The sequence below is a fragment of the Salvelinus alpinus genome, chromosome 26, assembly GCF_045679555.1.
Source record: "Salvelinus alpinus chromosome 26, SLU_Salpinus.1, whole genome shotgun sequence".
Taxonomy (NCBI): Eukaryota; Metazoa; Chordata; class Actinopteri; order Salmoniformes; family Salmonidae; genus Salvelinus; species Salvelinus alpinus.
The window spans coordinates 8254877-8359853 of record NC_092111.1 but is presented as its reverse complement, the minus strand read 5'-3'; the positions used below and the strand labels follow the sequence as shown (position 1 = coordinate 8359853).

The window sequence follows — 104977 nt, the reverse complement described above, 5'->3', positions numbered from 1 at the left end:
GATTCGGGGAGGGAAACTGGGCCACGTGGGGGGGGGGGGGGTCCAGCTGTAACGATCCAATCCCTCTATCCAAATCATTAATTCGTCTGCCTCAGTTCCACCTCTCCCTCCCCTCTCGTTCTCTTTCCAGCACATATTCAGTCAGTCCCAAAACCAGGGGAGGTTACAGTTTCAATAACCAAAACCCATTATGGAACAATTTGGGACATTCCGCACTCCAGTCAGTTACAGATCGAATGTTAAGTTACAGCCTCTTTTCCCCAGACCGTTTCCCCAATTCACCCCTAATTGAAGTCCGGCCAGCTGAACTGACCGTGGCACCAGTTCACAGGCCGCGATAATATTCATAGCACCGCGTAGATAGAGTTGAATGAAGCAGTGGAAAGACACGGTGGTACTGTACATGTCTGCGTGTGGCGAATCGGAGAGACAGGAAGAACAGGCCTCGAACGACCGGTCACTTCCTGTATGCCATAAAGGCTTTAATTCAGTTGGGGACACCAGCTTCAGCACAACTCCAGAGGGGAAATACAAAACATTTCCTGATATTCTTCTGTCAGTTTCCGCTCGCTGACTCCGTCAGAATATGCACAGTGTGTGTGAGCGTGGTGGTCGGGGACTGTGCAAGTTCAAATCTGTGTGAAGCACGTGTGGGTGTGCGCGAGTGTCGCATTCTGTGAAGTGTGAGAGTCCAAAAGTGTAAATGTACTCTGTGTGTGTGTATGTATATAATAATTTGAGGACTGTGGGGTGAAAAGGCTACAGGGAGGGAGCCCTTACCGTCCATCCCTCACTCCATGTCTGCTTAAAGGGTAACAACAACCAACAGAGCCTAGCTAGTAGTGATGTGGATGGGGTAATATGTTTGGAAAATCAAAATCGCAATATCGAAACGCAATACATACCGTATCGGCACCTAAGTATCGTGATGTCTCTGGTAACTCCCAGGCTACTAGTAGCTGTGGAAACTAAATGTTAAGTCACAGCACCGAGCTGCCATGAGTTGGCAGGCCAGCAGGCCTGGGGGGGGGGGGGGAAACTAGCAGAGTGGTGGAACAAGAGGCCTTAAGTTAGGTCTCGAACTTGTCAACTAAATGGGACTTTTTCCTCTGGTTTCCTTGCAAGCCTTTCTCCCTAGCTTTCCTCTGCTCATTTTCCCTAAACTTTTAAGTGGAAACAAGTTTATAAGACTTTTTCCTGTCTGTTGGTTTTAGCTAGCCCCTGAAACTGGTGTCAGTCTTAGGCTACCTGGTCTCAGTGGTGTATGCTTGTCCAGTGTCCCCTCACGCTTAAGTCACACATATGGGGGTCCATTTAATGATTCACACGTCCCTGTGCTTTTTCCTTGTGCTCAGCCAGCCACTTACTGGATATCCTGTCAATTGTTATTGAGAACCCGTCGACTCCCCGAAGAACACACAGTGAAACACACACTACTGAATGATTTAAAAATGGCACCATAAAGCCTCTTCCGATTACAGTCAAGCGGTGCCGTCAGCACCCGACTGAGTTCACATTTCCCACTCCTTTCTTCATGCAACTGCCACAATTGACATGCAGTTGAAAAGCCCATCACACACGGGTGGGAAAGGGGCCATAGGGTCAAGTTCATTGCATAAACCACTTCTGCAGTCAGACCCCCCCAGTAGGGACAGTAAACACAAAGCTATATGACCTCTATACAGTGCATGTGTTCTATTGTGTACACTACCTTTGGTATAGAAAGTCAAGCATCTAATGGTTCTGGGTAGACTGAGGGCCTTGGTCCCCAAGGAGGATTCTACTACAGGTTACTTCAGGGCCCTTGACCCACACCAATGACTATTTTGAGGGGAAACAGTGTCCTTATTTGTTAGTAATGACTAGGAAGTTTAACTATCAGTGCGACTCAACTATTCCAAGTTTGGTTACAATGTAGGCTAAAACAAGTTCAACATTGTAGCCACAGTTCAGTGCATTGGCTGTGAGGTGTTGACTAGGTGTCCAAAAATATATATATATTGCCGTGTCACTTACATTTATCAACACGAAACAACATGTCCTGTGTGGCATTGGCAACTATTCTGTAATCGCTATCGGCAAATGGAGTTATACTTGTGGGCAATTAATTGCTGCAGTCTTTTAGCTTGCGCACAGAATTGCATCCTCTCTGCATTAACATGTCTGTCTGTCTGTCTGTCTGTCTGTGTTCATGCCGGCGCGGTAATGGTTGTTGCCCAGCCCCACTGATTATAACAATGTTTCCAAATACTCATTTACTGACGCAATGCCAAAACCTAATGGCTGAACGACACTAATATATTACATGTATTCTTGACATAAAACTACTAATTACTTGTGCTCTCCATATCACACACACACACACACACACACACACACACACACACACTACTCTGACCCCAAACAGAGTCGCATTTCATTACAATAATCAATTATTTAAAAAGGACCACCCTTTCATTTGGGCCCAAGCGTCACAGATGTCACCAACGTCAATTGCTATCAACCCCCCCTCCCCCCATCACGGTCAATTTCAGTAGAGGCATTCATTTTTAAAGCGGCCCTGTCATAGGGATTATGAAACAGCAAGTCTCAATGCTGGTGGTAACATGGTGGAGCAGGTCCAAAACTGGGTTAGTTTCAGGCTATGTAGCATTTTAGTTATTAAAACCAAGAACCTTGTTTTAAATGTGTGCAACCAAGGGGGAGAAATTGTGGAACTAACTATGATGCACTATTTTGATGCACTATTTTCGCGTCTTGGGAACAATCTCAATGCACAATAGTGCATGCCATGTGGGTAAATTCCTTGACGTTAGCAGGTTTATGAAGTCCCATGCCAGCTATCTTTGGCGTCTGGATGCCACAATATAACAGCAAGATCAGACTTGAAACGTACGCAGTTGGTGTAACTCAGACACAGAAAGTTGCGCTGCGAGTGTAGCCTATTCATCAAAAATGTAAACAATGAAACAATCCAGATTATGACATAGTCCCGCCGTAGATCAACTCAGGCCAGGGCCCACTCCTTTCTTCTTGTTTCTTACCTTTGTATCTCTCCAGAACATCTTCGTACGCCTGGGCGAATTCCTTTTCCTGAGAATGGTTGGTCGGCAGTAAACCCGGGATGAAGCCGGCCATGGTGCCTCTGTTACCGGTGGCCATCAGCCGAATGGCCCACTACCGCAGTAATCCAACCTTGGTTTTATCCTATATAAAATAAACGTCTGTCTATGTGAACGTTACAGCCTACGGATATTTAATTTATCGACCCATTATTGTCCAATGTGTCCGCCGAACCACAATAGCAGGAGCATCGTTCGCCGTGTTCTCTGAACTCAACCTCTTCAGCTACCTTCCTACCCGGCGAATATTTTTTTATGTGCGTGCGTGAGCGCGCCCCTGAAGCGTGTCTGCGTAATGGCAAGTCGGGGTCCTAGTGGGCTGGCTCCTTCCGAAATCAGAAGAGAGGCTCCACTGAAATAGTATCTGGACGCCGGTTCGTATATCCCCTTTTGTCGATGTCTTTATTCAATGAAACCGCTTTAGCGTCTCGTTTCTTCCCAGCACAATGGCCGCTTCTATAAAGCCAAGGTTTGTGTGCTGCGACTCTCCGCCTGCTTCTCTTCCTCCCTCTCAGGTTTCTATATTCTCCCTGGAGTGGCTGTCATCCATCCCTCTCTACCGGCCATGCCAGAAACCTACACCGGAGGAAATGTTTCGCTGTAGGTCAATAGATGGCTGCGGTGGTAACATGTGCGTAAAGTAGGGTTGGAGCGCCCCTCGGTGGTATCCCGACCGGTGTAACGGCACCTCCTTTTACTCAAAAAAGATGGCGTGTCCAGTAATCAGTTTTGAGGATAGTTGCTTTTGTCTTGGGCTGAACCCGCCATCTAACGGCAATGGAATGGAATGCCATGCCAGTTGAGACCTTTAAAGGACCACTGTTCCAACCACAATCCACACCCATCACAACCGTTTAAAAGAATGTGCTGTATTTCCTCAATCTCTCGCTTCTTGCATGGAGACTAAAATCAAGATCGTAATTTAGGTCACTCCTTTCCAGAAAAATAAGGGCACACAATGAGGGGGCTGGCTGCACAGCCACCACTGCACATTGTGTGTCAGGGTGCAACACCAGGACATACAGGTGGAGGCAATTATTCAATAAATACACAAGAACATCAATAGATATCAATGGGCTGGATCCATTGTCCTCATATAATCTCAGGTGAAAGATCCATAACATCCCATAGACCTAATCCTATAAGTGGCTCATCTATAGCCCAGTATAATCAATGAATGGCATGTTCACAGTAGCCTATACCATCGACAAGAGGTAAGGGGATCTAGACAGGTGAGACGTGTGTTGTGTCCGCCGTCCATAAAATGGGAGGCTGTGTGTAGTATGGGGATCTCAGAAGTCCAGACAAATGCATCAGTAGAGGGATACCTGCCATAGCTTTCTCCAAGCCCAGCCTTACCCTGACCAATACTGTACTGTCATAGTGCTTCCTAGCCTGACCTGACATCAACCGGACATCACCTCTCCGTAGCCAAGAGCTGTCATGCATCATCAGCATTTCCTCAGTACTGTGAATAATGCAGACATGACTAGTAGAAGACCAACTTTATAATCCATCCGCAACGGATTCGTTCAGTCGGAATATTATGGAATACAAGAACATGACTAAATACATAGGGATAAGAAAGACTTATTTTTGAGGGAGTGAGAAATGGAGAGTAATAAAGCGACGCTAACTTCCCGATGAAATTATCCAGAGCAACTCCATGGAGATATTTTCTTTCTCTCAATCTTTTTTCTCAGACATGTCTTGTCAGTTTCTCTCTGTCAACCCCCCCCACCCCCACCTCGTCTCTCTTTCCAAACACACACACACACACACATCCAACGATCCACAGCCATGAAGGCTTTGTATGAATACAAACACACAAACCCACACAGTGTAGACCTTCAGCCGTCAGACCTGGCAAGCACACAGACACCACACACTGAGTTGAGTCGCACTGACTGAGTCTAGAGATTGGCACATGAATGCAAAGCAGGTCAGCCAGATGTTGTTGTTGACCGTCCATTGGCTCCCGCAGCAGTGCACACATACGCGCACACTCACAGACAGTCACACACACACATACTGTAAACCCACACACACACATAGACAGTCATACACACTACTAAACCCCCACACACACACATAGACAGTCACACACACACATACTGTAAACACACAGTCACACACACACATACTGTAAACACACACACACGGATCACCACCAAAACAGACATATGATACAGTAATATAGACGCAAAGAGTAGAGGAAGGGGTAATAGTGATGGGAATGACCTCAAGGAGGGTGACGTGACTCGGATGACATTCAGTTTACGGTACATCGGTAGATCCACTGACTGCTTGACCACTGTTATCATTTTAAGGATGCAGTTGTATAGTGTTTCTTCATCCTGTATGTAGGCTATTCATTAATAGCTCCTGTACTTTGGCATACAGACACCTAGCATAATCCTTCACAGGATATCCTTCCAGATGAACATGGGTTCACCCCAAACGGTTTGACATACATTACTGTCTAATAAGATTCCCTCCGGGAACACAACCATCGTTACCATCATCAGATCATAAGAATAGCTGATATAGTCGAGACATAGGATATCCCACCAATCACATAGTGCCTTCAGAAAGTATTCACACCACCTTGACTTTTTCCACATTTTTGTTGTGTAACCGCATGAATTTAAAATGTTTTAAATTGAGATTTTGTGTCACTGATCTATAGACAATACCCCATAATGTCAAAGTGGAATTATGTTTTTAGAAATGTTTACAAATTATTAAAACATGAAAAGCTGAAATGTCTTGAGTCAATAAGTATTCAACCCTTTTGTTATGGCAAGCCTAAATAAGTCCAGGAGTAAACATGTGCTTAACAAGTCACATAATAAGTTGCATGGACTAGTTAATAAGTTGCAATAATAGTTTTTAACATGATTTTTAAATGACTACCCCATTTCTGTACCCCACACATACAATTATCTGTAAGGTCCCTCAGTCGAGCAGTGAATTTCAAGCACAGATTCAACCATAAAGACCAGGGAGGTTTTAGAAGGGCACCTATTGGTAGATGGGTAAAAAAACAAACAGACATTGAATATCTCCTTGAGCATGGTCCAGTTATTAACTACACTTTGGATGGTGTATCAATACACCCAGTCACTACACAAATACAGGAGCCCCTCCTAACTCCAAGAGAAAGGAAACCGCTCAGGGATTTCACCATGAGGCCAATGGTGACTTTAAAACAGTTACTGAGTTTAATGGCTCAGTTGGTAGAGCATGGCACTTGCAACGCCAGGGTTGTGGGTTTGATTCCCACGGGGGACCAGTACGGAGAAGAAAAAAAAAAGTATGAAATATATGCACAAATACAGTGGGGCAAAAAAGTATTTAGTCAGCCACCAATTGTGCAGGTTCTCCCACTTAAAAAGATGAGAGAGTCCTGTAATTTTCATCATAGGTACACCTCAACTATGACAGACAAAATGAGAAAAAAAATCCAGATAATCACATTGTAGGAGTTTTTATGAATTTATTTGCAAATTATGGTGGAAAATAAGTATTTGGTCACCTACAAACAAGCAAGATTTCTGGCTCTCACAGACCTGTAACTTCTTCTTTAAGAGGCTCCTCTGTCCTCCACTCGTTACCTGTATTAATGGCACCTGTTTGAACTTGTTATCAGTATAAAAGACACCTGTCCACAACCTCAAACAGTCACACTCCAAACTCCACTATGGCCAAGACCAAAGAGCTGTCAAAGGACGCCAGAAACAAAATTGTAGAGGAAAACTTGGTTCAGTCTGCTTTCCAACAGACACTGGGAGACAAATTCACCTTTCAGTGGGGTAATTACCTAAAACACAAGGCCAAATATACACTGGAGTTGCTAACCAAAATGACATTGAAAGTTCCTGAGTGGCCTAGTTATATTTTGGACTTAAATCGACTTGAAAATCTATGGCAAGATTTGGCTGTCTAGCAATGATCAACAACCAACTTGACAGAGCTTGTATCATTTTTAAAGAATAATGGGAAAATATTGTAGAATCCAGGTGTGCAAAGCTCTTAAAAGAGACTTAACCAGAAAAACTCACAGCTGTAATTGCTGCCAAAGGTGATTCTAAACTTTAGTGACTCTTGCTTATCTATTATTAATGATAAAATAAAAAATCTTTGACATGAGTGTTTTGTGTAGATCATTGATTTAAAAAATGACAATTAAAACCATTTTAATCCCACTTTGTAACACAACAAAATGTGGAAAAAGTCAAGGGGTGTGAATACTTTCTGATGGCACTGTACCTCAAGGCAGTTTCTCAAACTCGGTCCTGGGGCCCCCAATGAGTGCACATTTCTTTTTCCCTAGCACTACACAGGTGATTCAAATAACCAACTCATCATCAAGCTTTGGTTATTTGAATCAGCTGTGTAGTGCTAGGGCAAAAATCCAAACGTGCTCCCAGGGGGGCCCCAGGACCGAGTTGGAGAAACCCTGCCTAAAGGCAAGTCTGCCAGGATCTTTAAACAGGGACCAAATCATTACTTTCCCGTTATAACCCCATCTAGTGGTCATCGGTGCCAACTACAACTTTCTATCTGATCCTGCATGATAAAAGAAGCACTGATGAAACATGATGAAATGTGCTAGTCATCTTTGTTTTAGCACGCCGAGTCCAGCTGCAGACAGTGAATGTGGCGTATGAGACATGCACACACAGACAAACACACACTATGAGGCATGTTGCCTCACTACAGAAACCCAGTTTCAACATTTTAGCCTATTGCATTTTTTTACGCACTGATTTAGCCCGCTAAGTGGCTAATTTGTCGCTAATGTTGCAAAGCACCTATTATGGCAGAAGATTGAATCAGATCTATGAATACATATAGCCCCTTGGCTTGGGTTCTCAGAGTGTTCTGAGGTTGTGTGTATAGGGCCTCTGTTGACGTGTGTTTTAACTAGCCGACATAATTGACTAATAGCGAGGCATTCCGGCTCCGTTTTCCCATTCCAAATAGCTCAGATCCACCCTCCCTCTCTTTCTCTATGTTTGCCCTCCACATATACTCTCTCTCCTTTTTACATTTCATCATTGGTCTTCCTCCCATCCTCCCCGTTTGAACCTTGCCCCTTTTCCCTGTCTGCCCTCCTTCCATCTTCCTCTCTGTCCATTCTCTCTTTTTTCTTTTAAATGTGGATTTCAGTTCAGTATATCCCTCACTCTACCTTTTTCTGTGTCCACAAACACTCTTTCTTTTCTCCAACTTCAATTCAAATTCAAATGCTCGCTCTCTCTGTTTCACTATTTGTTTTGGCTGCTTTTTCTCGCTTTTCCAGTGTCTTTCCTGCTCCCTTCATAGCCATGGAAACCGGGAGACCGGGAGAGTGTGCATGCAGGTCGCCATGGCAACAGGGGAATGGGGAGGAGTCAGGCTAGGAGCTGTCCTTTGCGCTGCCTGGTGAAAAATGTTTGAGCAAGAGCTCAGGCAGGCAGTCACCTAGACACGCCTCAGTTCCATGCAGGCACCTTATGTCTGGGGCCTGAGTACATACTGTATGTACATACATTTCCCCCACCGCATTCACTCTGCCTCCATCCGACATTCGCACACACTCATTTCATATGCACGTTTACACATAGGCTATACAAATCAGCAAATATCCAAATCCCTCAAGTCAAGACAGTTACTTGAAAATAATTCGATAAATAATCCACAATAGCAGGACAATTTTGAACTGTTTTGAAAAGAACGTTCCAATTCATGAGACAAATGTAGGTTTTGTTTCATGTAACATGCTTACGCTACTCAGCTGATCCAATTTTCACATGCCAATCTGTCACAAAACTTAATTTGGTCAAATGAATTACATTTAATCCAAATATATTATATTATAAAATGACCAGACGCTATGGATGCTAATATAAACAGTCACACTTGCTTTTATACTAGTTTATGTTGATTCTCACTTCATCCTTCATCCTCAATTGCATCCAAAATGAAAACCAATATGAAATATTGAAAAAAAACGACACCACACAACAACTTTTGTTGCCAATAGCGTCAACACTGTCAACACTGATCCAAAATATCTCTCACATAATCAAATTACAACAGTAAGACAAACACAGCCTTTCCTCTGCCCACTCACACAAACACACACTCGTACGCACGCACTCTCGCACGCAAGCACACACACACACACACACACACACATACACACACACACACACACACACACAGCCAAAACCCTGGAAGGCTGGCACCACAACACATCAGGACAGCTGTGAATTCCAGCTCTTCAAACCAGGAGACGGTCAAATGACCAGTATGGTCAAAACCTCATAAACATGGGTTCAAAAGAGACAAAAGGGTTAAAAAACAAGACACATGTCACAACCGCTTCAAGTAAACAGGCCACCAAAAAAAGACCTGTTTGTAGCTTTAGCATGACAGTTTCGTTTCTCTCACACTCCTTTCTCTTGACCTCTGACCAGGAATTGGTTGAGTGCCTCCTCTCTCCCCCACACTGGTTAGTATATACAGTTGAATTCTGATTCACAGTTCACACAAGTGCAAACTGTGTATTAAACCTGTGTTTAAAATTTAACAGTGTTGAAACACTTTAAAATATTTTGTTTAAGTGGATTGCAGTTCACCAGTCCCAATTTAAATGTATTATTTTCGATGGCTCAGTCCGGATATCTGATTCACAACAGTTATCAGGAGCTTCTGTTACACACCACATCAATCCAACTCTTTGTATGCATCTCTTTTAGCGCACAACAATCCCACCGGGCACACACTGGTTGAATCAACGTTGTTTCCAGGTCATTTCAATGAAATGGCATTGAACCAACGTGGAATAGACGTTGAATTTAAGTCTGTGCCCAGTGGGACGCTGATTGTGTTTGTAAAGAGTAATGAAAGTAACAGAAATAGCAGGCGAAGAGCAGCTTGCATGCCTGAGGAAACAAACGCGGCATACATAACCATTCCCTTTTCACGATATCTTTAGTCGCTCCTTCCGTCACAAACACTTTACTCCCTTATAAAACCCAAGCTGGAACAATGGCAGGTTCACTGATTCATTTTTTTCGTTGAAATCCTCAAGCCATAAACCTGACAGATTATTTTCTCTGATGTATTTGTAGCAGTATCACAACCCTTCAGTAAAAGTACAGTACACTCTGTTTAAAAATATATATGCCTAGTTGCTGCCAATTGGAGTGTTGCTATGATATATGTTTTGTTGCACTCCCAACCCACATCCACATTCATAGAGGGATAGAAGGATGGAGAGATGTAGCCTCATCCTCACCACTCCCTCCCATACAGCACAATCATTACAAAGATAGCTCTTTTTTTCAATTACATTAGACTAAACAATATTCCAATGTGTAATAAAATGCTTGACATTGTAAGGAAAACATTGCCACACATTTGCCTTCTGTCTTCCCCGAATGAAGGAGGACCATTATCAGTTCCCATCTCTGCAGGTATACCCTCTACAGGTGAGAAGTATATACTTCCCAAATGTCTTACCTGCAACACGCACCACCGCCCTCTCGGCCGGGTCCAGCACAGAGTTGTGGGTTTTCCTCTTTCTCCTCTCTCCTCTCTCGTGTCTGGACGGTCGGTTCCAGGGTAGGGTGTCCCCAGAGGGGCCTTGGAGTCCGGACGGGCAGGGGGACAGAGAGCCCCCCGAGCGCTCGCTACGCAAAGACCGCTCGCTCCTCTCGCTAACGTAGGAGCGCTCGCTCAGTGTCTCCTCGTCCGAGGACTCCATCACACCGGAGGGCTGGAAGAAAAAGAGGGAATGGAGTAAAAGAGATGGGGAAGAGTGTGGGGGTGGTAGAAATAAGGGCAGGGTAAAAGGGGGGAAGAAAAAAGGGAGGACAGAGAAGAGAAAGAAAGGAAGTATGAGCGATAGGCAATGCTGTATAATTCATCACCCACAGTGTAATCTGGCATCGCTCACGAATAATGCAAGGCTTCTTGTAATTCGTTTAAGTCACCTTGGTTACAACACGATGTGGTAAACTAATGGTGACGACGATAGGGAGGAGGATGGAGGTTAACAGAACTGCCAGGTCTCAATGACGCTCAATGAGTTTGACGAGTTCAAAGTAATATGACAGCAGAAAACCATTACTCAACTTCAAGATGAAGATGATTGACATAAAGGCAAAGAGGATGGCTAGACATCACAGCGTCACTGGAGCGGTTGTGAAACCACACCACACTTCAATCAATAGTCAATGGAGAAGGACAGGAAAAGGACGAAATCAGGACAATTGAGCATCTTTCAAGCAACCTTGGCGACAATCAAGAGCAGTATGACTTCCATTACTCTACATTCAAAATAGATGATTGACGGGTGCGTCTTGGGGTCATGATGATGACGGTTCAACAGACATCGCTGCTGAGTCCCTGAAGTAATGATGTGGAAAGACCAAGGGACAGGTTGATCGAATACCCTCACTCCAGATTCTATTAATACAGTCTGGGTCCTGGTCGATACTGGATTCTCTACTCGAGTCATGCAGAGAGAGGCGCTGAGGAGCACTGAGTTCTTCTGTGATCAGCTGCATGTGGATGGGACCCACGGGAGCATGGACTAGGGCTCTGTCCATCATATTGGGGATCAATACCACTGACCTCAGCACATTGGTGTCTGGGGACTTTGAATGGGTTTTACTGTCTAAAGGCTGTCTAAAGGCTGACCCAGTCATGCTAAATGACTGACGCGATTTGATTCTGGTTTTATTCAGCTATTTTTCAGACCAGACCTTTGCAGTTTTACGTCTCATGAGGATCCTAGTTAAGCACAAAACCACCACGGTTTTCCATTTTTATCTAAATAAGGAAGAGTATTTAAAAGAAAGAGTTTTGGCCTTCTATCCATAATTTTGGCCTTCTATCCAATTTGCAATTGACTGAAATTATACAAACTCCCTTACTACTATAGCAGTGGTTAGGTAGTGGAAATATTTCATTGATATGTGAGTAGTAAGTCAAACAAGCTAACTACTATTTCCATCTGTGGTAACTGTGGCAAATTTCCTTGTACTAGTCTAGCCCTGGGCAGAATGCCTGCCCAACTTCCTCCAGCATGTCCCTTCCCAGCATCCTCAGCGTGCCGTTGGATCACTCAGTTTCCCTGCTGCTGCCTGACAGAGTGTTGGAGTGAGGCGACCGGAGCCAGTGGTGTATAAATAGAGACAGAATGGGGGATTCAAAGCCACACTGTGTCATTATGCCTTCGTGTGGCATCGCATGAAAGGAAGACAGCTTTTGAAAGAAAAAGCTGAAAAGTCCGAAAAAAATCTGAATTATTCAATAATTACCTTTCCAAAACAGCCCCCTCCCTTCTCTCGCTCACAGTCCTCTTCCCTCTCTATCTTTCAGTCTTCTTCCCTCTTTCTCCTCCCTTTCTGTCTCAGTTCTCTTCCCTCTCCCCCTCTCTCTGTCTCTGTCTCAGTCCTCTTCCCTCTCTCTCCCACTCTCCCCCCGACAACAGCTGTTGGAGTTGCACCATGTAAAGACGCAGAACAGTTGACTGGGTTGATTTATAAGATGTAACGAGGCTTCCGGATTTGCATGGCCATGGATACAGGGTGTTCCCATCCACAGCTGAGACAGAGTGATTCCAAAACAGCATTCCTTCATAGTCTATGGACCGATTTACCGATTAACAGCTGTTGAAGCCTCATTGATAGTTGAACAGATAGTAGGGTTACCTAGGCATAAAGGCAAATAATCCACATGGTTTTGTGTATGTGCATGAATGATCTTGGAGACAGTTGAGCGATCCTCATAGATATAGGCCTCCAGCTATGAGTAACACTGACTAGACTCTCAACCCCGACTCACTGGCGATCCAGACATGCTCCGATACAGAAAACCACTGTCAAAAGTCACTGCCATTGAGGTGCTGCTGGAGTTGACTGTCTGAGGGAATGAACATGAGAGAGAGGGAGAAAGGAGAGAAAGCGTGTGTGTACTCCATATGCAGGTTAGCGTTTTTTTTCTTGTTCTGGAGGCAGCTCTGCAGAGTGGTCACTAGCTAGCACAGCCACAAAAGTCAGAAAATCTGATTTTAAACCTAACCTTAACCCACACTGCTAACCCTAATGTGTAACCCTAACCTTATATTAACACAAAAGAGTTATATATTTTTTTAAATAAATGTTTAGAATACAGCCAATTTTGACTTTGCAGCTGGCCTATCTAAGGGGAAATCGCTCATTTCTGCCTCCAGGACAAGAATCATGACAATAAACGTCAACCTGCACTGCGCATATGTGCGTGTGTGTCAAATCAAATCACATGCGCCGAATACAACAGGTGTAGGTAGACCTTACAGTGAAATGCTTACATACGAGCCCTTAACCAACTATGCAGTTTTAAGAAAAATAAGTGTCAAGAATGTACAGTTGAAGTCAGAAGTTTACATACACTTAGGTTGGAGTCATTAAAACTTGTTTTTCAACCACTCCACAAATGTATCATTAACAAACTACAATTTTGGCAAGTCGGTTAGGACATCTACTTTGTGCATGACACAAGTAATTTTTCCAACAATTGTTTACAGACAGAACAACAGCAAAGGACCTTGTGAAGATGCTGGAGGAAACAGGTACAAAAGTATCTATATCCACAGTAAAACGAGTCCTATATCGACATAACCTGAAAGGCCGCTCAACAAGGAAGAAGCCACTGCTCCAAAACCGCCATAAAAAAGCCAGACTACGGTTTGCAACTGCACATGGGTACAAAGATCGTACTTTTTGGGGAAATGTCCTCTGGTTTGATGAAACAAAAATATAATTATTTGGCCATAGTGACCATCGTTATGTTTGTAGGAAAAAGGGGGAGGCTTGCAAGCCAAAGAACACCATCCGAACACCATCCGAACCGTGAAGCACGGGGGTGGCAGCATCATGTTGAGGGGATGCTTTGCTGCAGGAGGTACTGGTGCACTTCACAAAATAGATGGCATCATAAGGCAGGAAAATTATGTGGATATATTGAAGCAACATCTCAATACATCAGTCAGGAAGTTAAAGCTTGGTCGCAAATGGGTCTTCCAAATGGACAATGACCCTAAGCATACTTCCAAAGTTGTGGCACAATGGCTTAAGGACAACAAAGTCAAGGTATTGGAGTGGCCATCACAAAGCCCTGACCTCAATCCTATAGAACATTTTTGGGCAGAACTGAAAAAGTGTGTCAATGCAAATATTCCGGGTAGCCATTTGATTAGCTGTTTAGGAGTCTTATGAATTGGGGGTAGAAGCTGTTAAGAAACCTTTTGGACTTAGACTTGGCGCTTCGGTACCGCATGCCATGCGGTAGCAGAGAGAACAGTCTATGACTAGGATGGCTGGAATCTTTGGCAATTGTTAGGGCCTTGAGCAGCTGACATACCAAGCGGTGATGTAACCAGTCAGGATGCTCTCGACGGTGCAGCTGTAGAACTTTTTGAGGATCTGAATACCCATGCCAAATCTTTTCAGTCTCCTGAGGGGGAATAGGCATTGTTGTCCCCTCTTCACGACTGTCTTGGTGTGTTTGGACCATGAGAGTTCGTTGGTGATGTGGACACCAAGGAACTTGAAGCTCTCAACCCGCTCCACTACAGCCCCGTCAATAAGAATGGGGGTGTGCTCTGCCCTCCTTTTCCTGTAGTCCACGATCATCTCCTTTGTCTTGATCACGTTGAGGGAGACGTTGTTATGCTGGCACCACACTGCCAGGTCTCTGACCTCCTCCCCATAGGCTGTCTCATCGTTGTCGTTGATCAGGCCTACCACTGTTGTGCCATTGGCAAACTTAAGGATGGTGTTGGAGTCGTCTTGGTGAACTGGGAGTAGAGGAGGGGACTGAGCATGCACCCCTGAGGGGCCCCCGTGTTGAGGATCAGCTTGACAGATGTGTTGTTACCTACCCTTACCACCTGGGGGCAGCCCGTCAGGAAGTCCAGGATCCAGTTGCAGAGGGAGGTGTTTAGTCCCAGGGTCCTTAGCTTAGTGATGAGCTTTGAGGGCACTATGGTGTTGAACGTTGAGCTGTAGTCAATGATTAGCATTCTCACATAGGTGTTCCTTTTGTCCAGGTGGGAAAGGGCAGTGTGGAGCGCAATAGAGATTGCGTCATCTGTGGATCTGTTGGGGCAGTATGCAAATTAGACTGGGTCTAGAATTTCTGAGATAATGGTGTTGATGTGAGCCATGACCAGCCTTTCAAAGCACTTCATGGCTACAGACGTGAGTGCTACGGGTCGGTAGTCATTTAGGCAGGTTACCTTGGTGTTCTTGGGCACAGGGACTATGGTGGTCTGCTTGAAACATGTTGGTATTACAGACTCAGGCGGGGACAGGTTGAAAGTGTCAGTGAAGACACTTGCCAGTTGGTCAGCGCTAGCTCGGAGTACACGTCCTGGTAATCCGTCTGGCCCTGCGGCCTTGTGAATGTTGACCTGTTTAAAGGTCTTACTCACATCGGAGAGCATGATCACACAGTCGTCCAGAACAGCTGATGTTCTCATGCATGCCTCATTGTGTCTTGCCTCGAAGCGCGCATAGAAGTTATTTAGCTCATCTGGTAAGCTCGTGTCACTGGGCAGCTCGCGGCTGTGCTTCCTTTTGTAGTCTGTAATAGTTTGCAAGCCCTGCCACATCCGACGAGCGTCGGAACAGGTGTAGTAGGATTCAATCTTAGTCCTGTATTGACGCTTTGCCTGTTTGATGGTTCGTCGGAGGGCATAGCGGGATTTCTTATAAGCGTCCGAGTTAGAGTCCCGCTCCTTGAAAGCAGCAGCTCTACCCTTTAGCTCAGTGCGGATGTAGCCTGTGATCCATGGCTTCTGGTTGGGGTATGTACGTACGGTCACTGCGGAGACAACGTCATCGATGCACTTATTGATGAAGCCAGTGACTGATGTGGTGTACTAGACACGACCGCCACCCCTTGTCTTATCGGAGGCAGCTGTTCTGTCTTGCAGATGGACGGAAAACCCATCCAACTGTATGTTTTCCATATCGTTGGTCAGCCACGACTCGGTGAAACATAAGATATTACAGTTTTGAATGTCCTGTTGGTAGGATAGGTTTGAAAGGATCTCATCCAGTTTGTAATCCAATGATTGCACGTTGGCTAATAGGATTGATGGTAGACCCACTTGTTGTCGGATCCTTACAAGGCACCCCGACCTACGTCCCCGATATCTCTGTCTCTTCTTCATGCGAATGGCATGGATTTGGGCATTGTCTGAAGTAAATCTTTTGCGTCCGAGTCGTACTGGACGAATAGTTTTTCTTTAACGAGGTGAGTAATCGCTGTTCTGATATCCAGAAGCTCTTTTCGGTCATAAGAGACAGTGGCAGAAACATTATGTACAAAATAAGTTACAAACAACGTGAAAAAACACACACAATAGCACAATTGGTTGGATCCCGTAAAGCAGCAGCCATCTCTTCCCGGCGCCATAGACCATGTGTGTGTGTGTGTGTGTGTGTGTGCATGCGTGTACGAGAGAAAAATCTATGATAATGAGACGATATGTCATCATCTGATCATCTCACCACAAGCAACATTTACAGAAGAGCAAACTACCTTATCACTTTTACCAAGAGGATGCTCTCCTAAAAGAATGCTGGGGTGGGGAATGGAAGCCTGCATTGCTCTCAGGGAAGTACTCAATGTATCCTGAGAAATCTGTTTTATTGGTTGTTCTGAACGAGGCAATTCAGAGGCAAATGGCCAGATTCGATCGAGTAGACACAGACAGACAGACAGACAGACAGCTGACAGGCAGGCAGGAAGACAGCAGGAAGGGCAGGCGGACAGGCAGGCAGATACAGACGGACAGTACTGACATACACTGTCTGACATTACTTCCATTTATTTTACAGCAAAGACAACACAGAACAGTGCCACCTCTGTGACATTTTATTCCATATAGTTTCATGGTGGTAGTTCCCTGATTCTTGAATATTTAATGAAATAAGGGGGCACTGCAGCTGAGAAAAGGACTGAGAGTAGTAGACATAATATTTGGCAACGAGTGTGAAGTGTCTCACGGAATAGGAGAAAAATATGATTCTGGTTTAAAACGGGACATTGATGACTACTTGATTGTTTATTTACTTTGACTAGCGTGGGCTAGACAGACAAACTGACCGTGTTAGCTTATGATTTATGATCAACACAAGGCTGCTCACAAAAGGAAAAGCCATCTGGTGTGTGAATCAACGGGGGACCCATGAATCTTGCTTTCACCCCTAGCACAGATTTTTGCTATTTTCCAGACAGCCTTTGGTGTGAGGAAGGCTGAACATAGACAACTTGTGTAAAAACAGACTATAAATGTATAACATTCCTTGATGCCGCTCTAGAGATGTATTTTGATGAATGCACGGTCCCCATAGTATTATCACCTGTAATTAATGGTCGATCAATGACATTATCGTAATCAGGGACACCTACTTCTATTCAGAAATCTAAGCTATTGTAACATAAATTACAATAGCTTGAATAACCAGCTCTTGCATATGGCTATGGACTTAACGAAATAACAATAGACCATAAGAATGTTATGCTCTGTAGAAGAAGGGGTGATGTCTGTTGTGAGGAAAAGAGAAGCAAGTGCTTTAATATGTAGCGGTAAAGCTATGCATTTGAGCATCGGTCCTATTTGGAATTGTCGTGGGGAACAAAGTCAAGGAGCATACTGGAGCTATTTGTCCACACTGCCTGCAGAACGGGCTAATAACGTTCATCCGTCTGTGACATGGGTGTTTTGTGTCTCTCTCATTCGTAGAATAACATTGTTAGGCTGTTGGACCTAGAAACCCTTCCAACCCCTTTTCATTTCTAATTTTCAAGCACAAAGCACCTAAACCAGTAGCAAGCATGGATAAAAATCGATTTTGATAGGCATATGGGATACCTTATATTTTTATCTTACCAAAAAAATAACAATTCCCTATACATCAGTATGTATATCCTAATAGATTAATTAGACCAATAATTTTATGAATTACATAAAGATCGATTTATTACTATGCAATTAAGAACAGATATTGGACATCAGGCTACGGGAATACTTTTACCACATCGGTAATTAAAATGCAACCATAATACATGTATTGTATCATATGTATTTCACAATCTAAAACGGCTGTCAATATGATTCAGATTACACATGCTGTGTTCCGCGACACCGAAACCTTACCGGAGAATAGCGGTCCCCAAATCCGAATATCCTATTGGATTAGAGACAGGGATGCTGTGGCTAGAGTCTCCCTCCTCACGACAACCTTCTCCTCTTTCGGACGCACGTTTAGATACAGACTGTCTGATCAGGGCTGCGACTCAGCGGTTTGTATCGAACCGGGACAAGGAAGAGATGAATACCACGACCGTGAATCGTTAATGGCTGTCTATTCCCCTCCTTCCTTCTCCCTCCTTTTCTCCCGTTCTTTCCTGTCTCTACAACCCCCCTCGCTTCCTCCCTCACTCTCGCCCGCCAACTTTCGCTCTCCTTTCTCCTGACCTCATATAAATGGGTAGGCAATGTAACGGGTTTAACATTTAACCCATAGATTTTTATTGTCGAGAAAATGGCATTTCAGTGTGTTCCAACGTCATCTGGGGCTCAGCAGCACGATTCGCGCACGGGCAACTGGCACGACGCACGCTATTTTTTGGAATGGGCGTTTACATTTGGAATATTTGTGGATGCATAGCAAACACGAAAGAGCTGTGTTTGGCTACTGCTTTTGCAATAGGTTTTGCATGTGATCATATTAATCCTTAATCCATTGATCTATCATCCCTGTTCTCCTATTTCTCCTGACCCCTCCTCCCCCCATCTCCAATATGTATTTATGTAACTGAGTTTTGTAGGTTAGTTTGTAGTTGCAGGACCTTCCCAGTCCTACAGGAGAGGCCAGTTTGTCCAGCCGGGAGAAAAGCTTGTAAGAATGACCCTCCCTCCATCCGCCGAGCCGTCAGAGAACGCGACGGAATGTTGTCCGACAGTTCAGGATTAACTAGGCTCGCTGCTGATGTTTTAATCAAACAAAGGCTAAATGAAATTCGGTGTGCCTTGCCAAATGAAAAGCAGTGCAATTTTGCAACCTAGACTGGAGACTTGCTTCAGAAGACACCATTACTGTTCTGAATCACGTCAGAGTCTGGGGTTACACTATATCTATACAGTGTGACAAGGTGAAAAGCAACAATATGGGATAGATCTAGGCTAGTCATCACAAGGTTTTAATCAAGTTTTTGGGATAGGGGATTTTGGCCTGTCTGGTTAGCACGGGATTTTATTTTACAAAACTATAGGCCTATTGTGCTACTTTATTGCCTTGCAGTTGACCTGTTTTATTGCCAATTACAGAAATGCGTTATTCCCTTATTTTGATTAACTTAATGTAAAAGGAGACTTTATTATAGGCCTATCAGTAAATTTAAGCAGTCTAATGTTGTTACCTTCTACAGCCCAAAGTTATGCTACCTTCTGAAGCAAGTCTCCAGTCTAGGTTGCAAAATTGCACTGCATTTCATTTGGAAAGGCACACCGAATTTCATTTAGCCTGTTTGATAAAAGGACAAGAGACAATCTTTTGGCGTGTATGAAAAATCCATATTCGAATTGTTTTATTTTACTAGGCAAGTCAGTTATTTTACGAGGGCCAACCCCGCCAAACCATCCCCTAACCCGGACGACGCTGGGCAATTGTGCGCCGCCCTATGCGACTCCCGATCACGTCCGGTTATGATACAGCCCGGGATCGAACCAGGGTCTGTAGTGACACCTCTTGCACTGAGATGCAGTGCCTTAGACCGCTGCGCCTCTCTTCATCTCCCTCCCTCAATCACACACTTCATCAAAACTGTTTGTAGGCTATATTGTGACAGTATTGCCATCTCTAGTATCTGTTATTAATAAAAACAAAATCCTTGTGATTAAGGCCGAGGCCAACATCACTTCATAATACTTATTTTTCCACTGTATATCAGCAAGTAAGAAACCCTTTATTTTTTGTTGCTACTAAACGATGGACTTCTCTGTAACATTTGTCAAGCATTGTAACAGAAGTCTATCTACATGTAATTTGACATGATTAGGTAGATGGTAGGTTTTGTAGTAATTACTTGGCTTTTGGCACCACCTTGTGGTGACATGGATAATCTCATAATCTTATAAACGCAAGTGATACACTTGGTAATTGAATGAGGGTGTCAGAGGGCATCCATTCATATTTAGCTTTCATCAGGAGAAGCTGTCCCTTGGGAGTATTTCTCAACTACTCAATGGACTGTTATTTACCAGAATTAGGTCACAGGGTTTAGAGTTGAGTGCATTTCACATTTCATCTACCCCCTACTTCCCAAGCAAGTCTGGCTTATGGAGAGTTGCTATAACAAGATATTTCTTGAAGTCTCATGTTTATTTTTATCAACAAGATGAATTTTGCTGGTTATCACTGGCCTACCCACAATGCCTCACAATGCCAGTGTAATGTTTTTCAAAATTGTTCCTAATTAATTAAAAATGAAAAGCTGAAATGTCTTGAGTCAATAAGTTTTCAACCCCTTTGTTATGGAAAGCCTAAATAAGTTCAGGAGTAAAAATGTGCTTACCAAGTCACATAAGTTGCATGGACTCACTGTGTGCATTAAGTCTTTAACATGATTTTTAAAAGACTACCCCATCTCTGTACCCACACAATTATCTGTAAGGTCCCTCAGGTAAGCAGTGAATTTCAAACACAGATACAACCACGAAGACCAGGGAGGTTTTCCAAGGCACCTATTGATAGATGGGTAAAAATACAAAAAGCAGACATTGAATATCCCTTTGAGCATATTAATTCCACTTTGGATCAAAACACCCAGTTACTACACAGATACTCAGTTGCCGGAGAGAAGGAAATCCACTCAGGGACTTCACCATGAGGCCAACGGTGACTGTAAAACATGTCTGTGATAGGAGAAAACTGAGGATGGATCAACAACATTGTAGTTACTCCACAATACTAACATAATTGACAGAGGGAAAAGGAAGCATGTAAAGAACTAACATTTTCCAAAACATGTATCCTGTTTGCTACAGGGCACTAAAGGAATACTGCAAAGCAACTCACTATTTGTCCTGAATGCAAAGTCATTTTGGATTTGCCCCAAACATACAACACAAAAGGCCACATCTACATTGGAGTTGCTTACCAAGAAGACAGTGAATGTTCTTGAGTGGCCGAGTTAGTTTTTACTTAAATCTATTGGAACATCTATGGCAAGACCTGAAAATGGTTGTCTAGCAATGATCAACAACCAATTTCACAGATCTTAAAGAATTTTCAAAAGAATGTGTAAATGTTGCACAATCCAGGTGGGGAAAGCTCTTACTTACCCAGAAAGACAGGGCTGTAAAAATGCTTCAACAAAGTAGACTCAGGTGTGTGAATACTTATGTAAATGAGATATCTATTTATTTTTAATACATTTGCAACAATTTTTTTATTCACTTTGTCATTATGGGGTATTGTGTGTAGATGGGTTAGGGGAAAAAATCTATTTAATCAATTTTTCAATTCAGGCTGTAACACAACAAAATGTATAAAAAGTCAAGGGATAGGAATACTTTCTGAAGACACTGTACAGGTATGTGAAGAAAATATTCTCACTACTCTCAGGTCGGCAGTCCTGTAGTACTTCACCTGTAGCCACTTGCGCCCCAAAACAAGTAGGCTAATTTGAAATCATTATGTCAGTCTCAAACTGGGGTTGTAAATAATGAATAAGTTCAAGCTCAACAAAAATATTGTCTGGTATTGTGTAGTTAGTATATTATAAATAATTGAATACAAAAATCGGTAGTATTAACACATTCAAAACCGGGATCATAAATATTTATTTATTTTACCTTTATTTAACTAGGCACGTCAGTTAAGAACACATTTTTATTTTCAATGACGGCCTAGGAACAGTTAACCGCCTTGTTCAGGGGCAGAACGACAGATTTTTACCTTGTCAGCTCGGGGATTTGACCTTGCAACCTTTCGGTTACTCGTCCAACGCTCTAACCACTAAGCTACCTGCACAGACAGTGAGAGATATCCACGTCAGACACTTACTGCACATTCAGAGGAAATATTGAGAGAGGCTGTCAAACTTTTTTGGGGGGACACAAATATAGTGAACATCAAACTGAAACCTGAGTGCACATATTATAAATCACCTTCACATTTCTGTCCCTTTCTTCCAATCATCTCTCCCTACACTGTACCTAAAAAAGGAGAAAGAGAAAGTCAATATACAAGGTTCACGATCAATAATATTTATTTGCGAACTTGTACAGGGGTAGACACGAACAATAAAGTGATATCTGAATGAAAATGATTATACACAAGTTGGGGACACACCTTGTGGTCAACAAGGTCAAATAAGGTCAAGGCCTGTTGTCAGCCTGAGCGCCAGTGTGGTGAGCTGGGGTCTGGTAGGTGCCCTCCTTCACCATCTTGTCCCGCTGCTTACGGATCTCATACAGCCTCTTGTGCTACAGACACAGAAAGAGAGAAAGAGATGCACGGAGAGTGAGAGAGATATCCACACCAGACACTTACTGCACATTCAGGGGAAATATTGAGACAGGCTGTCTAACTTGAGGGGGGGGGGCAAAAGCTCAAAACTTCTTAGGAGATATTCGTTTGTTTTTTCAGCTCATTGCTGATCAAAACCACAATTCTCTTCATTGATCAACTCAATGTATTTTTAACAACAAAAACAGCCAAACAACAAAATAATCTCCTTCAAATCCTTTAATCAACAGCAAAGCGTTCTCCAACTATCCATGAAGTACTTTTTTCTTAAAGTAGAGCTGGACAGGATGGAAAGGGTGTGAACGTTTAAACATTCAAATGTTTAAAGGAAATTGGGATACTTAATAATAAGAAAAATCCCTAACTGAAAAACATTTTATTTTACGTAGATGCCGAAAGTAAACAGCATAGTGGGTCAATAAGAGCGCAACAATAATTCCGCAACAATAAGAGCGTTGAAGCACAAGGCTCAACTTCTCTGCTGTTTTGGTGCCCTGGCTACCACGATGTGAACAGCGTGCAACCCGAACAGCATGCAACCCGTGCAGATACTTTATGTGACTGTGTGAGAAGTGTTGCATCTCGTTTATCTCAATATCCTAGGCTATTCATTGATCATTTGCCCTGCTTTACTGAAGGTGCGAGTCCTGCCTATACTGTGCCCTCCCCTCTCTCTCCGTCCGTCTCTTGCTAGCTCCCAATGAAAGATGCGGCTAATCAGTCTCCTCCAAAAATACTGAATCTTAGGAGTCGATTCCGCTACGAATCTTGACCCTCAGAAATAGGAGTCGACGTGCAAGGGAACAATTATTTGAGTCGACTCTCCACTACTACGCCATCGTCGTTAACAGTTGGAAAATGGCAGAGAAAGGCAAGCGACAGCAGCGAAGTCCTGTGTGGCAATACTTTGAGAAGTTAAATGAGAAGGAAATTCAAACTTTCAAACTTTCACTTTCATTGTGAATTTGCGTGGAATTGTATGAATTTTACATTTAAATGTTAAGAAATTTTTTCCATTCATCACATCCCTAGGATAGACACCCATGTAGGATGACAAGCAGTTATTTTAATCAAAGACATGGACGTCAACTGACAACTCTTCAACAGGTCTTGGTTGATGGAATCACAAGTGTTTACGGGGAAAGGACATGAAACACACACACAATCAATCTTCACAGTTCACACACACACTCTTCAGTACAGATATCCTACACTCACCGTCTTCTCTCTGTGCATGCACTCATAGAAGTCCTCAAACTCTAGCTTGCACTCCTTCTTGGCACGGGTCTGACCAATGCCATCCGCACACTCGATCCACTCCTTCTCAAAGGCGTGGCAGCGCGGCGCACGTTTGTATGGCTGCTCTCCACCCTGGATCAACATCCATTTGTCCATGTTGATGCCCAACTTCCCCTGGAGGTCGATGAACGGCATGATGCTGCAGGATGGGGTGGGAGAGAGAAGAGCAAGGGTGATGCTTAAGGTTTTTGATTAGAAAGGGGCCTTTCTGTGTTTCTGTGGCGTCATGGTTTTGACAATGTATGGCCATAATAACAAGGGATGTAGTCACGAGGAACCAAGCAGAAACAAACTGAATAAAACGGGGAGAGACATACCTGAATTTGTCCAATGAAAACTCTTGTTTTAGTTGCCAAACTGTTTCCATTTGGAGTAAATGGTGTCCTTTGCAAAACATTTTGCAACTGTTTGCTAATGTTAGGGTCTATCGGCTAATCAATACACCCAATGTGTTGGCTGTGAATTAAATCTGACATTTCTCATTGGTATAGAGAGCCCTCTAGCTGTAAATTATTGTTCATAAAACTGGAAGCATCAATATGAATTCAAGAAAAATAGCTAAATGTTCAGTAGAATTAGCTAACTAACGTTACTAGCTCTCGAGAACACTGGGGCCATACCCAGCCATATGCACTAGCATTACAGTACATGAATGGGCAAGCTAGTTAAAGTGGAACTGACAGCGTTTTTACTACTTTGCAGATATGAAATAAACGAATCATAATATCAGTCAAAAATATTCCCAGTTTATACTACAAAACCAACTTTATAAGAAGTTTTAGAAGTAGGTTCTATTGGACTCCACATTCCATGACGTACACTACATGACTAAAAGTATGTGGACACCTGCTCGTCGAACACCTCATTCCAATATCATGTGCATTAATATGGAGTAAATATGCAGTAGGTCCCCCATTTGCTGCTTAAACAGCATCCACTGTTCTGGGAAGGCTTTCCACTAGATGTTGGAACATTGCTGCGGGGACTTGCTTCCATTGAGCAACGACAGCATTAGTGAGGTCGGGCACTGATGTTGGGCGATTAGGCCTGGCTCGCAGTCGGTGTTCCAATTCATCCCAAAGTGTTCGATGGGTTTGAGGTCAGGGCTCTGTGCAGACCAATCAAGTTCTTCCACACCGATCTCGACAAACCATTTCTGTATGGACCTTACTTTGTGCACGGGGGTATTGTCATGCTGAAACAGGAAAGGGCTTTCCTCAAACTGTTGTTACAAAGTTGGAAGCACAGAATTGTCTAGAATGTCATTGTATGCTGTTGCGTTAACATTTTCCTTCACTGGAACTAAGGGACCTAACCCGAACCATGAAAAACAGCCCCAGACCATTATTCCTCCTCCACCAAACTTTACAGTTGGCACTATGCATTGGGGCAGGTAGCGTTCTCCTGGCTTCCTCCAAACCCAGATTCGTCTGTCAGACTGCCAGATGGTGAAGCGTGATTCATCACTCCAAAGAACGCATTTCCGCTGCTCCAGAGTACAATGGCAGCGAGCTTTACACCACTCTTGGCATTGCGCATGGTGATCTTAGACTTGTGTGCAACTGCTCGGCCATGGAAACCCATTTCATGAAGCTCCCGATGAACAGTTATTGTGCTGACGTTGCTTCCAGAGGCAGTTTGGAACTCTTTGGTGAGTGTTGCAACCGAGGACAGACAATTTTTCCGCGCTACGCACTTCAGCACTTGGTTCCTCCTAGACGTTTTCACTTCACAATAATAGCACTTACAGTTTACCAGGGCAGCTCTTGCAAGGCAGAAATGTGACAAACTGACTTGTTGATAAGGTGGCATCCTATGACGGTACCACGTTGAAAATCACTGAGCTCTTCAGTAAGGCCAGTCTACAGCCAATGTTTGTCTATGGAGATTTTATGGCTGTGTGGCTGAAATAGCCAAATCCACTAATTTGAAGGGGTGTCCACATACAGTACTAGAGGTCGACCGATTTGGCCAATTATTGTTGTTGTATTTTTATTTATTTTTTCACCTTTATTTAACTAGGCAAGTCAGTTAAGAACACATTCTTATTTTCAATGACGGCCTAGGAACGGTGAGTTAACTGCCTTGTTCAGGGGCAGAACGACAGATTTTTACCTTGTCAGCTCAGGGATTCAATCTTGCAACCTTACAGTTAACTAGTCCAACGCTCCAACCACCTGCCTCTCATTGCACTCCACGAGGAGCCTGCCTGTTACGCGAATGCAGTAAGAAGCCAAGGTAAATTGCTAGCTAGCATTAAACTTATCTTATAAAAAACAATCAATCAATCATAATCACTAGTTAAACTAGTAATATCATCAACCATGTGTAGTTATCTAGCGTGTCCTGCGTTGCATATAATCGATGCAGTGCGCATTCGCGGAAAAAGGACTGTTGTTGCTCCAACGTGAACCTAACCATAAACATCAATGCCTTTCTTAAAATCAATACACAGAAGTATATATTTTTAAACATGCAAATTTAGCTAAAAGAAATCCAGGTTAGCAGGCAATATTAACCAGGTGAAATTGTGTCACTTCTCTTGCGTTTATTGCACGCAGAGTCAGGGTATATGCAACAGTTTGGGCCGCCTGGCTCATTGCGAACTAATTTGCCAGAATTGTACGTAATTATGACATAACATAGAAGGTTGTACAATGTAACAGCAATATTTAGACTTATGGTTGCCACGTTAGATAAAATACGTAACGGTTCTGTATTTCACTGAAATAATAAACGTTTTGTTTTCGAAATTATAGTTTCCAGATTCGACCATATTAATGACCTAAGGCTTGTATTTCTGTGTGTTATTATGTTATAATTAAGTCTATGATTTGATAGAGCAGTCTGACTGAGCAGGGGTAGGCAGCAGCAGGCTCGTAAGCATTCATTCAAACAGCACTTTCGTGCGTTTTGCCAGCAGCTCTTCACTCAGCTTCAAGCATTGCGCTGTTTATGACTTCAAGCCTATCAACTCCCGAGATTAGGCTGGTGTAACCGATGTGAAATGGCTAGCTAGTTAGCGGGGTGCGCGCTAATAGCGTTTCAAACGTCACTCGCTCTGAGACTTGGAGTAGTTGTTCCCCTTGCTCTGCAAGGGCCACGGCTTTTGTGGAGCGATGGGTAACGCTGCTTCGAGGGTGGCTGTTGTCGATGTGTTCCTCGTTCGAGCCCAGGTAGGAGCGAGGAGAGGGACGGAAGCTATACTGTTACACTGGCAATAGTAAAGTGCCTAGTATTGGCACAAAAGTGTTGGAGAAGAAAGTAAAAGTGCAATATGTGCCATGTAAACAAGCTAACGTTTAAGTTCCTTGCTCAGAACATGAGAACATATGAAAGCTGGTGGTTCCTTTTAACATGAGACTTCAATATTCCAAGGTAAGAGGTTTTAGGTTGTCGTTAATATAGTATTTATAGGACTATTTCTCTCTATACCATATGTATTCCATATACCTTTGACTATTGAAGTCTCATGTTAAAAGGAACCACCAGCTTTCATATGTTCTCATGTTCTGAGCAAGGAACATTAGCTTTTTTACATGGCACATATTGCACTTTTACTTTCTTCTCCAACACTTTGTTTTTGCATTATTTAAACCAATTTGAACATGTTTCATTATTTATTTGAGGCTAAATTGATTTTTATTGATGTATTATATTAAGTTAAAATAAGTGTTCATTCAGTATTGTTGTAATTGTCATTATTACAAATAAACAAATAAAAATCGTCCGATTTAAATCGGTATCTGTCGACCTCTATACAGTACCAGTCAACATTTTGGACACACCTACTCATTCACAAGTGTTAATTTTACTATTTTCTACATTGTAGAATAATAGTGAAGACATCAAAACTATGAAATAACACATATGGAATCATGTAGTAACCAAATATTTTTGATTCTTCAAAGTAGCCACCCTTTGCCTTGATGACAGCTTTGCACACCCGTGGCATTCTCTCAACCAGCTTCACCTGGAATGCTTTTCCAACAGTCTTGAAGGAGTTCCCACATGTGACCGACCATCTCAAAATTGGTCTTATATAGCAAAATTTGAAATTGTGTGTTCTATATTGTAGCTCTGAAGTCTCTACTTTTGTCCAAAATGGTATATCATACACTACAGTTTGTGAACAATGGGAAAGTAATTTTGCTTTGAAAGTTAATAAATTTGTAAACTCACTTTTGCGAAAATGGCCTTTCAATGTTTTGGTACTAAACCCAGCAAAAAAAGAAACGTCCTCTCACTGTCAACTGCATAAATATTTGTATGAATGTACCAAGATTCAACAACTGAGACAAACTGAACAAGTTCCACAGACATGTGACTAACAGAAATGGAACAATGTGTCCCTGAACAAAGGGGTGTGTAAAAATCAAAAGTAACAGTTAGTATCTGGTGTGGCCACCAGCTGCATTAAGTACTGCAATGCATCTCCTCCTCATGGACTGCACCAGATTTGCCAGTTCTTGCTGGGAGATGTTACCCCACTCCTCCAAGCCACCTGCAAGTTACCGAACATTTCTGGGGGGGAATGGCCCTAGCCCTCATCCTCCGATCCAACAGGACCCAGCCGTGCTCAATGGGATTGAGATCCGGGCTTGTCGCTGGCCATGGCAGAACACTGACATTCCTGTCTTGCAGGAAATCAGCTATAATGCTCGTTCTGTGTGTGGTGGCATTGTCATGCTGGAGGGTCATGTCAAGATGAGCCTGCAGGAAGGGTACCACATGAGGGAGGAGGATGTCTTCCCTGTAACGCACAGCATTGAGATTGCCTGCAATGACAACAAGCTCAGTCCGATGATGCTGTGACACACCGCCGCAAACCATGACGGACCCTCCACCTCCAAATCGATCCCGCTCCAGAGTACAGGCCTCGGTGTAACACTCATTCCTTCGACGATAAACACGAATCCGACCATCACCCCTGGTGAGACAAAACCACAACTCGTCAGTGAAGAGCACTTTTTTCCAGTCCTGTCTGGTCAAGCGACGGTGGGTGTGCCCATAGGCGACGTTGTTGCCAGTGATGTCTGGTGAGGACCTGCCTTACAACAGGCCTACAAGCCCTCTGTCCAGCCTCTCTCAGCCTATTGCGGACAGTCTGAGCACTGATGGAGGGATTGTGCGTTCCTGGTGTAACTCGGGCACCTGTGCATGTGTTGTTGCACGTGGTCTGCCACTGCGAGGACAGCTGTCCATCCTGTCTCCCTGTAGTGCTGTCTTAGGCGTCTCACAGTACGGACATTGCAATTTATTGCCCTGGCCACATCTTCAGTCCTCATGCCTCCTTGCATCATGCCTAAGGCAAGTTCAGGGAGATGAGCAGGGACCCTGGGCATCTTTCTTTTGATGTTTTTCAGAGTCAGTAGAAAGGCCTCTTTAGTGTCCTAAGTTTCCACAACTGTGACCTTAATTGCCTACCGTCTGTAAGCTGTTAGTGTCTTAACGACCGTTCCACAGGTGCATGTTCATTAATTGTTTATGGTTCATTGAACAAGCATGGAAAACAGTGTTTAAACCCTTTACAATGAAGATCTGTGAAGTTATTTGGATTTTTACCAATTATCTTTGAAAGACATGGTCCTGAAAAAGGGCTGTTTCTTTTTTTTGCTGAGTTTACTATTGGAGAGCTCTTTGTCTACAACCATTCAGCATCGTTCACACCCTCTTTAGCCCCACCCATCTCTTTAACTTCTTATGGATGCAGGGGCAGTATTGAGTAGCTTGGATGAAAGGTGCACAGAGGTGCCCAGAGTAAACGGCCTGCTCCTCAGTCATAGTTGTTAATATTTGCATAGTATTATTAGTATTGGATAGAAAACACTCTGAAGTTTCTAAAACTGTTTGAATTATGTCTGTGAGTATAACAGAACTCATACGGCAGGCAAAAACCTGAGAAAAAATCCAAACAGGAAGTGGAAATTCTGAGGCTGGTCGAGTTTCAACCAAGATCCCATTGAAATCACAGCAAGATATGAATGAGTATTCACTTCCTACGGCTTCCACTAGATGTCAACAGTCTGTAGAACTTTGTCTGATGACTCTACTGTGAAGGGGGGCCGAATGAGAAGAGAATTAGTCACCACTGCCATGAGGTGACCATGGAACATGAGAGGGAGCTCCGTTCCATCGCTCATCTGAAGTCAAATTAATTCTCCGGTTGGAACGTTATTGAAGATTTATGTTAACAACATTCTAAAGATTGATTCGAGAGCTTCTGGTCAGCGGGGTGGTGGCACTGGGATCCTCATCTCTCCCAAGTGGACATTCTCTCTTTCTCCCCTGACCCATCTGTCTATCACCTCCTTTGAATTCCATGCTGTCACAGTTACCAGCCCTTTCAAGCTTAACATCCTTATCATTTATCGCCCTCCAGGTTCCCTTGGAGAGTTCATCAATGAGCTTGACGCCCTGATAAGTTCCTTTCCTGAGGATGGCTCACCTCTCACAGTTCTGGGTGACTTTAACTTCCCCACGTCTACCTTTGACTCATTCCTCTCTGCCTCCTTCTTTCCACTCCTCTCCTCTTTTGACCTCACCCTCTCACCTTCCCCTCCTACTCACAAGGCAGGCAATACGCTTGACCTCATCTTTACTAGATGCTGTTCTTCCACTAATCTCATTGCAACTCCCCTCCAAGTCTCCGACCACTACCTTGTATCCTTTTCCCTCTCGCTCTCATCCAACACTTCCCACACTGCCCCTACTCGGATGGTATCGCGCCGTCCCAACCTTCGCTCTCTCTCCCCCGCTACGCTCTCCTCTTCCATCCTATCATCTCTTCCCTCTGCTCAAACCTTCTCCAACCTATCTCCTGATTCTGCCTCCTCAACCCTCCTCTCCTCCCTTTCTGCATCCTTTGACTCTCTATGTCCCCTATCCTCCAGGCCGGCTCGGTCCTCCCCTCCTGCTCCGTGGCTCGACGTCTCATTGCGAGCTCACAGAACAGGGCTACGGGCAGCCGAGCGGAAATGGAGGAAAACTCGCCTCCCTGCGGACCTGGCATCCTTTCACTCCCTCCTCTCTACATTCTCCTCTTCTGTCTCTGCTGCTAAAGCCACTTTCTACCACTCTAAATTCCAAGCATCTGCCTCTAACCCTAGGAAGCTCTTTGCCACCTTCTCCTCCCTCCTGAATCCTCCTCCCCCTCCTCCCCCTCTGCGGATGACTTCGTCAACCATTTTGAAAAGAAGGTCGACGACATCCGATCCTCGTTTGCTAAGTCAAACGACACCGCTGGTTCTGCTCACACTGCCCTACCCTGTGCTTTGACCTCTTTCTCCCCTCTCTCTCCAGATGAAATCTCGCGTCTTGTGACGGCCGGCCGCCCAACAACCTGCCCGCTTGACCCTATCCCCTCCTCTCTTCTCCAGACCATTTCCGGAGACCTTCTCCCTTACCTCACCTCGCTCATCAACTCATCCTTGACCGCTGGCTACGTCCCTTCCGTCTTCAAGAGAGCGAGAGTTGCACCCCTTCTGAAAAAACCTACACTCGATCCCTCCGATGTCAACAACTACAGACCAGTATCCCTTCTTTCTTTTCTCTCCAAAACTCTTGAACGTGCCGTCCTTGGCCAGCTCCCCTGCTATCTCTCTCAGAATGACCTTCTTGATCCAAATCAGTCAGGTTTCAAGACTAGTCACTCAACTGAAACTGCTCTTCTCTGTGTCACGGAGGCGCTCCGCACTGCTAAAGCTAACTCTCTCTCCTCTGCTCTCATCCTTCTAGACCTATCGGCTGCCTTTGATACTGTGAACCATCAGATCCTCCTCTCCACCCTCTCCGAGCTGGGCATCTCCGGCGCGGCCCACGCTTGGATTGCGTCCTACCTGACAGGTCGCTCCTACCAGGTGGCGTGGCGAGAATCTGTCTCCGCACCACGTGCTCTCACCACTGGTGTCCCCCAGGGCTCTGTTCTAGGCCCTCTCCTATTCTCGCTATACACCAAGTCACTTGGCTCTGTCATATCCTCACATGGTCTCTCCTGTCATTGCTATGCAGACGACACACAATTAATCTTCTCCTTTCCCCCCTCTGATAACCAGGTGGCGAATCGCATCTCTGCATGTCTGGCAGACATATCAGTGTGGATGACGGATCACCACCTCAAGCTGAACCTCGGCAAGACGGAGCTGCTCTTCCTCCCGGGGAAGGACTGCCCGTTCCATGATCTCGCCATCACGGTTGACAACTCCATTGTGTCCTCCTCCCAGAGTGCTAAGAACCTTGGCGTGATCCTGGACAACACCCTGTCGTTCTCAACCAACATCAAGGCGGTGACCCGTTCCTGTAGGTTCATGCTCTACAACATTCGCAGAGTACGACCCTGCCTCACACAGGAAGCGGCGCAGGTCCTAATCCAGGCACTTGTCATCTCCCGTCTGGATTACTGCAACTCGCTGTTGGCTGGGCTCCCCGCCTGTGCCATTAAACCCCTACAACTCATCCAGAACGCCGCAGCCCGTCTGGTGTTCAACCTTCCCAAGTTCTCTCACGTCACCCCGCTCCTCCGCTCTCTCCACTGGCTTCCAGTTGAAGCTCGCATCCGCTACAAGACCATGGTGCTTGCCTACGGAGCTGTGAGGGGAACGGCACCTCCGTACCTTCAGGCTCTGATCAGGCCCTACACCCAAACAAGGGCACTGCGTTCATCCACCTCTGGCCTGCTCGCCTCCCTACCTCTGAGGAAGTACAGTTCCCGCTCAGCCCAGTCAAAACTGTTCGCTGCTCTGGCACCCCAATGGTGGAACAAACTCCCTCATGACGCCAGGTCAGCGGAGTCAATCACCACCTTCCGGAGACACCTGAAACCCCACCTCTTTAAGGAATACCTAGGATAGGATAAAGTAATCCTTCTAACCCCCCCCCCTTAAAAGAGTTAGATGCACTATTGTAAAGTGGTTGTTCCACTGGATATCATAAGGTGAATGCACCAATTTGTAAGTCGCTCTGGATAAGAGCGTCTGCTAAATGACTTAAATGTAAAATGTAATGATTCAATACATCGTTTGACATGTTTCTACTGACTGTTACGGAACTTTTGGACATTTCGTCAGGTTTTAGTGAACGCGCTTTGTGACTTTGGAATTGTTTACCAAACGCGCTAACCAAAGTAGCTAATTGGACATAAATAACAGACATTATCGAACAAATCAAGCATTTATTGTGGACCTGGGATTCCTGGGAGTGCATTCTGATGAAGATCATCAAAGGTAAGGGAATATTGCATGGTTTGCTTTTTCCGTAAGGTTTTTTTTAAATCTGACACAGCGGTTGCATTAAGGAGAGGTATATCTATAATTCCATGTGTATAACTTGTATTATCATCTACATTTATGATGAGTATTTCTGTTGAAACGATGTGGCTATGCAAAATCACTGGATGTTTTTGGAACTAGTGAATGTAACGCGCCAATATAAACTCAGATTTTTTTATATAAATATGAACTTTATCAAACAAAACATACATGTATTGTGTAACATGAAGTCCTATGAGTGTCATCTGATGAAGATCATCAAAGGTTAGTAATTCATTTTATCTCTATTTGTGCTTTTTGTGACTCCTATCTTTGGCTGGAAAAATGGCTGTGCTTATTGTGGTTTGGTGTGACCTAACAATCGTTTGTGGTGCTTTCGCTGAAAAGCATATTTGAAATCGGACACTTTGGTGGGATTAACAACAAGATTACCTTTAAAATGGTATAACATGCTGACCAGACCGGACACGTCGCGTGCGCGAGCGTCGCAAAAATAAATGTAGAAATCCATGTTATTCAATTATTGCGCGCACCAACGAGCGTCTGCGATGCCAAGGACTAAAAAAGAAGTCGTTACTATTTCTGACGCAGATCGCGCTGAAAGTCATCTCCTCATTGGTATATAGAAGCATGTACCCACGTGCCATCTCCTCATTGGTTATACCCACGTGGGTGATTGAAAGACGTACTTTGTTGCCGGTTGTCGTGGTAATACAATGAAAGTTTAGATGCGATCACCATATAAGTTCAAAGATGAAAAAGCCTGGAAGGAGGAGAGATGACTAGAAACGATTCAGTTGGCCGTTTTATATGTGGATTAATTGTCGGAGTAGAGGTCCTTGTGCATTTCAGGTAAAATAACAACTCAATGTAGGGCACTGCATCGCAGCACTAGCTGTGCCACCAGAGATTCTGGGTTCGGCCCAGGCTCCGTCGCAGCCGGCCGCGACCGGGAGGTCCATGGGGCTACGCACAATTGCCTAGCGTCGTCCGGGTTAGGGAGGGTTTGGCCGGGTTAGGGAGGGTTTGGCCGGTAGGGATATCCTTGTCCCATCGTGCACCAGCGACTCCTGTGGCGGGCCGGGCGCAGTGCGCGCTAACCAAGGTTGCCAGGTGCACTGTGTTTCCTCCGACACATTGGTGTGGATGGCTTCCGGGTTGGATGCACGCTGTGTTATTATGAAGCAGTGCGGCTTGGTTGGGTTGTGTTTCGGAGGACGCATGGCTTTCGACCTTCGTCTCTCCCGAGCCCGTACGGGAGTTGTAGCGATGAGACAAGATAGTAATTACTAACAATTGGATACCACGCGGGTGGGTATAATTTGTGGAACGTTCCAACAGGAATCTGTTCCAAAAACTTCGTAAAGTACAAGGTTGCCAACAAAAAACGCATACAAAGTAGCATGATCACTTCACCTAACTAACTAGCTGCCGAATAGGCATCAACTCACCACGTAGCTTATTCTTAATGTTTGTCCATAGGGTACCAGAGTGAGAACAGACATTTTTTTGGAATAAACGGGGTGAGTGAAAAACTTTATAAAATGGCCCACTCCCTACCCGGTATCTTATTCTGCCACTATACAACTTTGTATGCGTTGTTTGTTTGCAAACTGGTTATTTACAAAGTTTTTGGAACAGATTCCTGTTGGAACGTTCCACAAATTATACCCACCCATACCACGAAATTGGGGAGAAAAAGGGGGTAAAATGTAAAAATAATAATTTTAAAAAATAACTCAATGTTTATATCCCAGGACAAATTAGCTAGCAACAGCAAGCTAGCTAAATAGGACAAATGAATGTTAGCTAGCAAGTGCAAGCTAAATTGCCATACATGTTTAAGTTAGCTAGCTAACTCGCCAAAGCAACGTTGCAATTTGACATTCATACAAGCCCATTATCTAGCTAGCTAGTATTATTAACGTCGTTAATTCCAGCTATGCTAGCTAGCAATATTTAGCAGCCATGCATTTATTTCACTCGACTTTACTGTCTAGCTAATTGTTTAGCTAACGTTAGCTAGCGAATTGTATTGACAAACGAACATACTAACGTAAACGACAGCTAAAGTTAGCTTGCTAACGACAAGACAGGCCGTTCGCGCTGTGTGGTGACTCGCTAAACAATTTCCCCCACATTGTTGTTGCGCAGGCATGTACAATATTATGTTAGGATTGACTTGTCAAACGTTATGTAAATATGGTATACATGTCATTCTTTACCGTGTTTTGGTGAAGTCACTTTAACCTTCTGTGTGGATCCCCTCACTTTATAGTAGAGCGGCCTAAGCCTGAAATCAGATGGTCTTTTGGCAACCTAGCCTATATTTACGACACTACTGTAAAGATCGTAGGGAAATTTCTTAACCCCAGCTGGACTGAACACGTATTTGACTGTAACATTACTATGACCAGTGTTGGGGAAGCTACCAATTACTTCAGACTGGAAGAAGTTAAGCTACACTAAAGTTACCTTTAAGATACTGAAGTTACTTTGAAAAAGTAGTTAACTACATTCAGCCTACGTGATAAATTATATCTAAATCTAAAATGTAATAGACTACAAATTGTAAGAACAGATCACTCTGGAGTCAGATGTATTATAACCTATTAAATGACTAGTTCGACTACAGTACGTGTAGTTCACTACTCCCCAGCACTGACTATAACCAAGTATGTTATGCATAAAGACTTTGATTCATAATTAAAATGTGTGTGTTTCATTCCATTTCCCCAAAAATAACCACAATAAGACAATATTGGTGCAACAGAAAATGTGTTTATTTTCCCAAAATATGTCCACAACGTCTTTAACAGTCCTGTGTGTTCGGCCCCATACAGGGGCTTACAAAACTGTGCCAGGACATACACATTTATATATAATACTTTTATATTACTATTTACAGTATATATTTATAACTATTTTATCCACATCCAGTCATTCAGGGCAGAGCCCCTCCTGTTGTCTGTTTTGCATGTTATTTTGGTATTAATACGTGTCACATATCATTTTTCAAACAATATAAAATCAAAATAAAATCATTGAGTTAATAAAGCCGCATACAAACATGGTCTCTTTTTTGTTTTCTTGAATAAGGCAGCTCCAAAATGCAGGTGTTTCAGCCTAGCTCAGTGCTTTCTGTGGTGGTGGGGCAGCCAGCGGAAAATACGGAGCGTAGGGGTTGGTAATGTTCTCTAGTTGCGCCGTGACTAGCTCAGTGTTCTGTCACTCATGGGGACACTACGTCAATGCAAAATCTACAGGTAGAGCTAAAAAAATTCAAGCCCCTCGGGTGCAGCCATAGAGTTACATTAGAAGTGCCCATCCAAGAAAGCTCAAGGTCATTGGCCACAGATAAAATTAAGTAAAATCTCGTTATATCTACCGTAGCTTTGATTGGACTGATCATGTCAACATCCTACTTTCAAAATCTTAGCTAGCAAGCTAGACAAGCAGTCATCATCATGAATCACATCGACAATCTACTGGCAAATCCTTTTCAATCTTTGTCATATGAAGAGAAATTATAGATAAAACGTATCGGTGCTCATCTGCGATTGGACATAAACATTACACAACAAGTTGGACATCGCAAATTCAACAATGAGTGATTTGGAAGGAAGGCTAACTGCAAGCGTTGCAAAGCAATCACTAGCCTGCTATTCAGTGGAGTGTGTGTGATGTCCATGTCTGGGTTTAAGGGTCTCTTTTCCAAGATTAAAAGGATAAACATTCATGCTGTCAATCCAGCATGACTTCTGCCACGTTCAAAACAACTGGAAACTCGGAACTGGGAAATCTCAGACTTCAGTGAGTTCAAGACAACTGGGAAAAAACAAGCTCCGACTGGAAAAATATGTTTTGAACGGTGGGGCGACGCACAATTGGCATAGCGTCGTCCGGGTTAGGGAGGGTTTGGCCGGTAGGGAGGGTTTGGCCGGTAGGGATATCCTTGTCTCAGTGTCTTGTCCTTGTCTCAGTATGTAAAAAAAATAATTAAAAAAATGTAATAAAATGTATGCACTCTACTGTAAGTCGCTCTGGATAAGAGCGTCTGCTCTTGGCCAGTAGGGATATCCTTGTCTCAGTATGTAAAAATGTAATAAAATGTATGCACTCTACTGTAAGTCGCTCTGGATAAGAGCGTTTGCTAAATGACTAAAAATGTAAAATGTAAAAATGTAAATCCAACTCGGAATTCCAAGTCGTCCAAGTCGAACCCAGGCCTCTTTCTAGAGCTCCGACCGGAAGATCACTGAGGTCATGATTCAACCTTGTTTTTTTTCAGAGTTCCCAGTTGTCTTGAAAGCACCATAAATCCAGAGAATTTGATGAGGAATGCTGCGCCACCTTCCTTGGTCCCTTTCCCCCTCATAACTTAGCCTACTGTTCTGACTTGGTGGTGCACATATAGCCTATAGCCTGTTTTAGATAAATGTAATCATTGAATATTGTAAGAGCTTTCATTGTCTGCTTATATGCCCCCTTTATTTATCCTACAGTTCTGACTTGGTGTACAGGGAGAATACTGTAAGAATGGCCCCTGTTCTGAATTCTGTCACTGTACATTTCAAAAGTGCATAACAAATAGATATATTATATTAGCTCGCTCATCAATGTCTTAATAAAAATTACAGATTGCCTCTTATCTGCTCGTCGTCCACGTATGTCATAGTTTGTACATCTTAATTGTCAGAAGAAACCACATATGTTTAAGCAAGTCAGCCATATCAGCTATGTTTTTTTAAGAGGCTGAATGAACTGTTTCGCTGTCAGACAAGGCCCTGCTGATAGCCAGGTGTAGCGGTGGTAAGGATTCACTCCATGGTGCTGAAAAGAAAGCTATGCTGTTGGGACAGCTTTATATATGTTGGGACAGCTTTATATAGGCCTTAACAGTTTGTGGGCATTGTTTGTCACTGTTATAGTGCTATTAATGTATTGTTTAGTGTTGTGTAGTAGCTTTGCTGGCATGCATCTAAAAAAAATTGGGAAGTTTGCCCCACCAAGATTTACATGCTAAAATCACCACTGTCCACATCTAGGTGTGTTATTAATGGTAAATCCTCCTTTCATATTTAGGAAGTTCTGTTTCAATCTGTGGTACATTCATGTGGTTTCTCATAGGCAGAAATAAGCCAAAACTGAATTACATCAACAGACCATACTAAGCTCTGCCCAATCGTATGATTTGACCCAATAAAGCTTATTTGAAATGAAACGATGTTCCCATACAGAGATTTCTCATGATGTCTATAATAAATGGGGAAATCTTTAAGAACTGAAACTGAAGCACATGGTTTGTAAACAGCAAAAATAAGCTCTAGTAATTATTCTTGAAGAAATTAAAATGAGTCTGCAAAATGTTGTTACACTGTAAAAAGGTTTCTGATAATCAACATTTGGCTATGATTGTACAAGTATGATTTTAAGCAATGGACCAAAACTTGACAATGGATAGCAAAAAATATGAATATTTAAATAAAGTGCACAAGTGCTCATTCATAAATTCACTCGATAGTGGGACCAACAAATACAATCACAAGATGTCCTTCCATTCTACTATAATTGTCTACTGAAAATGTATATTGTGTCTTTGTCTTTATAGTCTTTGTGATTGAGTAGCACACACTTTCAATCTGTCATTCACACACACACACACACACACACACACACACACACACACACACACACACACACACCATTTGAGTGGGTCAGACAGCTAGCATGTCAGAAAGCCAGTGTTCGTCAGTGAGTGCGTCATCACTGTCTAAGGCAGGCAGTCAGTCATTCAAGTGGAACTGTCTGCTGGTTAAGTACTTGTCCATTTTCCGCGGCATCGGATCTCATTAACCCCTAATTTCTTCTTCACTGTGCAGGTGAGATTCAAGTGCAGATCGCATCTAAAAGTCATGTCTCTGTACAAACTACTGTAAACTCCACCAGTGTATTAGGTACGTATTATGCTTGTAGGCCTATACACCCATACAAAACGCAGTTCATGCAGACTCATGGACACAGCAAATAATTCAATTTCAAGATCATTCAAGATCATTCAATTATAAATAGAAAAAAAAAAAGGAAATCAAGCCAATACAGTCCAGTACAAATGCCATACTCACATCCCTAAAAACATCCCCTTTCCATAGTACAAACCCTATTCCCCACAACCCTTCACTCATTGGTGTGCTTGGTGACATTTCACCTTGTTTCCTATTTCTTTGCAGTGTTTCTTGTGGCAAATCTGTATGTCTTGTTAAAAAAATAAAAGTTTGCTTAAGTAGCCAAGGCATTTTTGCACCAAGAAGTAAACAAAAATTGTTGTATTAAATCTCAGAGGTAGAACCCTGCCAATTCTCTGCAAGGAGATCGACATGTTGATAGAAAGACAGACACATGTAGATATGTGTTGTCTGCAGGTCAGATGTTTTGTAAACAAAAAAGCAGCAAAAAAATTACTGAAACGCTCAATCAATCAATGGAGAAAAGCTAAAACAAAAACATTTTGGATTTGTGCAATCTTTGAGAGCTCTCAAAGTCAGTCGGACTCTTAAACATAGAGGATGACGTTATCCGGGGGACAGTGCAGGCTGTCGGAGGTGACAAGGGGTCTGCAGGTGGCCTGGGGTTGAGAGGGCCGGCAGCTTTTGAGATGAGGCGAATCACAGTCGTCTGACGTCAGCTCGGCGATGTCGTCTGATTGGGTATCGGACATCTCCAGGTCGCTGCGGATGCTCTCGGGCTGGGCCAAAGTGACATCACGAAGCCCCTCCCTGAGCGACGCCCCTGGCGACAGGCCTAGTGCTGAGCCAAACAGAGCCCCGCCCCTTCTGGAGCTGCAGTCCTGAGGCTCCTCCCCCCCTGAGCCGGGGCATGCTGCCATAGCAGCAGGGGGCGTGTTTAGGTCTTCCTCACTGGTCAAGCAGAGGTGGCTGGGTTTAGTCTCGATGTCCACCTGGATCTCCAGGTTAGTACAGTCCCTAGGAGAACAAAGGAGAACAAAGACGTTTAGATTCACTAGTCACCATATTATCTGCTGTATCCAGTGTCACCTTGCCTACCATTATAAGTTAACTCAAAGCTGGTTTTAAAACGTCGGTCGGGAACTAAATCAATGGCAGAAATAAATATTTCTGAACCACAAAGTGCTGCCTGCATACCACACAGACTAAAGACAAGTCAGACTCAAGAGAGATTCAAGGAAATTGAGGAGTTGCATCAGAGACAACAACAACGTCAGACCGACAGAAACAGATTGAGACTTGATGGCAAATCAAGGAGGAGGAGCAGATTTTCTCAAGATCGTGTGTGTATGTAAGAGAGAGGGAGATTGTGACACTCACCTGTCAGGTAGTGTGTAGGAGGAGATAATGGAGCCTGCCATGCCCCGGGTGCTGGCACAGTCACTACCCGCTCCCAGACTACCTGTCTCTCTGTGGGCACCGTCCTTCCCCAGCTCCCCTCCCTGGAGCTCCAACCTGGAACAACACAAAACATGATTATTACATGGTTATACCAACAACAGTTATTACAGTGTTCAACATATGTCACATTACATTTACTCAGCAAAAACATTTACAGCAGAGGTTATAAGAGCAGTCCTCATTCAACCAAGATATATAGCTTTCAAAGGGACAACAACAACTGCAGTTATTTTGTCTAAGTCTTACTTGGCCCCTATTTATACCGTCTCCCTGCTTACAATACACATTCCCCGCCATAAGACATACAGAACAGGTTCTCTTCCCTGCTGGGCCCCCTCCATACCTGTTGTATTTGCCAGTCCTGGCTCCAAGGGCGCCCCCGGCCAAAGTGTTAAAGTGGGGGGTGTCCCCCAGGACCCCGGGGGCCACAGAGAGACCATCACTGGGGGAGGTTGTGCTGAGGCCGCTGGCTGCCCCCTCCAGGCTGCTCTCACCCAGGCTGGGGGACTTGAGGGCCCGCCACGCATCGGCCACTGGGGGACAATTATTTGATATTTTTATTTGATGCATGATGAGATATATACAGTTGAAGTCGGAAGTTTACATATACATTATATATATATACATACTGTATATACGTATTTGGCTGTATATACATATACAGCCAAATACATTTTAATTCAGTTTTTCACAATTCCTGACATTTAATCCTAGTAAAAATTCCCTGTCTTAGGATCACCACTTTATTTTAAGAATGTGAAATGTCAGAATAATAGTAGAGAGAATGATTTCTTTCAGCTTTTACATTCCCATTCCCAGTGGGTCAGAAGTTTACATACACTCAATTAGTATTTGGTAGCATTGCCTATAAATTGTTTAACTTGGGTCAAACGTTTCGGGTAGCCTTCCACAAGCTTCCCACAATAAGTTGGGTGAATTTTGGCCCATTCCTCCTGACAGAGCTGGTGTAACTGAGTCAGGTGTGTAGGCCTCCTTGCTCGCACATGCTTTTTCAGTTCTGCCCACAAATGTTCTATGGGATTGAGGTCGGGGCTTTGTGATGGCCACTCCAATACCTTGACTTTGTTGTCCTTAAGCCAAGTATGCTTGGGGTCATTGTCCATTTGGAAGATTCATTTGCGACCAAGCTTTAACTTTCTGACTGATGTATTGAGATGTTGCTTCAATATATCCACATAATTTTCCTTCGTCATGATGCCATCTATTTTGTGAAGTGCACCAGTCCTTCCTGCAGCAAAGCACCCCCACAACATGATGCTGCCACCCCCGTGCTTCACGGTTGGGATGGTGTTCTTCGGGTTGCAAGCCTCCCCGTTTTTCCTCCAAACATAACAATGGTCATTATGGCCAAACAGTTGTATTTTTGTTTCATCAGACCAGAGGACATTTGTCCAAAAAGTACGATCTTTGTCCCCATGTGCAGTTGAAAACCGTAGTCTGACTTTTTTATGGCGGTTTTGGTGCAGTGGCTTCTTCCTTGCTGAGCGGCCTTTCAGGTTATGTCAATATAGGACTCGTTTTACTGTGGATATAGATACTTTTGTACCCGTTTCCTCCAGCATCTTCACAAGGTCCTTTGGTGTTGTTCTGGGATTGATTTGCACTTTTCGCACCAAAGTACGTTCATCTCTAGGAGACAGAACGCGTCTCCTTCCTGAGCGGTATGCCGGCTGTGTGGTCCCATGGTGTTTATACTTGCGTACGATTGTTTGTACAGATGAACGTTGTACTTTCAAGCATTTGGAAATTGCTCCCAAGGATGAACCAGATTTTCTTTCTGAGGTCTTGGCCGATTTCTTTTGATTTCCCCATGATGTCAAGCAAAGAGGAACTGAGTTTGAAAGTAGGCCTTGAAATACATCCACAGGTACACCTCCAATTGACTCAAATGATGTCAATTAGCCTATCAGAAGCCTCTAAAGCCATGACATCATTTTCTGGAATTTTCTAAGCTGTTTAAAGGCACAGTCAAACTTCTGACCCACTGGAATTGTGATACAGTGAATTATAACTTAAATAGTCTGTCTGTAAAACAATTGTTGGAAAAAGTACTTGTGTCATGCACAAAGTAGATGTCCTAACCGACTTGCCAAAACTATAGTTTGTTAACAAGTCATTAAAACGAGTTTTAATGACTCCAACATAAGTGTATGTAAACGTCCGACTTCAACTGCACATGTAGGTAAGAGTTGTTGTTGTATTTTACAGTATTAAGTCTATTAAAGCAAAAATTATAGCTATTGATGTCTTGCTCACCTGTGATTGGACCATCGTCCTCGTCAAAGTCGATCCGCATGCCACGCCCCTTTCCTCGGCTTACGCCACAGCCTCCTCCACGGCACAGAGATATGGGCACAACTCCATAGACATACGCCAACATGATGGGCACACCAATACCCACGCTGACGGCTGCAATCACAGGAGCTGTGATGATTGACAGGGCCACTCCCCCTGTGATGGCCAGGTTCCTCCTGTGGCGATTGGTCTTCATCCCGTCATAATGGGCGTGAATCTATCACCAAAAAAAAGATAGATATTAGTGAAGGTGAGGTGAAGTTATACAGTAAATACACATCCTGAACTTTCACAACAGTCTAACAGTGTAGCCTGGTCCCAGATCTGTGTGTGTGCTGTTTTGCACAATGAGTTGGCAAAACAGCACAAACCGATCTGGGACCAGGCTAGCAAAAAAGGGCTGTTGCAGATAAAATGTCTGTACTGTGATTCAGATACAATTATATTATAAAGCACTTGGGAGAAGTAGGTCATATGTCATGTAAGGGGATTTCTTTCTTTTTTCACAGACTTACAGTGCCTTCGGAAAGTATTCAGACCCCTTGACTTTTTACACATTTTGTTACGTTACAGACTTATTCTAAAATGGATTAAATACAAAAAAATCCTCAGCAATCTACACACAATACCCCATAATGACAAAGCGAAAAGAGGTTTAGACATTTTTGCTAATTTATTAAAAATAAAAAACTGAAATTGCTTATTTACATAAGTATTCAGACCATTTGCTATGAGACTCAAAATTGAGCTCAGATGCATCCTGTTTCCATTGATCATCCTTGAGATGTTTCTACAACTTGGTTAGAGTACACCTGTGGTAAATTCTTTTGATTGGACATGATTTGGAAAGGCATTCACCTGTCTATATAAGGTCCCACAGTTGACAATGCATGTCAGAGCAAAAACCAAGCCACGAGGTCGAAGGAATTGTCCGTGGAGCTCCAAGACAGGATTGTGTCAAGGCACAGATCTGGGGAAGGGTACTAAAAAATGTCTGCAGCACTGAAGTTCCCCAAGAACACAGTGGCCTCCATCACTCTTAAATGGAAGAAGATTGGAACCACCAAGACTCTTCCTAGAGCTGGCCGCCCGGCCAAACTGAGCAATTAGGGGAGAAGGGCCTTGGTCAGGGAGGGGGACCAAGAACCTGATGGTCACTCTGACAGAGCTCCAGAGTTCCTATGTGGAGATGGGAGATCCTTCCAGAAGGACAACCATCTCTGCAGCATTCCACCAATCAGGCCTTTATGATAGAGTGGCCAGACGGAAGCCACTGCTCAGTAAAAGGCACATGACAGCCTGCTTGGAGTTTACCAAAATGCACCTAAAGACTCTCAGAACAAGATTATCTGGCCTGAATGCCAAGTGTCATGTCTGGAGGAAACCTGGCACCATCCCTATGGTGAAGCATGGTGATGGCAGCATCATTCTGTGAGGATGTTTTTTAGCGGCAGGGACTGGGAGACTAGTCAGGATCGAGGGAAAGATGAACGGAGCAAAGTACAGAGAGATCCTTGATGAAAATCTGCTCCAGCACGCTTAGGAACTCAGACTTGGGCGAAGGATCCCTTCCAACAGGACAACGACCCTAAGCACACAGCCAAGACAACACAGGAGTGGCTTCTTGACAAGTCTCTGAATGTCGTTGAGTGGCCCAGCCAGAGCCTGGACTTGAACCCGATCGAACATCTCTAGAGAGATCTGAAAATAGCTGTGCAGCAACACTCCCCATCCAACCTGACAGAGCTTGAGAGGATCTGCAGAGAAGAGTTCGAGAAACTCCTCAAATACAGGTGTGCCAAGCTTGTAGCGTCATACCCAAGAAGACCCGAGGCTGTAATCGCTGCCAAAGGTGTTTCAGCAAAGTACTGAGTAAAGGGTCTGAATATTTATGTAAATGTTATATTTCTGTTTTTTTATTTTATAAATGAGCAAAAATGTCTAAAAACCTGTTTTTGCTTTGTCATTATGGGGTATTGTGTGTAGATTGATGAGGAGAAAAACAATTTAATCAATTTTAAAATAAGGCTGTAACCTAACAAAATGTTGAAAAAGTCATATTAGTACCACCATCTGAGTTACTTTACCTAGGCCTATTACAGCATTACATCTCTGGTTGAGAGTGGATGGTAGGGAGTTGGCTGAGTACAACTGGTAATACTCTGATAGGTATTTCTACAGCTGGTAAGGCTTAGGGGCCTGGAACAATAAAGTGTGTGTTGGAGGGCTATAGTACATCATTCAAATGAGTTTAAATTCAAACTCGCAGTTATATTGTATTTCCACAAGGGTGCGCTAAAGAGATATCCTTCAAATTAGGTAATTCTGCAATTCTATCATGACACAACATTTCTTCACAATTATGTTGTTTCCGAAGAACAGTTGTAGCATCATACTGAAACTAAAAAATAGTTTCCTATGGTTTGAAAGCTCATCTATTTCAGGAATTGTATTTCTCAATTACTGGAATATAAGGAGGAAATGAAAGTACCCCCGTGAAATTAAACATCATATTGACACTAACTACATTTTTAAGAACAGCACTGACACATTTACTTTCTACAATGGATTGCTTTTCTGTTCAACTTCATGAAAAGTAAATACGTTCATTATTTTCCTTTTAATGTATATGCACTCACAATAAGCCACTCTAAATAAGAGAATCTGCTAAATGACTGAGTGTAGTCCTAAATGTGAGTGGGGGGGGGGGTTCAGTAAGGGGTTGCCCACCTTGCGCCCCACATAGACGGGGAGGCCAATGACCATGGCAGGCACAGCGATACCAGCGATGAGGGTGATGCCCACCGGGGCTCCGATCAGTGTGCCCAGCTGCCACAGGATCTTCTTCTTACGAGTCCATGGCTTCTTTCCCCAGAACGTACACCCTGATGGACTGAGGGAAAGAAGAGAGAGAGATAGAGGGTGGGATATGGAGGGAGAGAAAAAGTAAGAAAAAAGAGAAACGATGGAATGGGTAGAAAATACAGAGGGAGCGAGAGAGATTGTGAAAGAGAAAGAAAAAGGAGGAATGAAGAGAAAACATATATAATGAAAGGGGGAGAAATAGGTGAAGAGCAAGAGCAGAGGGGTAGACAGAAGACTGATTAGTTCTGGGCCCAAGTTCAGGAAAGGGAACGGGAAAGGGGGATACCTAGTCAGTTGTACAACTGAATGCCTTCAACTGAAATGTGTCTTCCGCATTTAACCCAACCCCTCTGAATCAGAGAGGTGCGGGGAGCTGCCTTAACATCCACGTCTTCAGCGCCCGGGGAACAGATACACCACAGCAACAGAGGAGTGGAGGTGAGGTAAGGCTGTGTCATTATGAATTCAGAGCCCTCTGCTAAATGTCACACAGCAGTGAGACATGCATCACTGCCTGTTATCCACTGCTACAGGATGCTCATATGATGAAAGGAAAATCTGTGGAAATGTTCATTCATGTTACTGTATGAATATATACTGAACAAAAATATAAACTCAACATGTAAAGTGTTGGTCCCATGTTTCATGAGCTGAAATGTAAAAAAAACGGAATTTTCTCACACGCAAAATAAATGGATTTCTCTCGAATTTTGTCCACAAATTTGTTTACATCCCTGTTAGTGAACATTTCTCCTTTGCCAAGATAGTCCATCCACCTGACAGGTGTGGCATATCAAGAAGCTGATTAAACAGCATGATCATTACACAAGTGTACCTTGTGCTGGGGACAATAAAAGGCCACTCTAAAATGTGCAGTTTTGTCACACAACACAATGCCACAGATTTTGAGGGAGTGTGCAAATGGCATGCTGACTGCAGGAATGTCCACCAGAGCTGTTGACAGAGAACTGTATCTTAATTTCTCTACCATAAGCCACCTCCAACGTAATTTTAGAGAACTTGGCAGTACGTCCAACTGCAGATCACGTGTAACCACGCCAGCCCAGGACCGTCACATCCAGCTTATTCACCTGTGGGATCGTCTGAGACCATCCACCCGAACAGCTAATGAAACTGAGGAGCATTTCTGTCTGTATTAAAGCCCTTTTGTGGGGAAAAACTAACTCTGATTGGCTGGGCCTGGCTCCCCAGTGGGATAATACAGTGGGATAATACACCAAATATCAATTTCAACAATTTTACTGAGTTACAGTTTATATAAGAAAATCAGTCAATTGAAATAAATAAATTAGGCCCTAATCTATGGATTTCACATGACTGGGCAGGGGTACAGTTTATTTATTTAAATTGACTGATTTCCTTATATGAATTGTAACTCAGTAAATTTAGTGTAGCCTTCTTATCAAAACAATAAAATGTTTAATTCAGTTATGTTTGTCAGTATTTAGTTTGATCTTAATTCCATAAAATGTGTAGGTATTTCTTTTTTTAAAGAATTTCGGGAGGAATTTAAAAAAAGCACTAGTCTAGCCCCAGTAACGACAATCATGCTTTAAAATTGGGTGGATGTCATATAGGCCTAAACCTAATGTAGCAGGCGTAAAAGAAAACACCTGAGCGGAGTTCCCACATCCGCTTTTCAACGGAAAAGGAAGCTCAATAGAATTTGCTGTATCCCTAAAAACCGTATGCATCCGGCTGTTGGCAACTCCACCAAGGGAGGGTAGGCCTATACGTATTTTTGGCACATGGAAAGTAGTCTACTACTACGTTACATACTGTGTTGACGTGAACTGCCGTAGTCTTGAGAGTTACCTGAGGTAGTGCAGGTCAGAGATCTCCTTCATGCAGAGCCAGCAGAACTCACAGCCACACACGGCACAGGTCATGTGGTTACAGCTGCCGTCGTTCATCTTGATTATGTAGGCGCCACATCGTGGGCAGGGCTTAATGTCATCAGCTAGAGACGAGAGAGAGTGGGTAGGTTGATTAGAGGGAGGAGGATTCAGGACAATGTTGATCTGAGGTCAGTTTTATGGTTTCCCGTTAGGATTTGGGGAGGGTAAACTGATTCTAGATCTGTGCCTAAAAAGGGACTTCTTCTTTTACCAGAGACAGAGGATAATTGGTTTGGAGACATTGACTGCCAACAGCTAGTATAAGAGACAGGCTGAGACAGATAAGAGGTTGTGGTAAGGGCTAATTTATACAGACTTTTTGTTCTGTCCTTTGGAACCTGAGAAGTCTGAAAATTGCTTTATGAGAAGAGGGCGACTAATACAGAGACATAATAATAACATTATGAAGAGTCATCAAAGTACTTACCAGGCCCGTGCTCCTGCATGTAGCTGGGTGAGTGGTTGCTATGCGTGTGCAGGAAGAATGCCCTTTGCTGGCGGGCCGAGTCACAGGTCTGGTTGGGGTGCCACGCCTGCTTGCAGTGGTAACAAAACTCAGCCAAGCAGCCCTCTCTACGACACACCAGCCTGGGGCAGCTGGCACAGCCCGAAGCGATCACTGCAAACCTGGCAGAGGGAGAAAGAGGGAGATGTTTGATTTTCAGAAAAACCTTTATTGGCACAATTCGGCTAATGCGAAATCAATTGCAAAGTGAAAACTACATCACTGCACTGAAAGAGAGAGAGGGAACACAGCAGCCTTGGAGGAAGTGGGTACACTGTAGCTGGACAAATGGTTACATTTACTGAGCCGTGGAGAGAGAGAGCATGTTAGAACAAAGAGTAAGAGTTAAGGAAAAAGAGAGGAAGGAGAAATAGGCAAAAGGTGATTTCAGGCTGTCTAGAGTAACCTAAATAAAGGGCATGAGAGGAAAACGACCAAGAGCTAAACCTCATAGCATATTATCATAATTGCATCTACACAACCTGATCTCAGAGCATTTCGTATTATTCTGTATGTAAATCCGAGACACTCCATTTAGTATGATATGTTACGGTATGTATTATTTTCTGGATGTCCATCATCCATGTCGTATGATATGTTTACGAATTACAATTCTCATGACATATGTTACGAATTTGCAAATCGTACAAAATATTATGAATTTGCAAAGCGTAGTACATGTTACGAACTTGCTAAACATATGATATGTTAAGAATTCTAGCTAGGTGGCTAACGTTAGCTAGCTGGCTCACATTACCTAGGCTAGGGGTTAAGGTTAGGTTAAAGTTAAGGTTAGGGGAAGGGTTAGCTAACATGCTAAGTAGTTGCAAAGTAGCTAAAAAGTAGTAAGTAGTTGAAAAGTTGCTAATTATCTAAATGCTAAATGTTATGCTAACGTTGTCTGTGATGAGATTCAAACTCACAACCTTTTGGTTACTAGACGTTCGCGTTATACACCCACCCATCCACACCGACCAACTATTCTTTTTAGGGTAGATCGGCTATAATATTACAGATAGATTGTAGCTTCCATCAATGTAATAGTCTGCATCATTTCCAATCCCCCATATATTTTTTTGTAAATATATTTTCCTTTATTATTTTCCCCTAACCCTACCATCCCTCCCCTAATTGGAGTAAACTAATCGACAACAACAGTTAGGCTTCTACTTCCAGCTTATAAATACTATATCAATTGTACGGACACAGTGTATTTTACATTAGTAATCTTGTTGTTTTTAGTCCCACCCTTCAGCTCCACTCAACCCCTCCCATCTATCTCTGAACACCATCTGTCACCATCTGTAATTATACCAAACGTAACATATCATACTAATTTGAGTGTCCCGGATTTACATTTACTATGTTACGTCTAGTCTATGAGACCAGGCTGATCTACATGATACCATACACAAACATCTCAATACCAGTGGAGGCTGCTAAGGGGAGGACGGCTCATAATAATGGCTGGAACAGAACAAATGGAATGGCATCAAACACATGGAAACCATGTCTGATGTATTTGATACCATTCTACTTATACCGCTCCAGCCATTACCACGAGCGCGTCCTCCCCAATTAAGGTGCTACCAACCTCCTGTGCTCAACACAGGAAGTAGGCTGCCACATCACCATGAGAGGGGAGGCAGGGTTCTTATCTTTTCGACGATGTAACACGATCCATAAGTACTGTATGTAAAGATGAAATGGTATTTAATCTAATACAACACTACTAGTGAGTGACAGGGTTCAAAGACAGACAGAGCAAAACTGAATTTAATTAGAAAGTTACTCTCTTTCTCATCAGAAAACAATGCTAAAAATGACATACGACCCGTCACACAACTATTGCTTTGAATGTAGGTACTGGTATTCAAGCTGAGCACTCAATCTTATTGACCTCCGCTCTCCTAAAGGCCTCCAGCATTCCACTACACAGGCAAACCAGATGTCAAATACCGAAAACTGTTGAATCCCTACTCTGTCTCTTTCAAAACCTCAAACTAGAGGAAATGTTCCCAGCACTATGGGTTTTCCCCTTTAACACAGTTTCTAGCAGCCCCTTAAATCCAGTTTGAGCTGCTTCCTTTCCCAATGACTTTGTTTGTTTATTCAAACTGGCAACATGTCTTCAAGCCTAAACTCAATGACTTGTTGCAACAGAGCAGAGACACAAGTTGCCAAGGCAGGCTTTTCCCTGTAGGAACATTCCATGTTAACGCTGCATTTGAGTAGTCGGTTCTGCTGCGGTGGAGCACGATAATGACTGACATCATGGCTTTGACCGGTGGCAATCTGAGGAGTACAACGCTGCACCTTCGGAGAAAATGCCCTCTGACAGCCACATCTAGTGTCTAAGATTTCATTGCTTTAAATGGTGTGAAACTGTTTTGTTTTCAACATTACAAATGTAATATAGATACAAAAGTGAGATAGACAGAACCCTCAGAAACACACATACACTGTCTGTGACTCTGTACACACACACACACTCAGTCCAGTGAGTGTGTAATGATCACTTCAATTATAGAAATTCCAACCTCTCTGTTACTCCTGGTAACACTGGCTACCTCTATGCCACATCACTAGTCACCATAGCAACTGACAGCCTGGGGAGCGACCGGTGGACCTATCGCTGATCTGATTGGTTGTCTCTCACTGTCAATCAGGTAGAGTGAGGTCTGATTGGGGAATGGAAAGGGAACTGACCGATGAGACGAAAGGACAATGAAGCTCAAGAGTTAAAGGAGCCGTTCACAAAAAGAATGGATTGAGTCTGTGTATCTGTGTATCTGTGTGTGTCTTTGTATATGTGTGTATGTGTGTGATCATTCAAGTGAGAAAGAGATAAGGAGTGGTGGTTTTTGTGACTGTGAAAAACAGATTTAAAAAAAAGATTAAAAAAAGGGAAAGACAAAGAAAGAAAGAAAGAAAGAAAGAAAGAGAGAGCAATTGAGACAAATATATGCCAGAGACTCTACTGCCAGAGACAACCCAGGCCAATTTACAATAACCAACGCCACATATTCCTTACATGACAATGTAGTTAGTACCATTATAACATACATGTGTATGGAATCTGCACTCTTCAAGTGGGTGATGATGAGACATATACGCGTGCGTGCACGCGTGCGTGCACGCGTGCACGCGCACACACACACACACACACACACACACACACACACACACACACACACACACACACACACACACACAATGTACTGCTTTGGAAACCTCCACTCTAGGTGGCCCAAACCACACTAGACCTTTCCATGGTAGGACTGTAGGGATTGGAATGATAGTGTATTGAGTCTCTCTGGTTTCTTGAGAATGTAGGTCATCTATAGTCCAGCCCACTGTCTAGGTCCTTCCCCTCTGTCTGACAGGATTCACACTATCAAACAGACATGTTTCCTTTGAATATAACCATCATAGAGAATCTGTGCTTTCCCTCCCACAAAAACAAACACACACACAGAGAGAGAGACATACACACACTTGCGTGTGGCACACATACACAAACACACAAAACATGCTCATACTAGCTCATCAGAAATTTCCCCATATCACATTAAACGATCAGCCTCCGAGCATTGTCATTCCCCTTGTAACCACATAATAGTCGGACATTCTAACCTACTTAGAGAATTCTTTCCTTTCACCCTCATAGTGCCAACTGTCACCAATAAAGCTTGGTATAATACTGTAGGTCATTCCAGTTTACGACAATCAGCCTCGAACTTATGTCATTGACAGAACACAGCTTTGAAAGCATGAATCTGTTAAAAGAAAAAAAGGTTATGGTTATTGTTAATGGTAGGGGTTGGGGTTGGGTAAAGGTAAGGTTTAAGTTCGGGGTTAGGGGTTGAAATCCTATTTGTGGTCAGAGAGAGCTTTAAGGTTCTTCCACCCCTTCCTGCATGGCTAGACAGTCATGACTCTATAGAGCTAGGCTTAAGGTTCAGGTTTACACCCAGGTTCAGATTAAGGTTAAGGCCAGGAAACAATGAGAGTTGATTCTTACCCACAGTCGGGCGCGGGACACCAGCGGCAGTCCGGGTCGGAGGCCAGGCAGCGTCGCAGAAGGAACTCCTCATACTTCTCCAGCAGGGCTGCGTCGCCCAAGATGTCCGCCACCTGATGAGGCGCCAGGCGCTCCGAGCACTCGGGGCAGCTGAGGTGGACGCGGCTCTCGGTGATCTCAATGCGCAGGTACTGGCGCAGGCAGCACAGGCAGGAGCGGTGGCTGCAGCCCAGCAACTCGGGGAGCTGTTCGGGGGGCTGGGGCACCAGGCACAGGGGGCACTCCAGGAAGTCTGCTGGAGGAGAGGCGCTGGAGGTGGTGGAGCTGGAGGACTGGGGGGGACCCAGGGAGGTCCGGCTGGAAGAGAGGGGCTCTGCTGGGGTGGAGGTCTGAGCGGTGGCTGGGCCCTGGGGAACGTCCGTGGCGGTGTTGGTAGGGGCTGGGTCGGGTGTGGGGGTGTGGGTGGAAGAGACTACGGGGGGAACAAGGGGGGCGAGTTGCTGTTGTTGATGCTGTTGGTTGTGGAGCTGGGATAAAGGGGTGGCTGCTCCTGCTTTGGCGCTCCGGGAACCCCGTTTGCTGTGGAAGAGGCTGTGGAAGGAGATGCGTCCTTGGCGTTTTCCCGGTGCCCGGCATTTGGGGTTGGGAATGCCGCTCACCGAGGAGTGGGGGGATTCCGAGTCCTTTTCCGATCCCATTTTCCCAGAAAGTGACACACGGTAGCTCCTTTCCTTTTCCGCTCTTAATATAGTCTGAAATCACCGTGAGGAAGCTTGCCTCATACACACTAACAGAAACACACTCCAATTCACACTCACACACGGGAGTACTTGTCCTCGGGTGAAACCAGAACGGAATGTCACTGATACCCAGTTGGAAACCCTTGTTCTCTTCCTCTTAAACCCACAAATGGAACGATAGGCGAGAAGACGAAAGAGAAAGAGAAACAAATAGCCAAAATTCCCCTTCCCTCCCACTGGCTTTCACACCTCTCACACTCAGTTGCTCCAAATCAAGAATGAGAGAAAAGTCACAGGTGTGCTTTCGTCCAAACCGACATAGGGGTCCAAAATTACAGTAAACTGTTACTGTAAACCACAAAGAGGAGAATGAATACAACAGGAAACGTCACTGTCACTCCTTAGTAAATGGTTCTCAATTCAAACGAGGAGGAAAAAAATATAGAGGAACGTTAGAAAATGTATAGAACAACTTCTTGGGGGTTATTCAAAATGTCTTAAATCCTTCTTGGTGGTTGCTCCGGTCCGATTTTCTTCTGTAGTCTCTCTTTTTCTTCTCCTCTTCTCTTCTGTGTGTGCCTCTCACGCTCTCAATCAACCGTCTGTGAGGAGGAAGAAGAGAACAGGAAGTTAGCAGAGCAGAGAGCACAGGGAGCATGCTCAGTATGACACACCTCTCCCCTCCTTCCTCATTCTCTCTCTCGCTGTTATTACTTCACAATTAACTCTTGGCGCAGATAGTCAGGAAGAATACATTAATTACACTATGCACACACATACACACCTGGCATAATCACTGATAAAGACATGCTCATTGACTCACACTTCCTCATAAGATACAGCCATTTGGAAAGCGAAATACTTTTTTACATTTTTTTACTTACTAATGATGATGACATAATGTGTCTTGAAGAGGAAGCAAACTTATTCATCAGTCCAATTAGCTCCTATATTATTTATCCTCTCATTCCTTCTCTTTATCGCATCTGCTCTTCTCCTTTGTCTCTCTCCGTCAATATGAAACCCTCTCTCTCTCTTTCTCTCTCTCTCTCACACACACACACACACACACACACACACACACACACACACACACACACACACACACACACACACACACACACACACACACACACACACACACACACACACACACACACACACACACACACACACACACACACACACGTAGCAAGCTGCTCTCCACTTCACACTGCGCTTCTACTGCGGTTGCCATGACGATGCGCACTAGGAGCAGAGCAAACAGCGACCCACTCAGTGACTGTGGCACTTATGTATGCACTGACACACACACACAAATAACACACACACACACAAATAACACATGTACTCTTGTCCTTTACTCATATATATATAATGCAGACACGGGTAATTATAGCACTGATTAATGTATGTGTGTATTGATACAGTGTTATAGGTGAGAGCGTGTACGCAGAAAGTAATGTTATGCTAAGATAAGAGGAAAGGGCAAGAGAGAATCAGAGGGAGGGTTATGAGGGTTGATATTCAGAATCTGTGCCACTCTCTTTAAGGTAGCCTATATATACCCACCTTCTAAGCACACACACTGAGTCATAACAGCATCATAACTGTGTCCTGGCCTGTTTTCCTCCTCCTAAAGTAGGCCTGGTCTATGACAGTTCTATGACAGGTCTATGACAGGTCTATGACAAGGCAAATCTGATTATGATTCCAGTAGTAGCCTTTGAGTGCAGGAGGCTGAGAGACAGACACAGACAGAGGGCTGGGCTAACATAGATACTGCATATAGCTAGCCATGATTGATTGAAATACTATTGGGTCAGTGATTGACAGATAGCAGCACCAATCGATAAGAGACTTTGGCTGAAAGAACTGGATGTTGTCTGTTTGCTTGCTCTCTTGCCTTGCGCAACCCTTAATAACAGCCAATAGCCACAGTTAAGATAGGTTGACCCATAGTTTTTGCTCTAGGCTATCACCACAGGTTGTGTTGAAAGAAGAACATTGAACTATATTCATGAAACTGGAGTAGATTTCCACCACGTTACAGACGTACACACACACACACACACACACACACACACACACACACACACACACACACACACACACACACACACACACACACACACACACACACACACACACGCGCGCGGTGAGGTGGAAATAAACATTCTATGTTATCCCAGCAGCAGTACAGTAACCATGGTGCCTCTTCCCTCCCTGATCTGCTTGGCTGGCGGGTGAAGTGAAAGGGCCACTGTTGAATCATGGATAGCTACGGAGTATAAAAATAATGGCAATTTATATACACTATATATACAAAAGGTATGTGGACACCCCTTCAAATTAGTGGATTTGGCTATTTCGGTCACAGTATAAAATCGAGCACACAGCTGTGCAATCTCCATAGACAAACAGTAGAATGGCTTCACTTTAGCTCACCACTTCCTACAAGCTACTGTAGCAACATGCATGTACATAAACAAACACAGATGCACACACATTAGTTATGCACTATGGTACTCTATCATCAGCCTTGACTCACTGTTAGATTACTGTGCACTTGTTTTATACTCAAGAATGAGGAGCAGTCAGAACATGCACAATAATATGGGATATATACACAATTTATTCAAAAGGTATGTGGACACCCCTTCAAATTAGTGGATTTGGCTTTTTCCAGCCACACCCATTGCTGACAGATGTATACATTTGAGCACAGAGCCATGCAATCTCCATAGACAAACATTGGCAGTAGAATGACCTTACTGAAGAGCTCAGTGACATTTAATGTGGTACCGTCATAGGATGCTACCTTTCCAACAAGTCAGTTCGTCAAATTTCTGCTCTGCTAGAACTGCCCCGGTCAACTGTAAGTGCTGTTATTGTGAAATGGAAACGTCAAGGAGCAACAACGGCTCTGCCGCGAAGTGGTAGGCCACACAAGCTCGCAGAACGGGACCGCCGAAGGCTGAAGCATGTAAAAATTGTCTGTCCTCGGTTGCAACACTCACTACCGAGTTCCAAACTGCCTCTGGAAGCAATGTCAGCACAATAACTGTTCATCAGGAGCTTCATGAAATGGGTTTCCATGGCCGAGCACCCTCACACAAGCCTAAGATCACAGTGCACAATGCCGAGCGTCGACTGATGTGGTGTAAAGCCCGTCGCCATTGTACTCTGGAGGAGCGTAAACGCTTTCTTTGGAGTGATGAATCACGCTTTACCATCTGGCAGTCCGAAGTACGAATTTGGGATTGGCTGATGTCAGGAGAACGCTACCTGCCTGAATGCATAGTGCCAACTGTAAAGTTTGGTGGAGGAGGAATAATGGTCTGGGGCTGTTTTTCATGATTCGGGCTAGGCCCCATAGTTCCAGTGAAGGGAAATCTGAACGCTACAGCATACAATGACATTCTAGACGATTCTATGCTTCCAACTTGTGGCAACAGTTTGGGGAAGGCCCTTTCCCGTTTCAGCATTACAATGCCCCCATGCACAAAGTGAGGTCCATACAGAAATGGTTTGTCGAGTTCGGTGTGGAACAACTTGACTGGCCTGCACAGAGCCCTGACCTCAACACCATCAAACACCTTTGGTATGAATTGGAACACCGACTGCGAGCCAGGCATAATCGCCCAACATCAGTGCCTGACCTCACTAATGCTCTTGTGACTGAATGGAAGCAAGTCCCCACAGCAATGTTCCAACATCTAGTGGAAAGCCTTCCCGTAAGAGTGTTATAGCAGCAAAGGGGGGACCAACTCCATATTAATTCCCATGATTTTGGAATGAGATATTCAATGAGCAGGTGTCAACATACTTTTGTCATGTAGTCAGCAGAATTGCTAATAGCCCTCTCATCATACACTCTTAGAAAAAAGGGTTCCAAAAGGGTCTTCGGCTGTCCCAATAGGAGAATCCTTTTCGGTTCCACGTAGAACCCTTTTGGATTCCATGTAGAACCCTCTAGTGACGGTGGAAAAAACAGATAGTTACATATCGGGATATTATTTTTGACGATATATCATACCGTTTTGACAATATCACAAAATGATTTTTGCTCTAGTTTGCTGTACCTGCAACAAAATTCCAATATTTTTCCTTTATAGCTTGTTCTCCATCTTCTTTTTAAATTAGGGAGCCAATTAGCTTTCTGCACATTTATTTCTATGACTCATCAAAACTCGTTTTCTCATGGCTCTCTCCTGGCACTCTCCTGTCTCTCATGGCTCTCTCCTTGCTCTCTCCTGTCTCTCATGGCTCTCTCGTGGCTCTCTCATGGCTCTCTCCTGTCTCTCATGGCTCTCTCCTGGCTCTCATGGCTCTCTCATGGCTCTCTCATGTCTCTCTCCTGTCTCTCATGGCTCTCTCCTGTCTCTCATGGCTCTCTCCTGTCTCTCATGGCTCTCTCCTGTCTCTCATGGCTCTCTCCTGTCTCTCATGGCTCTCTCCTGTCTCTCATGGCTCTCTCCTGTCTCTCGTGGCTCTCTCATGGCTCTCATGGCTCTCTCATGGCTCTCTCCTGTCTCTCGTGGCTCTCTCCTGTCTCTCGTGGCTCTCTCCTGTCTCTCATGGCTCTCTCCTGTCTCTCGTGGCTCTCTCCTGTCTCTCGTGGCTCTCTCATGGCTCTCATGGCTCTCTCATGGCTCTCTCCTGTCCCTCTGCAGGAACATGTTTGGAACAATAAATCACAAAAAAAAAAATCACAATACTGAATCACAATATATATAGAATCGTGAGAATCACAATACATATCAGATCGGCACCTAAGTATTGTGATAACACTGTATCGTGAGGTCCCTGGCAATTCCCAACCCTAGAACCCTCTGTGGAAAGGGTCCTACAAGGGAACCAAAAAAGGTTCTACCTGGAATCAAAAAGGGTTGTTGAAAAGGTTCTCCTATGGGGACAGCTGAAGAACCCTTTTAGGTTCTAGATAGAGCCTTTTTTTTCTCTAACACTGTACCCTCAGGTTGGCACGAGCCCCTACTCTCCAATGATGAAACATAATTGCAATCTGTGTGCTGGGTGTAAGTTTAACGGATGTGAAATGGCTAGCTAGTTAACGGGTACGCGCTAATAGCGTTTCAATCAGTTACGTCACTTGCTCTGAGACTTGAAGTAGGGTTTCCCCTTGCTCTGCAAGGGCCGCGGCCTTTGTGGAGCGATGGGTAACGACGCTTCGTGGGTGTCAGTTGTTGATGTGTGCAGAGGGTCCCTGGTTCGCGCCCGTGTCGGGTCGAGGGGACGGTCTAAAGTTATACTGTTACATTGATGCTGTTGACGGAGATCACTGGTTGCTGCGGAAAAGGAGGAGGTTGAAAAGGGGGTGAGTGTAACGGATGTGAAATGGCTATCTAGTTAGCGGGTACGCGCTAATAGCGTTTCAATCAGTTACGTCACTTGCTCTGAAACCTAGAAGTAGTGTTGCCCCTTGCTCTGCAAGGGCCGCGGCCTTTGTGGAGCGATGGGTAACGATGCTTCGTGGGCGACCGTTGTTGATGTGTGCAGAAGGTCCCTGGTTCGCGAGGGGACGGTCTAAAGTTATACTGTTACATAAGGTTGTGTGTGTGTGTGTGTGTGTGTGTGTGTGTGTGTGTGTGTGTGTGTGTGTGTGTGTGTGTGTGTGTGTGCGTGCGGATGATAGCTTTCTATAGCCCTGCGTGAGTGCCTTTTTATGTCTACATGACTCTGTGAGAGTTGCCATACACCCAAGTGTGTGTGTGTGCGTGCGTTCGTTCGTGTCACTTCAAGCTGAACTTGATGACAAAATAGATTTTCCCTGGAAACTGTGTAAAAGTGTACTACACTGACTGTCAGAAAATAATTCTGTTCATATGTCTCCTATGACATTCCTTTTCAGAGGTAAAGGAAAATGTGTGATTCTGTAAAAGGCTTTCAAGAGAAAAAGCTCTTATGAAAATGCCCTTTTTCCCCTTTGGTAACAAATGTAAATGTTAAAAAGCATAAAGAAATTCCTCTTCTGGTTCAAAAACTCAACCTTCAATATATACTGAACAAAAATATAAACGCAACATGCAACAATTTCAAATATTTTACTGAGTTACAGTTCATATAAGAAAATCAGTCAATTGAAATGAGGTCCTAATCTATGCATTTCACATGACTGGGAATACAGATATGAGTCTGTTGGTCACAGATAACTTTTTTTTTAAGTTGGGGCGTGGATCAGAAAACCAGTCAGTATCTGGTGTGACCACCATTTGCCTCATGCAGCGCGACACATCTGCTTCATATAGAGTTGATCAGGCTGTTGATTGTGGCTTGTGGAACGTTGTCCCACTCCTCTTCAATGCCTGTGCGAAGTTGCTGGATATTGGCGGGAACTAGAACATGCTATCGTACACGTCGATCCAGAGCATCCCACACATGCTCAATGGGTGACATGTCTGGTAAGTATGCAGGCCATGGAAGAACTGGGACATTTTCAGCTTCCAGGAATTGTGTACAGATCCTTGCGACATGGGGCCGTGCATCATCACGCTGAAACATGAGGTGATGGTGACGGATGATTGGCACGACAATGGGACTCCGGATATCATCACGGTATCTCTGTGCATTCACATTGCCATCAATAAAATGCAATTGTGTTCGTTGTCCATAGTTTATCCTGCCCATACCATAACCACACCGCCACCATGGGGCACTCTGTTCACAAAGTTGACATCAGCAAACCGCTCGCCCACATGACGCCATACACGTGGTCTGCGTTTGTGAGGCCGGTTGGACGTATTGCCAAATTCTCTAAAAAGACGGAGGCGGCTTATGGTAGATAAATGAACATTAAATTATCTGGCAACAGCTCTGGTGGACATTCCTGCAGTCAGCATGCCAATTTCCCCCCAGGTGGATGGATTATCCTGGCAAAAGGAGAAATGCTCATTAACAGGGATGTGAAGAAATGTGTCCACAAAATGTGAGCGAAATAAGCTTTTTGTGCATATTTGGAACATTTCTGGGATATTTTATTTCAGCTCATGAAACATGGGACCAACACTTAACATGCTGCGTTTATATTTTTGTTCAGTGTGGGTATTAGAGCTGTACTCAGTTACTGTTCTGTGTAAATGGCATTATATAACTTTCATTACATTAACAAATGTGTCATCTCTGGCATTAAGAAAGTATTCTTGTCAAGTAACAACATATTTGGAAGGGTTTTGATAGTTTAAGCATCTAGTATCCAGAGTTAGACCTTTTCGGATCATTTTAGTGGGATATTAAATGAATGTAGCCCCTACATCACTTGGGAGAGAGGGAGACAGAGAGACAGACAGAGAGACATAAATAGAAAGAGGGATGAGTGTGAGTGAGGAGGCATGGCAGATGGGCATGAACAGGCTGAAGACTCAACGGTCTAGGTTCTGTGATCGGCACACGCTTTTTCCCTCACTTGTCCTCCCACTCGACTGCTGCTCGCTCGCACACACAATCTCTCGCTGTGATGTACAATTACACTAATTACATTTTATTTAGCCTCTAAGCAGCTCTCGTTTCTTGTCTTCTGAATTAAAAACCTCTCAGACATGTGGGATATTGTTATGCTTGCTGCTGCAAGGTGAGTCAACTGTATGCAGAGCCTCTTGACAGAGACATTACTCTTCTTGGACATTAAGTGGGACCAGTTTGTGCTTTCAGTTTGATTGGCCTAGTCTCAGCAATTCTATTTGTGGAAGACACTGAAACTGTACAGTCTAAGTACTGTAGGATCCTCCATCCTTCCCAGGAACCCTATGAACCTACATACTGCATCTACGCACGCACACACAAACTTACTGTAAGTCAATTTGATATAATACCGGTGTGCCACTGAAAGACCCGATAGTTGTTATACAAGCCGCTGAGTCAGAGCTGAATTGCTGCTGTTGCATTGCTGTTTTGGGGTTAAACTGTTTTGGGGTTAGACTGTTTTGGGGTTAGACTGTTTTGGGGTTACACTGTTTTGGGGTTACACTGTTTTGGGGTTACACTGTTTTGGGGTTACACTGTTTTGGGGTTACACTGTTTTGGGGTTACACTGTTTTGGGGTTACACTGTTTTGGGGTTACACTGTTTTGGGGTTACACTGTTTTGGGGTTACACTGTTTTGGGGTTAGACAATAAAAGCATGGGTCTATTTTTGACCAGGGACTTCCAACCAAAGTAAAAGGGAAGACTGGGGATGTCCCTATTATACTGTTGTGCTATATTTCACTTGGGCAACTTTGATTATGCTTTATAAAATAAATATGTTTTGTGTGTGTGTAAATGTCCTATTATTCAGGGATATAGTTGTTATTCAGAGATATGGTTGACACAAACTAACACAAAGGGGGCATAGTAGGCTTCTGATACAGTACTATACTCCAGTAGGCTTCTGATACAGTACTATACTCCAGTAGGCTTCTGATACAGTACTATACTCCAGTAGGCTTCTGATACAGTACTATACTCCAGTAGGTTTCTGATACAGCACTATACTCCAGTAGGTTTCTGATACAGCACTATACTCCAGTAGGTTTCTGATACAGTACTATACTCCAGTAGGTTTCTGATACAGCACTATACTCCAGTAGGTTTCTGATACAGTACTATACTCCAGTAGGCTTCTGATACAGTACTATACTCCAGTAGGCTTCTGATACAGTACTATACTCCAGTAGGTTTCTGATACAGTACTATACTCCAGTAGGTTTCTGATACAGCACTATACTCCAGTAGGTTTCTGATACAGCACTATACTCCAGTAGGTTTCTGATACAGTACTATACTCCAGTAGGTTTCTGATACAGCACTATACTCCAGTAGGTTTCTGATACAGTACTATACTCCAGTAGGCTTCTGATACAGTACTATACTCCAGTAGGTTTCTGATACAGTACTATACTCCAGTAGGCTACTGATACAGTACTATACCCCAGTAGGCTACTGATACAGTACTATACTCCAGTAGGCTTCTGATACAGCACTATACTCCAGTAGGCTTCTGATACAGCACTATACTCCAGTAGGCTTCTGATACAGTACTATACTCCAGTAGGCTACCGATACAGTACTATACTCCAGTAGGCTTCTGATACAGTACTATACTCCAGTAGGCTTCTGATACAGTACTATACTCCAGCAGGCTTCTGATACAGTACTATACTCCAGCAGGCTTCTGATACAGTACTATACCCCAGTAGGCTACTGATACAGTACTATACCCCAGTAGGCTACTGATACAGTACTATACCCCAGTAGGCTACCGATACAGTACTATACTCCAGTAGGTCCTAAGTAATTAAAGCTCACCGTCACACAAACAAGCCGATTCGTGTCACTGTGTGGTTGTTTCCAAAGACTGACAGACAGCGGGGTAGGCAGACGAGCTGGTAAGCTAATTAGCTGCTTTGTAGCGATACTACCTAAACTCTCTGTAAGCCCTGAGCTCTAACTGAGGACTGAGGCCTGTGTCTCTGGGCTGAGTCTCTGGGTAGAGCAGGTGGTCTCTGTGAACTCAGGTTTACTGGTTTAATGGACTAAATTCATTAGAGCAGAAGGGCGCAATAACAGGTTAATAAAGGGCCTCCCGAGTGGCGCAGCGGTCTAAGGCAATGCATCTCAGTGCTAGAGGCGTCACTACAGACCCTGGTTCAATTCCAGGCTGTATCACAACCGGCCGTGAGTGGGAGTCCCATAGGGCGGCGCACAATTGGCGGCCAGCGTCGTCCGGGTTAGGGTTTGGCCGGGGTAGGCCGTCACTGTAAATAATAATTTGTTCTTAACTGACTTGCCTAGTTAAATAAAGGTTCAATAAAAATAAAAACAATAAATAAAAATAACAAAGGTGGTGACAGCAGCATGAGGCAGTGAGATGCCCCTCAGTGTGTTGTTCTTTCTTTCTCTCCTGGCAGAAGTTAATATAGAGGGAGGTAACAGAGTGAACTGCCCATGTGGCTACGACACAGTTACACCTCTCTCTCAACCTCTCGTTCCTCTCTCTCTTCCCCTCTCTGTGACGAGGCCATCGCCGTGTCTCGCTAACATGCTGGGCAGGCCAAGACTCCTGCCGCCTCCAAACACCAGGCCAGTTGAGTCATGTCGTGATGTGATGAGACTATGTGAAAACCGGGTTAAAAAGGAATCATGTCCTTCTGTTCAGCTAAAAGCGCCATTATCTGGTTACCTACTGAATCATAGTGTATTTGGCGGTCATTTGGAGGTCATTCGGAGCCCTCCCACACTATCAGTCTTATAAGGTAATGGAAGATGTGGGAGTTTTAAAAGGAGTTGAGAGCCAGAGACAGTCGTTGGCCATTCAGTGGAAACACCTAGAGAAACCAGACTTTGTGTTTCCTCTGAATTTACCTCAGAACTGAAGCAGGCAGAGAGGAGGAGTGGTCAGCCAGTCTCGCATCCCTTTTCAAACAAAATGAAGCAACAGGAATACCCTGGAAAACCCCCATTACAAGCACTCGAACAAACACGCCACGCACCCACATACTTATACACCCAGTCATCCACACATTGGCACATCGTCAAACCAAAACACACACACGCACGCACACACACACACACTTATGTATTGCATAAGAGATACACACGTATGAATGCCTCTCTGATTCAGTGAGATAAAAGGGAGAGTCAGGCTACGAGGTTCTATAATTAGAGGAGCATTCAGGAGGCAAACTGCTGAGTTGTTGAATGTTTAATGTGAAGCCTGGAGGCATCACAGGGGCAGAGAATAGGCCCAGTTCCCAGCCCCACAACCCCCTGAGCCCCAATCCACCAACACAGACCAGGGCCTACCAACCAACCAGTGGGTATGAAAGACAGGGAGGGGCCGGGTAGTTTGAGGGAGAAAGAGAAGGAGGTGAGACGTGTCAATGAGGACAGTGCATGTGAGTGGAGATAGATACAGTATGTCACATAGGCCTAGTATGGTTGACTGTTAGGCTGACTTCCAGTGGACTGTAACCTGAAGCGGCCTTAACAAACTATGATTACAATAATAGTTCTAGTATGTGGGACCAGAGACTACAAATGAAGTCAGTGTTTCCAATAAATAGAGGTAATATAGTTGTGGGGTAGTGAGTGTTGACTTCCCTATTAGTTGTTGAGGACAGACGGTAACTAGAGCAAGCAGCTGGATACCAGGCTTTCATGGTTGCATGTCGTCACCTCTTTCCTCTCTCTCTCTCTCAATGGAATGATATTAATATCCTGGCCTCAATAATGCTTTCGGGACAAACAGGGGAGCGGTGGGACAAGGAACGAATGAGTGAGAGGGGAGAGGAGGAAATTGAGAATGAGAGGGCATTCAACATGACGGGCATTTTGAGAATGCTCAGAGGTGTTAAACAGTAGCTCACCACTTCCTACAGGGTACTGTAGCAACATGCATGTACATAAACAAACACAGATGCACACACAGTAGTTATGTACTATGGTACTCTATCATCAGCCTTGACTCACTGTTAGATTACTGTGCACTTGTTTTATACTCAAGAATGAGGAGCAGTCAGAACATGCACAATAATATGGGATATATACACAATTTATTCAAAGGTATGTGGACACCCCTTCAAATTAGTGGATTTTGCTTTTTCCAGCCACACCCATTGCTGACAGGTGTATAAATGTGAGCACAGAGCCATGCAATCTCCATAGACAAACATTGGCAGTAGAATGACCTTAATGAAGAGCTCAGTGACTTTCAATGTTGCACCGTCATAGGATGCCACCTTTCCAAAAAGTCAGTTCATCACATTTCTGCCCTGCTTGAGCTGCCCCGGTCAACTGTAAATGCTGTTATTGTGAAGTGGAAACGTCTAGGAGCAACAACGGCTCTGCCGTGAAGTGGTAGGCCACACAAGCTCACAGAACGGGACCGCCGAGGGCTGAAGCGAGTAGCGCATAAAAATTGTCTGTCCTCAGTTGAAACACTCACTACAGAGTTCCAAACTTCCTTCGGAAGCAACATCAGCACAAGAACTGTTCGTCGGGAGCTTCATGAAATGGGTTTCCATGGCCGAACATCAAATCTAATTTTATTTGTCACGTGCCGAATACAACAGGTAAAGTAAAAAAAAATTAAAAGTAACACAATAAAATAACAATAGCGAGGCTATATACAGGGGGTACCGGTACAGAGTCAATGTGCGGGGGTACAGGTTAGTTGAGGTAATTTGTACATGTAGGTATGGGTAAAGTGACTATGCATAGATAATAGACAGCACGTAGGCCAGTGGCACCGCCACGGCCACCCTGATTCAATCGCTGCCCCCCCCCCCCCCCCACTGAGCCCCCTCGCGAGTCACATATGCATAATATGTTTCTATCTGATATTTTACTTTAGGTACTATTCATTTAAATCAATAATGTATATTTTTCAAAATAGTTCATGTGAAATAAAATAACAAATGCATAGCCAGCCAGACGCTTTTGACCGTCCGGAACTGCGTCACACTCCGACCCTTCACCCCTTCCCGGCCTGCTACTGCACAGTGCACTGCCAGATGACAGTCTGCCTCATGGATAGCAGCAGCTGAGCTCAGCCTCGTGTCTCTGGTGGCATAATCGGAAGCTAGGCTTGCTGGCAGATGCCTGCAGAGTTGAGACCACCAGACTACGTGTAAGTAAGTCATACAATACTAGTTATAGTAAAAAAAAATATGCACTCAGTAAACTGTTTGTTTTTGACGGTGTCGAATTACCTAGCTAGCTAGCTAGTATATGTTAGTTAGCTAGCTAGTTAAGTTAGCTAGTTAAATTATTGGGGAGGCTTAGCTAGCTAGTTTATGCCTTAAGGTTACTCTGCAGCATAGAGTGTTAGCTAACTATAGTCAGAGTTATCGTAGCTTTCTAGAACAATTTTCAAACTACTTGATGAACTTAGGACTGCCACAGCATCTAGCTAGCTGACGTTATGGGCTGGTATAGCGTTAGCTTACTAGCTACGATTAGTCTCTGTAGCTATGTCAATTTGCAGACAATGAAGAGAAAGTCCACGAATATCTCTTCTTTCTTTAAAGAAGAAAAGTAGTACAGAGGAGACACAGCCGACAGGGGAGCAGCAGCAGAGGGTTAACGTTAGTGAGGATGCAGTCGAAGATGATGATAACATCATTGAGCAAGCCAATGAACAGGCAGAGGCAGCGAGAGAGCATGGCAGAACATGACAGCGACGAACTGGCACAGGCAGCATCAGTGACAGAGCACAGTGAAGAACACCAGACGGCAGCACGGCACGAAAGTGCGGAACAGGCAGCAACAACAGTCCCAGAGGTCGACAACCAAGCGAGGCAGGACCCAGCTAGAGTTATTCAACCCATTCCTGGAGTTATGACAGTGTGACAGTGCCCCCGATAATGAAATGGATGGCTAGAGAGTAATGTTACCTGGGTCATGACATAATCACATAAAGCCTTCTGATTCATGTTTATTGGTAGTTGAGTTTGAATAGTCTGAATTGTCTGTAGGCCGATATTACAAATTAGCCCAAATACATCTACAGTGTGTCGGCCTCCTTGTAACATTCACCAATGTTTTTGGTGAGATAAAACATCTGTCAGATATTTTACAGTACCCACAACTCAATTTTGGCATGGCTGTTACCCTTGTTGATTCTCTTGTTGACACATTGAACAGTTATAGAGAGGGCTCTCGCTTGAATGAGATTTGGGACAATACTGTGACCTCCAGGCCGTCCAGGGCGTCAGATCACAGGAGTCATTTCGGGCAGGTTCATTCATTCCAATTGTTGATGTGCTTCTATCTGAGATGAAGAGAAGATTTTCTAAAGAAAATGGTGCAAGGGATACAAAGCCTTGAATCCCTGCAGTCCCACATTTTGTGTGAAAAATTAAGTGTTTCCATCTGCCTCACAATACAACTGCAGCACTGAGGATCTAGAATATGAGATCCCTCAGCTTAAGTGAATTCTTGATAGGAAGCAAACAAGTGGCTTGGAAACACCAACCAGTTTAATAGAGCTCACAGTCTTCCTTCAGCCATATAGGGAGGTGTTCCACGAGATGTTTAAACTTTGCAAAATTGCACTTGCATTACCTGTGAGCACTGCAGCATTTGAGCACAGTTTTTCTGTGCTAAAGTTAATCAAGACTGTCTTGAGAAATACAATGAGTGATGAGCGATTGCTCAATTTGGGGGTGTGAAGAGTAGCGTCAAGAAGGGCGAGGGCCATAAATCTTGATTTTGTGGATGTGTTTGCCAAAAGACACAGCAACAGGCGAAAAAAGCTGTATTGAAAAGAATGTAGCCCTTAAAGCAGGGATAAGAATAGGTTGTGAGTAGGCTATAGTAAAATGTACATTGTACATGATAATGCTTTTTTTGTTTTGTTTTTCATTTTTGGACATATACAGTTGAAGTCGGAAGTTTACATACACTTACGTTGGAGTCGTTAAAACTCGTTTTTCAACCACTCCACAAATTTCTTGTTAACAAACTATAGTTTTGGCAAGTCGGTTAGGACATCTACTTTGTGCATGACACAAGTACTTTTTCCAACAATTGTTTACAGACAGATTATTTCACTTAGAATTGACTGTCTCACAATTCCAGTGGGTCAGAAGTTAACATACACTAAGTTGACTGTGCCTTTAAACAGCTTGGAAAATTCCAGAAAATGATGTCATGGCTTTAGAAGCTTCTGATAGGCTAATTGACATCAATTGAGTCAATTGGGAGTGTACCTGTGGATGTATTTCAAGGCCTACCTTCAAACTCAGTGCCTCTTTGCTTGACATCATAGGAAAATCAAAATAAATCAGCCAAGACCTCAGAAAAAAAAATGTAGACCACAAGTCTGGTTCATCCTTGGGAACAATTTCCAAATGCCTGAAGGTACCACGTTCATCTGTACAAACAATTGTAGTACGCAAGTATAAACACCATAGGACCACGCAGCCGTCATACCGCTCAGGAAGGAGACGCGTTCTTTCTCCTAGAGATGAACGTACTTTGGTGCGAAATGTGCAAATCAATCCCAGAACAACAGCAAAAGGACCTTGTGAAGATGCTGGAGGAAACAGGTACAAAAGTATCTATATCCACAGTAAAACAAGTCCTATAATCGACATAACCTGAAAGGCCGCTCAGCAAGGAAGAAGCCACTGCTCCAAAACCGCCATAAAAAAGCCAGACTACGGTTTGCAACTTCACATGGGGACAAAGATCGTACTTTTTGGAGAAATGTCCTCTGGTTTGATGAAACAAAAATAGAACTGTTTGGCCATAATGACCATCATTATGTTTGGAGAAAAAATGCTTGCAAGCTGAAGAACACCATCCGAACCGTGAAGCACAGGGGTGGCAGCATCATGTTGTGGGGGTGCTTTGCTGCAGGAGGGACTGGTGCACTTCACAAAATAGATGGCATAATAATGAAGGAAAATTATGTGGATATATTGAAGCAACATCTCAAGACATCAGGCAGGAAGTTAAAGCTTGGTTGCAAATGGGTCTTCCAAATGGACAATGACCCCAAGCATACTTCCAAAGTTGTGACAACAAAGTCAAGGTATTGGAGTGGCCATCACAAAGCCCTGACCTCAATCCTATAGAAAATATGTGGGCAGAAATAAATCATTCTCTACTATTATTCTGACATTTCACATTCTTAAAATAAAGTGGTGATCCTAACTGACCTAAGACAGGGAATTTTTACTAGGATTAAATGTCAGGAATTGTGAAACACCTTAGCCAAATACATTTAAACTCAGTTTATGTAAACTTCAACTGTATAATATTTTTGTTTACAAAAAGACACAGCAACAGCCGAATAAAGCTGTATTGAAAATAATTGGAGGCCTCTGTGTGATGTTTTTAAACTTGAGTAGGCTTGTTCCCAGTAAATGTTTTGTTCCTTACAATCAATGTACTCCTTCAAATTAAAGCTATATACAGTGGGGCAAAAAAGTATTTAGTCAGCCACCAATTGTGCAAGTTCTCCCACTTAAAAAGATGAGAGAGGCCTGTAATTTTCATCATAGGTACAGACAAAATGAGGGAGAAAAAATCCAGAAAATCACATTGTAGGATTTTTAATGAATTTATTTGCAAATTATGGTGGAAAATAAGTTTTTGGTCAATAACAAAAGTTTCTCTCAACACTTTGTTATATACCCTTTGTTGGCAATGACAGAGGTCAAACGGTTTCTGTAAGTCTTCACAAGGTTTTCACACACTGTTGCTGGTATTTTGGCCCATTCCTCCATGCAGATCTCCTCTAGAGCAGTGATGTTTTGGGGCTGTTGCTGGGCAACACGGACTTTCAACTCCCTCCAAAGATTTTCTATGGGGTTGAGATCTGGAGACTGGCTAGGCCACTCCAGGACCTTGAAATGCTTCTTACGAAGCCACTCCTTCGTTGCCCAGCTGGTGTGTTTGGGATCATTGTCATGCTGAAAGACCCAGCCAAATGCTCTCTAGCAAACTTCAGACGGGCCTGGACATGTACTGGCTTAAGCAGGGGGACACGTCTGGCACTGCAGGATTTGAGTCCCTGGCGGCGTAGTGTGTTACTGATGGTAGGCTTTGTTACTTTGGTCCCAGCTCTCTGCAGGTCATTCACTAGGTCCCCCCGTGTGGTTCTGGGATTTTTGCTCACCGTTCTTGTGATCATTTTGACCCCACAGGGTGAGATCTTGCGTGGAGCCCCAGATCGAGGGAGATTATCAGTGGTCTTGTATGTCTTCCATTTCCTAATAATTGCTCCCACAGTTGATTTCTTCAAACCAAGCTGCTTACCTATTGCAGATTCAGTCTTCCCAGCCTGGTGCAGGTCTACAATTTTGTTTCTGGTGTCCTTTGACAGCTCTTTGGTCTTGGCCATAGTGGAGTTTGGAGTGTGACTGTTTGAGGTTGTGGACAGGTGTCTTTTATACTGATAACAAGTTCAAACAGGTGCCATTAATACAGGTAACGAGTGGAGGACAGAGGAGCCTCTTAAAGAAGAAGTTACAGGTCTGTGAGAGCCAGAAATCTTGCTTGTTTGTAGGTGACCAAATACTTATTTTCCACCATAATTTGCAAATAAATTCATAGAAAATCCTACAATGTGATTTTCTGGATTTTTTTTCTCTCATTTTGTCTGTCATAGTTGAAGTGTACCTATGATGAAAATTACAGGCCTCTCTCATCTTTTTAAGTGGGAGAACTTGCACAATTGGTGGCTGACTAAATACTTTTTTGCCCCACTGTATGTGTATTTTTAAGGAAAGGGACAACTAGCCTATTTGAAGTACAATCAATCGCCTAACACATTAATACAGATAAATAACACATTAAAACAGGATTGTTGCGGAACTCAAAATGTTAACTGTACCGGTATTAGTCTATGCACATCAGATAAATAGTAACATTAACTGTAAAATAAGAAACCAAAGTATATCAGTATGTGATTCCTTAACTCTCATATTGACATAGTTTTCAACTAGCCTATATACTACAACAGCATAACAGAATTCCTGAATTTCAGTTATGGCTTTTGGTTTTGGTGTGCCACCCCAAGATTTTCAGTGGCCCAATCTGGCCACCCCCATGAAAGATTTCTGGTGGCACCACTGCACATAGCAGTAGCAAAAAACAAATGGGGGGGGGTCAATGTAAATAGTCCGGGTGGCCATTTGATTAATTGTTCAGCAGTCTTATGGCTAGAAGCTGTTAAGGAGCCTTTTGGTCCTAGACTTGGCGCTCCGGTACCGCTTTCCGTGCAGAAGCCTAAGATCATCATGTGCAATGCCAAGCATCGGCTGGAGTGGTGTAAAGCCATTGGACATTGGAGCAGTGGAAACGTCGTCTCTGGAGTGATGGTTCACGCTTCACCATCTGGCAATCAGACGGACAAATCTGGTTTTGCCAGTTGCCAGAACACTAGCTCCCCCAATGCGTAGTGCCAACTGTAAAGTTTTGTGGAGGAGGAATAATGGTCTGGGCTGTTTTTCATAGTTCAGGCTAGGCCCCATAGTTCCAGTGAAGGGAAATCTGAACACTACAGCATACAATGACATTCTAGACGATTCTGTGCTTCCAACTTTGTAGCAAAAGTTTGGAGAAGGCCCTTTCCTGTTTCAGCATGACAATGCCCCCATGCACAAAGCGAGGTCCATACAGGAAATGGTTTGTCAAGATCGGTGTGGAAGAACTTGACTGGCCTGCACAGAGCCCGACCTCAACCCCATCGAATACCTTTGGGATGAATTGGAACGCCAACTGCAAGCCCGGCCTAATCGCCAAACATCACTAATGCTCTTGGCTGAATGGAAGCAAGTCCCTGCAGCAATGTTCCAACATCTAGTGGAAGGCCTTCCCAGAAGACTGGAGGCTGTTATAGCAGCAAAGGGGGGGGGGGGACCAGCTCCATATTAATGCCCATGATTTTGGAATGAGATGTTCGACGAGCATGTGTCCACATACATTTGGTCATGTAGTGTACCTTTGGCAGTTCATATACACTGACCAGGTAGCAAACTAACACTTCCGTTAGCGATAGGTTACTGACCTTAATGTAGCCTAGTAGGCAACTGAGCGACATGACATTCCAAACTACAAGACGCATGATGAAATGCGTAAAAATCGAACTCTTGGACATGTTGCCATTTTTGTCAAGGCCCAATACGGCAGACTTTTCTTACCTCGGGGTGGTGAGACCGTTTTCTGGTACCCGTTGTGAGTCTTCTCCCGTGAGTGGCGATGCGCAGTGATCGATTGCTTTGGGCGTGTTGAAATCCTCGTTATGTCTAGGCTATTTCATCTCAGCCTCCAATACGGGACCTGACACCATTCCTAAAATATCAATGGACTATATATATATATATATATATATATATATATATATAGGCGTATAGACTGAATATAAAATACAGCTGGGACCCCGTCCGCTATTTGGAGCGCAACAGAATAATCTTCGCAGTTTGCTTCTTTGCTTTCTGACGGAGGAAAACCCTAGTCTGTGCCTCTACCAACATAGAACACGGAAACCCCACCCGTCCGTAGTGACGTCACCGTTGGAAGCTCAAAATGCACTTACTGGTGGGTCTTGACGAAGGGAAACTGATGTCAATATTTTGTTTGTGGAATGAAATCACCTGGAACTTGAACATTATTTTGTGTAAGAGATCCCAGAAATAAGTCAAATCCTAAAGAGTGCTCACCACAGTCGATGACGAATTCCATCCAACTTTAGATATATATTTTATTTAACTAGTCAAGTCAGTTAAGATCAAATTCCTCTTTTCAATGACAGCCTAGGAACAGTGGGTAAACTGCCTTGTTCAGGGGCCTCGGAGAGTCGATCTTGCAACCTTTCAGTTACAAGTCCTACGCTCTGGCTTTTGGCTACCTGCCGCCCCCGAACAAGGCAGTTGATTGAGTGCTGGCGCAATGTACTTGGATTCATGTCCTCAAAGTACATCGTTCAGTGTCTAATAATTTAGAGAATTTCCTGACCAGGTAACCGGATTACACATTTGACAAGTATGAACATGACCCACTCTACAGGCTAATGCATTATGTTCCATAAAGACATACACCCAATATGCAAAGTAAACCATGACTAAATTCACATTGCGATAATGGCAGTTGAGTGTTACACTAGTAGCAAGTAATATTATAGTAGTAATCAGCACAAAGGGAGGCTACAAAATGATTGTCGAACAGCGGCTTCATTTTATTAGAAGGGTAACATAATCAAAGTCAATTTCAAGATGGCTCCACGTGTTCCTTGTAGAATGCAGTACATTACACTCGCGCATCCTCCAGCAAGATTCCAAAATTAAGTGCTACAGTTCCTCCTCCCCCTCCCTCGTTTCCGTTGCCAGGATTGGACAAGCAGGGATTCAAACAGCTGGGGGGGAAAAAAAGAAAGAGTCTCAGGTGAATTTAAAGACATGCGCACAAACATTTTAACAAAATACTGAGTTTTGGGTCATTCAAAGCTGCATGAGGCAGAACGTATAGCTACAGCCTCAAGTTGCTCCCTTGGACAGCTACAGGTCCTTGTTCAACTTAACAATCCTGTCCATCTATAGTGCAATTAGGCTTCCAACATCCATTTTAAAACTTAGTGCATCAACATTTAACAATCAAAAGCATCAGCCATTAGGCTTCGCATAAATTTAAATTAACGCTGAACTACAATGGTGACAGCAGTAGATTAACAATAATTTTGCAAGTAGAAAACTTGACTACATGAACTAAAGCAGCATGCAATGCAGTGGTGTCATTGTTTTGATACTTTTAACATTATCTAGTCAAGCTAGAAAAATTCAAACCGCAAGCCTACTGGCCAATATAGTGTCACATAATACAACCGCTCTCGTTTTCTGACTACCCTGAGAACATCATGCATTCAGAGGAGAAGTCAGTCTACAGAGAGGGGACAAATCTAGACAGGATAAAGGAAAGGGCAAAGGAGTCAACTGGTAGCCTAGTCATAGTGTGGAATATAAATCACATCAATAGGAACAAAGACAAGTGTTGGTTAACAGGAACTAAATGTACATTGTATGACAGGTACTTTGACTATACTCTAGAAAAGTAGCATGCTTTCACTAACCAAAGCACACAAGGTGTCAAAGTAGAAGAGGCAATAGATTCATAATGAATTCCTGAGTAGACTTCTGACATTGTACGACATTAGCTGTCCCTGTCATCTAGCCCAGGACTCATTACATTCAGATGAAGTGTAATTCATTCTTAATCACATCCCTATTCCCAACTGCTTCCTCAATTTAATCCAAGGACAGGGACCATCACTGAAGCTACATTATATAGACATGTGTATATAGCCACGTTATCGTTAGTAATTGTGTATTTATTCCTTGTGTTATTATTCATCTTTTTTTCCTCTGCATTATTGGGAAGCGCCCGTAAGTAAGCATTTCACTGTTAGTCTACACCTGTTTACAAAGAATGTGACAAAGAAACATGCCTTTGATTACCACTGATATGTATACCTGGCCCAAGGGGAAAATACACTCCATTATAACCAGCTAGTCCAGTCTCTGTAGTTTCCAGGAGAAGTCTATTCAAGTCCCAGTAGTGGAGAGCATTCAAGTACAAGGTAGAGACACCCCACCACAGAATGAAGAAAGTGGAGAGCAGAGAGACGAAGAGGGGCAGGAGAGCGGAGCACAGACTAGTCTCGAGAGAGAAAGATTCAAAAAGGAGAGTTGGAAAGCTAGACGATAGGAGCGTGAAGGAGAGACAGAAAAGGAAGAGGGAGCTTAGACGAAGAGCACCGGGTCTTTACAGGTGGCGGCTGCGGCCGAGGAGAAGGCGGCGAGGATGGAGGCGAAGACGACGTCGGGGGACTGGCCGGCGTCGACTGCCTTGTGCAGGCCGCGGGCACTGTAGTATTTGACCAGGGGCACCGTCTGCCCGTGGTAGGCCTCCAGCCGTGAGCGCAGCGTCGACGCATTGTCGTCGCTGCGGCGCATCAGCGGCTCCCCTGTCACCTGATGGGGACAGAGAGATTAAACCTTTCATGGGTGAAAAGGGCAATTTTGGTTTCTTTCTCTGGTCAGGTCTTTTTCCCCACCCCTTTGAGTTGACAGATCTGAAAGACTTGGATCAATGTAGGAAATATGGTGATGGCGCCCCCTAGATCTCAAGTTGGGCAAATGCATCTGCCATATTAAATTCTCTCCTATACAGTCTTGTCAGAGCTATGATGAACACAGAAGGGCTTGTGAAGGTTTGGAGCTGTGTCAAATTGTTTCCCCAGCCAGTAGCACTGAGCTACATCTCTGGGTACACCACACACACATTACAACCCCTCGTGTGTGTTGAAAGCCATCTGTGCTGAGCATCTGAAATGGTCCCACGTGGCTCAGTTGGTAGAGCATTGCAACGATAGGGTTGTGGGTTCAATTCCCACGTGGGACCAGTACAGAGAAGGGGGGAATAGTATGAGATGTAGGCACTCACTACTGTAAGTCGCTCTGGATAAACTCATCTGCTAAATGAAACAAGAGCTCAGAGCCATTAGCACAGAAGCTCCTAGCCAAGGGGTTTCACAACACTTGTGAAAGACTGTGTGCAAATGAGCCACTGCTTTGTCATATTACAAGCATAGACACTTGTTAAGTGCATGTTTGACCAAACTTGAACACACACACACACTTTTGAAGTGCAAGTTGACCAAGAAACGCATTTGAACACGAGTTAGCAGATTGGGATCTACAATAGAAGTAAGATTTCCAGACTCAGGAAGGGCGACGTCCGTCGACAAAATACTTACGTCGTCCTTCATTGGCTCTTTGGGTGGGTTGAACTCCTCGTGGTAGGAGCGACCACTAGGCTGGTGAATTAGTCTGAGGGGGAGAGGAGAAGGTTAGTCCTCCACCCACACTGCCCGTGGCCCACTTCAAAGGCTTACACTATATCCCACCATGGCCACACAAAGAAGCCCTTTTTGACATGCTGATGTGACCATTTCAATGGACTACAGGTACATCACTTCCGCTCTTTGAAGCAGTGTCTTCAATACAGAGCATTGTTTGTCGTGGATGAGGTGGTATTGCTCTGCAACATTATTTGTCCTACAAGTGGTCGATAATAACTAGCTCAGACCACAGGGCACCGCAGAATATCTGGTCCTACCTGCCACAGATCCTGCGCACCAGTAGGGAGTCGTCGACGGAGAACTCGATCACAGAGTCCAGCTTCTCTGTGCGCTTCGCCAGCAAGTCATCCAGCTATGAGACAGAGGGAGTCATGAAACATGGGAGCAGGGAGGTAACAGGTTCATATGCTCAGTGGTAAATTTGAGGGTAAACGTAGTTCACACCCCCCCGCATTCATTTTGTGTGATGTTTACTACTGCTTATGCTTGACTAACAGAAAGACAAACTTTTGCTCTGGGGGATTGACAGCAAAATGGAGTCAGGCACCAACCAATCCTCACCATCTCTGCTTGTTTCACTGTGCGGGGGAATCCATCCAATAGGAACCCCTTCTTACAGGGAGGCGTGTCCAGGTTCTTTTCTATGAGTTCTACCACCATCTCATCACTGACCTATGAGTCATTTGACAGGAGTAAATTCACAGAGTGATGAGCAGTGAAAATAAATGCATGAGAACACACAATTAGGACAAAGGCCCAAGTAAACCGGTCTCTGATTACCACTAAGTTACAGCACCAGTGACACAAAAGATTAATTCCCATTTCAAAAATGCACGCAGAAACATGTTCAGAACTAACATGAAAACACACTACACATCTTACCAGTTTCCCAGCATCCATGGTCTCCTTGAGCCTCTTGCCGAGCCCAGAGCCAGATGCCACCATGGCCCTCAGCATGTCCCCCGTGGCCAGATGACACACGCAGTACTGCTCTGCCAACCGAGGAGCCTTGGAGGAGAGAGGGAGAGCGTGGGTATTGGCATCAAGCCTCATGTTGTAAGGGCAAAAGGTGTAGCATTTAGGTAGTCACGTCTCGAAATTGCAACTTGACAACTCTGAGGAGAAGAGTATGGCCAAGAATATGCGCATCCCAACCTGGCAAACTACTACAACAGGTTGGACCCCGTCAAAGGATTAAAGTCGTGCTGAATCGTAAAATGGCTGGCTGTTATCCATATTTTTAGCACAGTCGAAGCGCAAAATTCCTTCAGCTACAGAACGTAGCCTCCACACATGACATGAGTCTGAATGTGTGTGGGGAAGGCACAAAGTAAGTGTTGAATAATTAACTTCATAGCACATGCATTACTGTAGTTTCAAGGACACAATCATGTTGCCATTTTGTTTTTACATTTCAGTGGGGATGTTCAAGTTGTGCCACAACAGAAAAAAAGACCAAACCCTCAGGGGACTGACTACATACTTGGGATATTCAAAGCATTTGTCTGAAAGCCCCCTACAGTACTTTTACCAGCCTGTGCAAAAAATAAAAAATAAAAATGTATTCAGTACGTGTGTGTGTGTATTTACAATGCTGTGCAGCTACTATAGCCATGAAAGACATATGGATACAGGACTGCAAGGAAATACAGAAGTCCCCAACTCTGGTCGTGGGAAGCTGCAGGGTGTATCAGCTTTTGTTCCAGATCAGCCTAAACACACCTGACATAACTACCTAACAAAACCCTGCACAAGCGGTTGCTCTCCTGGACCACATACGCCCAGAAATTAAATAAGAACTTCATTGAGCTTATTGACGGGGAAGTCAAGAGGTTACACGTTTTAACTGAACCTGGTTAGATCAAGTGAAAGCAGTTGGCTCTGGCCAGCTGGAGAGTATGATTCGCATACAGTCACCTAATGTGACGTTGAAAGGGCCCTCTTATCTTTAGGACTCGTCACACAAACGATTGGCATGCGACCTCAGAGACGAGTACCACATTGTGATCTTGCAACACCTTGGCACACAGTCAAACTTGCCAGCACCAGATAGTGGGAGCCAAGAGGGAATTAGTTACATTCCACTTGACAGACGCTCATAACTGGTTAGCGAGCTAGATACAACTTTTATGATACTTCCTTATTCGTCTGATCTAGCTACCCAATTCATTACCCGCGACTTAGTCAAGCGAGCAGAGATAGCCATCTATGCAAGCCAATTCAGAATGAACTTCAGGACAGGGTGTATAAAGTTAGTCGGCAGTGTGGGCCAGGAGGTTTCCCATTCCTACACTTCCTTAGCAAGTTAGCATAACTCACTCACCTGTGTTCCTTTCCCAGCACCAGGGGGTCCGAGCAGGATTGCCCGAATTCCCTTTTTTACGTCGGACACAACTTCATTCCGTTGCGTGCTGGGGGCCATGTTCACTTCAGTCGTCCACTTTTCTTATCTGCCAACTCGCCCAAGAAAGGAAGTGTCACCGCCTTCTTCCTGGATGACCCTCTCTTTATCAGAAAATACTTCCATCTCATTGGCCATTAGATGGCTCAGTCAAGCGTCCTACACACTGATTTGCTGAAATAGTACGTTTCTTGATATAACATCCGGGTTTTGCATATGCAATTATGAATCTTCTTTGGTCAGGGACCATCAAAATGAAAATGAACATTGTTATTAGTTACATAATCCTCTATCATTATTATTATTATTATTTGTTAATTGTTATTATAATTATGAATGAATAATTAGTATTATTATTATTATTTCATCTGTCGGGAAGAATTACAAGTACTGCATGATGTGTCCAGAGATGGCAGAAGAGACTCATGGACTGTTCTTAACCACTGCCAAGATGTAGTTGCTTTTTGTGCGATTTTCAGCTGCGATGGTTTAACATAGGTGGGTGCTACATGTTCGGCATTGGAGGACCAGTACCCACGGAGAGGCACTGACCGTCGGAGAAGCAGATGTGGTGCACTGACGAAGCATTCTGGGCCTGTTTGTCAGACTGTCTTTGTTTCAGCGTAGCCTAGTGGTTAGGGCGTTGGACTAGTAACCGAAAGATTGTAAAATCGAATCCCTGACCTGACAAGGTACAAATCTGTCGTTCTGCCTTTGAACAAGGCAGATAACCCACTAGGCTGTCATTGAAAATAAGAATGTGTTCTTAACTGACTTGCCCAGTTAGGTAAAGGTAAAATAAATTCACCCTGGCTGTAAGGTCAAAGCCCCCATCACTCTCTAATCCAAACTGCCTCAACTCCCAGCCTTACATCTGCAGCATAGACATTCAATCTCCATTTAAATTGTTTGTTTGTTTTGCTTTTTATGTGCTTTGATATTATTTTCTGTAATGAAAAGCGGTATACAAGTTAAATAAATTATTATTATTAACATTGTTATTTGTGTCTATATATAGGTGTTTGTTGGAAGCTCACTCTATAATGAAATGAATGAGTAGTCAAATGGTAGGAAACTATTAGCTGTGGAAATGATTCAATCGTGTTCAATGCCCCATCTTGCTACTGCAGTTTTTAAAGTCTAAACGGGATCATTGGGACATCCCAACTCTGATGTCACCCCATTAAAAATTACATTTAAATGGTTATGTTAAGGCTTAAGGAAATGTTATGGTTAAGGTTAGGGTAGGGTAGGGTAGGGTAGGGGTTAAGCTTAGAGTTTAGGGTTTAGGGTATAGGGTAGGGATGTCCCAAGGATCCCTGATAACATGAACACTGTTTATGCACACTACACTGGGAGATCAGTCATTACATTATCAAATTCATATCCAATTAAGACAGGGCTGATTAGATGGTAAAGATGGAATGACGGATTAGATGGAAAGACAGAGTTGTCATAATGTCCACACAGTGTATCTTCATCATGTCATCGATGTACCAGTCCAGGACATTTGACTTGAGGAAATGCCAAACACCAAACTTCAATTCTTATTTTGTCTCTAATGAGCAAGCATTAATGTAGATACTTTTAACGCTGTAATAAATATAAATGTCACATCTGTCTTTGTAGGCAAACCCCTAATTAAAGATTGTTCAAATAATACTTTTCCAACTAACAAGAAAACCAACAGACTTCTAATAAAACCACAGTAGTTATCTAAACTAAGAGCTTTTAGAAGCAAACAAGAGAAACATACTATTAATCAAACTAATAAGATTCCAATGTCTCATGTACAGTGGGGAGAACAAGTATTTGATACACTGCCGATTATGCAGGTTTTCCTACTTACAAAGCATGTAGAGGTTTGTAATTTTTATCATAGGTACACTTCAACTGTGAGAGACGGAATCTAAAACAAAAATCCAGAAAATCACATTGTATGATTTTTAAGTAATTAATTTGCATTTTATTGCATGACATAAGTATTTGATACATCAGAAAAGCAGAACTTAATATTTGGTACAGAAACCTTTGTTTGCAATTACAGAGATCATACGTTTCCTGTAGTTCTTGACCAGGTTTGCACACACTGCAGCAGGGATTTTGGCCCACTCCTCCATACAGAACTTCTCCAGATCCTTCAGGTTTCGGGGCTGTCGCTGGGCAATACGGACTTTCAGCTCCCTCCAAAGATTTTCTATTGGGTTCAGGTCTGGAGACTGGCTAGGCCACTCCAGGACCTTGAGATGCTTCTTACGGAGCCACTACTTAGTTGCCCTGGCTGTGTGTTTTGGGTCGTTGTCATGCTGGAAGACCCAGCCACGACCCATCTTCAATGCTCTTATTGAGGGAAGGAGGTTGTTGGCCAAGATCTCGCAATACATGGCCCCATCCATCCTCCCCTCAATACGGTGCAGTCGTCCTGTCCCCATTGCAGAAAGGCATCCCCAAAGAATGATGTTTCCACCTCCATGCTTCACGGTTGGGATGGTGTTCTTGGGGTTGTACTCATCCTTCTTCTTCCTCCAAACACGGCGAGTGGAGTTTAGACCAAAATAGCTCTATTTTTGTCTCATCAGACCACATGACCTTCTCCCATTCCTCCTCTGGATCATCCAGATGGTCATTGGCAAACTTCAGACGGGCCTGGACATGCGCTGGCTTGAGCAGGGGGACCTTGCGTGCGCTGCAGGATTTTAATCCATGATGGCGTAGTGTGTTACTAATGGTTTTCTTTGAGACTGTGGTCCCAGCTCTCTTCAGGTCATTGACCAGGTCCTGCCGTGTAGTTCTGGGCTGATCCCTCACATTCCTCATGATCATTGATGCCCCACGAGGTGAGATCTTGCATGGAGCCCCAGACCGAGGGTGATTGACCGTCATCTTGAACTTCTTCCATTTTCTAATAATTGCGCCAACAGTTGTTGCCTTCTTACCAAGCTGCTTGCCTATTGTCCTGTAGCCCATCCCAGCCTTGTGCAGGTCTACAATTTTATCCCTGATGTCCAATATCACTTCCGGGTTGGAGCGAGCGGTCGCATTCGCGCTTTGGTCCGCAGGTAGTATAACTTTTCATTACATTTCATTACATTCAATTATAGTACAACGGTTTGATTTGTCTAATCTTAGCAATTTCTTCTTAGCTAGCTACATAGCCGTCTTTGTATCAAAAATAATTGCGTAATTATCGTATTACGTCGTCCTAACGCAGTCTACACTGCTATCTGCCCAGCAGCTAGCCAGCTAGCAAACGTCCACCGTCTACCGAATAGCAGCACTGTAGCAACTATTACACTCAACTGAACGACTTGATTAGTGTAGTGTTAGCTAGCTACATAGTTGTCTTTGCTGTCTTCGTATCCAAGATAATTGTGTAGTTTAGAGTGTGTAGTTTTAGAGTGATTATCTTAATTTACCGAGGTTAGCTAGCCAGCTATTTGTCGTCCTTAACATAGGAGACACTGCTAGCTAGCCAACAGCTAGCCAACGTCTACCGAATAGAACTTCCGCACTCAACAACCCGGTCGCATTCCGCTTCGCTCCACAGGTAGTATCACATTTTCATTTCATTTCATTACAGTACAACGGTTTGATTTGTTTGATCGTAGCTAGCTACACAGCTAGCTACATAGCCGTCTTTGTATCAAAGATAATTGTGTAGTCTAGAGCGATTTTCTAGGTTAGCTAGCCAGCTACTGTCGTTCTTTTAACGCAACGTAACGTAATCAACACTGCTAGCTAGCCAGCTAGCCCCCGAATAGCAGCACTGTAGAAACTATTACACTCAACGGAACGACTTGATTAGTGTAGTGTCAACAACGCAGCCACTGCCAGCTAGCCTACTTCAGCAGTACTGTATCATCTTAATCATTCTAGTCAATAAGATTCTTGCTACGTAAGCTTAACTTTCTGAACATTCGAGACGCGTAGTCCACTTGTCATTCCAATCTCCTTTGCATTAGCGTAGTCTCTTCTGTAGCCTGTCAACTATGTGTCTGTCTATCCCTGTTCTCTCCTCTCTGCACAGACCATACAAACGCTCCACACCGCGTGGCCGCGGCCACCCTAATCTGGTGGTCCCAGCACGCACGACCCACGTGGAGTTCCAGGTCTCCGGTAGCCTCTGGAACTGCCGATCTGCGGCCAACAAGGCAGAGTTCATCTCAGCCTATGCCTCCCTCCAGTCCCTCGACCTCTTGGCACTGACGGAAACATGGATCACCACAGATAACACTGCTACTCCTACTGCTCTCTCTTCGTCCGCCCACGTGTTCTCGCACACCCCGAGAGCTTCTGGTCAGCAGGGTGGTGGCACCGGGATCCTCATCTCTCCCAAGTGGTCATTCTCTCTTTCTCCCCTTACCCATCTGTCTATCGCCTCCTTTGAATTCCATGCTGTCACAGTTACCAGCCCTTTCAAGCTTAACATCCTTATCATTTATCGCCCTCCAGGTTCCCTCGGAGAGTTCATCAATGAGCTTGATGCCTTGATAAGCTCCTTTCCTGAGGACGGCTCACCCCTCACAGTTCTGGGCGACTTTAACCTCCCCACGTCTACCTTTGACTCATTCCTCTCTGCCTCCTTCTTTCCACTCCTCTCCTCTTTTGACCTCACCCTCTCACCTTCCCCCCCTACTCACAAGGCAGGCAATACGCTCGACCTCATCTTTACTAGATGCTGTTCTTCCACTAACCTCATTGCAACTCCCCTCCAAGTCTCCGACCACTACCTTGTATCCTTTTCCCTCTCGCTCTCATCCAACACTTCCCACACTGCCCCTACTCGGATGGTATCGCGCCGTCCCAACCTTCGCTCTCTCTCCCCCGCTACCCTCTCCTCTTCCATCCTATCATCTCTTCCCTCTGCTCAAACCTTCTCCAACCTATCTCCTGATTCTGCCTCCTCAACCCTCCTCTCCTCCCTTTCTGCATCCTTTGATTCTCTATGTCCCCTATCCTCCAGGCCGGCTCGGTCCTCCCCTCCCGCTCCGTGGCTCGACGACTCATTGCGAGCTCACAGAACAGGGCTCCGGGCAGCCGAGCGGAAATGGAGGAAAACTCGCCTCCCTGCGTACCTGGCATCCTTTCACTCCCTCCTCTCTACATTTTCCTCTTCTGTCTCTGCTGCTAAAGCCACTTTCTACCACTCTAAATTCCAAGCATCTGCCTCTAACCCTAGGAAGCTCTTTGCCACCTTCTCCTCCCTCCTGAATCCTCCTCCCCCTCCCCCCCCTCCTCCCTCTCTGCAGATGACTTCGTCAACCATTTTGAAAAGAAGGTCGACGACATCCGATCCTCGTTTGCTAAGTCAAACGACACCGCTGGTTCTGCTCACACTGCCCTACCCTGTGCTCTGACCTCTTTCTCCCCTCTCTCTCCAGATGAAATCTCGCGTCTTGTGACGGCCGGCCGCCCAACAACCTGCCCGCTTGACCCTATCCCCTCCTCTCTTCTCCAGACCATTTCCGGAGACCTTCTCCCTTACCTCACCTCGCTCATCAACTCATCCCTGACCGCTGGCTACGTCCCTTCCGTCTTCAAGAGAGCGAGAGTTGCACCCCTTCTGAAAAAACCTACACTCGATCCCTCCGATGTCAACAACTACAGACCAGTATCCCTTCTTTTCTCTCCAAAACTCTTGAACGTGCCGTCCTTGGCCAGCTCTCCCGCTATCTCTCTCAGAATGTCCTTCTTGATCCAAATCAGTCAGGTTTCAAGACTAGTCATTCAACTGAGACTGCTCTTCTCTGTATCACGGAGGCGCTCCGCACTGCTAAAGCTAACTCTCTCTCCTCTGCTCTCATCCTTCTAGACCTATCGGCTGCCTTCGATACTGTGAACCATCAGATCCTCCTCTCCACCCTCTCCGAGTTGGGCATCTCCGGCGCGGCCCACGCTTGGATTGCGTCCTACCTGACAGGTCGCTCCTACCAGGTGGCGTGGCGAGAATCTGTCTCCTCACCACGTGCTCTCACCACTGGTGTCCCCCAGGGCTCTGTTCTAGGCCCTCTCCTATTCTCGCTATACACCAAGTCACTTGGCTCTGTCATAACCTCACATGGTCTCTCCTATCATTGCTATGCAGACGACACACAACTAATCTTCTCCTTTCCCCCTTCTGATGACCAGGTGGCGAATCGCATCTCTGCATGTCTGGCAGACATATCAGTGTGGATGACGGATCACCACCTCAAGCTGAACCTCGGCAAGACGGAGCTGCTCTTCCTCCCGGGGAAGGACTGCCCGTTCCATGATCTCGCCATCACGGTTGACAACTCCATTGTGTCCTCCTCCCAGAGCGCTAAGAACCTTGGCGTGATCCTGGACAACACCCTGTCGTTCTCAACTAACATCAAGGCGGTGGCCCGTTCCTGTAGGTTCATGCTCTACAACATCCGCAGAGTACGACCCTGCCTCACACAGGAAGCGGCGCAGGTCCTAATCCAGGCACTTGTCATCTCCCGTCTGGATTACTGCAACTCGCTGTTGGCTGGGCTCCCTGCCTGTGCCATTAAACCCCTACAACTCATCCAGAACGCCGCAGCCCGTCTGGTGTTCAACCTTCCCAAGTTCTCTCACGTCACCCCGCTCCTCCGCTCTCTCCACTGGCTTCCAGTTGAAGCTCGCATCCGCTACAAGACCATGGTGCTTGCCTACGGAGCTGTGAGGGGAACGGCACCTCAGTACCTCCAGGCTCTGATCAGGCCCTACACCCAAACAAGGGCACTGCGTTCATCCACCTCTGGCCTGCTCGCCTCCCTACCACTGAGGAAGTACAGTTCCCGCTCAGCCCAGTCAAAACTGTTCGCTGCTCTGGCCCCCCAATGGTGGAACAAACTCCCTCACGACGCCAGGACAGCGGAGTCAATCACCACCTTCCGGAGACACCTGAAACCCCACCTCTTTAAGGAATACCTAGGATAGGATAAAGTAATCCTTCTCACCCCCCCCCCCCCTCCTCCCTCTCTGCAGATGACTTCGTCAACCATTTTGAAAAGAAGGTCGACGACATCCGATCCTCGTTTGCTAAGTCAAACGACACCGCTGGTTCTGCTCACACTGCCCTACCCTGTGCTCTGACCTCTTTCTCCCCTCTCTCTCCAGATGAAATCTCGCGTCTTGTGACGGCCGGCCGCCCAACAACCTGCCCGCTTGACCCTATCCCCTCCTCTCTTCTCCAGACCATTTCCGGAGACCTTCTCCCTTACCTCACCTCGCTCATCAACTCATCCCTGACCGCTGGCTACGTCCCTTCCGTCTTCAAGAGAGCGAGAGTTGCACCCCTTCTGAAAAAACCTACACTCGATCCCTCCGATGTCAACAACTACAGACCAGTATCCCTTCTTTTCTCTCCAAAACTCTTGAACGTGCCGTCCTTGGCCAGCTCTCCCGCTATCTCTCTCAGAATGTCCTTCTTGATCCAAATCAGTCAGGTTTCAAGACTAGTCATTCAACTGAGACTGCTCTTCTCTGTATCACGGAGGCGCTCCGCACTGCTAAAGCTAACTCTCTCTCCTCTGCTCTCATCCTTCTAGACCTATCGGCTGCCTTCGATACTGTGAACCATCAGATCCTCCTCTCCACCCTCTCCGAGTTGGGCATCTCCGGCGCGGCCCACGCTTGGATTGCGTCCTACCTGACAGGTCGCTCCTACCAGGTGGCGTGGCGAGAATCTGTCTCCTCACCACGTGCTCTCACCACTGGTGTCCCCCAGGGCTCTGTTCTAGGCCCTCTCCTATTCTCGCTATACACCAAGTCACTTGGCTCTGTCATAACCTCACATGGTCTCTCCTATCATTGCTATGCAGACGACACACAACTAATCTTCTCCTTTCCCCCTTCTGATGACCAGGTGGCGAATCGCATCTCTGCATGTCTGGCAGACATATCAGTGTGGATGACGGATCACCACCTCAAGCTGAACCTCGGCAAGACGGAGCTGCTCTTCCTCCCGGGGAAGGACTGCCCGTTCCATGATCTCGCCATCACGGTTGACAACTCCATTGTGTCCTCCTCCCAGAGCGCTAAGAACCTTGGCGTGATCCTGGACAACACCCTGTCGTTCTCAACTAACATCAAGGCGGTGGCCCGTTCCTGTAGGTTCATGCTCTACAACATCCGCAGAGTACGACCCTGCCTCACACAGGAAGCGGCGCAGGTCCTAATCCAGGCACTTGTCATCTCCCGTCTGGATTACTGCAACTCGCTGTTGGCTGGGCTCCCTGCCTGTGCCATTAAACCCCTACAACTCATCCAGAACGCCGCAGCCCGTCTGGTGTTCAACCTTCCCAAGTTCTCTCACGTCACCCCGCTCCTCCGCTCTCTCCACTGGCTTCCAGTTGAAGCTCGCATCCGCTACAAGACCATGGTGCTTGCCTACGGAGCTGTGAGGGGAACGGCACCTCAGTACCTCCAGGCTCTGATCAGGCCCTACACCCAAACAAGGGCACTGCGTTCATCCACCTCTGGCCTGCTCGCCTCCCTACCACTGAGGAAGTACAGTTCCCGCTCAGCCCAGTCAAAACTGTTCGCTGCTCTGGCCCCCCAATGGTGGAACAAACTCCCTCACGACGCCAGGACAGCGGAGTCAATCACCACCTTCCGGAGACACCTGAAACCCCACCTCTTTAAGGAATACCTAGGATAGGATAAAGTAATCCTTCTCACCCCCCCCCCCCCCCCCCTTAAAAGATTTAGATGCACTATTGTAAAGTGGCTGTTCCACTGGATGTCATAAGGTGAATGCACCAATTTGTAAGTCGCTCTGGATAAGAGCGTCTGCTAAATGACTTAAATGTAAAAATGTAAATGTCCTTACACAGCTCTCTGGTCTTGGCCATGGAGAGGTTGGAGTATGTTTGATTGAGTGTGTGGACAGGTGTCTTTTATACAGGTAACGAGTTCAAACAGGTGCAGTTAATACAGGTAATGAGTGGAGAGCAGGAGGGCTTCTTAAAGAAAAACTAACAGGTCTGTGAGAGCGGAATTCTTACTGGTTGGTAGGTGATCAAATACTTATGTCATGCAATAAAATGCTAATTAATTACTTAAAAATCATACAATGTGATTTTCTGGATTTTTGTTTTAGATTCCGTCTCTCACAGTTGAAGTGTACCTATGATAAACATTACAGACCTCTACATGCTTTGTAAGTAGGAAAACCTGCAAAATCGGCAGTGTATCAAATACTTGTTCTCCCCACTGTAGTTCAGCTACATGTCAATAAGAGATTGAACTGTGTGGATGTAATGGATGACCAATGATAGGAGTAGGCCTACCATTTATTAATTAATAGTGATAGCTAACATATTAGTTTGTTAGTTGAGAATGAATGCCCGAAACAGATAAAAGAGAAGTGTCATTGCGGAACTTTTTTGCTGCTGTTTTCAACATCTTCCTTCTCTCAGTTCCCATCATATAGAAGACATTTCTATTTTGGGTTGATGTGATATGTGCCTGGTAGCAGTGTTTAGGATCAGTAACCATCTCGACTCACTGAAAGACAGACAATTGCAATAGCTAATTATGTCTGAAGGAATAGTCTATGCTGATGTAAAGTTCAAAAAGCAACAAAGGACTGAAGGAAAAAATTGTGGTACGTTCTAAACTAAAATATGTCACAAAAAAACGCTTTTTTATAGACATGCTGTATGCTCAGGATGTGAAGAATGTTCAACAAAAAGCTTCTACCTGCATAAATATCTATCTAATGTTAAAGAGGCAATCTGCGATTGGTAAATACATTTTAAGACTTTTATATTAATGATATATAGATATTGATTCTTGAAGAATATTACTTATAAATGCCTCATGAGCTTAGTTCAACTGTATTATCCCATCAGAACGCCAAATGTAAATTTGTTGTACTACATTGTTTGTGCACAACGTAATTGTAAACAAACACTGTATAGCTTCAAAACATGGTTAAAGCTATCATTTTGATCTCATGGTCATCCAGCCCCACCTCTCAGAGACGAGTCCCACATTCTCAATTTCCAGATTATTCTGAAATTATATTAATACTGTATTGACTTTATTTGACAATGCATATTGTTAAGCTATTTCAAAACAAAATGACTTCCCACTGGGCACAGATGACAGTTCAATGTATAGTTTTGATTTACATTTGGTTTAGTTGTCAACCAACCATGTCATTGGATTTAGGTTAAAAGTTGGTTTAAAAAAAAGACAAAATACCCTCACGTTGACGACTTTTTGCAAATTCAATCGGTTTTCCACGTTAATTTAATGTTATCACACTGACTTTTTTGGTTGAAATGACTTGGAAACAATGTTGATTCAACCCGTTTTTGCCCAGTGGGTTACATCACAAAGAGATTTTAGGGATTTCAATTAGTACTTTGTAGGTATATGTCACGATCGTCTTCGGGTGAAAGAGAGGACCAAGGCGCAGCGTGATATAAATACATATTGTATTTATTTAAGAAAGACGAAGAACACTAAAACAAACTAAACAAAACAACAAACCGACGACCGTGAAGCTATGCAAAACAAATAAGTGCAGACACTGGCAACTTACACATAGACAATTACCCACCACCTACCTAATGACTGTGGTTGCCTAAATATGGCTCCCAATCAGAGACAACGATAGACAGCTGTCTCTAATTGAGAACCAATCTAGGCAACCATAGACTTACATAAACACCTACAATGAACACAACCCCATGAACTCTACAAACACCCCCTAGACAAATACAAACACCCTAGACGAGACAAAAACACACAAACATCCCCCATGTCACACCCTGACCTAACTAAAATAATAAAGAAAACAAAGATAACTAAGGCGTGACAGTATATTAAAAGGGTTTTCAAGAAACCTATATTTAGCCGGTTGGCATAAACATTTTTAAGCAGGCCTCATGCTTTATCGGTGATCTGTGCCGATTTTTTTACATTAACAAATTGAGTGTCAAAAATGCTTGTTCTTGAACAGCCAATGTGATGAGAGGAGTTTTGTCCTATTCTCACACGTTCATGGTTACATTTCAGCAACAGCATTCACAGTGAATGATACCACACACTCTGAAATCTCCATTTCCAGAACCGGATGCAACCAGCCATCTATCGACCCTAATGGTAAGTGTGTGTGTGTGTGTGTGGGTGAGTGCCTGCGTGTGTGGTTACGTGTGTGTGTGTGAGTGTGGTTGTGTGGGTCAGATGAAGTCAGTGCAAATTGCAAGCAAGGCAAAACAATGAGAACATTTGCTTTCAGCAAACTGAAAATATCTCAACCACATATGGGTGAGAAAAAAAGTTTTCAGCATGCAGAACAGAATCTAATTGAGATTTTTCCTCATCCTTGTCTCCATAGCCTCAAAAACCATGTTCCTTGTTCCACGAATCATACATTTTCTTCATGTTTTGATGATTTCATGTCTAACATACAATAAAACTAAGTAGAAAGTTGATGGGAGTCTGATTCATATTCTCTCTCTGTCCCCTCAGCTGGTGACCCTGATTCTCAGGAGGGGTCAAAGGTCAAACCAAGTGGATATGACCCTGTCAGAGTTGTTCTGGTGACTCTCTGTGTTCTTCTGATGGGTGCTGTCATTGGACTTGGGGTTCTCTGTAAGTACTATAGAGTAGACCCATGGTGGAGTCTAGAGTAGGATTAGGAGTCCCAAACTGGCTGTTCACATATGAGGCGGGATAGGATAGCTACAGGAAAGTTGGGTCAAACTCATTACTGTACGTTTCAAATGTGTCTTTTTCACACTGATACAATTAGCCCACAAACCCAGTGCAGCACTCTTCAAAATCTCAAATATTTGATTGAAAATAATCTTACAGCAGGTGAATTTTGGATCATGTGACACATGCTAAGATGAATACTAAACAGTACATTTCCAGTGACATTTTCATCCCGATAGAAAGTGTATAGTATATGGGCTTTACCCTCTCAGTTATGAGGAAATGATTGATGTCACGATGCAAAAATTTAACATGTTTTAACCAGAAGAGAGAAGGGGAAGTTTGAGTACAAAATGTGACTCGTTTTTTTCTTTTTTCTCAACAGTTTTGAAACATAATCAAGAATTGATTGAACAGAGAACTTGCTGTACAATCACAGGTACTATGCGAGAATGTCCAAATTAATAGTGGCACAAGATCCAGTCATTCCAAAAAGTGCTTTGTTACATAGGCCTATGTTTTATATCATAGAATGAACTCCATTAAGGAATTGGAATTACTCTAAGAAATTCCATGGTAAAAAAAGAAAATGGAAGTCACTTCAAACCTAATTTTATTGCTTCGGTTTCAGTCTATTTCTGCTTTTTTCTTATCCCACTTAGGCTGAGGCTAAGTATATGCATAGTAAATCAATGTGTTTTCATGTCAGTATGGATCTTACACAATCAGTGAGATTTAAAAAAAGTAACTATTCATATAGTATGTTACAAATACTGGACTATAGACAACGACATATATATCACCAGGTTATTTCTGTTCCCTCCCTCCACAGAGCATGAGCGTCCAATGTGTGCTCATGATTGGATGTGTCAGGGGAAAAAGTGCTATTATTTTTCCAATGATAGTCTGACCTGGGTTGAGAGTCAGGGCAAATGTGTCTCCATGGGAGGACAGCTGGTCATCATAGACAGCCATTATGAGCAGGTAGTTATCACGACTATTGAATGGGAATTAAATAACACATTGCATCTGTCCTTCCATATTATCTTTCATTAATTAAGGCTGTGGTCGGGCAATAGATTTTGTATCCACAAATTACAGATTGAGCCAATGGGTTTATAAGATTTAAAAGTGCTTTACATTTTATTATGAGGGCTTAGTACCATGTCAGTCTAATGAGAAAAAAACAACTATAAAGCACATGCAATTAAACATGCAATCTACAAAAATTCAAGTACACCATGTTTGAAAGATAATTCAACCAATTACATAATTTTGTATTTTTTGCCTTATAAGGCTAAACTGAAATTTGTCTACGGACAAGGAGAGACTGCAAAGCACGCTTTTGTTTTGAATACCTCGCTTTTAGTGGTTACAGCGTTGGGCCAGTAACCGAAAGGTTGCTGGATCGAATCCCTGAGCTGACAAAGTAAACATCTGTCATTCTGCCCCTGAGCAAGGCAGTTAACCCACTGTTAGCCGGGCGGCGACGACGTGGATGTCGATTATGGCAGCCCCCCGCACCTCACTGATTCAGAGGGGTTGGGTTAAATGCGGAAGACACATTTCAGTTGAATGCATTCAGTTGAACAACTGACTAGGTATCCCCCTTCCCCTGTTGTCACCAACCGCTAATTTTAGCATTTCATAACCAAAACCAATAAAATGAAAACACTTTTTAGTCATTGAGCTTTAGGTTCCACAAAAGCGTGGATTACTGTTCTTGGGTGTACTCGTCTAGTCCATAGACTGCTATCAATCAGTGTAAGGCAACATTTGGGTGAACTATCCATTTAACCCATTGTAGCACTCTAATATAATTTGTCAATCAATATTCCTGGTGAAGACAATCTTAGATAAGAAAGTTGGTGCTATAATGAGTCATGGTGAAGACAAGTTCTGGATCGGACTGACAGACCAAAAAGAAGAGGGAAAGTGGTTATGGGTGGACGACACACCTCTTGAATCAAATAACAGGTCAGAAGTTATTTTGAATAGTAATACATTTACGAAAGCATGATCATTCAGTATTGCTTCTACAGCATTAGAGTATTGTGATGTGTTCTCATAATTGACTAAACACAAAAATACAGGTGAAATGATGATTCCCAAACAATGCAGTTAATATGAGGACATGGATGGCTGAATTAATTATAATGTAATTCCTCTGTAGCTTCTGGTTTGTTTCCCAAAATGGCAAGGAAGAGCCTGACAACTGGCAAGGAGACAAGGAAAGAAAAAATCCAGACGGTGAAGACTGTGCTAGAATGGGAGAAAAACATGGTACTCATAATGGCAAGAGTTGGTTTGATGTCAACTGTGGTTGGTCTCACAGAAGAATATGTGAGAAAATGCTATTCTGAAATGTCATTTTTGTCCCCCCCAGTTTTATCATTGGAATGTGATACAAAACACGCAGCGGTGTGCTTCAGGACCATGCGGACGCCTCCGAGCGGTCGGGTAGTCTGTTTGAAGTGTTTATCCGACTGGGTAAAATAAAATAAAAAATACCTTATGTCCCTCCCACTTCTAAAACCAAAGTTGCACCCCTGTGATACAGTATCTGTGTGAAACTAAAAAAAGTATTCAATTTTCCTATGAACACAAAAGTATCTTTACGTATCTTTTTGCTGACATTTATAATAAGAAGTGAGGATAAACTGTATTGGTAAATGTATTACAGTAGCTTACTGCTGATGTTTACAGACTGCTTGTTATTAACAATACGTTTATGCTTTTTGCGTTTTATGCTATAATGTAAAACAAGCCAAATCTACAACTGAGCCTAACAAAAAACATGTCAGATATCTTCAGTTCAGCATTTTCTTTATTAAAGAAAAACTCCACCCAAAAACTATCTTTTGCTATTTATTTCATTAGTCCATTGTTGATAGAAGTTAGGTTTCCGTCCAATTGGTGACAGATGTTCATGCGAAAAGAAAAAGAAATGGGCATAAAAATAGAATGCGCATTTTCCCACCAGAGATGTTTCCATCAAATGAACATGTTGTGGATAAAAGGATGTGGGTGATGACTTAGTGCACATAAAATAACTTTTGTGGTTAAATTCCAATTCCCAAATCAAAATACAAGTTAAATGGGGTTCCGTAGTACTTTCACCTCTACTGATGGTTTTGTGAAGAAAAAAAATGTGTTTTAGCGAATGTGCCCACTCTAGTTTTGGCGTGTGCACTATATAGCCAATTATTATGGACAAAAGAGTGAGATATTTTTTATTTGTCAAATGACAGCCAAGCATTGATCATCATGCCGCCAAAATAAGACCCTCGATATTCTTTTCTGTAGGAGCATCAAGCGTATCACCTTGAACTTTCACCACCCTGTGAAGTTCTTTATCATTTATTTTGCTAAGACTTCATTTTAAGAGGTCCATATTACAGTGTAATAAATGTGTAATTACACTAACAAATATTGTAGTTAATTTGTAATAACTCATAGTTACACTGTAGTAACAACATGTAATTGATGGTAATTGCAGTCTGTAATTACAGAGGTTTCATAACAAATGCTTGTTACCATGTTTGTTACTAAACTCACAAATGTAGTGTTTAGTTTCTTCTCAGCTACATCCGATTTTGTATAAACTGTCAAAAGGTTGTAATCTCTTGGACAGATGAGCTGGGTGTCCGAGATTACTAAGGTTGGAAGCTCAACAGGCTCAACAGGCTCTTACCTACCCGTGAATGGCACACTTCAAAATCTCCACTCAATGTTGTTAATAGCGCTTGCTCCCTAAAAGTGTAACATCTTTATTTGTACTATTTTCTACATTCCACATTTCTGAAAAAGGCGCCGAAGAGGATGGCTGACACATGCTCCTAACCAACTGTGCTATTTTGATAATTTTTTTGCGTTGTTTGTAGCTTATTTCTTTACTTATTTTGTCCATAATGTTGCTGCTACCGTCTCTTATGACCGAAAATAATTTCTGGACATCAGAACAGCGATTACTCACCTTGAACTGGAAGAAGCTTTTTCCTTTAACGAGTCCGACGAGAAGGATATACTGCTCTCCCGGGAGCAGGCCCAAATCCCCGTCATTTGCGTAAAGAAAAGACTAAGGAAAAGGGGGCACAGGTCAGGCTGCCATCTGAGAATCCGGAGGCGAGCGAGTGAACTCCCACTGCCATCCGTTCTACTGGCTAACATGCAATCAATGAAAAATAAAATTGATGACCTACGATTATGATTATCCCACCCACGGGACATTAAAAACTGTTTCACCGAGTCGTGGCTGAACGACGACACGGATAATATAGAACTGGCGAGATTTTCCATCCACCGGCAGAACAGAGAAGCTACATCTGGTAAGACGAGGGGTGGGGGTGTGTGTCTATTTGTCAATAACATCTGGTGCCCGATGTCTAATATTAAAGAAGTCTTGAGGTATTGTTTGCCAGAGGCAGAGTACCGTATGATAAGTTGTAGACAACACCATCTACCAAGAGAGTTCTCATCTAAACTCAGCAAAAAAAGAAACGTCCCTTTTTCAGGACCCTGTCTTTCAAAGATAATTGGTAAAAATCCAAATAACTTTACAGATCTTCATTGTAAAGGCTTTAAACACTGTTTCCCATGCTTGTTCAATAAACCATAAACAATTAATGAACATGCACCTGTGGAACGGTCGTTAAGACACTAACAGCTTACAGACGGTAAATTAAGGTCACAGTTGTGAAAACTTAGGACACTAAAGAGGCCTTTCTACTGACTCTGAAAAACACCAAAAGAAAGATGCCCAGGGTCCCTGCTCATCTGCCTGAATGTGCCTTAGGCATGCTGCAAGGAGGCATGAGAACTGCAGATGTGGCCAGGGCAATAAATTGCCATGTCCGTACTGTGAGATGCCTAAGACAGCACTACAGGGAGACAGGATGGACAGCTGATTTTCCTCGCAGTGGCAGACCACGTGCAACAACACATGCACAGGTGCCCGAGTCACACCAGGAACGCACAATCCCTCCATCAATGCTCAGACTGTCCGCAATAGGCTGAGAGAGGCTGGACTGAGGGCTTGTAGGCCTGTTGTAAGGCAGGTCCTCACCAGACATCACCGGCAAAAACGTCGCCTATGGGCACAAACCCACCGTCGCTGGACCAGACAGGACTGGCAAAAAGTGCTCTTCACTGACGAGTTGCGGTTTTGTCTCACCAGGGGTGATGGTCGAATTCGCGTTTATCGTTGAAGGAATGAGCGTTATACTGAGGCCTGTACTCTGGAGCGGGATCGATTTGGAGGTGGAGGGTCCGTCATGGTTTGGGGCGGTGTGTCACAGCATCATCGGACTGAGCTTGTTGTCATTGCAGGCAATCTCAACGCTGTGCGTTACAAGGAAGACATCCTCCTCCCTCATGTGGTACCCTTCCTGCAGGCTCATCTTGACATGACCCTCCAGCATGACAATGCCACTAGCCATACTGCTCATTCTGTGCGTGATTTCCTGCAAGACAGGAATGTCAGTGTTCTGCTATGGCCAGCGAAAAGCCCAGATCTCAATCCCATTGAGCACGTCTGGACCTGTTGGATCGGAGGGTGAGGGCTAGGGCCATTCCCCCCAGAAATGTCCGGGAATTTGCAGGTGCCTTGGTGGAAGAGTGGGGTAACATCTCACAGCAAGAACTGGCAAATCTGGTGCGGTCCATGAGGAGGAGATGCACTGCAGTACTTAATGCAGCTGGTGGCCACACCAGATACTGACTGTTACTTTTGATTTTGACCCCCCCCCCTTTGTTCAGGGACACATTGTTCCATTTCTGTTTGTCATATGTCTGTGGAACTTGTTCAGTTTATGTCTCAGTTGTTGAATCTTGTTATGTTCATACAAATATTTACACATGTTAAGTTTGCTGAAAATAAACGCAGTTGACAGTGAGAGGACGTTTATTTTTTTGCTGAGTTTATATTATTCGTAGCCGTCTATTTACCACCACAGACCGATGCTGGCACTGAGACCACACTCAACCAACTCTATAAGGCCATAAGCAAACAGGAAAATGTTTATCCAGAAGCGGCGCTCCTAGTGGCTGGGGACTTTAATGCAGGCAAACTTAAATCAGTTTTACAAAATTTTTACCAGCATGTCACATGTGCAACCAGAGGAAAAAAAACTCTAGACCAACTTAACTCCACACACAGAGATGCATACAAAGCTTTCCCCCGCCCTCCATTTGGAAAATCTGACCACAATTATATCCTCCAGATTCCTGCTTACAAGGAAAAACTAAAGCAGGAAGTACCAGTGACTCGCTCAATACAGAAGTGGTCAGATGACGCGGATGCTACTCTACAGGACTGTTTTGCTAGCACAAACTGGAATATGTTCCGGGATTCATCCAATGGCATTGAGGACCCAACCACCTCGGTCATCGTATAGGCGGTGTCAGAGGAAAGCCCATAAAATTGTCATAGACTCCAGTCACCCAAGTCATAGACTGTTTTCTCTGTTACCGCATGGCAAGTGGTACCGGAGCGCCAAGTCTAGGACCAAAAGGCTCCATAACAGCTTCAACTGCTGAACAATTAACCACACGGCCACCCGGACTATTCCCTCCATTTGTTTTGTACACTGCTGCTACTCGCTGTATAATATCTATGCATAGTCACTTCACCCCTACCTACATGTACAAATTACCTCAACTAACCTGTACCTCCGCACACTGACTCGGTACCGGTACCCCTGTATATAGCCTCATTATTGTTATTTTATTGTGTTACTTTTTATTATTTTTTACTTTAGTTTATTTGGTAAATATTTTATTAACTCTTCTTGTACTGCACTGTTGGTTAAGGGCTTGTAAGTAAGCATTCCACGGTAAGGTCTACACTTGTTGTTTTCGGCACATGTGACAAATAAAGTTTGATTAGATTTGTAGAATTATAGTGAAGGCATGAAATAACACATCTGGAATCATATAGTAACTAAAAAAGTATTAAACAAATCAAAATATATTTTAGATTTTTCAAAGTAGCCACCCTTTGCCTTGATGACAGCTTTGCACACTCTTGGCATTCTCTCAACCAGCTTCACCTGTTCCCACAAATGCTGAGCACTTGTTGGCTGCTTTTCCTTTTCCACATCCCAAACAATCTCAATTGGGTTGAGGTCGGGTAATTGTGAAGGTCATCTGATGCAGCACTCCATCACTCTCCTTCTTGGTCAAATAGCCCTTACACAGCCTGGAGGTATGTTGGGTCATTGTCCTGTTGAAAAACAAATGATAGTCCCACTAAGCGCAAACCAGATGGGATGGCGTATCTGTCACAATTTGTGTGTATAGGTGGCAGGGAAGTCAGGCGCAGGAGAATTAAACTTGGTAAAATGGAGTAATTTAATAAAACAAAACATATCTCCAAAACCATAAATACAAATGAAACAAATTGGGTACGAGGTCCCGTCGCTCACCAAATACAAACAACACGACACTGAACATAAAACAATCTCTGACAAAGACATGATGGGAAACAGAGAGTTAAATACACAACAGGTAATGAATGGGATTGAAACCAGGTGTGTAGGAATACGAGACAAAACCAACGGAAAATGAAAAATGGATCAATGATGGCTAGAATACCCGTGACGTTGACCGCCGAGCACCACCCGAACAAGGAGAGGCATCGACTTCGGCAGAAGTCGTGACAGTATCGCTGCAGAATGCTGTGATAGCCATGCTGGTTAAGTGTGCCTTGATTTCTAAATAAATCACTGACAGTGTCACTTGCAAAGCACACCCTCACCATCACACCTCCTCCTCCATGCTTCACGGTGGGAACCACACATGCGCAGATCATCCATTCACCTACTCTGCGTCTCACAAAGACACTCTGCTTGGAAGCAAAAATCTCAAATTTGGACTCATCAGACCAAAAGACAGATTTCCACTGGTCTAATGTCCATTGCTCGTGTTTCTTGGCCCAAGCAAGTCTCTTATTCTTATTGGTGTCCTTTAATAGTTGTTTCTTTGCAGGAATTCAACCATCAAGGCCTGATTCACACAGTCTCCTCTGAACAGTTTATGTTGAGATTTGTCAGTTACTTGAACTCTGTGAAGCATTTATTTGGGCTGCAATTTCTGAGGCTGGTAACTCTAATGAACTTATCCTCTGCAGCAGAGGTAACTCTGGGTCTTCCTTTCCTGTTGCGGTCCTCATGAGAGCTAGTTTCATCATAGCTCTTGATGTTTTTTGTGACTGCATTTAAAGAAAGTGTCAAAGTTCTTGAAATTCTCTGTTTTGACTGACCTTTATGTTTTAAAGTAATAATGGACTGTAATTTCTCTTTGCTTATTTGAGCTGTTCTTGCCCTAATATGGACTTGGTCTTTTACCAAATAAGGTTATCTTCTGTATACCACCCCTACCCTGTCACAACTCAACTGATTGGCTCAAGCACATTAAGAAGGAAAAACATTACATAAATTAACTTTTAACAAGGCACACCTGTCAAATGAAATGCATTCCAGGTGACTACCTCATGAAGCTGGTTGAGAGAATGCCAAGAGTGTGCAAAGCTGTCATCAAGGCTACTTTGAAAAATCTCAAATATATACTTTATTGGTTACTACTTTTTTTGTTACTACATGATTCCATATGTGTTATTTCATAGTTTTGATGGGTTATAAACTGACATATAGAATTGTTTTAAGGTTGGAATAGTGCCAAATGTAAAGTTTTGTGGAGGAGGAATAATGGTCTGGGGCTGTTTTCATGGTTCGGGCTAGGCCTCTTAGTTCCAGTGAAGGGAAATCTTAACGCTACAGCATACAATGACATTCTAGACAATTCTTTGTAAAAATAATATAGGTGTTCACGTACTTTTGGTCATGTAGTGTATAAGAAAGCTCAGGAAATATTTTTGTTAGTTTTTTACACTTATTTAACCCCTTTTTTTGTGTTAGCACAAAACTACCTCCATACTTCCATACATTTTTTATACCGGAGACAAACATTGTGTTTGTGAGAATCTCCCCTTTCCACAGTGGGGTTACATTAATTTGTAGCCCATGGTACCGACTTCAGATGAGTCCCGTTGGGCACTGCAGCCGTGTTCATGTGAAGACTGATTTTTGGGATATCTCATGGTCTGACAAACACTGCTGTAGCTCGACCACCTTCCACCGCAGATGCGGAAGGCTGCCTAGGCGGATGTGGTGGATTGAGACGCAGCACATGCAAAAAAAATTGATCTCTCTAGCTTAAACTGACGGACTCTGATGTGGATTTTTATATTATGTTACTTAGATTGACACACCGGTGCATCAATAGACTCCAGGCTAGGGGGTTAAAATGAAATGTATCTTGGTGTACTAACTTGTAATTATTGTGTACCTACAAAGTACATGACCCATTCTGACAATCTAATCGTCAGCTTCTCAAAGCGCCACCCAAGTGAGAAAATAAACACACTAATACACCACAGAGTACGTAACATCTACATAAGTAGAAGGTTGTCGTTAGTTGTTACACAGGATTTACAGTGCATGCAGAAAGTATTCACATCCACTGACCTTTTCCACATTTTGTTGTGTTACAACCTGAATTTAAAATGGATTACATTTAGATTTGTTTTGGTCACTGGCCTACACACAATACCCCATAACGTCAAAGTGAAATTATGTTTTTTGACATGTTTAAAAACGTATTAAAAATGAAATTTCTTGAGTCAAGTATTCAGCCCATTAGGCAAGTCTAAATAAGTTCAGGAGTAACAATTCGCTGAACAAGCCACATAATAAGTTGCATGGACTCACTCTGTGTGCAATAATGGTATTAAACAAGATTTTTGAATGAATACCTCATCTCTGTACCCCACACATACATTTTCTGTATGGTCCCTCAGTCGAGCAGTGAATTTCAAACACAGATTCAACCACAAAGACCAGGGAGGTTTTCCAATGCCTTGGAAAGAAGGGCACCTATTGGTAGATGGGTAAAATAAATAAAAGAAGCAGACAATGAATATCCCATTGAGCATGGTTAAGTTATGATTACACTTTGGATGGTGTAGCAATACACCGTCACTACAAAGGTAAAGGCGCCCTTCCTAACTCAGTTGCCGGAGAGGAAGGAAACTGCTTAGGGATTTCACTATGGGTCCAATTGTGACTTTAAAACAGTTACAGAGTTTAATGGCTGTGATAGGAGAAACTTGAAGATGGATCCACAAGATATACACGGCAAGGCAGGGCTTAACGTAACCACGTCCTCAAGTAGAGTACGGCCATAGGGTACTCCCGTTACTCCTATGATAAATTGCGTACTTTACTCATAACCCGAAAACATAAACATTTTGGATATACTTGGTTGGTCATTTTTAATAAACTTTTATGTCTTCTTAATCAACAAGCTACATCATACCTAAAAACACTTTCATTATAAACGTAAACATTTTAGTATGAACAGATAGTGTTACGGCTCTCGTTGGTGGTAGGAAGAGTGGACCAAAGCGCAGCGTGGAAAGTGTTCATGATTCTTTTACTTCAAAAACACTCAAACAACATAGCAAACGTGAAAACGAAAGCGCACAGTTCTGTCAGGCAGAAAACACGAAACAGAAAACAAGATCCCACAAAACCCAAAAGGAAAATGACAACTTATGTATGATCCCCAATCAGAGACAACGATAGACAGCTGCCTCTGATTGGGAAACACACACGGCCAAAAACAAAGAAATAGAAAACATAGACTTTCCCACCCGAGTCACACCTTGACCTAACCAAACATAGAAAATAATAAGGAACTCTAAGGTCAGGGCGTGACAGATAGACTGTCACATGGAATGTACTTCATGATTAACAGCCAATGAGACGACTTCAACTGTATACACAACTTACAGTTGAAGTCGGAAGTTTACATACACCTTTGCCAAATACATTTAAACTCAGTTTTTCACAATTACTGACATTTAATCAGAGTAAAGCTTCTCTGTCTTAGGTCAGTTAGGATCAGCACTTTATTTTAAGAATGTGAAATGTAGAGAGTAGATAATAATAATAGTAGAGAGAATGATTTATTTCAGCTTTTATTTCTTTCATCACATTCCCAGTGGGTCAGAAGTTTACATACACTCAATTAGTATTTGGTAGCGTTGCCTTTAAATTAACTTGGGTCAAAACGTTTCGGGTAGCCTTCCACAAGCTTCCCACAATAAGTTGGGTGATTTTTGGCCCATTCGTCCTGACAGAGCTGGTGTAACTGAGTCAGGTTTGTAGGCCTCCTTGCTCACACACGCTTTTTCAGTTCTGCCCACAAATGTTTTATAGAATTGAGGTCACGGCTTTGTGATGGCCACTCCAATACCTTGACTTTGTTGTCCTTAAGCCATTTTGCCACAACTTTGGAAGTATGCTTGAGGTCATTGTCCATTTGGAAGACCCATTTGCGACCAAGCTTTAACTTCCTGACTGATGTCTTGAGATGTTACTTCAATATATTCACATCATTTTCCTGCATCATGATGCCATCTATTTTGTGAAGTGCACCAGTCCCTCCTGCAGCAAAGCACCCCCACAACATGATGCTGCCAGCCCCGTGTCACGCGGGACTAGGTGGGTGAAGGAATCAGACGCAGAGAGTTCCAATTGCGAAAAGTGCTCCTTTACTATAGCACACAAAAAATGAATAAGCCCAAACATACAGGTCGCAGCGAACAACTTGAATAACCCAAAACACAGGGTGCCACGTAATTAGAAAAATAAATACACCTCTACCTAAAACACACACACGTAACATAAAGACAATCCCGCACAAAACAAGGGCGGGTCTACCTACTACATATAGGGAAGCTCATTAACCGAAAACAGAAACACAGGTGAAACTAATAAGACAAAACAAACAGACAAACGAAAAAGGGATCAGTGGCGGCTAGTAGGACGGTGACGACGACCGCCGAGCACCGCCCGAACACGAACAGGCAGGGGAGCCAACTTCGGCAAAAGTCGTGACAGTACCCCCCTCCTGACGCGCGTCTCCCGCAGCGCGCCGCCACCGGCCTCGAGGACGACCCGGAGGGCGAGGCGCCGGGCGATCCGGGTGGAGGCGGTGGAAGTCTCTCAGTAGAGAAGGATCCAAAATGTCCCCCACCGGAACCCAGCATCTCTCCTCCGGACCGTACCCCTCCCAGTCCACGAGGTACTGTAGGCCCCTCACCCGGCGTCTCGAGTCCAGAATGCCACGTACTGTGTACGCCGGGGACCCCTCAATATCCAGAGGGGGGGGGGAGGGACCTCAGGCACCTCACCTTCTTGCAGGGGACCAGCCACCACCGGCCTGAGGAGAGACACATGAAACGAGGGGTTAATACGGTAATACCTAGGAAGTTGTAACCTATAACACACCTCGTTTCTCCTCAGGACTTTAAACGGCCCCACACACTGCGGCCCCAGCTTCCGACAGGGCAGGTGGAGGGGCAGGTTTTGGGTCGAGAGCCAGACCCTGTCCCCCGCTGTGAACACGGGGGCCTCACTGCGGTGCTGGTCAGCGCTCCTCTTCTGCCGTTGTCCCGCTAACCTTAGCGATTCCTGGACGGCTTTCCAGGTGTCCTTGGAGCGCTGTACCCATTCCTCTACCGCAGGAGCCTCGGTCTGGCTCTGATGCCATGGGGCCAGGACCGGCTGGTAACCTAACACACACTCAAAAGGAGACATGTTCGTTGAGGAGTGGCGGAGGGAGTTCTGAGCGAGCTCAGCCCAAGGAACATACCTCGCCCACTCACCAGGCCGGTCCCGGCAATATGACCGCAGAAACCTGCCCACATCCTGGTTTACGCGCTCCACCTGCCCATTACTCTCCGGGTGAAAACCCGAGGTCAAGCTGACCGAGACCCCCAGTCTCTCCATAAACGCCCTCCAAACTCTGGACGTGAATTGGGGGCCCCGATCAGAAACGATGTCCTCAGGCACCCCATAATGCCGGAAGACATGGGTAAACAAGGCCTCCGCAGTCTGCAGGGCCGTAGGGAGACCGGGCAACGGGATGAGACGGCAGGACTTAGAAAACCGATCCACAACGACCAGGATCGTAGTACTTCCCTGGGACGGGGGAAGATCGGTAAGAAAATCCACCGATAAGTGTGTCCACGGCCGTTGTGGAACGGGGAGGGGCTGTAACTTCCCTCTAGGCAAGTGCCGAGGAGCCTTGCTCTGAGCGCACACCGAGCAGGAGGAGACATAAAATCTCACGTCCTTAGCCAACGTGGGCCACCAGTATCTCCCTCTAAGACTCCGCACTGTCCTCTCGATGCCAGGATGACCCGAGATTACGATGGTCAGTCCAGATGAGAAAAGGGTGTTTCGCCCCCTCAAGCCAATGTCTCCACACCTTCAGAGCCTTGACAACAGCTAACAACTCCCGGTCCCCCACGTCATAGTTTCGCTCCGCCGGACCGAGCTTCCTCGAAAAGAAGGCACAAGGGCAGAGCTTGGGTGGTACGCCCGTGCGCTGGGACAGCACGGCCTGACCCCCGCCTCGGACGCGTCCACCTCCACTATGAACGCTAAAGAGGGGTCCGGATGCGCCAACACGGGCGCATTGGTGAACAGCTCCTTCAGACGACTAAAGCTCTGTCCGCCTCTGCTGAACAACGCAAGCGCACCGGTCCTCCCTTCAGCAGTGAGGTAATGGGAGCAGCCACCTGACCAAAACCCCGGATAAACCTCCGGTAGTAATTGGCAAACCCTAAAAACCGCTGCACCTCTTTCACCGTGGTCGGAGTCGGCCAATTACGTACGGCTGTAACGCGGTCATCCTCCATCACCACCCCGGAGGTGGAAATACGATAACCCAGGAAGGAAACGGCCTGTTTGAAGAACTCACATTTCTCCGCCTTGCAATACAGGTCATGCTCCAGCAGTCGCCCAAGTACCTTACGCACCAGAGACACATGCGCCGCGCGTGTGGCAGAGTAGATCAAGATGTCATCGATGTACACTACCACTCCCTGCCTGAGCAGGTCTCAGAGAATCTCATCTACGAAGGATTGAAAGACAGCTGGAGCATTTTTCAACCCATATGGCATGACGCGGTACTTATAATGGCCAGATGTAGTACTAAATGTGGTTTTCCACTCATCTCCTCTCCGGATACGCACCAGATTATACGCACTCCTCAGGTCCAGTTTTGTGAAGAAGCGCGCCCCGTGAAATGATTCCACCGCCGTAGCGATGAGAGGTAGTTGGTAACTAAACCCCACTGTGATGGAATTTAGACCTCGATAATCAATGCACGGGCGTAAACCACCATCTTTCTTCTTCACAAAAAAGAAGCTAGAGGAGACAGGTGATGCAGAGGGCCGAATGTATCCCTGTCCCAGTGATTCAGTAACATATGTCTCCATAGCAAGTTTCAAATCAAGTTTATTTTATATAGCCCTTCGTACATCAGCTAATATCTCGAAGTGCTGTACAGAAACCCAGCCTAAAACCCCAAACAGCAAGCAATGCAGGTGTAGAAGCACGGCGGCTAGGAAAAACTCCCTAGAAAGGCCAAAACCTAGGAAGAAACCTAGAGAGGAACCAGGCTATGAGGGGTGGCCAGTCCTCTTCTGGCTGTGCCGGGTGGAGATTATAACAGAACATGGCCAAGATGTTCAAATGTTCATAAATGACCAGCATGGTCAAATAATAATCAGGAGTAAATGTCAGTTGGCTTGTCATAGCCGATCATTAAGAGTATCTCTACCGCTCCTGCGGTCTCTAGAGAGTTGAAAACTGCAGGTCTGGGACAGGTAGCACGTCCGGTGGACAGGTCAGGGTTCCATAGCCGCAGGCAGAACAGTAGAAACTGGAACAGCAGCTAGGCCAGGTGGACTGGGGACAGCAAGGAGTCATCATGCCCGGTAGTCCTGACGCATGGTCCTAGGGCTCACGTCCTCCGAGAGAGAGAAAGAAAGAGAGAAGGAGAGAATTAGAGAGAGCATACTTAAATTCACACAGGACACCGGATAAGACAGGAGAAGTACTCCAGATATAACCAACTGACCCTAGCCCCCCGACACATAAACTACTGCAGCATAAATACTGGAGGCTGAGACAGGAGGGGTCAGGAGACACTGTGGCCCCATCCGATAATACCCCCGGACAGGGCCAAACAGGAAGGATATAACCCCACCCACTTTGCCAAAGCACAGCCCCCACACCACTAGAGGGATATCTTCAACCACCAACTTACCATCCTGAGACAAGGCCGAGTATAGCCCACAAAGATCTCCACCACAGCACAAACCAAGGGGGGGCGCCAACCCAGACAGGAAGATCACGTCAGTGACTCAACCCACTCAAGTGACGCACCCCACCTAGGGACGGCATGAAAGAGCACCAGTAAGCCAGTGACTCAGCCCCTGTAATAGGGTTAGAGGCAGAGAATCCCAGTGGAGAGGGGGAACCGGCCAGGCAGAGACAGCAAGGGCGGTTCGTTGCTCCAGACCCTTTCCGTTCACCTTCACACTCCTGGGCCAGACTACACTCAATC

General features: G+C 44.2%; 5 protein-coding genes across 16 annotated transcripts in view; 1 reads left to right on the top strand and 4 right to left on the bottom strand.

The window, feature by feature from the left end:
• Window positions 1-18580, bottom strand: part of LOC139554568 (microtubule-actin cross-linking factor 1-like) — a 253793-nt gene extending 235213 nt beyond the window's left edge. For 4 of the 7 annotated variants that reach the window (XM_071367483.1, XM_071367485.1, XM_071367486.1 and 1 more), the window contains exons 1-2: window positions 18334-18579; window positions 10638-10893 (exon numbers count right to left, since the gene is read on the bottom strand). In XM_071367483.1, the coding sequence (XP_071223584.1) occupies window positions 10638-10881 (244 nt within the window). In that variant the 5' untranslated portion in view covers window positions 10882-10893; window positions 18334-18579. Of the gene's footprint in view, window positions 1-10637; window positions 10894-18333 lie in introns of all 7 variants that reach the window. The other 3 variants (XM_071367478.1, XM_071367481.1, XM_071367484.1) reach the window with 1 other exon arrangement.
• A 3432-nt stretch (window positions 18581-22012) lies between these two features.
• LOC139554567 (NADH dehydrogenase [ubiquinone] iron-sulfur protein 5-like) lies at window positions 22013-35701 on the bottom strand. 2 transcript variants are annotated; one of them, XR_011670859.1, is made up of 5 exons: window positions 35502-35701; window positions 23930-24149; window positions 22535-22668; window positions 22351-22398; window positions 22013-22207 (listed from the first exon to the last, which is right to left on the bottom strand). XR_011670859.1 is itself a non-coding variant. In XM_071367466.1 (4 exons), exons 2-3 carry the CDS (start codon window positions 24143-24145, stop codon window positions 22561-22563), a joined length of 324 nt encoding a protein of 107 aa, XP_071223567.1. In that variant the 5' UTR covers window positions 24146-24149; window positions 35502-35701; the 3' UTR covers window positions 22013-22398; window positions 22535-22560. The 2 variants fall into 2 exon arrangements, 1 of the variants encoding a protein (XP_071223567.1); XM_071367466.1 differs by having other exon boundaries at window positions 22013-22398.
• Window positions 35702-36037: 336 nt separating this feature from the next.
• Window positions 36038-72040, bottom strand: LOC139554566 (E3 ubiquitin-protein ligase RNF19B-like). 2 transcript variants are annotated; one of them, XM_071367464.1, is made up of 9 exons: window positions 71723-72040; window positions 52333-53674; window positions 48231-48430; window positions 47721-47865; window positions 45750-45912; window positions 42981-43236; window positions 41047-41236; window positions 40623-40757; window positions 36038-40259 (listed from the first exon to the last, which is right to left on the bottom strand). In XM_071367464.1, exons 2-9 carry the CDS (start codon window positions 53028-53030, stop codon window positions 39830-39832), a joined length of 2217 nt encoding a protein of 738 aa, XP_071223565.1. In that variant the 5' UTR covers window positions 53031-53674; window positions 71723-72040; the 3' UTR covers window positions 36038-39829. The 2 variants fall into 2 exon arrangements, with proteins under 2 accessions (XP_071223565.1, XP_071223566.1); XM_071367465.1 differs by lacking the exon at window positions 71723-72040 and adding an exon at window positions 53957-54139.
• A 695-nt stretch (window positions 72041-72735) lies between these two features.
• Window positions 72736-77936, bottom strand: LOC139554565 (adenylate kinase 2, mitochondrial). 3 transcript variants are annotated; one of them, XM_071367462.1, is made up of 7 exons: window positions 77759-77936; window positions 76318-76443; window positions 75997-76107; window positions 75693-75787; window positions 75331-75403; window positions 74341-74545; window positions 72736-72933 (listed from the first exon to the last, which is right to left on the bottom strand). In XM_071367462.1, the coding sequence occupies exons 1-7, from the start codon at window positions 77855-77857 to the stop codon at window positions 72926-72928; spliced, it is 717 nt and encodes a 238-aa protein (XP_071223563.1). In that variant the 5' UTR covers window positions 77858-77936; the 3' UTR covers window positions 72736-72925. The 3 variants fall into 3 exon arrangements, with proteins under 3 accessions (XP_071223563.1, XP_071223564.1, XP_071223561.1); XM_071367463.1 differs by lacking the exon at window positions 74341-74545 and having other exon boundaries at window positions 77759-77921; XM_071367460.1 differs by lacking the exon at window positions 72736-72933 and having other exon boundaries at window positions 74300-74545; window positions 77759-77921.
• Window positions 77937-87252: 9316 nt separating this feature from the next.
• LOC139554564 (C-type lectin domain family 4 member E-like) lies at window positions 87253-92349 on the top strand. Of its 2 annotated transcripts, none has more exons than XM_071367459.1 (7): window positions 87253-87431; window positions 88853-88939; window positions 89309-89431; window positions 89880-89933; window positions 90327-90478; window positions 91341-91471; window positions 91668-92349. In XM_071367459.1, exons 1-7 carry the CDS (start codon window positions 87362-87364, stop codon window positions 91855-91857), a joined length of 807 nt encoding a protein of 268 aa, XP_071223560.1. In that variant the 5' UTR covers window positions 87253-87361; the 3' UTR covers window positions 91858-92349. The 2 variants fall into 2 exon arrangements, with proteins under 2 accessions (XP_071223560.1, XP_071223559.1); XM_071367458.1 differs by lacking the exon at window positions 87253-87431 and adding an exon at window positions 87441-87570.
• The last annotated feature ends 12628 nt before the right edge of the window (window positions 92350-104977 follow it).

Coding starts and splice junctions, on each gene's coding strand:
- LOC139554567 (XM_071367466.1), bottom strand. CDS start 24,145: ATGCCGTTCATCGACCTCCAGGGGAAGTTGGGCATCAACATGGACAAA. Junction 22,669..23,929: donor GCATGCACAGAGAGAAGACG/GTGAGTGTAGGA, acceptor CTGTGTCTGTAG/CACAAGAGGCTGTATGAGAT.
- LOC139554566 (XM_071367464.1), bottom strand. CDS start 53,030: ATGGGATCGGAAAAGGACTCGGAATCCCCCCACTCCTCGGTGAGCGGC. Junction 45,913..47,720: donor TCTGACCTGCACTACCTCAG/GTAACTCTCAAG, acceptor TCTTTCCCTCAG/TCCATCAGGGTGTACGTTCT. Junction 40,260..40,622: donor TCCTACACACTACCTGACAG/GTGAGTGTCACA, acceptor TTGTTCTCCTAG/GGACTGTACTAACCTGGAGA.
- LOC139554565 (XM_071367460.1), bottom strand. CDS start 77,857: ATGGCCCCCAGCACGCAACGGAATGAAGTTGTGTCCGACGTAAAAAAG. Junction 76,108..76,317: donor CCATGGATGCTGGGAAACTG/GTAAGATGTGTA, acceptor AATGACTCATAG/GTCAGTGATGAGATGGTGGT. Junction 75,404..75,692: donor GTGCGCAGGATCTGTGGCAG/GTAGGACCAGAT, acceptor TCTCCCCCTCAG/ACTAATTCACCAGCCTAGTG.
- LOC139554564 (XM_071367458.1), top strand. CDS start 87,480: ATGCTGTATGCTCAGGATGTGAAGAATGTTCAACAAAAAGCTTCTACC. Junction 90,479..91,340: donor TAGACAGCCATTATGAGCAG/GTAGTTATCACG, acceptor TTCCTGGTGAAG/ACAATCTTAGATAAGAAAGT. Junction 91,472..91,667: donor CCTCTTGAATCAAATAACAG/GTCAGAAGTTAT, acceptor ATTCCTCTGTAG/CTTCTGGTTTGTTTCCCAAA.